Below are 144,179 nucleotides of genomic sequence, written 5' to 3' on the forward strand. Positions count from 1 at the left end.
TATAGGACTTCATGAGCTGCATGTTTCGACATATTTTAGGTGCTAAATTGGTCCAACAAGGCCTGATTTGGACCTTCTTCAGAGGATGTTCTTGGGATGTAATCCACCTCTTATTGGACATGAATTTAGGCCATAAAATAATTATAACACCTAGATAACTCATATCCTTTATCCTTAAGCTCTTCCTCCCAACTAACAACTTCTTTGATTGTTCCTGAAGTCCAATGACCTTGTTTTGAAACTTTTTAGCTTGAGATCTTGTTAAAGGCCCTCTTTGAGATTCCAAAGCTTCATCCTTGTCCTTGAATCGATTTGAGCTTCCTAGGATGCTATCACATCTGCTCCAGAGTGCGTGTAGCGGGAGTCTGTGCTCCTCCCCCGGCCAGAGAGACGGCTGGTGCTACAGGAAGTAAGCCTGCCCTGGTGACACTCTCCATAAGGCCCACTAGACGGACCAGAGCATCCTGAAGTACTAGGGTAGCAATGAACCCCTCGGGGACCTGAGCTGGTCCCACCGGAACTGCCTGGGCCAGAACCTAATCATCAAACTCAACCTGAGGCTCCACCGCGTGTGCTGCTACTCTAGGCTGAGCTCTGCCCCTACCTCGGCCTCTAGCACGGCCTTGGCCTCGCCCTCTACCCCTCGTGGGAACTGCTCCTGGGGGCTCGGCTGATGATCAGTGGATGAGGAAGTGCGTGTTCTCGCCATCTATGAAAGAACAGAGTAGAAATTCAATTAGCATTGAGAAACCAAACCGCACGACAGAGATGAACAGAAGTGAAATTGTTCCTAACTCTGCAGCCTCTGGGGAATAAATACAGACGTCTCCGTTATGAAATCTCAGACTCTGCTAAGCTTGTGTGTGAACTGTGAGACCTAAGCAACCTAGAGCTCTGATACCAACTTGTCACGACCCGGATTTCCCACCCTCGGGAGTCGTGATGGCTTTTGTCACGACCCAAACTTTCCACCCTCGGGAGTCGTGATGGTGCCTACTAGTAAAAGCTAGGCAAGCCAATTAGTCCAATTATTTAACCTTTTTCATTTTGAATCCCATAACAGTGGTTAATAAACATCATATAAATAGCGAAAATAATAAAGCGGAAGACTGAAATATAACAAGTTAATAATAATTCTGATACAGATCCATAATAAAACTCCCCAAAACTTATGTCACAATTTCACAAACTGTCTAGGAATACTACAAATAAGGGTCCGAAAGATAAATACAACGTTGTCTCTGAAATACATGAAAGAAACAGAATGGAAAGATAGAAGGAGACTCTAGGGCCTGCGAACGCCTGCAGGACTACCTCGGGTCACCTGAATGGACTGAAGGCAGCCACCTCACTGCGGTCCAAAAGCTGCAGCACCGGGATCTACACACAGTGCAGAGTGTAGTATCAGCATAACTGACCTCATGTGCTGGTAAGTGCCTAGCCTAACCTCGCCGAAGTAGTGACGAGGCTAGGACAGGTCTACCAAATAAACCTGTGAAGTTAAACCATATACAGCGGAAAAATAAAAGCAAGAATTTACGGCTAAGAATAGGAAGGGGAGACATGCTGCGGGGGAACAATAAGTATCAGCAGAAAAATAACAGATAATTGTAAAGAACACCATAGTTCAATTATCAACAAGAATCAGGAATAAAAGACAAGTGCACAGCATCACCCTTCGTGCTTTTACTCTCGTCCTTACCATAAAAATCAAAAAAAATCGGTACGGCATTACCCTTCGTGCTTTTACCTCACATAATCATGGCACGGAATGATTTTTCATGCATTATCCTCATATCATGGCACGGAATGGTACGTCGTGCGGCACGGCATCACCCTTCGTGCTTTACACTCTTTCTCACCCAAGCAACAATCACAAAGCAATTTGCGCAAGGGAATCAATAATATTGCAATAAAATCCCGGCAAGGAAACAATAGCATAACAATAATATCCCGGCACGGGAAACGATATCATGAATAATAACATCCCCGCAAGAGAGATAATATCAAAAGCAATAACATCCCGGCAAGAGAGACAATATCATAAACCTCTTCTCTTTTTCACTTTTACTTCACAACTCAATTCTCAACTTGAGTCAACGCTCTACAATGTTCAATTACCAATAATACTTCCACGGGCCTTGTTCAACAATAGAAATCATTATATAAAGCATGAATAATACAACACAGAGTCACATTAATCATAGTATAAGACTCACGGGCATCCTTGACACCAACGTATAGATACTCGTCGCTATGCCTATACGTTGTACTCAACAACTAATGCATAGCAAATAAGACGTGACTCCTAATCCCTCAAGCTAAGGTTAGACCAAACATTTACCCCGATGCCACAAACACAATTCAAGCCTCAACTACCGTTTTACCTCTTGTTTCCACCACCAATTCGCTTGTATCTAGCCACAATTTACTTGACGATATCAATAAATTCTAAATGAATCAATTCTAATGCATGAAAATAGGTGTCACGACCCAGATTTTCCGCCTTCGGGAGTCATGATGGCGCTTACTAATGTAAGCTAGGCAAGCTGACTATTTTGAACAATTTACCTTTTTCCCATTTTAATCCTTTAAAAAAATTATAAGCAATAACTTAAAGACAGCGGAATCTATAACCATCGGAAGAAAAACAGTAAAACTACCGAGCATATCCAATACAACTGTTTAAACAAGACCACCCAGAACTGGAGTCACAGCTTCACAGACGGTCTAAGAGTACTACAAACAAAGTTTGAAAGATAAATAATACACTATCTCGGAAATACGTAAATGAAATAGGATAAAAGGATAGAGGGAGACGCCAGGGCCAGCGAACGCCTGCAGGACTACCTTGAAACTCTGTATGGACTGAAGGCAGCCACCCAAGCTAAGGTCCAAAAGTTGCTACTCCGGGATCTGCACACAGTGCAGAGTGTAGTATCAGCACAACCTACCCCATGTGTTGGTAAGTGCCTAGCCTAACCTCGTCGAAGTAGTGACGAGGCTAGGACCAGAATACCAAATAAACATGTGCGGATATACCATATACAGCGGAAAAGAAGAAGCAGTAATGTACAGTCAAGTATGGGAAGGGGAAACATGCTGCGGAGAAACATCAATTAAGAATAGAAAGACAATGGGTAAATAAGAGGTACACCATATCTCAGTCATCAACAAAAATCAGGAATCAATAAGTGCACGGCACTACCCTTCGTGTTTTTACTCTCGTCCTTACCAAAGAATCAACATAAATTGCACGGCATCACCCTTCGTGCTTTTACTCTCGTCCTCACCATATAATCAAGATAATCGGCATGGAATTGTACATCGTGCAGCACGGCATCACCCTTCGTTCTTTATCACTCCCTCACCAAACCAATACACGGCATCACCCTTCGTACTTTAACGCTCTTCCTCACCCAAACAACAATCACAAACAATAGGGCAAGGAAATGAATGAAATTACAATAAGAATCCTGGCAAAGGAACAATAGTTCAACAATCAAGTCCCGACAAGGGAACAACATCCAAAACATCAATATCCTGGCAAGGGAGCTAGCATTAAAAGCAACAATATCCAGGCAAGGGAGGCAATATAATGATTCTCTTCTTTTTTTCACTTTTACTTCACAACTCACTTCACAACTTGAGCCAATGCTCTAAAAGGATTCGATTACCATTTATGCTTTTACCTTTCATTATACAACTTGAGCCAACGCTCCTCAATGTTCAATTATCACTATTATTTCCACAAACTTTTCCCAACAATAGAAATCATCACCAACGCATGAATAATACAACGAAGTCATGATAATCATAATATAAGACTCACGTGCATGCTTGACACCAACGTATAGATACTCGTCACCGTACCTATACATCGTACTCGACAAATACCATATAGCAAATAGGACTCGACTCCTAATCCCCCAAGCTAAGGTTAGACCAAACACTTACCACAATGCCACGAACACAATTCAAGTCTCAACTATCGCTTTACCTCTTGATTTCACCACCAACTCGCTCCTATCTAGCCACAAGTTACTCAATTACATCAATAAATGCTAAATGAATCAACTCGAATGCATGAAAATAAGTTTTCCAAAATTTTACCCAAAAGTCAAAAATCACCTCTGAGCCCACATGGTCAAGTCGCATTTGCGATACAGCAGTCGCATTTGCGACTAAGGCAGTAACTATGGGGCATTGCATTTGCGATGGGCACCTCCCATTTGCGAGGTAGTGCTATCCTGGGCTATTTCATATTTGCGACTCAGCCATCGCTTTTGCGAACTCGCATTTGCGAGCCAGGCTTCGCAAATGCAAAGCCTGCAGGCCTGCAATAGAACAGTTGAAACCTGCAATTTTTCCCAAGTCCAAATTCCAACCCGTGGCCTATCCAAAACTCACCCGAGCCCTCGGGACTCCAAAGCAAACATGCACACCAACCTAAAAACATCCTACGGACTTGCTCGTGCATTCAAATCACCAAAATAACATCAACAACTATGAATTTCGCATCAAAATCATGAAATTACTTGAGAACTTTAAATTTTCCAATTTTTCTCAAATAAGGTGCGATTCATATCATTTCAAGCCCGTTTCTTACCAAATTTCACATACTCATCTTAAATCACATATAAGACCTGTATCGGACTCCGGAAACAAAATACGGGCCCGATACCATCAAGTTTAAACACATTTTATTTCCAAAAACTCATAAATATTCCAGAAAATAATTTTCTATAAAAATTCATTTCTCAGGCTTGGGATATCGGAATTCGTTCCCAGGCATACGCCCAAGTCCCATATTTTTTCACGGACCCTCCGGGACCGTCAAATTACGGGTCTGGGTCCGTTTACCCAAAATATTGACCGAAGTCAACTTAAATTCATTTTATAGGCAAAATTCATCATTTTTACAGATTTTTCACATATTGGTTTTCTGGTTATGCGCACGGACTGCGCATGCAAATCGATGTGATGTAGAAAGAGGTTTTTTTAAGGCCTCGGAACATATAATTTGTTTTTAAAACAAGTGATGACCTTTTGGGCCATCACATTCTCCACCTCTAAAACAATCGTTCGTCCTCGAACGGACATAAGATGGAAGTACCTAAGTCGGGGAAAAGATGGGGATAACGGCTCCATATGTCGGACTCGGACTCCCAGGTCGATGCCTCAATAGGCTGACCTCTCCACTGAACACGAACAGAAAGGAAACTCTTTGATCTCAACTGACGAACCTGCCGGTCTAGAATAGCCATCGGCTCCTCCTCATAGGACAAGTCCTCGTCCAACTAGACAGTGCTGAAATCTAACACGTGGGATGGATCGCCGTGATACTTCCGAAGCATGGATACATGAAACACTGGATGTACGGCTAATAAGCTCGGCGGCAACGCAAGTCTGTAAGCCACCTCTCCCACTCGATCAAGAATCTCAAACGGGCCAATAAACCTAGAGCTAAGCTTGCCCTTCTTCCCAAATCTTATCACGCCCTTCATAGGTGACACTTGAAGCAATACCCGCTTACCAACCATGAATTCCAAATCACGAACCTTACTATCGGCATAACTCTTTTGCCTGGACTGAGCTGTACGAAGCCTATCCTGAATGATCTGGACCTTGTCCAAGGCATCCTGCACTAGATTCGTACCCAATAACCGAGCCTCTCCCGGCTCAAACCATCCAACTAGCGACCGGCACCGCCTACCATACGAAGCCTCATAAAAAGCCATCTGGATACTCGACTAGTAGTTGTTGTTGTAGGCAAACTTTGTTAAAGGCAAAAACTGATCCCACAAGCCTCCAAAGTCAATGACACAAGCTCAGAGCATATCCTCCAAAATCTGAATGGTCCGCTCGGACTGCCTGTCCATCTAAGGATGAAACGCTGTGCTCAACTCAACACGTGTGCCCAACTCTCGCTAAACTGCTCTCCAATGTTAGGTAAACTGCGTACCTCAGTCCAAAATGATAGACACGAGCACACTATGAAGACAAACAATCTCCCAGATATAGATCTCAGCTAACCTCTTGGAAGAATAGGAGACTGCCACAGGAATGAAATGTGCTGACTTGGTCAGCCTATCAATAATAACCCATACTGCATCGAACTTCCACTGAGTTCGTGGGAATCCAACAACGAAGTCCATAGTGACACGCTCCCACTTCCACTCAGGAATCTCAATCTTCTGGAACAAACCACTAAGTCTCTGATGCTCGTAATAATGTCCTTTTTTATTCTTCTCCACCAATAGTGTTGTTGCATATCCTGATACATCTTTGCGGCACCAGGATGAATAGAGTACCGGGAACTATGGGCCTCCTCTAAAATCAACTCTCGAAGCCCATCCACATTAGGCACACAAACTCGACCCTACAATCTCAAAACTCCATCATCTCCTAAGGTAACTTGCTTGGCACCTCTGTGTTGCACTGTGTCTCTGACGACACACAAGTGAGGATCATCATACTACCGATATTGGATACGCTCCAATAAAGAAGAATGAACGACTGTGAAAGCTAGCACACGGCTGGGCTCAGAAACATCCAACCTCACGAACTGAATGGCCAAAGCCTGAACATCCAAAGCAAGCGGTCTCTCACCGACCGGAATACAAGCAAGACTGCCCATACTGGCTGACTTCCTACTCAAGGCATCGGCCACTACATTAGCCTTTCCCGGATGATATAAGATGGTGATATCATAGAATTTCAACAGTTCCAACCACCTCCTCTGCCTCAAATTTATCTCCTTCTGCTTGAACAAGTACTGCAAGCTCTTGTGGTCCATGAACACCTCACGGGCCACGCCATACAGATAATGCCTCCAAATCTTCAACGCGTGAACAATGGCTGCTAACTCCAAATAATGAACCGGATAGTTCTTCTCATGAATCTTCAGCTGCCACGAAGCATAGGCAATGACCTTGCCATCTTGCATCAACACCGCACCAAGTCCAATCCGAGATGCATCACAATAAACCGTATAAGGCCCTGAACTTGTGGGTAAAACCAACACCGGTGTCGTAGTCAAAGCTGTCTTGAGCTTCTGAAAGCTCACCTCACACTCGTCTGACAACCTGAACTGGGCACCCTTCTAGGTCAACCTGGTCATCGGGGTTGCAAGATGAAAACCCCTCCACAAACCGATGATAGTAGCCTGTCAATCCCAAGAAACTCCAGATCTATGTAGCTGATGTTGGTCTAGGCCAGTTCTTGACTGCCTCAATCTTCTTCGGATCGACCCGAATACCCTCTACTGATACAACATGACCCAGGAATGCAACTGAACTCAACCAGAACTCACACTTCGAAAACTTAGCATACAACTGACTATCCCTCAAGGTCTGAAGAACCACCCTAAGATGTTGTTCATGCTCCTCCCGGCTGTGGGAATAGATCAAAATATCATCAATGAAGACTATCACGAACGAATCTAAGTAAGGCCTGAACACTCGGTTCATCAAATCCATAAAAGCTGTTGGGGCATTTGTCAACCCGAATGACATCACCAAGAACTCATAATGCCCGTACCGAGTGCGAAAAGCTGTCTTAGGGACATCGGATGCCCTAATCCTCAACTGATGGTAGCCAGATCTCAATTTAATCTTCGAAAATACCTTGTCACCCTGAGGCTAATCAAATAAATCAGCGATCCTCGGCAATGGATACTTATTCTTGATTGTAACCTTGTTCAACTGTCGGTAATCAATACACATTCTCATTGATCCGTCCTTCTTCTTAACAAACAACACCGGCATACCCAAGGCGAGACACTAGGTCTAATGAAGCTGTTTTCAAGCAAGTCTTGCAACTGCTCCTTCAACTCTCAGGCGGGGCCATACGATACGGCGGGATAGAAATGGGCTGAGTGCCCGGAGCCAAATCAATGCAAAAGTCAATATCCCTATCGGGTGGCACACCCGGCAGGTCTAAAGGAAATACCTCAGGAAACTCACGAACAACAGGCACAGAATCAATAGAAGGAACCTCAGCACTAGAATCACGAACATAGGCCAAATAGGCCAAACACCCCTTCTCGACCATACGTCGAGCCTTTATATAAGAGATAACATTACTAGTAGAATGACCAAGAGTCCCTCTCCACTCTAAACAGGGTAAACCCGACAAGGCTAAGGTCACAGTCTTGGCATGGTAGTCCAAGATAGCGTGATAAGGTGACAACCAGTCCATCCCCAATATGACATCGAAATCAACCATGTCTAGAAGAAGCAAATCTACACGAGTCTCAAGACCCCTAATCACAATTATACAAGAACGATGGACTCGATCTACCACAATAGAATCACCCACCGGTATAGACACATAAACAGGAGCATTCAGTGAATCGTTAGGCCTGACCAGATACGGTGCAAAATAAGATGACACATGGGAGTATGTAGATTCTAGATCAAATAACGCTGAAGCATCTCTGCTACAAACTAGAACAGCACCTGTGATAATTGCATCGGAAGCCTCAGCCTCGGGCCTGGCTGGAAGAGCATAACATCGGGGTTAGGTCCCACCACCCTGAACTACATCTCTAAGATGGCCTGCTGTTGGCTGGCCTCCACCTCTAGTGGCCTGAGCTCCATCTCTAATACCTCTACCTCCACCTCTAGCACCTCTAACCCCACCTCTAACTGGCTGGGCGGGCTATGGAACACTCGATGCCTGAACCATGGCACGGGAACCCTGATGCTGAGAACTACTCGGTGCTCGAGGGCAAAACCTAGCAATATGACCCATATTACCACAAGTATAACAGGCCCTCGGCTGCTGAAACTGCTGATCCTGATGACCTGAATGACCACCCCGAAAACTCTGGAGTGGTAGTGCACTAATAGGATTTGGTGGTTCACTGTAGGATTACTGATCAGAATACTACAAATGAGAATCACGACCACCTGAGGCACCGTGAAAAACTTGAAGTGTTGACTGAAAAGGCCTAGGAGGATGGCCTCTACCATATGAAACCCTACCTCCAGACGAGGTACCACTGAATCTGCCTGAATGAAAAGGCCTCTTGTTAGACCCCTGACCACCTCCATGCGATAGAACCATCTTAACTCACCTGGTCACATTGGTCGCCTCCTGAAAAGAAATCTCACTCTCTGTCTCCTTGGCCATCTGAAGTCGAATAGGCTAGATAAGTCCATCAATGAACCTCCTCACCCTCTCTCTCTTGGTGGAAAGTATGATAAGAGCATGACAAGGCCAAGTCGATGAATCTGGTCTCATACTGAGTAACAGTCATAGAACCTTGCTAGAGACGTTCAAACTGCCTCCAATAGATCTCTCTCTAAGTGATAGGGAGAAACTTCACTACAAAAAACGGGCCTAATTACGGGGGTTATTTTTAAGGTTTGCGGCGGTTAGAAACCCCCGCAATATGTTGTTACGGCAGTTGCTAAAACCCCCACGATAAGAGTCACCGCAATCAATTTGTGGCAGTTTTTTACTGACCGCCAGAACTAAGTAGCGGCGGTTACTTTGCGGCGGTGGACCCCCGCAAATCTAAAATTTTAATCTTTCTAAAATAATTTTCAATTGTGAATTGTGGCGGTTTGAAACCTCCGCAATATAATTTTTAAATTTATTTAGCTTATATTTAAAGCACCTGCAGTCATAACCTCGGATTCATTAAATTTTTTGAATTCATATATTATTGACAAAATCACTAATTAAGTTGTAAATCATTATCAAAGCAAAATAAATAAAATATTTTAAAGTTAAGAGAAATCCATAACATATCATAAAATCATAAAATATCATTAGTCTTTAAAAATAATTTGTCAACATTAAGTAGCATCATTAAACTCAAAAACCAAATTTAAACACAAAACATTCACTCCAACCACCTAACTATATTGTCATAATTAATTATCTAAGACAACTATAATAAAATCAACGGTTGTCACTAGAATTACTATCACCATATGATCTTCTTGCGCCCATGGGTGAAAGGGGTCCATTGTCCGCATCACTTGGCTGCATAAAAAGAAAAAGCAAAGTATAAAAATTCTATAAGAGGCGAAAGTGTGCATTTCTAAAAATAAATTGAATTTCATAAATTTCAAGGAATAAAAGGTTAAAATGTGAAAAGTTATAAGGGGGAACAAACAACCCCACGCAAAATGCAAGCTGGACATTACCGTAATAAAAAATAAAATAAAAAGATGTTTAGTTACTACTGTATATGTAAAGCAAACGTGAAAATATAATCTTATGTGATCTCAAGCTCAACTCTTATTGCCTAGGTAAGCATGAAGCAGGATCATTATGTTAGCGATTTCTGGGAGATTGTTTTCTATCAGACCGATCCACACATCATCCGATCTGCTCCAAAGGATGAATGACTGAGAAACAGAAATCAAAACAATCTCATTATCTAGTTTCACAAACTTGGTATTAGCTATAGTTTTATAATTGCAACCTATTGAAAGAATAGGTTTGAGAGCTTTTTGTTAGTCAATAAGATTGTGTTCCCATTATTTCTCTCTTGAAAACAAAACTACAAGAAAGAACAGGGCTTTTTTTCATGTTTCATGGTTTATTTCTATTCTATCAATCTTGGCTTTCCCTTTTTTTTCTTGGTTCGACAACCGTATGGTTAATTCCAAGGTGAGGGAAAATGACAGTAAAATATTGTTTGCTTCCATTAGCTAAAGAAAAGTCTTTGTGTACTTCTGGACAAGGGTAATTCAAAGTAAAAAAGGGTGAATACGTTTGTCCTTTTGGAGTAGCCAAAGCTTATATCAGGATTGTCCAAGTACCTTCCCATTATTTAACGTAGTTATTTAATTCCTACCTAAGCTATAGTCCCTGAAAACTACTCAACTCGTGCAAATATATATATATATATATAGTCTCAATCTCTTGGATAATTCTATTGGTACTCAAACTTCTAGGAATTTTTATCCTATGTGTATACTAACAATAATATCACCCATGCTACTGCTCTTAAATTGAGTAATCATGTTATCTCATTATTCCTTAGATAACCCCAAAAATTCTTGATAATCAGTCCACATTCGGCAGAATATAATTTGCAATAATCACTCCATATACCAATCATCACAAAGCTTGGAAATAGTACAGTTATTTTCCTGGAATGTACACACTATTATAGCAAATTAGCTATAAGAAGAATGCTAACTAGCTATTAGAAGGACTGAGAAAAGAGATATTTGTGCAGATATACTGCACATTATGCTCCTAATTTTATAAAATTATGCCCAAATCAGACAGTGCAGTAACTCTAGGTTCTACAAGAATAGGACTAACCTAAGCCACTCTATCTTTACAAACAAACAAATTTAAGAATTGAAGAACTTTACTTACTGTTGTGGGAGAAACAGTCGAAGGAGAAGCAAAGAACCTCGCAAACTGTTCTGGTATTGTCCCTTCTTTCATTATCATATATACCTTGAAGCATTCATCATTTGATTGAGAGCATTCATCATTTGATTGTAAGCATTCATCATTTGAATATGGTTCTGTTGGCATTGGGACGAACATGAACCTTCACTACTTGAAGCACTTGTACCACCAAAATGCGGTCTTACTTGTTTAAAAACTCTACTGGGGACAGGTCCTAATCCCAAGCACCTCACCCTTTCAGAGTGCTCTTTTACTAGCACCTTACCAATGACATCATTTGGAAAAATTTGAGACTCGTCCATAGTGCTTTGGCTCAAAACTAGCTCGATTGTTTCCTACACATACATAACCCATTATTACAATTAAACCAATAGGAATATGTAAAGAGACTAATTAAACCAATAGGAATATGTAAACCAATACAAAATTCAATTTTTGCCAACTAATTCTTGAGAAATATTTTTAGTACGTTTTTAGTTTGGGTCCAATTTGTGAAGCATGAAATATGTAAAGAGACATTTCTTGGCTCCCTTTTCCATAAACTTGTTTGAGTAAGTTGGCAGTTAGAGTTCAAATTGATAGTTGACGAATAATGAGAATCACCATGAGCAAGAATGGAAAAGCAGGGTACCGAATTTCCTATGACTGATATGAAATAGAAGAAGTGATATAGGAAATGGACAGAGTTAGCTAATTCACTTGTTTAGGCTAATGACAAGTTTCTATAAGGCATGCAATAAGTCTTTCAATACGTTTGTGATCTCAAATGATCAGGTTTTCAGATACAAAGACCAGTATTAGCCTGCTTCAGTTATCTAGCTTACTCCTTATTCCTCATGATTTCTTTTTTGAGATAAGCTAAGAATTCACAGAAACTTACGCATATTTCTTTTGATTCTTTATACCGGTAATCAACAAAAGAAATCCATTGATACCGCGGAACTCCATCCGGTACATTATCAATAATCTCAGCTCTACTTTTAAGTGGGTCTTCATATGCACTCCACAAGTTAAGCTTATTTGCAGCCCATTTCTTTCCAATAGATTTATAAACATGTTGCCGCGTAACTGACTCAGTTTTCTTAAAGAAGAACTTGGGCTTCAAGAATAAAACATTTGTTAGCATATCTATTACATGCAAATATAAAGTTAAAAGACAAAATAGAGATATAGTTGTCCTTCTCCAAAAAAAATACAGTGATATAGCTGTAAGAATATAGAGCTTATACCTTTATAATTTGATCGAAGACGCGGTTGAAGTATGACAAAGATAAACTAGACCATTTCTCACAATGGATTGGAAATAAAGTGCAGTCACACGCTAAAATTCCACAAAAGCCTAAAAGTGGGCTGTGTGCATCTCCAAATGGTTCATCTAGGTAATCAAAATCAACCATGATACGTTCTTCACATGTTAAATTTCGCACTTCCTTGACTTTCACTTTGAGTTTTTTCACATTTTCTTCTGAATCTGTATAAGAAAAGAGATAAGATGAAGCCACGAGAGAGATGACAAATGCTTAAAAGGGACTGCTGAATATGCATTAATAGTCAAAAGTATTTACCTATTGCTTCTACAGTCCAGTGGCTCCCAGAACACTTTCTAGATGCAATCTGAAATGTTGGAGCTGGCTGTAATAAGTTCTGATCTATTAGAGCCGGATGTGATATCGAGTGAACTGACCGAGATGGCAGTGATGCAGAATAAATTGTTGGCGCCGGCTGTGATGCGACTTGATCCATCGGAGCTAACTGAGATGTTGAGTGAACAGATTGAGACGGCTGTGATGTCGGCTGAAATGTTGGAGTCGCGTGCAATGTGGGCTGATCCATCGGAGCTGGATGAGATGTTGAGTGAATTGATCGAGACATATATGCAATTCAATAATTAATCCTGCTACAGGAAGAATGAATTTAATAAGTAGGCAAAGCATATCCACAAAAAACTTCAAGATAGAAGAATGGTGTGCAAGTCAGAAATGTCGTTATCGCTACAACTAACAATTTTCGGTATTAATTAATAAAACAGGGCAACCCTGTCTTATTCTAAAATATGGTGTTCTGATCTAAGAAATGCCCATAGGATGCTATGAATAAATTCTGTTTTAGCTTCAGAAGTAGAGATGCTATATGCAGAAGAAAGGAATCTGTTGTTAGTTTTACTGAGATGATACTACAGTCCCTCCATTGATTCAGATACTCACATTTTTTTCCAGGGGGAAAGCAAGTCATATCTCGAGGGGCCAAGCAAGTACATATGGTAAAGGATACATGCAAGAAAGATTTACAAAAACAAGAATCTGAAAGGTGCAGAAAATAAGATATACACAAACAAGCTTAACAGAATTCTCAAGGGAACTATTCTAACAGAATTTAACACATCACATTGCATTCATTTAATAAAAAAATTAGTCCGAAACATAATTGAATTCAAAACTGAAGCATGAAAAAGATCAACACCATCAATAGTAAAAAGAATCATATAAAAGAAATCTAACACCAACCTTAGAATCACCATACACACCTATATAAATCCTCATACAACATGGTGTAGAACATTTATATTTCCTATTAATTCAACAAAAAATCTCAAATAAACAAATAAAACCCAAATATAACAGAAAGTACCCAAAGCAATAACAAAAACAAAATTAAAGCCACATGCAATTGAAAAACACACAAACATTACAAATTATACAAACCCAAAAATAGGGAAGATGAAACATCTTTAGAAATAACATTACAGAAAACCAAAAATAGGGTAGAAGAACTTACCATAATTAAAAATACTTGTCGATTGATATGCCAGAGTGAGTGATAGAGATGCCTATGCCACTGCTATAGGGGGGAAAATGAGGAAAATCGATGAAAAACGAGGATTGAGTTTAAATTTTACAATCAGAATGAGAAGTTCATACAAAACTTTTGATTTTAAGAAAATTAAAGTAGAAAGAAGCATGAAATTTCAGTTAATCTCTCAAAATTGAGACCATTACCTTGAGTTGTGGAAAAATGTTAGTAAGAAGTGGCGAAGCTTTTGAGGTTTTGTTATATTTGTATTTTGTTTCAGCCAGAAAAAAAATGAGCAAACAAAAAAAATGTGGGAAATGTTAGCGCTAATTTTTTTCAGATGGTGTAGGTTTTGAGTTGCCGCTATTTACTTATATTGTATCGGTTAACTAAACCCATGCTATTTAATAAAATTTGCAAGGGTTGGAACTGACCCTCGCTATTAAACCGCCGCAATTTAGGTCTTTTTTGTAGTGCTTCTTCAGAAATAGCTGAGTAAACTGCTCTCAAGTCAAAGCTGGATGGTCTAGCCAAGCAATAATCTCTCCACCAAGTCTTGGCAGATCTAAACAAGCGAAAAATAGCAAAATCGACCCCATTGGTCTCCACTATCTCCATATTCCTGAGAACCTCATGACATCTGTCTAGATAATCCTGGGGATCCTCAGAAGATGCAACACTGAAAGTAGTAGTGAAGAGCTTGGTGAACCTGTCCAACCTCCACAAAGCATCGGCAGACATAGCTGCTCCATCACCGATCTGAGCTACCACACCCGGCTGAACTATTCCAACTGGCTGAAAGGTTGGAGTCTGAAATTGGGGAGCCACCTGCTCCGGAGTGCGAGTAGCAGGAGTCTGAGCTCCTCCTCCAGCCTGAGATATGGCTGGGGATACAGGAAGCAAGTCTGCCCAGGTGACACTCTCCATAAGGCCCACTAGACGGACCAGAGCATCCTGGAGTACTGGGGTAGCAATGAACCCCTCTGGGACCTGAGCTGGGGCCACCAGAACTGTCGGGACTGGAACCACATCATCAAAGTCAACCTGATTCTCCACCGCTGGTGCTGCTGCTCTGGGCTGAGCTCTGCCCCTACCTCGGCCTCGCCCTCTGCCCCTCGTGGAAGCTGCTGTTGGGGGCTCAGGCTGTTGGTCAGTGGATGAGGAAGCGCGTGTTCTCGTTATTTGCGAAAGAACACGGTAGAAATTTAATTAGCATTGAGAAAATAGACCGCGCGACAGGAAGGAATAAATGTGAAGTTTTTCCCAACTCTGTAGTCTTTGGGGATAAATACAGACGTCTCTGTACCGATCCCTCAGACTCTACTAAGCTTGTCTGTGAATTGTGAGCTGGGCAAGCCGACCGTTTGAACAATTTACCTTTTCCCATTTTAATCCTTTAAAAGAAATTATGAGCAATAACTTAAAGACAGCGGAATCTATAACCATCAGAAGAAAAACAGTAAAACTACCGAGCATATCCAATACAACTGTTTAAACAAGACCACCCAAAACTGGAGTCACATCTTCACAGACGGTCTAAGAGCACTACAAACAAAGTCTGAAAGATAAATAATACACTATCTTGGAAATACGTAAATGAAACAGGATAAAGGGATAGAGGGAGACGTCAGGGCCTGTGGACGCTTGCAGGACTATCTTGGATCTCCGTATGGATTGAAGGCAGCCACCCAAGCTAAGATCCAAAAGCTGCTGCTCCGGGATCTGCACACAGTGCAGAGTGTAGTATCAGCACAACCGACCCCATGTGCTGGTAAGTGCCTAGCCTAACCTCGGCGAATTAGTGAGGCTAGGACCAGACTACCAAATAAATCTGTGCAGATATACCATATAGAGTGAAAAAGAAGAAGCAGTAATGTACAGTCAAGTATGGGAAGGGGAAATATGCAGCGGGGAAACATCAATTAAGAATAGAAAGACAGCGAGTAAATAAGAGGTACACCATATCTCAGTCATCAACAAGAATCAGGAATCAATAAGTGCACGGCATCACCCTTCGTGTTTTTACTCTCGTCCTCGCCAAAGAATCAACATAAATTGCACGGCAACACCCTTCGTGTTTTTACTCTCGTCCTCACCATATAATCAAGATAATGGACACGGAATTGTACATCGTGCGGCACGGCATCACCCTTCGTGCTTTACACTCTTCCTCACAAATCATACACGGCATCACCCTTCGTGCTTTATCACTCCCTCACCAAAATAATACACGGCATCACCCTTCGTGCTTTAACGCTTTTCCTCACCCAAACAATAATCACAAATAATAGGGAAAGGAAATGAATGAAATTACAATAAGAATCCTGGCAAGGGAACAATAGTTCAACAATCAAGTCCCGGCAAGGGAACAACATCCAAAACATCAACATCCCGGCAAGGGAGCTAGCATTAAAAGCAACAATATCCCGGCAAGGGAGGCAATATAATGATTCTCTTCTTTTTTTCACTTTTACTTCACAACTTGAGCCAATGCTCTAAAAGGATTCGATTACCACTTATGCTTTTACCTTTCATTATACAACTTGAGCCAACGCTCCTCAATGTTCAATTATCACTATTATTTTCACAAACTTTGCCCAACAATAGAAATCATCACCAAGGCATGAATAATACAACGAAGTCATGATAATCATAATATAAGACTCACGGGCATGCTTGACACCAACGTATAGATACTCGTCACCATGCCTATACGTCGTACTCGACAAATACCACATAGCAAATAGGACTCGACTCCTAATCCCTCAAGCTAAGGTTAGACCAAACACTTACCTCGATGCCACGAACACAATTCAAGTCTCAACTATCGCTTTACCTCTTGATTCCACCACCAACTCGCTCGTATCTAGCCACAAGTTACTTAATTACGTCAATAAATGCTAAATGAATCAATTCTAATGCATGAAAATAAGTTTTCCAAAGTTTTACCCAAAAGTCAAAAATCACCCCCGAGCCCACATGGTTAAAACCCGAGGTTCGAACCAAAACCCGATTACCTATTCCCCCACGAACCCAAATATATAATTTGTTTTGAAATCAGACCTCAAATCAAGGTCCAAATCCCCAAATTTGAAAAACCTAAGTTCCACCCAAAACACCCAATTTTCCCCATGAAAATCATTGATTTTGAGTTGAAATCATGTGAAAAGATGTTAAGGAATGAAGAAAACTAGTTAGAAATCACTTCCAATCGATTTAGAGAAGAAATTGCCTTTGAAAAATCGCCCTAGAGAGTTTATGTTTTGAGAAGATATGAAAAATGGTTGAAAATGCGTCTAAGTGTGAATTTACAGGTATCAGATATCGCAATTGCGAACCCTTCAAAAGTTTGAGAGCTTCGCATTTGCGAACAAAATGTCGCATTTGCGACCAAGCACATTTTTTGGTCTTTTTCGCATTTGCGATAGACCTCTCGCAAATGCAAAGTTGCATTTACGATACAGCAGTCGCATTTGTGACTAAGGCAGTAACTGGGGGCATCGCATTTGCGATGGGCACCTCGCATTTGCGAGGTAGTGCTGGCCTGGGCTATTTCGCATTTGCGACTCAGCCCTCGCATTTGCGTACTCGCACTTGCGAGCCAGGCTTCGCAAATACGAAGCCTGCAAGCCTGCAATAGAACAGCTGAAACCTGCAATTTTTTCCAAGTCCAAATTCCACCCCGTGGCCTATCCAAAACTCACTCGAGCCCTCGGGACTCCAAACCAAACATGCACACCAACCTAAAAACATCATACGAATTTGCTCGTGCATTCAAATCACCAAAATAACATCAACAACTATGAATTTTGCATCAAATCATGAAATTTCTAAAGAATTTCAAATTTTTCAATTTTTCTCAAATAAGGTCCGATTCATATCATTTCAAGCTCATTTCTTACTAAATTTCACAGACTCATCTTAAATCACATATAAGACCTTTACTGGGCTCAGGAACCAAAATACGGGCCCGATACCATCAAGTTTTAAACACATTTCATTTCTAAAAACTCATAATATTCTAGAAAATAATTTTTTATAAAAATTCATTTCTCGGGCTTGGGACCTCGGAATTCGATTCCGGACATACGCCCAAATCCCATATTTTTCCGTTTGCCCAAAATATTAACCAAAGTCAACTTAAATTCATTTTATAGGCAAAATTCATTATTTTCACATATTTTTCACATATTGGCTTTCCGGCTACGCACCTGGACTGCGCACGCAAATCGAGGTGATGCAGAAAGAGTTTTTTTAAGGCCTCGGAACACATAATTTGTTTTTAAAACAAGTGATGACCTTTTGGGTCATCACAATAGGTTTTCCAATGATTTCCCCAAAAAGTCAAAAATCGACCCCGGGCCCACATGGTCAAAAATTGAGGTTCAAACCAAAATCCGATTACACATTTACCCACGAACCCAAATATATAGTAATTTGTTTTGAAATCGCACCTCAAATCGAGGTCCAAATTCCCAAAATTTAAAAATCCTAGGTTCTACCCAAAACACCCATTTTTCCCCATGAAAACCCTTGATTTTGAGTTGAAATCATGTAAAAGGATGGATTAGATTGAAATAAATGAGTTACTTACTAATGATTTGGAAAAGTAGTTGCCTTTAAAAAATCGCCCAAAGATGTTTTAGGTTTGAGAGAGTTTGAAAAATGAGAGATTTTCGGCTAAGTTATGATTTAGCAGGTTGTAGATGTCGCCAGGGTTCGCAATTGCGAACCATTAAGGAACCTACTGACTTTGGAAATGCGAAGGATACGTCACATTTGCGACCATGGGCAATTTCGGTCACCTTCGCAATTGCGAGGGACCTGTCGCATTTGCGACATCGCAATTGCGAGGAGAGGTCGCAATTGCGACCAAGGCCTGCCAAGCCCAGTCTTCGCAAATGAGAATGTTTGTTCCCAATGCGAGCTCGCAATTGTGAAGCCTGCAGACCTGCAACACACAACAGTTTTTCCTAAGTTCAAAACACTTTGTGGCCTATCCAAAACTCACCCGAACCCTCGGGGCTCCAAACCAAACATGCACGCAAGTCCAAAAATATCATACGGACTTGCTCGTGCGATCAAATCATCAAAATAACATCAATAACTATGAGTTTAGCATCAAAATATAAGAAAAATCTCATGAACTCTTAAGTTCCATTTTTAACAACCGATGGTCCGATTCACGTCATATCAAGTCCATTTCTTACCAAATTTTACAGGCTCAACTTAAATGCTATATAAGACATGTATCGGGCTCCGGAATCAAAATACGGGCCCGATACCATCAAATTCAAACACATTTCAATTTCTAAAAACTCTTATAATTCAGTTAAACAATTTCTTTCAAAAATTCATTTCTCGGGCTTGGGACCTCGGAATTCAATTTCGGGCATACGCCCAAGTCCCATATTTTTCTACGGATCCTCCGGGACCGTCGAATCATGTGTCCGGGTCCGTTTATCCAAAATGTTAGCCAAAGTCAACTTAAATTTATTTTAAAAGCAAAATTTATCATTTTTTACAGATTTTCACATAATGGCTTTCCGGATACACGCCCAGATTGCACACGCAAATCGGGGTGAGACAAAAAAGGGTTTTAAGGCCTCGGAACACAGAATTTATTTCCAAAATAAGTGATGACCTTTTGGGTCATCACAAATGTCGTGCCACATTATTGAGAGTTAAAGCACGAAGGGTCATGTCGTGCCAGATTATTGAGAATAAAAGCACGAAGGGTGACGTCGTGCCAGATTATTGAGAGTAAAAGCACGAAGGGTGATGTCGTGTCATTTCTGTTGATTTCTATGGTGAGAACGAGAGTAAAAGCACGAAGGGTAATTCCGTGCACTTTCTATTTGTTGTGTTTATTTGTTGTTACCAATTCAAGTGTTTTAACGGTTTAGAATTTCCTTACTGTTGTGATCCTTTGTGTTGGAACCCATAATGTTGTCAATACTTCGCCGTATTTATATATATATATTTTAATACCTCAAAGTTCAATCATTTCTTATATTTTTTTATTCAATTAGTTTCTCAATTAAATTTTCTTAACTCGTCTGAGGATGTACTCTACTTACAAAAAAAAAAGGAATTTCTACTAAGTTATAAATTATTAAATCCCATGGTAAAGATAATAATTCATTCGATGTTGCATTTTAATTGAAAATAGTACTTTCTTTATCCGAATAATTTCTAAAAATAACTTCATCTTTTCTTGTTGAGTTCCTAATTGGTTTAGAAGCGGTACTCTACTTCATGTTATGTAAATGAAACTCCTTGAATATTCAAAATTGTATAGTTATGGACCCTATGTACTGAGTAATATGAGAACGTTGTTGCGCAAAGTGAGACAGAAATATGTGGGCACAAGGTGCTGGGTGTGCCAAAGGTTTGGTAATTGAGGTTATGATATGAGACATCGAGTTTGAGATGGCTGGAATTTGTGCATCAGAAATGATATGATTTATTGAGCTGACATTGCCTTCCTTATTGAGTACCTATTTACTTGTCGGTGTTCCATCTGTGTTGGTGTTAATTTTTTTGGTTGTCTTTCGTTTCCATCCGTGTGTCCTTTTTTCGTTTCTACTGATTGTTGTTTGTTCTCTCCATGTTATTGATATTACTTTGTTATTTTTATGTTGATAGTTTATTATCATGTCTTGTTCTATTTATTTGACCAGTAGGTGTCCAGACTGTTCCTCGTCACTACTCCACCGAGGTTAGTCTTGATACTTACTGGGCACCGTTGTGGTGTGCTCATACTACACTTTTGTACATTTTTTTGTACAGATCCAGGTATTTGATCGATAGTAGTTGTGCGGGTCGTTGCGATGGAGACTCAAGGTAAACCTGATGAAGCGTTCGCAGGTCTCGGAGCCATCTTCAATTGTATTTATTTTCATATGTTCCTTTTGTTTCAGAACAGTGATGTATTTATTTTGTATAACTTCTCTTAGAAAAGTTTATGACTTGTATCACCGGTTTTGGAAATTGTAATTTGTTCAGAGTAATTTAATTTAAAGCTAGTAAATATCCATATTATTACAGAAAATGTTAGGCTTACCTAAGTTTAGAGACTAGGTATCATCACGACTCCTTTGGAGAAATTTTGGGCCGTGACATCAACTTTCTCAAATATATATCGAATCTTGTCTGTAAGAGGAAGAAGTAGATAATGGCAAAGTTGTAAGACATATGACAACATTTTTCATCGAATGCTCATATTCTAAAGCTATTTATATTATAAAGATTTTACTACATCTTTTCGGTACTTCATTAAAGTTTCAACTGAACTTACACGTGAAATCATTTGCTCTATAAGAGATTGTTTTACTGTTGAACTTTTTTGCTTTGGTCAGGTCATATTTGCATATGGAAAGTTTGTATATGTTTAGATATTGTTAATCTCTCTATACAAAAAATTAACACAACAAACGAAATACAAGGTTTCAAATACATAATTTGTGGGTTGAGTATAAATATCATTTTTTTAATTTCAAAATAATAACATTCTTAAAACTACATTAAAATATATTAAACTATAAGGTAGAATGGCCTAAATGGCACCTATATTTGTCCCACTTTGTCATGCCGGTCCTCAAACTTAACAATTTGCCAATTAAATACTTACATTCCTTCAGACCATGTATAATAAACGCTTATGACACGAAGCCGTCAGTGCATGTAATACAATCTCCTACACGTAGGACGTCACGTCAAGAAAATTAAACCACGTAGGCTCCAAGTCATTATGGCCACATAGGAAAATAAAACAAGAAATGATTATTATCCCCTCAAACTCAAAATTTCCCCTCATTTTACACTTATCTGCTTAGTTAGGGCTTAGAAAGTATGAACCACTTCTGTCTCTCCTCTCTTCTCCGTCATCTTTGCCAGGATTTTTATGTCCAAAGCCCACTTAAATCCTGTCTGCTTCTGCTTTTGCTGGGCTGCTAGGTTTTTTTTTTTTTGAAAATGAAGGAAAATCAATGACGGAACAGAGAGGGGCTCAGATCGAGGAAAATTAATGGCAGAATGGAGAGGAGCTCAAATCTAAGAAATCAATGGCGGAACAGAGAGGGCAGTAATTATATAATTTAATTTTTGTCTTTTTGTCACGTTGGTAGATTTATGTGCCCCAGCATAATCCTTTTTTCACTAAATACCAAATAAGGTAGTAGGGAAAGAACACAACTGCAAATCCGCGACTCCTTATTCTTTTGAAAATGGAGGAAAAGAGCCTGTAGGTGCCCAGAGAGGCACATTTGGAAATTGGTCAGCATCCACACACTATGTGTAAGCCAAAATTTGCATATTTTAAAAAATAAAATAAAGTAGAGAAAATACTGGTTAGAAAACAGGTTGGTGAGCTCTTTAAAAATGGTGGGGCGACTTGGATCTATAATATTAAAGACAAGGCAAGAGATTGGAGACACTGCCATGGCTGCAAACATCGGTTGCTCGGAGACAGGAGAAAAAATTATCACCACAGCCTCAGATTTTTGCTACAATTATTATTAATTCTTATTTCTTCTTATTTTAATAATTTTTGGTTCAAAATGTTCATATTCACCCTCAGCGTGATTTACACTCACTTTGTTCAGCTCAACCATTATTTTGCCACATGTGCTTGGTCAACGGTCAGAGGGATTTAAATAATAGGCTTTGATCAAGTTAAAGTATCTGGATAACAAATTGTTAAGTTTGGGGACCGGCATGACAAAGTGGGACAAATATAGGTGTCATTTAGGCCATTCTGCCAAATTATAATACTGAAACTATTTTGGAAAACCTATTTTCAAAGAAAATAATTAATTGACTCACAAAAAAGTATAATAGATACATGTACCAATATCTTTCTATTAGAAGCATATAATCTTGGTGAAGGATCCAATTACTATATGTGATGGTTCCAAGTGATGGTGATACGAAGTTAACATCATGTTCGAATTCTCTTGAAAAGTTATAACCCAAAGAACAAAAAGTAAGAGATCTATTACGAATAAGGATTAAGAGATATTCGTAATAGATCTCTTACCAAATATGTAAGGATTAAGAGACATTCAACCATAAAAGAAAAAATAATATAATTATCACTTGCCAAAAGTTTCTTTCGAAATTTTGGCTACAAAAGACCAAAGATACTGCCTTGATGAGACCAACAGTGAGCAATAAAGGTTGCCCTCTAATAAGCCAGCCAAATTTGGTATTCCGACGGGTAAGATCCTTCACCCAATAAAATGGCGCAACCACACACTACTGTCTGTCTTTTCGTTTTTTCTTTCTTAGTAGTTGTTCCATACTTCTCTCTTTAGGTGTTTCTTATTTGTTGAAGAAGTGATTAGAATAACACTTAAACATCAAAATAACATTAAACCATGGCATTGATCACGTCCAATTAAGATTATAGAGTATAATCTATAAGTTACATTTACAAATTCTATAAATAACATCAGAAAATCAAAGGCAACAAAGGAACATAGAAAAATAAGGGCGTAATATCCAAACTCAATTAAACGCTAATAAGAGAAACCAAGTTTGTAAATGTATGAAAGTTTTCTGCTATGTAAATAGAACTGAACTTACAATTCGACTTCGGCAGAGATAGATTCGCTAAGGATTTAGCCGCAAAATAGATGGAGGGAATAGTAATGGCGTTGAAAATCTAAAATAAATTTGGGGAAAAGCTATGAGAAGAAGATGATTAATGGAAAATTATGGGGGGAAAGTGCCATCGGGTTTTAATTTTATAAACAATGAAATGGAACGGTGCAACTGTTGGGGATGGTGATTGTTAGATGCGTTTTTTCTTCTTCTTCAATTTAATAGGATAGGGGTAAATTAGTAATTTGACTTTTAAGTTAGGAGCTTCCAATTTTTAATATAATATAATACTAGTTTTTATGTACATGCTTTGCACGTGTATCTTCAATCAATATAAATTAAATTTGTTGAAAACATTATACATAAGAAAGAATCATATTAAAGCAATTGACGTGGAAAAATTGCAACATCTTTGAAATGTTGAAATGTGCGATTATGAATTCAAAATGATTAGATATAGTCCAAACCTGCAAAAGTCATCTATTTAGTTAAGTGAGTTGGATACAATTGTATCTATAATGTAAAACTATGCAATCATCTATTTAGTTAAGTTAGTTGGATACAATTGTATCTATAATGTAAAACTATGCAATATGATAGTATCTTATTTAATGTTTTTGACTACTTTGTACACGATATTTTTGGTGTATGTTCTATTCGTTTAATTTTTAATGTCTAGAACTCTTTGCGACAAATACAGTCCAATATTAAAATATTTTAAGAAAATAGAGTGCAACAATTACAATCCAGTGTTAAGATTTTTTGAGAAAATATATTGCGGCAAGCAATATATGAAATAATTAAGTTACTAATACATGTCCCCAAATAGAATGATTGTAGAAAAAAAATAAGAATCTGTTTAAGTTAATTGATTAAAATTAAAAAAAAATAATCAGCATCAAATCATGTTAAAATTAATTTTATAATAAGTTGTCGCAGTTCTCTATAGTCTAATATTTCCCTCTCTCACGATTTTTTTTCCTTTCACAAAATTAAAACTAAATATAGCAATGGTTCCTAATTGAATGGGAACTCTTTAAGTATTTAGATAGTTAGAACCCAACCCATTACAAATTAGACATAATATATAGTTGTGAAAAATTTTTTGTGGTTGTTATCTACACAATAACTTATATATAAGAAATAATAACTTGCCAATAAATTTAGTATCCCTTCATATATAATTTGGACATTCTTGGAGTTCAAAGAACAATTGCATAATAGAAATCAAATTGTCTGATTAGAATGAGTATGAAGGAGTCCTCGACTAACTTTAACTTTAAAGAAGTTCGTCTATAAGGTTTAATTTTTGGTAAATACTTTATAGCATGAATTTATGATACATAAATTTGGGAGATAAATAAAGTATAAAACTTCTATAGTTCTACAAGTCAATTTATGCTTGCTAGTTTTTCGTTTTACAAATTTATCCTATATTTTAAAAATTTATAAAATGATCCCATTAGTTTTTCATCTTTGGCAAATACATCTTTACCGATTGTTGGTGGAACATCAATCCTAATTGATATTTGAACTCTGCCTGCTGGAAGTTTGATTATATGGTTATGAGAAATATGTGACTATGCCTGCTTTTGCACCTTCTCTATGTGTTAGTAGAATTAGAAAATGTGATATTAATTTTGCATCTTCTGCGTATTGCAGTAAAGCAGAATATGATAACAGTTAAACAATAGCATTTTGATTGTTTATTTCAAGTAGGATAATCAAATTGGGGTGGTTTTGATATTTTTTACAAGCTGTGGGATATAAATCATGTTTCATGGTTTAAAAAAAAAAAGACATCCAAATATGTTGCAAAAATGATAATCAAACACAACTTCATCTTCAATTCAAATTTTAGTGAAATTTCAAATTTAAAAAAAAAATAAAAAAAATTGAAATTCATGTCCAAACGCCTACTTAGTTTCGACTGGCCAGCCAATCTTTTATTTTGTCTATAATGTAGGCCGCCCCGTCATTTCAACATCTATAGCTAAAAGTGCTGGCGAGTCATTAATTCCATCTCCGACCTTTGTAACAAATTTAACTTAACAAAAATTCAACTATTCAGCATAGAAAGCGATTACTAATCAATCTTTAAAAAATCCATGTTATGCTCAAATATTCATAAAACACCAAAACATAAAATAAATAGTGCTTATCATTCTTTGAACCAACATACAAAAAAATAGCTTTAGATGACAGCTACTTATAATACAAAGGTTGAATCATTAATACCTAATCGAATAGTTTTCTATATTATGTTGTTATTTAATGTGAAATTGTTATGTTCTATTTAAATTCTAGTTAGCTTACAATTAGTCTCTAATTCTTTATATACGTACCAATCAATAATCATTTAGGTCATCAATGTTTCAACCTCTATAAATTGCAAAAATTATTCTTATAGATCCTCTTTCTTCTGTTGAAATTTTCTTTTATATATGTGCTTTTTTAACTCAAGTTCGATTCTTATTAGTACATGATTAGGAACCGAATGGTATGAAACTTTCATAGAAGACGAAAATTGAAAGAAGAAACACATGACTTTGATTACTTTATCTTGAACTACAGAAGACACACAGTTAAAGATTATATCTTTCACAAATATAGCATGAAATTAAAAGGCTTACAATTAAAATAAAATAAAAAACTGAACCTGCATTAAGCCGACGGTGAATTTTGGGCATTTGAAGATAGCTGGAGTGCCATAAAAAGTATTATTGATACAATATATCGAATACTTCAAAAGTGGCTTTTGAAATCAAATAAATACATTAGGTGATATTCAACTTTTCATAATGGTCATTGATCATTAGATTAGAGTCCTTTAGGCGGTATGATTTACCAATTCAAAGTTAACAAATTTTTAGCTGATTTAAAATCCTACTTATTAGATTGACTATCGATTAATATTTAAGGGTATAAAGATATTTAACTATCCCCTTTTTCAAATATAACTCATGCACTACGTAAATCTCCTATTCTCACACAATTACATATTTGTTTGTTATTAGGAATAACAATTTTCTTTAAGAAAAAATTTATGGACGTACCTTCCTAATCTAAGTAGGATCAATTTTGTAGGATATGTATAGTTTAAATCGAAAAAAAAATCTATCATTAAATAATTTACAATTAGATACTTAAATTATACAAATATTTAAGGACATAAAAAACGATTAATATTTCAGGAATATTTTAGTTATTCAACATTTAACATAAAGATAGATAGATATAAATAGATAGATAGATTAGCACCTAGAGTGAATAAAATATTTAAGATCAATAAAATACACAATCTCTTAAAATATGATATTGTATGAATTATGTTCAAATCCGTGCGAGCCAAACATAGTATTTTTAATTACCAAAAATTAATACATCATTAACAATTGGTAACTAGTCCAAGCGAAAAATATCAAAGTTACAAAAATTAGTTGAAGAGTTCAAAACATAACTGAAAAGAGAGAGAATCTATAACAACCCGATCGGTCATTTTGAGCTCTAGCGTGTTGTTCAGCAGTTTGAGGCCATGAGCAACTTCACTTCAGGTATTATGACTTGTACGTATGGTCGGAATTGAATTTCAGGAAGTTCGGAGTTGATTTGGAAAGAGAATTCTCATTTCGGAAGCTTTAAGTTGAAAGAATTGACTAAGATTGAATTTTTGAGTAAACGACCTCGGAATCAGGATTCGAAGGTTCCAACAGGTTCGTGTGATGATTTCGGACTTAGGTGTATGTCCGGATCGGGTTTTGGAAGACCCTGTAACGTTTCGGCACCTATTGTGTAAGTTGGCATTTTTGAAAGAATTTCATAAGTTTGGGTTGAAGTGCATTTCAGTGTAATCGATGTCCGTTTGGGATTCCGAGTCTGGGAATAGCTCCGTATGGTGATTCTGGTATTGGGAGCGCGATCGGAAGTGAATTCAGAGGTCTGTAGGTCATTTTGGCATCATTTGGATAAAGATAGAAATTTGAAGGTTTTTGAGGAGTTTGAGGAGTTTGACCGGAAGTGGACTTTTTGATATCGGGGTCGGATTCAGATTCCGGAAGTTGGAGTATGTCCATAATGTCGAATATGACTTGTGTGCAAAATTTGAGGTCAATCGGACGTGATTTGATAGGTTTCGGCATCGAATATAGAAGTTTGAAATTCTAAAGTTCATTAAGTTTGGATTGGAGTGTGATTCATGGTTTTAGCGTTGTTTGATTTGATTTAAGGCTTCGACTAAGTCCGTGATACGTTTTGAGACTTGTTGGTATGTTCAGACGGGGTCCCGAGGGGCTCGGGTGTGTTTCGGAGTGGTTTCGGATCATTTCGAGCTGTTTTGAAATAGCTGATGCTAGTATCTGGTGTTGTTCTTCGCGTTCGCGAGGATCCTCTCGCGTTCGCGAAGAAGGATTTGGCTTCAGGGACTCTGTTCTTCGCGTTCGCGAAGAGATCCTCGCGTTCGCGAAGAAGGAAATCTCTGCTGCACAGGTCTGACTTTGGAGGCTCATATATCGCAATCTATAAGAAATTTGGAGATGATTAACAAATGAAAAGTGTAGCTCTTTATGTCTATTTTTCTGAAAAGTAAACCATTTAGTATTTGGATTTGTGTAAAAAAAGTTATGGCTGGTATACTACAGGCTGCCCGGGAAGATGAAGAAGAAATTTGTGTTGCACAGGGCTGACTTTAGCAGCTTATATCCCAAAATCTATAAGGAATTGGGAAATGGCCAAAACATAAAAGTTGTAGATCTTGGTTTATAGTTTTCAAAATAGTAAACCATTTGTCATTTGGAATTTTATACAAAAAGTTATGGCTATTATACTAGAGACTATCTGAGAAGAGTTTGGAAAATGATTTTTGGGAATTTTCTTCTTTGCGAACGCGAAGAAGAGTAGTCTGGGTAGTGTATAAGTGTAAAGAAATGGGTTCAGCTCATTTCATCTCATTTCCTCCGTGGGAGCCGACCTAGGAGCAATTTTGGAGCTCCATTTTCATCATCCATGTCAAGGTAAGGGATTCCCGCCTATTGCAAGTTAATTACTTGGATTATATCTAGATTTTAACATGGAAAATCATGTAAATTAGTAGAAATTTTGGGATTTTGAAGAAAACCTAAGAAATTTGTATTCTTGGATTTTGACCACATTTTTCGACATGAAATTGAGAACCGATTATTTGAGTTTGTGAGGTTGTGGGTAAACTTTATCTTCAAAAAATTTCGAAATCCGGGCACGTAGGCTCGAGGGTGATTTTGTCAACCTTTCGAGCGGAGTTGAGATTTTATATAAATTGAATTGTTATAAGTATTAGGGTGTATTTTCATTGGCTTGCCCGTTATTTGGCTAGTTTTGGAGCATTGGGGCATCGGTTTGAGTCGTCGGAAGGGGCTTGGAAGCCGGTTATTGGACTTCGGAGCGAGGTGAGTCTCCTTTCTAACCTTGTAAGAGGGAATTGTCCCCATAGGTGAGTTAACTGATTATGTGCTCCTATTTGTGGGGGCTACGTCCGTACGAGGTGACGAGAGTTCGTGCGTAGCTACTATTATGCTTAATTCCGGATAGTCTAGGGCCCAAAAGCATGCTTTACTTGTAATATTTGCAACCTTGTTGTCAATATAAAAATTCTTAAACACATATCGAATGTACAGATTTCTACAAGGCTAGATATCACTTCTTGACTTTTAAAAGAGAAACTTGCCTTTTCCTGAATAAATGCTCCTTGATGAATTCTTGATTTGATTGTTTGAATGTGTTTATCTATTGTGGAACGGGCCGAACGCCTCGGTAGATTAAATAGATGCATCTATGGTTCGCGTCATTTGACCCTCTGGCAGTGCACAGTTTAAATATTGTTGGATCGGGTCGTACGTTCTCGGCATGATTTGCGCATGCTTGTAATGCTCGCTTGAGATTTACAACTTGATATTGTCTCCCTAGTCTGAGATAAATTGATTAATAATGGATTATGAATTTGGAGGCTTCTAAATATAAAAAGGAATGTTTACTTGTTTTTTGACTTGCTTGAGTTTACTGTCGTTTTTAATAAATCCATGATTATTCGCATTATTAATATATTATTATTGGACCACTAGTAAGTGTTGAAGTCGACATCTCATCTCCACTTCTTCGAGGTTAGACGGGATGCCTACTAGGTACACGTTGTTTTTGTACTCATACTACACTTGCTGTGCAATTTTTGTTGCACAGGCACATGTATGTCTAGTTGGGCGCAGCGACATGGTTGATACGAAGACTTAGGTGAGCTGCACCACTCGAGACGACCCACAGCCAGCAGAGTATCCTTCAGAGTATTGTACTACATTTTCTTTTCTATCCAATTTGTATTCCGGACAATTGTTGTATTACATTATTTCCTAGAAACTGTTCATGCACTTGTGACATCGGGTTCTGGGATGATTATAGGGTATTCTGTATTAACTTCTAAACATTCTTTTATTTATTTTGTAAAGATTATATTTTACTAGCCAAATTGAAGAAAAATTGTTGGCCCAAGTAAAGGTTAGTTTTGAAGACTGACAAAGGAACTCAGGATGAACCAGGTCCATCCCTCAGGTGCACAAAAACGGGCAGATTCGAGCATGTGGGTTGCACGTAAAGGAGATAAGCTTAACTTGGTGTATTTAATATCTCCTGATCGAAAAGGTTGCATAAGTGATAAGGAGAAGGACTCCTTAGTCAAAGAGAACACTATCCAAGATAGGGAAGGAGTTAGAAGTTAAAATCAACTAGAACTCTTCCACCAAGGAAGAGTTGCATCAGAACTCTAGTTATTTCTTCATCTACTAACTCTATAAATTGCAGGATGTTCTCACATTACAAGTGTTGCACAAAAACGCAGAAGTTAAACGTGAATTGAGAGCAAAATAGCAAGGCTTTTTGCAAGTAGTTCGTGTGTGATTCAAGTGTGCAAACCTGAAGCTACATGAACCAGATTGAAGAACCAGCTCCATAAAGAGTTTTATGTGTCTTTCTTTATTTCTAGTTCAATTGTAGTAGGTGTTTTCATATTGTACCTTTCAATTTTATCTAGAAGCAATTGTAATAGGTATTTAAGTATTCAAGTTAGAGTTAACTTGAAGTTGTCGTAACAGTTAGAGGTTGGTTGCTACAACGGGATTAGAGGTAATCCTTAGGTTTACAAAGAGTTTTTATAAATGCTGTTTTGGCTCAGTGATTTAGTGAAGTATTGGGGAAAATCCTACTAAGTAGTAGGTCGTGGTTTTTTCACCTTTTGAGCCAGGTGTTTTCCACGTAAAAATCTCTGTGTTCTTTATTTTCTGTACTTCTAATTCCGCAACAGTAGCAGTTAGAACACCTAGAAGAACCAGGTTCTTCTAGATCAAAAAATTGGGTACCACACAATTCAACTCCCCCCTCTTGTGTGGTATTGACGTTTAGAACATCAATTAGTATTAGAGCGGGTTATCCTTGAAGAGGCTAACACCTTAGGAATAGATCAAGATGAGTGCACCATCTGGAAACTGGGAAGGGCAATCCACTGATAGGCCTCCACTCTTTAATGGCCACTACTACTCTTGGTGAAAAAATAGGATGAGAGATCACATCATCGGAGAAGACTATCAGCTATGGGACATTATCACTGATAGTCCCCTGGCTACCATGAAGAAGAATGTTGAAGGAGTAGATGTGCCAAAAAAAGAGCTGACTGCAATGCTGAGGACTTGAGGAAATGGGAAAAGAATGCTAAAGCGAAGAAATGGCTTGTGTGTGGACTTGGTCTAGACGAGTATAGTAGAATTCAAAGTTGTACCACTGCTAAGGAAATCTGGGATACTTTTCAAGTGGCTCATGAAGGAACATCTCAAGTGAAGAGGTCTAGAGGAACACTGCTATATTCTCAATATGAGAATTTCACCATGGAGGAAGGGGAAACCATCCAAGAGATGTATACAAGGTTCACCACACTGACAAATGAACTTAAGTCTCTTGGAAGGGTTATTCTTGAAGAGAAAAAGTTGAGAAAATTTTGACAAGGGTTCTGCCAGTCACTTGGGAAAGCAAAATCACTGCCATTCAGGAATCAAAGAACATTGTCACTCTTAAGTTGGATGAGCTAATTGGAAATCTCACTACCTATGAACTTAGAAGGCAAATCATGAATATGGATGCATCTAAGAAGGAAAGGAGTCTGGCATTCAGAATCACTGAAGGTGTTGATCTAGAGAAGGATGAAATCACCATGATCACAAAGAACTTCAAGAAGTACCTAATGAGAGGAAAGGGTCCTTCCAGAAGTGAAAGCTACAACAAACCAAGGGTTCCTGAAAAACAAACCAATGAGGGGTGTTACAAGTGTGGGAAGACTGATCACCACATCAAAAACTGCCCTCAATAGGAAATTGAATGGAAGAAGGAAAGAGCTAAACGAAAGAGCAGGAAGAAGGAACAGGTTCAACCAAAAGGGAACAAAAGATCAACAAAGGCTATGGTTGCTGCCTGGGGAGATACATCAGATGAGGAATCAGAAGATGAAGCTGGAGATGAACAAGCTCTTATGGCCATAGGAGAATTAGATGATGAACAGGAGGTAAGTATTCTTCATCTCAAAGACAAGATTAAATTCCTGTCTAAAGAAAGGTTGTCTGAGCTATTGCGGGATTTTATTGATGAGTTTGAGATAATTAACAATGAAAAGGAAGAGCTGTCTAGGGAATGTATGATCCTAAAAGCCAAGTGCAAAAACCTAGAGTCTAGGGCTAATGAGAGTGAAAGTGAAAATACTGAGTTGAAGAACCAGGTTCTTAAACTTGACACTAGTGTCCTAGAACTTAGGTCTGAGAACTTAAAACTGAAACTAGGAACAGGAAAGAAGAAAGCTGATCACACGCATCTCACCCTAGAAAAAAACTTAGGAAAAATGAAGGATGAGCTGTACAGGAAAGATGAGCAGATAAGAGTATTAAAAGAAGATCTAGGGAAGGTAAAACATGAACTAGACAGAACTTGCAAATGGAACAAGGCTTCTGATGCACTCTCCTGGCTACAAGAATATCACAGTAGCAACAAAAGATGACTTGGTTATCAGGCTCAAACACCTAAGTGGGATCCCAAAAGCAAGTACCTCACACTTCTTGAGAACAAAATTTGCACACACTGTGGTAAAACTGGTCACTATAAAAGTGAATGTATTGCAAAAGAAAAGGCTAGTCAAAAGAATAATGAATTTGTTCAAGGGAAAAATAGGCTGTCAGGTTGGGCTAAAAAGAATCTGATTCACCCTTTTGCCTATAGAAAAGGACCCAAACTAGTTTGGGTTCCTAACACTAACCTTTGATTTCCTTTTGCGGGTCCTAGTGAAGGGGAGCAACCAAATATGGTACATGGATAGTGGCTGCTCAAAGCATTTGACAGGAAGCAAGAACCAGTTCCTTTCACTTGAGGACCTCAAAGGAGGTAATGTCTCCTTTGGAAATGGGAAGAAAGGTGAGATCATTGGAGTTGGGAAAGTAGGTAAGACTGATTCTCACTCTATTGAGAATGTCTACTTGATATATTACCTAAAGTACAGTCTAATCAGTGTATCACAATTATGTGTTAGAGGTAACTTGGTAGCATTCACTTCTACCAAATGTTTTGCTATTGATCTTACCACTGACAAGATTGTTTTGCAGGAAAAAAAGAGTAAACAATATATACATTGTAGATTTGTCCACACTTTCAGAAAATGAACTCACTTGCTTAAGTATGTTGGGCAATGATCCCCTCCTTTGGCACAAGAGACTTGGACATGCAAGTCTGAGTCAACTCAACAAATTAGTCTCCAAGGACCTGGTGATAGGGCTGCCTAACATCAAGTTCAAAGAAGACAAAGTTTGTGAGGCTTGTGCAAGGGGGAAGCAGGTAAGATGCTCTTTTAGATGCAAGAAAGTGGTAAGCACCACCAGAACGATGGAACTGGTCCATATAGATCTCTATAGTCCAATGAGAACATTAAGCATATGTGGTAAAAGATATGTGATGGTGCTTGTTGATGATTACTCTAGATTTTCTTAGACATTGTTTCTAACATTTAAAGATGAAGCATTTGACATGTTTACTTCTTTTGTTAGAAAAACTCAGAAATAACTAGGTAATCAACTTGTATCAATTAGGTCTGACCATGGAACTGAATTTGAAAATGCTAAATTTGCTGAATTTTTGCATTCTACATCATAAATAGTTGCATGACTAGACCTCTTGTTAAGAAGATTCCCTATGAGTCACTTAAAGGGAGAAAACTAAATATATCACATCTTAGGGCATTTAGATGCAAGTGCTTTGTGCACAATAATGTCAAAGACTCCCTAGGTAAGTATGATCCCAGAAGTGATGAGGGAGTATTCTCGGATATTCTTCACATAGTAAAGCTTATAAGATATATAGTAAAAGAACTATATGTGTAGAAAAATGTATATGTTATTTTTTAAAAATTAACATTCTTTCTGAGAGGCAGGAACAAAATAATAAAGAGATTGGGCTGATAAGAAATTCAAATGGTGAAACCACAGTCCAGCCTGAAGATGCATCGCAGGAAGGAACAAGTGATGGAACAGGTCCTTCTACCCAGGGCAGCATGACAGAGGGAACTGACTAGAGAGGAACTGATCCTCAAACTTCGAGGGAACCTGTCCATGAACCTATTCCTCAGTAACAAAACTAGGAAGGAACATTCAAAGAAATTGACATTCCTATTGCAACATCCACAAAATTGGATATAGATGAACCTAGTTCATTTGTTGATCAGAAGTTGTATAGGGGAATGATTGGTTCTCTTTTGTATCTTACTGCTAGCAGACCTGATATTATTTTCAATGTAGGGCTTTGTGCTCGATTTCAATAGTATACTCTTATGTCATGTGTTAAAATGACTCATTAATCTCTAATGATATTTTCTCTATTTTGGCAAATTTAGACTTACACAAGAGAATTATCAGTGAAGAACCTGGTTCATCAAGATAACACGGTATGTTTTCTACACTCTGCATAATTTGAAATAACTATATTTGGATCATGAGCAGAGTCCTACCAAATACCAAAGTTCTTTTGAACTTATCCGTTACAAGTGAACCAGTTACGTTCAAGACTCATAACCTTATCAAACTACCTAGATTCTTTTAAATCTGCTACTCAGGGGGAAGAAAGTGGCTCTTCCGAAACTGAACAAGTATCTTCTGATTATAAAGTTTCTCCTGAGACAATTTCTAAAGTTGCTGCAAATTTGGAAAATAGATTTGTAGGATCTATAGCAGGTGTTGAGACTACAGAATCTGGAGAAGTTGGTGGTAAAAATGAAAAAGAAAAAAAGGAGAGCAAGGGTGCTAGGAGTACTGTGAGGGGAAAGGGGACAAAAGTGGTTGATTCTTCACCCACTCTTGTGAGTTTAACCAAAAACGCAGGTGCAATGGTTGTTTGGGGAGATGAACCTGGTTCATCTGTAGAGGAAATCCTCACAGACCTGCTGAAGAAAGTGACTGAAAGCTATAATCCAGCTTCTTGATAGAGTTATCGATGGTACCAAAACTCATATTATTCCCTATGGCTTCATTCTCACAACTGTGCTTGCACATTTCAATGTACCTATAAAAAAGTGGGAGGTTAGTACAAACATGGATCATTTTTAGGTTAATACTCTGCTTGCTTACAGTCATAAAGTTAATGTCACTCCTAAAGAATCTAGTTCATCCAAAAAAGTACTAGTGAATAGCAAGTCCAGAGCCTTGGTGCAAGAAAGTGGGGATAAAGATGCTGAGATTGAAAGGCCGAAGAAGAGGTTGGTTGAGGTGGAGACTAAGAGAGATACTCTCAGAACTGAGCTGTCAAGAGAAAAAGAGAAGAATGATGGCATTCTTCAAGGTATGCTGAAACTCCTCCAAGTCAAAAACCAAGCACCTAGTTCTTCACAGCCTTAAGCCTCCTAGCCTAATGTAGATAAACCAGTAACCCAGTTCGGGACTTTTTGTTTCTTTTGCTCATGTTTTCAGTATTTTTATTTCTTCTTATGCTTTATGGTAGAATCTTATCAATCATCAATGAAATTCACTGTTTCTGCTCTAATTGTTTGTTTATATTTCTTTGATAGTTAAAATTATTAGCTTGATCTATGATGATTAATTCATGATTGCATTTGAAGTACCCTCAGTGGCCATGAGTAAGCTTTAAAATCTAGTTATCTCACATTTTTTTGCAACTTTTCGATGATGCTAAAAGGGGGAAAAGGTTGTTCTTTAAACAAGTGATGTTTACACTTTGAACAGTGATGTTTATAACCTAATGTACCTGGTCCTTGATGATAAGTGATAAAAAGGAAAAATGTTTCCAACATTGTGTTGATGTTGAGCTGAGTTGAAACAGGGCCTAAGCTTATGAAAAGCACAGAGTTTGTCATCATCAAAAGGGGGGAATTTGTTGGCCCAAGTAAAGGTTAGTTTTGAATACTGACAAAGGAACTCAGGATGAACCAGGTCCATCCCTCAGGTGCACAAAAACGGGCAGATTCGAGCATGTGGGTTGCACGTGAAGGTGATAAGCTTAATTGGTGTATTTAATATCTCCTGATCGAAAAGGTTGCATAAGTGATAAGGAGAAGGACTCCTTAGTCAAAGAGAACACTATCCAACATAGGAAAGGAGTTAGAAGTTGAAATCAACTAGAACTCTTCCACCAAGGAAGAGTTGCATCAGAAATCTAGTTATTTCTTCATCTACTAACTCTATAAATTGCAGGATGTTCTCACATTACAAGTGTTGCACAAAAACGCAGAAGTTAAACGTGAATTGAGAGCAAAATAGCAAGGCTTTTTGCAAGCAGTTCGTGTGTGATTCAAGTGTGCAAACCTGAAGCTACATGAACCAGATTGAAGAACCAGCTCCATAAAGAGTTTTATGTGTCTTTCTTTATTTCTAGTTCAATTGTAGTAGGTGTTTTCATATTGTACCTTTCAGCTTTATCTAGAAGCAATTGTAATAGGTATTTGAGTATTCAAGTTAGAGTTAACTTGAAGTTGTCGCAACAGTTAGAGGTTGGTTGCTACAACGGGATTAGAGGTAATCCTTAGGTTTACAAAGAGTTTTTGTAAATGCTCTTTTGGCTCAGTGATTTAGCGAAGTGTTAGGGAAAATCCTACTGAGTAATAGGTCGTGGTTTTTTCACCTTTTGAGCTAGGTGTTTTCCACGTAAAAATCTCTGTGTTCTTTATTTTATGTACTTTTAATTCCGCAACAGTAGCAGTTAGAACACCTAGAAGAACCAGGTTCTTCTAGATCGAAAATTTGGGTACCACACAAATCGCCCCCCTCTTGTGTGGTATTGACGTTTAGAACATCAAAAATCATAGTTTTCACAATTATTTAAACGAGAATTTAATTAAGTACTTACGGTTGGCTTGCCTGACAGCGGTGTTCGGTGCCATCACGACCCTTAGTGAATTTTGGGTCGTGACAGAATCAATCTATTTAAAGAAAAAACTATCATATCTTTAGTTTGCCAAACTTTAATTTTAAAAGGTCATTAACTAGGACATGTAACTTGACACGAAAAATGATCAATTACTATGGCTAATATTTACTGAGGAGTATAACAGCTATCTTTTTTATCCAGCTTTAATATTTATTTTCACAAAGGAAAAGTCAATATTGCAATTAGATACTAAATTAAAAAAATTATGTGAAATCTAATTTTGTATCCTCAAGTAAAGTCTATCATCCTAATTTTGCAAGATGAATTGATAAGTCCTAGCTTAAGCAATCAAAATCATGATTTTTCCTGCAGATGGACCAGAAACGTGAATGACAACAATTTAAATCACTTTCCAATAATTTTCTTAGGTACATTCTACTCTTTTAGCTGATTTTATTGAAAAAAATAGTCAAAAAATTATTTTTAAATTAATCAATCCTTACCAAATATAATGACATATTAAAAATAGTAACATAGTGTCACAACCCTAAAACCGATCCGGTCGTGATGGTGCCTATTGTGAAACTAGGCCAATCATCACAATTCCCGAATTAATCATCATTCAATAAAGGTTATTTTTAAGCCTTTAATTAATCAAATATCTCATAATGTAAGTCTAAATGAATAATGCAGAATGAATACACATACCCGACATCGGGGTGTCACAAGTCACGAGCATCTACTAAGGTCTCAATACAAGAAGAGTCTGAAAATATACTAAAGACAATCTAAGAAAGACAAGAGGGAGAAGAGCAGGGCTGCGAACGTCGAGCAGCTACCTTGCTAACTCCAATGACTCTGCCACTGAGCAATCAACACCCACTACTGGGTTCAAAAATACTAGAATCTGCACACAAGGTACATGGAGTAATGTGAGTACGCTAACTCAGTAAATAATAAAAGTAAATGAAAACTGAGCAGTAAGAAAACACGTAAACCACGTCATAACGCTATAGCAAATGTAGTACATTTCCAAAACAGTACAGAAATCATTTACTTCGTAAATCAAGCTACGTTTCAGTAAAACCTTTTAAATCAACTTTCAATAGTTTCAAACGAGTGATGAAACAGTGAGAGGAAATGATAGAAACGTAAACAGCCCCTCGGGCAAACCATGTACCATACACCGCTCCTCGGACAAAATATTAACAAAACCAGCCCCTCGGGCTACCTCACAATCACTCGTAATCAGCCCATCGGGCATAACATGAATCAAGAACCGCCCCTCAGGCAAAACATGAAACAACAGCAGCTCTTTGGGCAATATCACATCTCACACTGGGTACCCGCACTCACTAGGAGTGTGCAGACTCTGGAGGGGCTCCTACAGCCCAAGCGCTATAACAAGCCATCTCGTGACATAATCAAACTGGCCCTCGACCCCATAACAAGCCACCTCGTGGCATAACAAATCAGGCTTTCGGCCTCATAATCATGAATCAGTACAACACTGTTACGGCGCGCAGCCCGATCCCATAATGTCCTTACAACACAGGCCTTCAGCCTCACTCAGTCAGAAATCTCTCAAGCTACTTGGGCAACAGTAAAACATGATGCTCAACCCAAATATCATTTAAAATATCAAAACAGAGTAAATATGGCTGAGTTATGAAAACACTAGAATACAACATGACTGAGTACAAATATAAAGTCAAAACAATGAGGAATATTAGTAAAAATCCCTAAAGGTCCAAAACAGTTGGCACGAGGCTCAAATATTGCATTCAGCCCAAAATATGGTAATAATTTCCAAAACACAATGATATCAAACAGTTTTCAATCAAATACGCGACTTAACAGTCATACAGGACGGACTAAGTCACAATCCCCAATGGTGCACGACCCCACGCTCGTCATCTAGCATGTGCGTCACCTAAAAGTAGCACAACGATGTGAAATTCGGGGTTTCATACCCTTAGGACAACATTTACAATCGTTACTTACCTTAATCCGGTCTAAACTCTATCTCGTAATGTCTTTGCCTCTCCACTCGGCCTATGAATGCTCCAAATCTAACCAAGAATAGATTCATACCATCAAAATATGCTAAGGGAACAAAGCCCACTCGAAAATAACCAATTTGCACCAAAAATCCAGAAATTGGCCAAACTGACCCCGAGCCCACATCTCGAAATCCGATAAAAATTACATCAATAGAATCATTATCCTCCCACGAGTCCATACATACTAAGAACATCAAAATCGGACCTCAGGTGGCCCCTCAAATCCCCAATGTACACTCTCCAATTAATTTCAAGCTCTAATTCCCTAATTTTAGGCTTTAAATCCCACTAATTTCATGTTTAAACAAGTAAGAATCAACATAGGATCGAGTATTGAGTTCAAAAATCTTACCTCCAAGTGTTTACCTTCAATTCGCTCTTCAATCCTTCTCAAAAAGCCCCAAAATCGCTCAACAATGGAGGAAATAGACCAAAAATCGCGAAAGACCACTTTTAAAACATTCTGCCCAGGGATTATTTTCCTTCTTCGCGAATGCGGTCAAAGCCTCGCGTTCGCGAAGCACAAAAATCTTTGACCAAATATTCCTCTTTCGCGAACGCGACTTCTTTCATGCGAACGCGAAGCCTCCGCTGACCAAGCCATCACGAATGCGACCATTTCTACGCGAACGCGATGCACAAACCCCTGGGATCCCAGCTACTCCACTTTACCCTACGCGAGCGCGACTCCTCTCACGTGTTCGCGATTCACTGGAAATCAAACGTATGTGAACGCGACCCTAGGCTCGCGAACGCGAAGAACATATTCTTCTCCAGACCTCGCTTCTCTTCGCGAACGCGAAGAACAAATTCTTCTGCAACAAAAACTAGCAAAATCTGCAACTTTCCAAACCGAAAATTGGTCCGCTAACCACCCGAAACTCACCCGAGGCCCTCGGGACCTCAACCAAATATGCCAACATATCTCGTATCATCATTCAAATTATTCCAACCTTTGTAACCCTTAAAACAACATCAAAATATCAAATCAACCACGGATTCAAGCTTAAGAACTCCAAAAACTTTCGAATTCCGATTTCGATCAAAAAGTCTATCAAGCCTTGCCCGAATGACCTAAAATTTTGCACACACGTCCCAAATGATACCACGGACCTACTCCAATTTCTGGAATTCCATTCCGACCCCTATATCAAAATTTTCGCTACCAACCGAAAAATGCCAAAATTCCAATTTCACCAATTCAAGCCTAAATCTACCACGACCTCCAAAATGCATTCCGGACACGCTCCCAAGTCCAAAATCACCTAACGGAGCTAAACGAATCATAAAAATTCAAATCCGAGATCGAATACTAAAAAGTCAAACTTGGTCAAACCTTTCAAATTTTAATCTTCAAATTGAGAACTGTTCTTCCAAATCTATTTCGATTACCCTGAAAACCAAAACCGACGATTTACATAAGTCATAATACATCACACAGGGCTAGTCATGCCCGAGAACTGGCGAACGAAGTGCAAAAGCTCAAAACGACCGGCCGGGTCGTTACATCCTCCCCCACTTAAACATACTTTCGTCCTCACGTGCCTAGAGTTGTTCCGAAAGCCATCAAATTGCTGTGTAACCTTACCATGCGCATACCCGGGGGTGATCCCACATCACCCTATCTCATATAGGTCTGATAATACAATGTAACTGAAATTTCGCAATCCAATCTAGCCATAAACCTTAGAACCACATTTTCACTTCTGAAATCATCTACAAGATCAGAATCTCACATCTATACTCTGAATAAGCCCGAATAAGTTGTAACAGACCATACATGCAGCCTCAGATGCTATTACATGATATACCACATAGCTCAAACTCACGTAGCGATAACTTTTGATCACAACAGTTGCTCGGAACAACCGAATATCGATAATAAACCTCTTATCAAATAAAGCCTCATTCCAACACTTCCTTATACTGCCAATGATAAATGAAACACGTAGAGAGTCATAACCATTCCTCAGATCAACCATTCGTGAAGCCACTTCTCCTTTGGCAAGGACCATAGAAAATTTCTGAGCTGAACATCGATGTTATCCTTCCAACACGCTGAAACTGAATGCGTTTGTATTCATTCTAGATCCCAACGATCTAATCTAATCCAACACAACTACTCTGGTGACATGACACATCAATACAATCTAAAGCCACAACTCGTGCAATCCACGCACCAATAAGCAACAATTCGAACGTACTCAAATCATGAAAAATGACTCAAATGAGAACTGTACTGCAAGCTCACCAGTACCACCACACACAATGTTGAGAACCCATCACACATCGTACAAACAGAACACACGAATCTAACCCGAAGGGTCATACCTCCACGTAACTTCGCTGCAATATACAACCCTATCCAAACACTGGTCTACATGAAACATCTCAAATCACTATGCTCAAAATCGACAACCACGCACAATTTGATGTCTAGGACCAAAACAAATCATCATAACCATGTCTAAGCGATTGACATAACATTACACAAACCCGAAAGGACACAATCGATATGCCACTCTCCGAGCAATACCCAATACTCTTCCCGCTCGAATTCCACTGAGAGACCCCAATAAAAACCGTACCACATGTACCTATAACCAACAAATCCTAACGCCTCATAACACGAAAAGGTAACTCATAGATCTCCCCAGATCACTAATAAGCTCAATAACATTTGAATCAACACATCCCTCAATAATACAACTCGGAGTCAACTAAGCCGACTCGATGTAGAACACACATCCCTATTGGCCTATTAATGAACCATTTATCAAGGAGTTCCTAAAGCTGCTCCTTCAACTCATTTAACTCTGCTGGTGCCATATGATACAGTGTCCTGTACCAAATCAATACCGAAATCAACAACCCTATCCAACGACATGCCCGACAACAGAAAACACATCCGGAAAATCCCCCACCACCGAAACTGAATCAATGGTAGGAGTCTCTGCACTGACATCCATCACGAAGGCCAAATAAGAAAGACAACTCTTCACAGCCATCCGCTAGGTCTTCAAAAATGAAACCACCCTATTGGGAACATAATCCGTCAAACCTCGCCACTCAATCCGTGGCATTCCTGGCATAGCCAATATCGCCTTCCTAGCGCAACAGTCCAGAATAACATGACACGGAGACAACCAGTCCATACCCAATATCACACCAAAATCTAGCATATTAAGCAACAAGGATCTACTCGGGTCTCCAAACCTCCAATAGTACCATACAAGACCGATACACGCAGTCCACAACTACGACCTAACTTGTTTATGAGAACTCCCAGTCTCCAAACCCATACAGTACATGAATCACCATATCCGATCCCAACTCCACCGTCTGAATATACAACATACCTCTAATACCCAATCATCCCACGAGAGGTACTCCTATAATTCTTTTGTGCCACTAAGCAAACTCGAATATCAGCAGTCAATCCAGCAAGAGAGCGTCACAATACCAATGAAGTACCCTTAACTCAAACACATTGCCCTTTCTGAAATGTACACCATCATCAAGTCGCACCAATTAGTGATATTATTTACCTAGTCATCTGAAGCTGCCCATGTTGTCTAAGAATTTATGACCTTCCTTTCAGAACCGAACTGTGACCTTACACATGCAAATCTCGATCCTACACAACATACCGCATATACTATACCCTCCTATGATAAACATAAGAACTTCATATCCATTCCGAGCCACAAGCAATTACATACTCAACTAGCCGAGAACTTTCTATCTGATCCCATCTAGAAGAAAATCATTATTCATCACATGCTCCTCATGCCAGTAGAAAATATACAACTCTAACCGTGGTAGAAACCATCAAGAATTCTTCGAATCCCATTTGCACAAAACCAAACCGTCTGAATTGAATCCTTCTAGCTCAACCAAGCTACGCAAGTCACCAAAACTTAAGAGCATTACCACGAGACACCTGTAGAAACTCATTACCTCGTAGGCACCCAAAGAACTAATCATATCCCTTACCATGCCGATCCGACCTACTACCAAGTTGTCCTATATATCCAAGTTCCTTATAAATTACCTTCAAATTGATACTTCTCCTTGCCATAATACCGCAAATCCTCAACCCAGACTCACTACACGAGACCCAAGCATAAAACCACACCGTCTAAGGCTCATAAGCTATTGAATACTCTCTTAAATATCCCCAAAAGCACCACATTTAAAATAACTACCCTGAAGAGACTTCCTGCGAATCCAAAGCCATTACCTTCACCTTTCCGATACTGATATATAGAATCCCATAATTGATATAGAAATGCCACAAGTCTTGACACCCTCCAATGTAAACCCCCATTCCTAGCCAAATATATATCCTGCGGATCTCCAATTACTACATGTAAATTTTGAATCCTTCAAAATCATTCTCGAGAGTCATTCACTCTACTCAAACCATAATTAGAGCGATCAAATAGATCGGACGACCTGTGCTCCATTAGCACTCCGACACCGCAGAATGTAACCTCACCTTGATGCAACCAAGCACTTCATGTTCTATGCACCGTACATCCTTTACCAATAACAACTCAAGTCATTCCGTGATTCTCATACACCTACAAAGCATAACGTAACCTTTATTGAAATTTCCTTTACTCGAGCCATCCTCCGCCTCAACCTCCGTAAGCCATCTGATTCACCAGTATGCCTCAAACTAGAACCAACATAGCACGTAACCGTGCAATCAACTAATCAATTGCAGACTCCCCCACTTGGCTCAAAGCCATAGATCAAAACACACAATAACCCATAATGCATATACCCTATTACTGCCATAATACCATAGTGAGATTAAACTCAATCATTCATAAGCTCGTGCAACATAGACCATCTAGTACTTCAAATCTTCTGCAAATCTTGCATTCACCATCATAACTATCAAGCCCACTCTCTTAAGCAACCCAAATTCAAATTGCAACACATATAATTCACTGGAAAAAGAGATCTTCCAACAAACAAGATAAGGATCACACAAACTTCAGAACACTCCGCATGAGATAACCTACCTGCTTCGCCTCAAACTAATATCTCCTTATACCCTTCCACCGTAATAAACATTATGCAGTCACTTAATCTTCTTGAGTCGGAACTCATATCACAACGTGAAATCTACTTCACTTCCCAACTAGGCAACATGAAAAAATCCTTCAACACACCCATAACTCGGGGCTATACATCAAATCACGATGGAAATCAACCACCAGATAGTTCTTGCTACCCCCAAGCAGACCCTTCTCATCTCATTCAATTCGTATGAACACATCTCGCAGTCACATCATACTCATCACGTAACTATCCAGTCATCACTTCCCTTAATAGGGACACTATCAAACATATAAATCCAGAAACGCTCGCTCGCACAATCAACAGCTCAGGGCTCAAGCTACAAGCAAAATTCAGCATCAAGTCCTCTTGACTGGCCCAACATCAACACACAGAAAATCACATCTCGCCCCTCGATCAGGAAATCACAAGCCGTCGATGCACAACTGATACCGAGCGCTCATGCGCGCATACGAATGCGTGGAAGGAATTTCAAGGGTTATATTTCAAGCTAAATCGATGTCGCACGATAAGAATTCAAGAATGTGGGATTTCCTAAAGGTTCTGCAATTTCCCGAGGATAAGTACAGACGTCTCCATACCGATCCGCGAGACTCTACTAAACCTGCTCATGACTCGTGAGACCTATGTAACCCACGCTCTGATACCAACTTGTCACGACCCTAAAACTGACCCGATCGTGATGGCGCATATCGTGAAACTAGGCCAGTCGATACAATTTCCGAATTAACCATCATTTAATAAAAGTCATTTTAAGCCTTTAATTAATCAAATATCTCATAATATAAGTCTAAATGAACATTGCGAAATAAATACATAAACCCGACATCGGGGTGTCACAAGTCACGAGAAATTACTAAGGTCTAAATATAAGAAGAGTCCGAAAATATACTAAAAACAATCTAAGAAAGATAAGAGGGAGAAGAACAGGGTTGCGAACATTGGGCAACTACTTTTCTAACTCCGATGACTTTGTCACTGAGCAATCAACACCCACTACCGGGTTCAAAAATACCTCAATCTGCACATAAGGTGCAGGGAATAATGTGAGTACGCCAACTCAGTAAGTAATAAAAGTAAATAAAAGCTGAGCACTAAGAAAACACGTAAACCACGTCATAACGCTACAGCAAATGCAATACATTTTCAAAACAGTACAGAAATCATTTACTTCATAAATCAAGCTCAGTTTCAGTAAAACTTTTTTAAATCAACTTTTAATAGTTTCAAACGAGTGATAAAACAGTGAGTAGAAATGATAGAAACGTAAACAGCCCCTCGAGCAAAACATGTACCATACACCGCCCCTCGGGCAAAATATCAACAGAACCAGCCCCTCGGGCTACCTCACAATCACTCGTAATCATCCCCTCGGGCATAACATGAATCAAGAACCGCCCCTCGGGCAAAACATGAAACAACAACAGCCCCTCGGGCAATATCACATCTCACACTAGGTATTCGCGCTCACTCGAGTGTGCAGACTCCGGAGGGGCTCCTATAGCCCAAGCGCTATAACAAGTCATCTCGTGGCATAATCAAACTGGCCCTCGGCCCCATAACAAGCCACCTTGTGGAGTAAAAAATCAGGCCCTCGACCTCATAATCAAGAATCAGTACAGCACTGCCGTGGCGCACAGCCCAATCCCATAATGTCCTTACAACACAGGCCTTCGGCCTCACTTAGTCAGAAATCTCTCAAAACACTCAGGCAACAGTAAAACATGATGCTCAGCCCAAAATATCATTTAAAATATCAAAACGGAGTAAATATGGATGAGTTATGAAAATAGTAGAATACAGCATGACTGAATACAAATATGAAGTCAAAACAGTGAGGAATAGTAGTAAAATCCCCTAAGGGCCCAAAATAGTTGGCACGAGGCCCAAATATGGCACTCAGCCCAAAACATGGCAATAATTTCCAAAACACAATGATATCAAATAGTTTTCAATCAAATATGTGCCTTAACAGTCATACGGGACTAACTAAGTCACAATTCCCAACGGTGCACGACCCTACGCTCGTCATCTAGCGTGTGCGTCACCTAAAAGTAGCACAACGATGTGAAATTCGGGGTTTGATAACCTCAGTACAACATTTACAATCATTACTTACCTCAACCTGGTCCAAACTCTAGACCACAATGCTCCAAATCTAACTAAAAACAGATTCATACCATCAAATATATACTAAAGGAATAAAGCCCACTCGAAAATAACCAATTTACACTAAGAATCCCGAAATTGGCCAAACTCGACCCCCGGGTCCACGTCTCGGAATCTGACAAAAATCATATCAATAGAATTCTTATCCTTCAACGAGTCCATACATACCAAGAACATCAAAATCGTACCTCAAATGACCTCTCAAATCCGCAATATACACTCTCCAATTAATTTCAAGCCCTAATCCCCCAATTTTAGGCTTTAAATCCCACTAATTTCATGTTTAAACAAGTAAAAATCAACATAGGATCGAGTATTGAGTTCAACAATCTTACCTCCAAGTGTTTCCCTTCGATTCCCTCTTCAATCTTTCTCAAAAAGCTCCAAAATCGCTCAACAATGGAGGAAATAGACCAAAAATCGTGAAAAATCACTTTTAAAACATTATGCCTAGGGATTATTTTCCTTCTTCGCTAACGCGGTCAAATTCTCGCGTTCGCAAAGCACAAAAATCTTTGACCAATTATTCCTCTTTCGCGAACGCAATTTCCTTCATGCGAACGTGAAGCCTTCACTGACCAAGCCATCGCAAATGCGACCATTTCTACGCGAACGCGATACACAAACCCTTGGGATCCCAGCTGCTCCACTTTACCCTACGCGAATGCGACTCCTCTCACGCGTTCGCGATTCACTGAAAATCAAACCTACGCGAACGCGACCCCAGGCTCGCGAACAAGAAGAACATATTCTCCTCCAGACCTAGCTCCTCTTCACGAACGCGGGACAATCTTCGCGAACGCGAAGAACAAATTCTTCTGCAACAAAAACCAGCAAAATCTGCAACTTTCCAAACCAAGAATTGGTCTGTTAACCACTCGAAACTCACCCGAGGTTCTCGGGACCTCAACCAAACATGCCAACATATCCCGTATCGTCATTCAAACTTGTTACAACATTCAGAACCCTCAAAACAACATCAAAACATCAAATCAACCACGAATTGAAGTCTAAGAACTCCAAAAACTTCCGAATTTTGATTTTGATCAAAAAGTCTATCAAACCTCGCCTGAATGACTTTGCACACACGTCCCAAATGACACCACAGACCTACTCCAATTTCTGAAATTGTATTCCGACCCCTATATCAAAATCTCCGCTACCAACCGGAAAATGCCAAAATTCTAATTTCACCAATTCAAGCCTAAATCTACCACAGACCTCCAAAATGCAATCTGGATGCGCTCCCAAGTCCAAAATCACCTAACAGAACTAAACGCATCATAAAAATCCAAATCCGAGATTGAATACTAAAAAGTCAAACTTGGTCAAACTTTTCAAATTTTAAGCTTCAAACTGGGAAATGTTTTTCCAAATCCATTCTGATTACCTTAAAAACCAAAACCGACGATTTACATAAGTCATAATACATCACACGGGGCTAGTCATGCCCGAGAACTGGCGAGCGAAGTGCAAAAGCTCAAAACTACCGATCGGATCGTTACACATAGCATGTTCAAGCACAAAAACGAGGCAACATTATTCTTCATATACACATTTAAAATAGAACTCAAATAACAATTTATATTTTATGTAGATCACCTTGTAAATACAATATATCCCTGTTTAATTTATGTAATGGTGTTTGACTGGCGAGCTATTTAATAAAGAATTACCTTTTTTTTTAAAATTATAGTTTAAAACATGCTATAGACATTTTTATGGCTTAGATTTATTTTATCAAGCGTAAAATAAGAACTTTAAAATTAATTATTTTTAAATATAAAAAGGTACTGCTCTTTTATGATATACTAAATGAAAAAATAACAAAAAACGAGACGGAGGGAATAAAAATTAAAACTAAGTATTGCACATTTGTCTTTTATGTAAATGCTCCAATTCATCTGCTAGAAAGTTTATATAACTTTCGCATCTTCATTGTAAAACAACGTGTCCAATACGACATTATCACTTGCTATCAGGGATTCCTTCACCTTCTTTAGCCGAAGGTTATTCAAAAACAGTTTCCCTATCCTGAAAGAGTAAAGGTAAGGCTGCATACATCCTACCCTTCCCAAACCCTACTTGGTGAGATTATACTGGATAGTTATTATTGTTGTCCAATACGACGTTAACGAGTTCTCTGATGATCGCAAACTAAAATTGACACTAAATTTATTAATTTAACATATCTAACAAATAGAAAATAAAGTTTCATCATTAACAAAATTTATTTATGTTAATTTTTCCATTAGAGAAAATACTAAATATGTCCCTTTATAAGTAGCTTATTACAAAAATTGGCCAATTCATAAAATATTACTAATAATAGCCAATTAGTTATTTGTACCCAAAAAAAGGTCAAATTTTTGCTTTCTTTTGAGTGAGTGTTATTACAATAGATCGGGTACACTTTAAGGAGCTTGAATCTCAGTTTTGGGATGATTTGGTAGAGTTTTGAAGTGGTTTGAATTGAAAATTTGAAGTAGAAGATGAACATGAAAAAAATGATAGGTGTATCACATTGTGATTTGTGTATCGCACATATATATCATATTTGTATCAAATGTGTATCACATGTATATCCATATATACCTGCGTGTGAGATAGATGCTTGATACATGTGTCGCAAAAGAATTTTTTTAAATCGATTTTAACCATAAATTTTGATTCAAAATCAGTCCAAATCATCTCCAATCTTTCTCAAATGTTGTATATTAACTCATCTATATGTTTTCAATGAATCTCAACCATACCCATTGGAAAAAAAAACCATTTTTTGCTTAGATTTTTGGATTTTGTATATATATATATATTTTGTATTTCGTCACCTTCTTTGCTACCGGATATGAAATTTTCTTTCTATCTTACATCTAGTATTGCTAATCACGCTTAAAAATATGGAAGGAGATCTTAATGTGTGATTCTTGTAGAGAAAGAACCTTATTTCTTTGGTTTTTCAATTTTAGTGCTTGGCTAGTTTTGGTAAGTTTGTGATTAATGGTTAGAGATTGGTAAGTTAAGATTTTTTTAAGATATTTCCATAAGATTCCCTTTTCCATGTAAGAATAGTACGGACTAGCCAGTTTTCAGACTGGTCATTCAAAAATAGTCAGCGTTTGCAAAGTCAATAAAAAATAGCCAATATTTTGGTTCAACACGGAAATTTCCAGCATAATATAATGGAGATCGGTGCACCTATGTATGAACTTCCAGCATATTATGTTGGAACTCTAACACGCGGAAAGTTCTAGTATAATGTACTGGAGATGTAGCACTGGTGCTCCAATCTCCAGTACATTATGCTGGATCAACATATTATACTAGAACTCCAGTATATTATACTGGAGTATTTTTCTGGATTTTGAACAATGTTTTCGTTCAGATTTATTTTTACATGAAAAGAGACTAAATTTTGATTACTTTTGAAACTGTGACTATTTTAGAGAAATTTTCATAAAGCACTATCTTTTAGTGGTAATTAGCTATCTATAGATACCATTTGCTATATTACGGATTGTAGATACGTTTTCTGTTGTTATAAGATGTATTTAAGTTACTATATTCATGAATACAATAGCAAAAATAGGCGTGAATCAGGGAAGTCCAGCTAATCAGTTGTTGTATTCGAGTGTATTCGACTGTATTAATGGCGTGAAACATCGGATTATAGCTGGACAGATTATTGTATTCGACTGTATTTATGGTGTGAAACAAGGGATTACACTGTTTTTAAACGGAAAGTATATCAATTAACATAATAGACTCCTAATATAACTCAACAAACTCAATTATAACACATAAAATTTGTATTTTCGGTTGTAAAAAAAAATCTCAACCGAAAAATACCCCAAAACATAGCAATCTTCAGAGAAATTATATAATACATCTGCATACATAAATTATATTAATTAAAAAAATATGTGAATACATTCATGGTATATAGCGAGACATTGAATATAATAAAATACATAAAATACAACGGGATACATTGAAATACAATGAAAAAAAGACAGTGAATACAATGAAATTCATGGAATACAGCGAGATACATTGAATTACAATGAAAAAAGACAATGAATACAATGAAATACATGAAAATACAGCCTGATACGTTGAAAATACATTGAAATATATTAACATAAAATCAAGTTGCTCAGCCCCAAACTCCGTCGTCTTTGTTCAAGAACAAACTCTAATTTCCGACAAATCCGCTGTCGAGCAATAGTGGCAGAATAAGGAGCTGTTAATCACCATTAACGAGCAGATTATTAACAACTTTTGAAGCAGCAACAACATAATCTTCATATAAATCAAACCCGATGAGGACGTGCCTTCTCGCTAACCACCCAATCAAGCTACGACCTTGAGTTCCAAGCAGTTTTGGCAAGAACTTTCGAAGTTCATTCATCTCCAATATCAAACGAAAATTTTAATACTAGAGCCTGATGTAGGCCTTCTTCAACAGTGAACTTTCCAAGTTCCTCCATGGTAAACACAATAGTAGGTTCTCCATGAACTATTTCAATAGGTTTAAGAATTGTTTTGATGGATTTTGAGCAGGTTTGTTTGTGAGCACTCTCATAGCGTATGTAGTAGCTGGGTTAGGGTTTAAATTCGTCTCTCCCACAACGGCATATATCAAAGTAGAGAGAGAAAGAAAATAGTGTAACTAAATAACGTATTTAGTGGCTTAGGGGTAGGAGGTAACCAAAATTAGATATTTTGCTATAAACATTAAAATGTATCTATAGAATATAATTTTTTTAAATAATATTTATTTAAAATAAATAAGGTGTTAACCTTTGCAATAGGAGGTAAAAATTCTATTTTTGAATGTACTTGTAAATCTGATTATTTTTGAATTTCTCCCCTTTTCCATTTAAATTGGGCCCGTGCGCAACACGGACTTGGCTTACCTAGTTACCTTATATTTATGCACTTGACAGCAAATTGAAATAGCAAAAATCTGTACCAGCCCACATGGCCCATCGTCAAAATCCATCAACTTAAACCCTTCTAAACCCTCCGCCAGTCTCTGGCTTCTCGTTCTTTCTTTCTCGGACAAGAACGTCGTATTGTTTCTCTGAAAATTGAAAGAGGAAAAACATAGTAGAAACATGGCACCTCCTTCAAAGAAATCCCAAAGCAAAAAGTTTTCTAAACCCGCTTCAATGAATGTTCAAAATCCATCTAAAAAACCATTCAAGGCCAAAGGCAAAGGCGACGTTTCAACCATGCCCCTTCAGCTTGAAGACGACGTTCCTGACTTCCCTAGAGGTTCTTCTTCTGCTCAATCACCATTTCTTTTTTGTAAAAGGAAGCAAATTTGTTCAGTTTATTATTTGTATATTAAATTGCATTTAATGGAAAAATGGGTCATGAAGATTGTTGTGGGTATTTCTATTGGAATATTGCTATTGGGTCCGGTCAACATATTAGCTTTTATGAAAATTTGTTCAGTTTCTTGATCATATAACTGCTTGTGAGAAAAAAAAATGTAGTGGGCATTTCCCTTGTTGTGCATATCTACTGACATGCATTTATCTGTCTAAAGATTTTTTCTTTGGAAAGAGCTAGTTTATTTAATTTTCTCGGTCGTATTGGTTTGTTGAGCGAAAAATATGTATGATATATTTAATTTGGTTTCTCGAACATATGCACCGGTTTGTCCATATGAATTTTGTAGGTGGGGGAAGTTCTTTGAGTAGAGAGGAATTGGATGAAGTTCGAGCTGAGGTGGATGCAGAGTTTGAGGCTGAAGAGAGATTGTTGAAGAAGAAGGGGAAGAAGCAAAACAAGGTGCAACGGAGTAGTCAATCAACAGAAGATGACTTAGGTTCGCTTTTTGGCGGTGGCATCAATGGGAAATTGCCGAGGTTTGCTAACAGGATCACTTTAAAGGTATGGCCTGCCTGGAATTTCTTAACTAACTTTTCCTGGAATTGTAGAGGATTCAGACTGATCATAGACGTGTGCTATATCTGTGGCTTGAGCCTTGAACATTAGGGAAATTTACAATTATAAGTAGTTTCTCTGTATTTTGTATCCCTTTCAAAGAATGATTTTGTCACTGCCCATCCTGTTGAAAAATGTCAAAAGAGTATAAATGTTAATGAGACAAATTATATTTGGACTTGGTAATTGGATGTCTGTTGAAAATTCAAGTGCACGAAGTATGATATTAAGGCTGTGGGATTGAAAATCGAGTAGCTGCTTGCATAGTAGGACGGAAAGATAACTTTTCAATCGTAAAACGGTAAAACAACAGGGTACATGCTAAGATATCACAATGTTTTCCTTATAAAAAAGAAGTTGTCATACCATTATGATTAAGGTGGAGTTGTTTCATCCATATGAATCTGATTTAGAAGTCATTTTTTGAAATATATGTGCTTTGCTGATAATATCATTGTAAAAGTTCTTGAATTGGTTAGTGCAGTTGAATCTTTGGGTATTTCCATATTTAAAAAATGACAATGGAACTGCCAACACTAGTTGCCACCTATTGTCCAAAAAAAAAGGGGAACAGAAAAGGAAATTAGCTCAATTGTTGCAGATTTTCTTGAGTTATTCAGTACCTGTATTGGTGTGAGGTAGCAAGTACCCGTGGAATTAGTCGAAATGTGCGCCATCAAAAAGAATTTTTTTTGCTGATTTTCTTGCACGCCATATGCATTTTTCTTTTTGATAGTTAGCACCTTATGCATTACTTACCTCCATTTTAACCTTGTTCAATGTGTTTTGACTTTTTCTCTCAGACTTTTTTCCTTTTTCTTCTGATCTCTTCATTTTCTGGCTAGTACTCAGGCACTTGCTTTTATCGTTTGTGTTTATAGTTTTAGGTCTGAGTGCAGTAGATGTAGGACATTTCATTTAACCATGTATGTCTGTTGAAGGGTGTATCTCATCATAAAGCTAAACATGCTCTGTTAGTATAGTAGCTTTCTAACGGAGCAGAGATAGAGAACCATACCGTCGCTGTAATTTTGTGGTCTGCAGTACCTTCTTCGTACTTGCATTAATAAAATTCTTACTTTAGCTGGAAGTCTGTCTCTCGAAAAAAGAGTGTACTTAACAACTTGCTCACATGTCTGTGAAAACCTTGGGGTCGCGGTTTCAATCCCTTCTGCTAAGATTTCTCTTCCTATTTTTGTATGCGACGGCTTTTCTTTTTTGGCCCTTTCGTCAATGAAAAATTATTTACTTTATAAAAAAATGTCTGTGAAACCTTTTGCTTTCACAATTACATGTGCCTTATACGACGTCATGGACTTCAGAAATTCCATCATGTTGTTTAGGCAGTTAAACAGTTTACAAGTTCATTTTTAGCAACTACATATGTAATTCATCATGTCTATCTGTGTTCCAAGTTTTATGCTGTGTGGTTGTCCTAACACTTACGCCAACTGGCAATAAACATATAACTGCTTCGCTTTCTTATGCATTCAGAATATATCTCCTGGAATGAAGCTCTGGGGAGTGGTTTCTGAAGTAAATGAGAAAGATATTGTTGTCAGTCTCCCAGGAGGCTTGCGGGGGTTGGTTCGAGCATCTGAAGCAGTTCCTCCTTTTGTGAAGGATGGAGCAAAAATGGTACTGAATCTTCTGACAACTTAATTTCTGAATCGTTATTTTCTGAATCCTAAGTATACGTTCTATGCACTGTATTTTCGCTATATTCCTGAAGTACTTTTATTAATGACAATTTAAGAAGAATAACTTTTGTTCCAGAGCTTATTCTAGGCAGGAGTTTTCATTATGTAGTGTGTGGTGCATCAATTTCTTCAATTTATCTATTAAATGGGAGGATAAAAGAAGGTGAGGTACTGTAACCAACCAAAAAGTGATGTTCCCACACTAGTTTAAACTTATTGACTAAATGCCCTTGAAATTCAAATGCTACTGAAGTAGACATATCCAATTAAGGCTCTTTATGTTTACTTGTATTCTTTCTAAGTAAATAATGTCTCTTTTAAGCCCCATTTGAGTAGGAGGTGTTAAAAGGATGGTAAGCCTAAAATCTCATATAAAGAAGTTGTCTCAAACACCTACAGTCTCTTAGAAACCATGCAGAGTTGGCACAAAATAGGGCAAAATGAAAGAAAAGATTCATGTAAGAGGTATCAATTAGCTGTGGTTAAGGTTTAGCTAACTAGGAGCCTTCTAATCTTGTTAGAGATTAGTATGCCAGCAGAATACATAGAGAGTTTCTAGTGGTGGGATATTTGAATCTTCAACTATTGAATTAAGGTTGTCTTAAACGGGTTAGTTCACTTAGCGAACTTGCTTGGCATTGAGGCATATTTGTTTTTGTTGATGAAATGCACTAGAAGGTATAAAATCATTAATTGGTTTAAGGTTTTACCCAGTCTAATTTTTGGTTAAATTAATAGGAAATGTTTTTGATTCCTTATGTTTGATAGTCTCTCATGGCTTACTGAAAAAGATATATGGTTATTGCATCTCAAGAAAATTCTGATGTACCACTCCCTTAAGTCCTTAATGAGACATTTGGTCGGCCTTTCAATGGATTCATATCCTTTGAGTTCATAGTCGATTTCTTGAGACGCAACGGGTGATACTATTTCACGTAATTTAACATGTCAAAGTTAAAATGATCTTGTTACTTGAATTAAGTTCCTAGATAATACTATGCTAAGGATCTCCATTAGAGAAAGGTCTTCTTGTTTACTCAAATACGGATAAACATTGAGCTATAGCATATCTGAAATATGTTGTATTCACAAGAGCTTTGGTCAGTCCTTTAATGGATTCATATCCTTTTAATCTTTAGCCAATATCTTGAGAACCATTATGAGAGGTGTGGAGTAGTTATTATTTACTATATGAAAACCAACTGGGCAAGGTTAAACTGATCTTTTTACTTGAACTTGAGTTCCCGGATATTACTGTGCAAAACATTTTCAGAATATAACAGTTATCTTGTTTAAGGTCAAAGATGGTTAAACGATGAGCTGTATCTTATTCGAAGTATTTTACATCCATGAGGTCATTTTTGGGCACACAATTTGATGTTTTGGAGAGAAAAAGCTTAACTCTTTTTCTTCATAAGAAAAGCTCAACTCCTTTTACTTTCCATGATCTAGAAGAATTTGTTAGTAAAATCTTAGAGGCACACACCACAAATCGAATAATGAAGGGAGATTTCCATATGTAACCCCATTAGTTAAGACATGCAATGTTAACCTTTGAAGTGGAAGCTTTTACAGATGTACAACACATACTTAGATTTGAGGAGATTATTTTTATGTTTATGTTTACTTTTCTATGCTGGAGGAAACCATTGATTGTTCTTTCCTATCATAAGATGATGATGTATCATCCAAGTATGACTTCTCTTTAGCAGCGCATAAATTCGATTCAGTCTCTGTCTGAAACCTTTATGAATTATTAAAGATATAATCCTTCTAGTTTTTTCTTTTCACCAAAGAGAATTATCAGTGGCACAATTTGTTCATTTAGTTGTTTAATTTTTGAGGTAATACACACAATTACACAAACAAATAATAGCTGAAATATTGTGTGTAGAGAACACTTGATTTTATATACATCTTATATGAGGAGTTTTCCCTTTTAATTAATAATGTTTATTACTTTTTCAAAATATTGGGATTTTTTTTAATGGAAGTATAGCTTGAATCAAAGAATTCTAATAAAGGTCAATTCAATGCAAGGTTCCTTAAATCTCTACATAGTTTATCATCTCTACTCTAATAAAAGTAATTGTTGAAGATATTACCTGTTCTTAATGATTGTTGTGTTATTTTATTTTTTTAATGGCTCAAATTTTCCTTTACAGTCGGAGATGAACACCAATCTCCTTTCTAGTGTATATCACGTCGGGCAGCTTGTTTCTTGCATCGTCTTGCATTTGGATGACGACAAGAAAGAAGCGGGGAAGAGAAAACTTTGGCTTTCTTTGCGTCTCGCTTTATTGCACAAGAGTTTAACTCTTGACGTTATTCAAGAAGGAATGGTATGTTAATAATCTTTTAGTTACCACCATTTTGAATTATTTCTATCGTGCTGTAGCCTAGTAAGGAGGTTGTTACAAGATGAGGTTTTTATAGTTACCTTTTGCTAATTTTTTTTTAAAACAAATTAAAATTAAAATGAAGGCTTCACAATTTCCCCAACAGAATATTATCATTGTCCTGCCTTTTGTTTTATCAAGGAGAAAATTAGAAAGTACTTACCAACAACAAAAAAGAAAATTAGAAATTATACGGTAGTCTGATATGCATTTCAGATTTTGAGGCATAAGCTGACAACTAATATTTGAGAAATGAATGAATAAAATTGACAAACTTGTGAATTTTTTGTTAATGGTTAGTGTAAGAAGAAATATTTTTACAGTAAGATAACTCATAAATCCACCTTATTGAAAAGATAACTCAGAAATCCAAGTGAACGTACACTTATCAATCAATCAAGTACGTCTGAATTCGGAAAAAAATTGGTAATATGAATCCTCTGTAACCATTCTGCTTTATTTGGGCCAAACACATTCAAAATTTTCTTTGCTCGTAAATAATTTGCATTTGAAGGGGAATTCTGGGCTCTTTAATTTTAGAGCTTCTTTAGATCTCACACTGAACTCTACAGTGGTATACAAGTTTATTCAAAACCAGAAATACTCATGGTGACATTGGACCTATTGTATTTGTAAAAACAATAAGTAAACCTTTTTTTAATAAAGAAACAATGATAAGTAAACCTTAATTCCATCTAATTGATAGTAGCACCCAAGGGTATGACCTAGTGGTTAATGAAGTAAACCTAAATTCCATCTAATTGATAATAGCACCCCAAGGGTATGACGTAGTGGTTAATGAAGTGGGTGAGAACCATGAGGTCTCAGGTTCAAATCCCAACGGAGGCAAAATACTAGGTGATTTCTTCCCATCTGTCTAAGCCTCGGTGGATAGAGTTACCTGGTACCTGTTGCTGGTGGGAGGTGACAGGTATCCCCTGTAATTAGTCGAGTTGCGTGCGCGTTGGCCCGGACACCACGGTTATAAACAAAAGTCCAACTAATTGATAGTAGTTTTATGGATCTGTTCCTTCCGTTGTGTTTTGTACTTGGCTAAGTATGCATTGATGCCGATAAATGATAGGTGTGAGACAATTTTATCCATGTGATTTTGGATCTTCCTCGTCTCATTTTAGCACCTTCAATCTTCATAATGTCGTGCCTAAAGACAGGTGCACGTGGAGGTGTATGTAGGACATGGGCTAACCAGTAACCACCATAGGGGACTTTATCTTATTTTTATTTTATATCCTTTTTGTGGTACTTGCACTTTTTGCTGGATGTGAACATTTCTAATCTTGTCCAAGATTGTATGATCACACATCCATTTTGACATTCATATTTCGGGGACCCTCATCTTCGGGATATGCTAAGGGTCAACATTCACTCCCATATAGTGTGATGTCACCACAATTCTATAGAATTATCTTTTATTTTGGTTATTTCCTATTGCATATCAAGCGTGTCACAGTTGTTCGTGTTAGCCATCCTATTATAATGTTATGTGCTATATCTTCATCTATTATGCCATTCTCTAGCAAGATTGATGGTGCATATATAATCACATTTCATGGACCCTCATCTTTTGGATATGCGAAGGGGCAACATTCACTCCTATAAAGTATTGTGGTGTCACCACAATTCTTTAGAATCTTCATTTATTTTGGTTATTTCCTATTGCATAGCAAGCATGTCACACTCTTTTGTGTCCTATTATTATGTTATGTGCCATATCTTCATCTATCATGCCATTCTCTAGCAAGATTATGGTGAATATATAATCACATTCCAGTTTTATCCTTCTATGGGGTCTAATTGACGGTCCATATATAATTTTTTCTACTCATCTTAAAACCCTTATCTCTAAAGTGCTTCTCCATATTACATATTTTCATGAACACTATTGTCACTTCTTCATCAGTTGATAGGCATTTTTCTTCATCAGAAGAGTGTAAAGTGTGTAGGAAGAGTATGAATGGTTTTAGCTTGGCTGGAGATAGACGTCTGAATTAAAGGAGTTTTACATGCTAGATAGGTTTCTCTAATCCTTTGTGAGGATGTGTGCGGTGCTATGTCTTGACATTCTTTCACAGGAAAGGAAATCTAATGGGTGTTGGAGTACTTGAGGGAAGTTGAGAATTGGAAGAAGTTGTTATGGAAATGGGGGGTTACTAATGCAAGAGGTGTTATGATGGGAGAGAGTAAAGTTCTTACAATGCTTTTCCGTGTAGTTGAAGTAGAGTATGCAGGTAAAAAGTTGTCTTAGGGGGATGATGGGGGGATATTTGAAAGGGGACACCATATGCGAATCCCAAGTATTTTCGCTATTGAACCAGAAACTCACTTCCAACCTATATGATGTCACTCTTTCCCATCCATGTAAGTGTCACTCAGAGACTGGATAGACTCAGAAGATCTTTCTTGTGGCAAAGAAACAAAGAAAAGAGGGGTTTTCACTTAGTGAAATGGAAATCTCTCATTATTGGCAAGAACAAAGGTGGGATAGGTATCAGGAATTTAAAGAATCAAAGCAAAGCCCTGAAGATGAAGTGGTTATGGAGATACTCTCAAGACCCTCAATCCTTATGGAGTAATGTCATTAAAGCTAAATATGGAGAAGAAAACAACTGGGTGTCAAAGGAAGTCAACACAGCATATGGGGTTAGCTTATGGAGATCTATCAAATTTGGCCTGCAGTGAAGAGCCAATCTTACGTTAGAGTGAAAAATGGTACCAAAACTTCCTTCTGGCAGGATAATTGGTTTGGATCTGGAAGCTTGATGTTATTCCCTGATATGTATGGCCTAGCTCAACACAAACAAAAGACTATTGCTGAAATGTGGACTCCTCAAAGTTGGGATCTAATACTTAGAAGAAGGCTGAATGACTGGGAACTAAGTAGGCTGACTGAGCTCTACAAGCAACTGGAAGTATTCAAAGGCCTACAGAATGGAAGGGATACTTTTTGGTGGAAGGGCCACAACAGTGGCATATACAAGGTGAATAAAGCGTACACGATATTTAATCATACAAACATACAAATTACTAATTGGCCATGGAAACATATTTGGAAAGTCAAGATACCTTACAAGGTATCTTGCTTCACTTGGTTACTTGCAAATGAGGTAGTTCTGACACAAGACAATCTTATGAAGAGGGGGATTCCACTGTGCTCTAGGTGCTTCATCGATCAACTATGGAAGATATTTATTAATCTCAGAGGTATCTCATGGACAATGCCCTCTAAGATTACTAAAGTGCTCACTAGTTGGGATGAAGCTGGAACTGGAGCTGGTAGCAGAGATAGATGGAGGACTGTCCCAGCTTGTATATGGTGGACAATCTGGAAGGAGAGGAACTCTAGATGTTTTGAGGACAACAGCAATTCAGTGCAGAAGATCAAAATGAATTGTGTCCTACTTTTTTATTTTTGGTGTAAACAAAAGTGGCCAGAAGATACTGTATCAATCCTAGAATCTCTAGGATACTGCTAGGACAGTAGCTCAGTAGCCCCCCTTTTTTTGTTTTCATGTAAATATGGTTTCAATACAACTTATGTACTGTTATATAAATATACACAAATGTTACCTTCTAAAAAAAAGAAAACAGAAAATGGTGCTGGCAATAGTTACCAGCTAACAAAACCTAATTTTATTAGAAGGTAGAAACAAAGTTGTTTCAACAGAAAGTACGATGTGCCACAGTTTTAATTCATTTCAAGTTTTGGATCGGGAAGTATAGCTGTAAAAGAACCCGGGGAGTTACAGGCTATAAACTGGCGGGCCCAAATAGTTCAATTTGATCAAAAGCAGTGTTGTGAAGAGCATGAAGCGAGGAAACGCGACAAGCCCCTTTTCGCTTAAAGCGACACACGAAGCGCTCGCTTTTTTGAAGTGAAGCGGAATTTTTAAAAATATTAAAATAAATACTGCATAGACAACACATGTAACTGTAAGCAACTGTTCAATACTTCAATGTAAAAACAAAAGAGTAGCATCAATTAATGCACAAAATGAGCATCCTATTCTTCTACTAGATTGTCAAATTCTTGTATTCCACTATCATTATTATATTGCTCTTCAACTTCTTCTTCTTCATCAACTAGGGACAAAGTAGCTGCTTTTCCCTTCCTCTGTGAGCTTGAAGTTGAGGTGCTCCCCCTCAAACCATAAATCCTCTCCTCAATTCCACGCGCCTCCGCTACATCACCCCAAGTGAAATCAGAAGTTTCCTCAAATACTTCTTCATCTACATGATCTATCGGGACTTTGGTTAGCCATTCATTAGCATCATCGATATTGTCCAAACTAACTGGATCAATTATATTGCGAGCGTTGTAACAACGCCTCAATGTTCTATTGTACTTGGTGAAGACTAGATCATTGAGACGCTTCAAGGTTAGTTTGTTCCTCTTTTTGGTATGAATATGCAAATAATAAGTAATTAGTAAGATTAGGACAATTGCGATATAATTGAATTGTCTTAATATACTAAATCTTTCTTCTTAGTTCTTACATGTTCAAACACGCTCCAAATCCTTTCACTCTCGCATGAGCTACACGTTAGACTTTAAACCTTGATGACAAACTTTTGTAATTCTGGAGTGGAATGGCCATATTGCTTCCACCATTCAACTGTAGAAGTAGAACAAATATTCAAAACATAATATTTATAAAGAAATAACTGATTAACTATAAAGCAACAGATAAGCACTCGTTCACCCGGTGACTTCATCTTTCTTTGTCCAATAGCCATGTTTTTTCCAAAAAGTTGCTCAGCATTCCTATAAGTACTAAATTGCTCTGTTATTTTATCTTGCACGGATAAATCGGGTATCAACTTCTCAATACATTCAATATATCCATTCCACAATTCTTCATCTCCTATAATCCTTTCTTCATTGTCATAAAACAGTTCCGAGTTCAAAACAAGTCCAGCTGCATGCAAAGGGCGATGAATCTGACCACTCCACTTTTTATCTATGATCTCAAAGACTCTTTTATATTTTCTTTAATCACTAAAAGAGTCTCGAATAACCACTTTTGCCCTATCCATTGCTTTGTAAAGGTAGCCCATTGGTGGTCTTTGCTCTCCATCTACCAAACGAAGCACTTTAAAAGGACCACCAATATTCAATGCATGAACCATATTATTCCAGAATGAAGTAGAAAGCATAATATCTGTAGGTTCTCTCCCTCGAGCTTCCCTTCTATAGGCACTGTTAGTGTACTCATCTGAAACAAACAACTTCTTCAAATTACTTTTTTGCTCATACATCCTATGCAAAGTCAAGAAAGCGGTAGCAAATCTTGTCTTTGCAGGTTTCACCAAGCTTCTTTGTTTAGTGAATCTCTTCATCGTATTCAATAACAAAGGCATTCGAACAATATAGGAATGCACTCTAATTGCCCGTTTAAAGATTGAACTGAAGGGTCTTTCCTTGAAAATATCACCGAAGATCAAATTAATGCAATGTGCTGCACACAGAGTCCAATAAATATGCGGGTACGCTTCAGACATCAAATCACCAGCTTTAACATTTTCACTGGCGTTGTCCGTGACAGCTTGAACAATATTTTTTGCTCCAATAGAGTCTATTGTACTCTTGAACAAAGAGTACATTTTGGTTGAATCTGTAGAAGATTTGCTTGCATCAACGAACTCAAGAAACAAGCTTCGCTTAGGAGAATTCAACAAGATATTGATGATCATTTTTCCATTTCTTGCCGTCCACCTATCTATCATAATGGAACAACCAAACTTGTTCCATTCTGCTTTGTGCTCCTCCACGGTTTTGTTAGTCTCTTCCACCTATTTCTTAGATACGGACCTCTAACTTCATGATAAGTTGGAGGCTTCATTCCTGGACCATATTGGAGTCCTAGCCCCAGTGGGAGTAGTGACTAGCGTTATAGGTCGTTGGGCGGTTGGAAGGTTGCCACGAGTAAGTAAGTTTGGGGCTCAATAAAAGCAGAAAAAATATCAGTATAATTAACACAATTAAAAGGAAGACCCGCATCATACATCCATCGCGCAAACATTGCAATCGCACGATCCCTCAAAAACGCTTTGGCATCAATTTGACGATTACCACTTTTCCCTCTCACATCTCCTGGTTTTTGCTGGATATAACGATCCAAGGACCTTTAGTCTTACTAGTAGATCCACAACTTGAAGATATTATTTGTATATTTCTTCGCTTTTGAGATTTTAATGGAAGCGACGAACCATCGTCACCTTTTTCTATTTCATCATCGTCATCATTAAGATTATGCAATTGTTCTTGTTCATGATGCATTTGAGTCTTTAACTCTTTTTTTTGAAGGTATGCTTTCATTTCTTCCTTCACATGTGGCGGAACTTTAGGACAAGATGGCGACGTTTGGATCACCACTGATTAGATGCAATTTTGAAATCTTGTCACAAAAAAGACATCTAATTGCCATCTTGTTGGTCTCGCTAACTCTTGTAGAATAAGCCCAAGCCGAGTCTTTCCTATCTTCTTTTGGTGCCATTAAAAGAACAACTAGATAACACATAAAATTGGCAACAAGAACTAAGAATAAATGATATGAAAAAAAAATTGCAGTAAGTATACCAAAAAATGGTAGTATAACTAAAACGAAAGAATGGGCAGAATTTCGCTGCAATTTATCGCTGAAATAGTGAGAGAAAATGAAGAAGAAAAAGAGAATGTGAAAAAGAAGAACTGAAGGGAAAGAAAATTCGCCAACATTTCGTTGCTATTTGGACGCTGAAACAGTGAAAAGAAAAAGAAAAAGGAGGAGGAGGAGGAAATCACATACCTAGGACCAAACTTGATCTTGAAGTTGAAAAGTGTAGAAAATTTGAACCCTAGTTGCCTCTGTTGTTCTCTGTTGTTGCTGCTCCATCGTCTTTTAAAAAAAGAGAGCCTTTTTAATTAATTAATGTTGGCAGCCTAGTTATAAAAAGAAACGCTCGCTTTTGTCGCTTTGTTCGCTTCCCTGCTTCTCGCTTTTTCCGGGGAAGCGATCGCTTTTGTATACCCGATACGCTTCAGATCAGAAAAGTGCCACATGGTCCGCTTCGCATCGCTTCTCGCTTTAAGTGAGGAAGCGGTCGCTTTTAACAACACTGATCAAAAGAGAAGTAATTCTAGACTATAGACTTTAAAAATAAAGTCAAGCAATTGGGGAAAATCTTGTGCAATCTCTTCGGTTAGCAACCTGATGGTGGGGAATACTTGAAAGGTGATGTCTTAAGTAAACAAGCTATCATTTGAACCTCAAGTATTTTCACAATCCGAAGCAGAAAATAGAAAATGCAGCATGCAATAGAGCAATAGACAAAACCTAATCAGAGTAAATTTAGAAAGGTAGAAACAAAGTTATTTGTATCTTTATTTTGAAGCCAGAAGCATCATATGAAGTTTAGATGAGAAAAAAGACTAAGCAACAAAAAAGAATGGAGTTCTCTTTTCTCCCTCTTGGGAAGTGTGCTAATTTACTTTTTTCTTCCTCTTCTTTCCGATTAGCATCTCCGACAAATCTCTCTTTCTATTTCGATTTTCTTAGATTCTATTTCTTCCTTTCCTTTCATCTTCTCTACTTGCCATTGATTCATTTTTACAATCACTGAGTAACTTACGCCTAGTTATACAGTGACGAGAAAGGTGATTGTAGAAAGTTGGCTGTCCCCTGATGGCAAGGATTGCTTTCTTTTGTATGGGATATAAGTCATTTGAAATTAGAGAAATTGGAGATTACTGGTATGAGATCATAGAGAGGAGGAGGAGGTTATTTAATAGACTAACAATTGATAGGGCATATGCAAATATCATAAAAACGGAGTTTTTTCTGTAAGCTTGCTTTATAAAATACTTAATGCTGATCCGTCAGTGCAAGTACAAAAGTGGCCTTAGAAAATGATCCGGAAGAATATAGTTCCAACAAAAATTGCATGTTTTGGTTGGCTAGTGTCTCATGTAGCGTGTCTGACCCATGAAAAGTTGATGAGAATGAGTTGGATTATGTGTAGCATATGCTACTTATGTGAAAAATCTTGTGAAAGTGTGGATCATATTTTTGTGCATTGTGAGTTTGCTTGGCAGGTGTGGACCATGTTTATGGCTAACTTTGGCATCTTTTGGATGAGTCCTATGAAGTTTAGAAATATGTTAGAGTGCTGGGAAACTCCATGTCCAATAGCATCCCTAAGAAAGATCTGGAGAGCTATTCCTCTTAGCATAGCCTGGAAAATATGGAAAGAAAGAAATAAGAGGTGTTTTGAAGGAAAAAAGGAGCAGTTGCAGTCTGTGAAATATAAATGTTTACTGTGAGAATGCACGGGAGAAAAATCTATATTTATTAACAATGATACAATGAGCCCTATATATAATACATATTCTACTCCTAATACATATGAGACTAGGACATATTCTGCACCTACTACATATGAGACTAGGACATATTCTATTCCTACTATATGAAACTATTTACAAATAACTATCTAACACTCCCCCTCAAGCCGTTTCATACAAATCATATGTACTGAGCTTGTGACATATATATAACTAATACGAGGACCATGAAGGGACTTGGTGAAACTATCTGCAAGTTGATCATTCGACATATAAGGCCACTAGACTCCACTTGAACATCAAAACCAGGTAATTGCTAATAAACAGAAGTTGGCCGAAAGGTCGCCGGAAATTTTTGAAATTAGCGAGACTAAGCCGAGTTCCACACTACAAAATAGGTTCTAAAATACCACCAAAAAATAGAAACTTTTCTGGAAAGTACTGTTCATGCCGGAAAAAATAAAAGTTGTCAAAATTTGATGTAATTTATATTGGTAGGCTCGGAATCACTGGACAAGTAAGTTGTCCTGAAGAAATTTTGTCAAAAAGTAGCCACAATGGCTCACGCGTGCCGGAAAAGTTACTGTAGCTCGTCGGAACCCTAGTTTCGGCGGCGCGTAGAGGTGCATGAGCAACTTTCTGCCGAATCGATTGACTGGGATTTTGTCGCCTGACTTTTCCAAACAAGATGGTAGTGTTGGTTTTCGCACAAAACTTACCGATGAGGAGATAATGCAAATCAATCTTGAGTCGTCAACCAGAAAGACGCACGGTGACTGACTTTTCTGTTCCGATGGGACTGGAATTTCTGGGGTTTGGTCGCACAACGGTTTCAGATCTGATGGTGGTACTGGTATATGCACAATACCACTATAACAGTGATGAACCCTGGGAACAAGATGAAGTTGTCGGAAAATTGCACGGTGATGAGATCTTTCTCCCCGGATGTCACTGGAATAACGCACAGGGATAATTTTCTCACTGAAGCTCTGATACCATGTGAGATTGCATCGGAGAAAAATCTATATTTATTAACAATGATACAATGAGCCTTATATAATACATATTCTACTCCTACTACATATGAGACTAGGACATATTCTACACCTATTACATATGAGGCTAGTAGCCTGTTTGGCCAAGCTTCTCTTTGGCCAAAAGTGCTTTTTTTTGGCCAAAAGCACTTTTGGCCAAAAATTGAGGTGTTTGGCCAAGCTTTTGGAAGGAAAAAAGTGCTTTTGGAGAGAAACAGAAGCAGTTTTGAGAAAAATACACTTAGAAGCAGTTTTTTAAAGCTTGGCCAAACACTAATTGCTGTTCAAAAGTGCTTTTCAAACTAATTAGCCAAACACAAACTGCTTCTCGCCAAAAGTACTTTTGAGAAAAGCACTTTTGAAAAAAAGCACTTCTGAAAATAAGCTGATTGTTGCAGCTTGGCCAAACGGGCTATAGGTCATATTCTATACCTACTACATATGAGACTAGGACTATTTACACATAACTATCTAACATTTACATTACTTGTACTATTGGAGAGATGGAAGTGTTGTATTGGATCTTCAAAACATGCTGGACATGCTTGATAGCTTAGGTTTGTAATGTTTTATAACCAATATTATTTTTGTACTTTCACAGTATCTGTTTTTTCTAATAAAATTTTACCTCATCAAAAAAAAAAAATAAAAAAAAAAATAGAAGGTTCGATGCGCCGAAGTTTTGATTGATTTCAAGTTTTGAATCAAGACTTATAGCCGTAAAACTTGGGAAGTTATAGGCCATGAACTGATGGGCCCGTTATCATACAGTTTGATCAAAAGAGAAGTAATTATGGACTACAAACCTGACAAATAAAGTCAAGCAAGTGGGAAAAATCTTGTGCAGTCTCTTGAGTTAGCAACTAGAGAGATAAATATAATTGAATAAAAAAATTGAATGTGAATAATCGATTATGCAATTTAACCAAGTTTTCTTTGGGTAGAAGGGGTAGAACAACAATAAAGTTTTCTCGGTGTGGCTTATAGGTCACGGGTTCGAGCCATGTAATAGCCATTGACGCTTGCATCAGGATAGATTGCCTGTATCATATCTCCTTAGGTGCGACCCTTCTAGGACCCTACTTAAACGCATGAGGCTTCTGCACCAAGTTGCTCTTACTTTACTCTTTGGTGGAATGGTATTTGCCCCAATCCTTTATTTACTTATGTGTCAATTAGGTTCTTGAATGTAAACTTTGTTTGAGAAGGTAAAAACACTAGGTGATTTTTTCCGATCTGTCCAAGCCTTAGTGGACAAAGTTACTTTATATTTGTACTGGTGGAAGGTAGCAGGTACCTCGTGGAATTATTCGAGATGCGCGCATGGCTGCTGGCCTAGTCACCACAATTATAAAAAAAGGAGGTGATGAAAACAGTTATAGAGATATAGTTTCTTGAATGTAAAGTTAGTTGCTTTTTAGTTGGGACAATGGTTGAAACTTTAGTAAAAAGTAATGAGAAAGCAATTTGTGCACACCAAAAAGGTGAAGCGACAATAAATGGATAGAGGAAATTATCATATCAAATCATTCACGGTGAAGGCTGGTTCACGAATGGTGTGACTTTTCATCATCAGGAAATGATATTATGATTTAGATTTGGATTACGATGAAGAGACAAAATGCACGGGACATAAAAAAGGTGTTTGGGAAATCTACAATGCAAGATCTAAGGTGCAAGACTTCAATGCTTTTGCTGAGATTTGGTGTTAAAAATCGTAGACAATAAGCAGAAAACAAGGAGAAAAGGAATACACGAGTAGGAAAGAAAGCTTAATAAGTCACGAGCTTAAACATATGCAAACCAATTAACAATGTAAAAGGATGAGAAAGATGCTGCCCCTTTCCTTAATAGGGCGAGTTAATTTTGATCCTGGTCTTTTTAAGGTAGCTAAGGTATTTTAGGTGACCGAACCAAATCATCTATACACAAAGGAATCTTATGTGCGCTGAAGCAAGCAAGTCTGAGTGGATGTTCTCAGCTCTTGCACATGCCCTGTGCTTCCTTTCTTTGTAGTTCCTTAATTTGATTCCTTTCCTTCTATGCTTTCCTATAAGAAATACATACATTATCTAAATTTTGGTGCCTGATTACCTTTTAGAACTGTTCTATTAATTATCTGGGAGTGTATTGCTAACTTCTTTTTCCTTAAATGATATATTCACGTTCCTTTACCTTATATTGTGTATTTTTCCTGAACATGAGGCTTATCTTATGTTATGTACAGATTCTTAGTGCATATGTGAAAAGCATGGAAGACCATGGCTATATGCTTCATTTTGGGCTGCCTTCCTTCTCTGGATTTATGCCAAAAGATAATGAATCAGGTAATCTTCATGTCTGCTCAATTACTCCCTTTTGATTCTTTGTCTGATTAACAACAATAGTTGCTGTACATAGAAGCTTCATATTGAAAACAATTGGATCTATATATCTATATGTAGATCCCTCAACTACCTTGAATTATTAAGCCACATAAAGCTTTGAAGGGCTAAGTTTATTTTTGTGGCTCTTTTGTGCTTATCTGGTGCTTGGCTGCTGTTTCTTGAAAATGTGATCCTGATAATGGTGCAAAAAGCAAAAGGATATACATTTTCTTTCATGTATTTGCTTGAAGGGGAAAAGAAAGTTGAGTGTAGGAAGAACCCAACTTCCTTCTAATATCCTGCAGAAAGAACTTAATATAGATGATTGACAATGCAAACCTAAATTAAATTAATAAGCGCCTCCTCTTTAAGAGTGAATTTTTATTTGAAGAAGTTCACACAATTTAACATGGGATTAGAGCAGACAAATGTCTTTGTACGAGCCTTATTCTCACTAATCAGTGAATACTTTCATGTGCTTTTCCTAGAAAAAAATTAGATCAAGGAGCATGTTGCAGACTTAATCAAATAAAAGTGTGTCATCTGTAACAGTTTAAGCTTTTAGTGAGATGATTCACGCAATTCAACAGAATGCTTTTTCTCCGGGAAAAAATGTCTGTTCCCCTACTATGTTGCTCACCAACCTCAAATGCAAATAAGTCAACTTTCAGACACTATTTTCCCTTTTCCTATAACTAAAGTGAATTTGATGTATTTTTATTTGTTGTGTTGTCCCACATCGGTAGGATTTGAGGTCCTTGGTATCTTGTATGGTCTTGGATAATCCTCACCTCATAAGCTAGCTTTTGGGTTTGAGCTAAGCCCAAGGTCCATTTATCATGGTATCAGAGCGAGGTTCATCCCAATTATTGTTACCGATGTTAGGTCCCCATTTATGTTGTCCACGCTCCAGTTTGTAAGCCTGGGCGTGTGCCGGGAGGGGGGGGGGGTTGAGTTGTCCCGCATCGGTAGGATTTGAGGTCCTTGGTCTCCTTATATGGTCTTGGGCAATCCTTACCTTATAAGCTAGCTTTTGGGTTTGAGTTAGGCCCAAGGTCCATTTATCCGTATTTTGAGGATGTCATATTTGGATCGATGTTACCTTTCATTCTAAGATATGCATGTATCCTCTTTTGGCAAGGCCAAGTTGTTTGCGTGTTAGTGTAGTAATTTCAACCTTTGTAGGGATAGTTTGGAGCTCAAGAAATCATTGAGCCTCTTAAGGGACATAGAAATTTTTTGATACGACTCAAATCATTCTTTCTCTATTGTCTTTTTTTGAGACATAGAAATACTGCCTTGTACAATGACGGTGTGAATTTGATGAAATCCATATTCTGCATTGAACTTGTTCTTATGTGTATATATTTTATACGTATATATGTATTTCTTGGAAATGACATTTTGGAAAAAGTGAAAAAATTAGGTTTTATAAGCCAGAACCTTGTAATTTTGAGGGTGTTTGGATTGACTTTTAAGCTGGTCAAATAAGCTTTTAAGCTCTTTTAAGTTTTTTTCAGTGTTTGTCAAAGTTAAAAAATGCCTAAAATAAGTTAAAAGCTGCCTAAAACAAGCTAAAAGTAATAAGCTGGACAACCTCAACTTATTGCTTTTTGGCTTAAAAGCTATTTTTGCTGAAAGGCCACTTTTCTTAAGCCAATCCAAACGGGCTCTTTGTCATGTACGGAGTAATAATTTTGGTTGGGCTCTTGTCTTGAAAAGTACAACAACAACAACAAACCCAGTGTAATCTTCTCTTGAAAAGTAGTAAAGCGTTTTTCTGAAGTGTACTTTAAATCAAATACAGTAAAACGAAGACTATAAGGAGTTGGATGGTTCACATACTAGTTATGGGGGGGGGGGGATAATGATGCAGAGATTGTGGCGTTGAATACATGAAGGAATTCCTTTTTTGACCAGGCAAGATAATCCATATACAAGTGGTATACCAAAAAGTAGAAATCCTACAAAAAGATATGATTTTCTATTTACGATCTTCTATACATATAGGAGCCTCACCGGTGTTTCAAATAGAAGTAAGGAATAACAGGTTATTCCTTAAATGTGCTAAATCATTCTCTACTCCTTCAAAAACTCCCCTATTCCCCTCTCTACGTGACCACATAAGTGCTAGTGGAACAAAATCCCCCGCCATGTCTCTTCTACTTTGTCTTTTAAAGGTCCACTTGGGTTTTTCACCACAAGCGAGCAACTATCCGACAATATAGAAGGAGATGGTTCCTTTTTTTATCCGAGAGTGCATATAAAACACCAAATGATGTATGCAATCTTCCTCAAATTCTCGCTGTCGAAAACCTCCCTTTGCTACTAGCCAAGAGGAACAACACACCTTTCTCGGTGCCTTAGGCATCCAAACCAAGAGAATTAGCAAAGTCATTTCGTCCTTGACTACGAGCTTCTCGTAATAGTACTTAATTGGAAGCACCTGTATTCTTTGCCCCCACCTTTATACATCATGGCTATCTTTGTTATTACTTTGTTTATGAAGCAAATCAACCAAGCTTGGGAATACTTCCACCTCCCAGTACTGAAAGTTCCTCCTAAACCTCATGTCCCAGTGAACTACTACTCCTCATAGCCTTCAGACCTGTGGGACTGTCATCCCCTTTTGGCATGAAATATTCTGCGAGTGTTTTGAATGTAATCCTCAATGCGTTTTTCCAGCAACTGTTGTGATCCCAAAAACTTGTCTTACTCCCATCCCCTAGCCTAATGATATGTTTCCGTATATAAAGGATTGTATTGTTGTGTAGGAATTACTTACTTTGAGGGCATTTTTGTCTTTAAATACTTTTATTCCTGTTTGTGGATACATGTGTTCTTGTTCCACATTTTATCCCTAGAAAAGAATATATTGATCCCCGCATTATTAGTGCGGGTATTATTTAGTGCAGCCAACTAAAAGCTGTATTAATTATGCCGGAATTATTTTTTCTTGTATGGACAATCAAACGTTGCATACTTTGTAAGGATTATTTTGCCTCATCTTTCCTTTCTGACATTGCATTATTTTATGCTAGGATTACTTTCCTAATCCCTCCACCAAACAACCTCTAAGGGATAGAGTTGCAACAATAACATTAGAAATAATTTTTTAAATGAAATTAAAGAAATTTATTAAAATGATGGAAAGTATATACTTTGAAAGAAAAAAAATGTTATATAGAAACATGTTTCTCTATACAAACACATGCTTTTTATAAAGCAAAATTCATCACCTGAACATCATGTGCTCCAAAAGTGTATAAAAAAAATGTTTCACTAATATTTGCAATTGAATTTTGAAATCTTTAGTTCCACTAATATTTGCAATTGAATTTTCAACTCTTTTGGATGTTCTTCTCTTTCTTTTCATATAGTCAACATAAGCACCATATGAACTATTTGTCATGTTCTCCTCTTCCTTTTCCTTCTAAAATTCCATCTTAGTTGCATATCTATGTCAACTCCTGACATCACCAGTCTCTTTTTGAACACATTTGAATGATATACCAGTCTATTGGTGAACCACTAAATTGTTAATATCCTCACCTGCCTTCTTACACATGAAACACCTATTTATGTAGACCATTTTCTGGTCCTCAAGTTTGAAGCAGTTGGAGTAGCCCCATGCTATTGTACATTAAAAAAAGACACTCTTGGTGCCCTTGGCACCCATGTTGGAGAATGAAGAAAGTTCATTTTTTCCCTTGCCAACAACTTAAATATGAAATACTATCATTATAAACATGCCATTCCCCTGTCCTTTTTCCATCCGCCTGTCATGAGAGATTTGCTTGTTTAGCAATTTGAACAGCGATTGATCTCTCTGACGTAGAAAAAATAAACTAAACTAATCAGATTATTTATTTAGAAGGACAATGAATACCAACTCAGTTTCGACATAGAAAAGGGTACAGAACATAAAACAAGGTAGAATCATGGTGAATCTACCACTTGAAATTGGATACTTCATGAACAGTTGGTATCATATACTTCCTAATCAACCACTTAACCAACAAGAACCAATGAGTGCAGCTCATCTAAGAAACTATTGTAGTCTGCTGAACTGGAAATGCTTAAGATATTTTTCTGTTGAGATGGTAACCTATTTGTATATATAAATAAAATCAGTACATAGGTTGTCCTGAAACCTTATTTACAAGTGAGCAAAAGAAGAAGAAGTACTGCTCTGCAGTCCTAGCAAGATTCTAGAATATCTAGGATTGACCGATTGATACAGCATCCTGTGTAAATCTGTTTACACCAAAAACAAAAAAGCAAAATACAGTTTAGTTTCATCTTCTGCACTGAGTTGCTGCTGTCCTCAAAACATCTGGACCTCCTCTTTTTCCAGAGTGTCCACCAAATACATGCTGGAACAGTCCTCCATCTATCTCCGTCTCTAGCTCCAGCTGCAGCTTCATCCCTGCTGAAAAGCACTTCAGTAATCTTACTAGGCATTGTCCCGGCTATACCTCTGAGATTAATAAAGATCTTCCACAGCTGGTCTGTTATGCTTAATATATTCGAGAAAGCTTCACACAGAAGGGCTTCTTTATGCCTTATTTTTCGAATGTTCCCGTGTTATGACAAGGGGAACCATTATCTTCAATGTTATTCATACTGAGCATGTAAATGTTCAGCAAGATGATGTATGCAATCAGAAATGGTGCGATGTGAGAGGTTTCTCAGCTCACATGGGAAGGTGAAATAGTATACAAGTTTATTATCTTTCTTTTGCAAACGATACACTTGTGTTATGTGATGCTAAGTAGGATAAACTACGTCACCTGAAAGGTTTTCTTCTGTGATTTCAAGCAAGTGTCAAGTCTGAGGAGAAATCTTAAGTCTGAAGTTATTCTAGTGGTTCAGGTCAACGACATAAAGCAGGTGGTATAGGTTATCAGTTTTGAAGATAATAAACTATTGTAATCTGCTGAAAGTGCTGGACCATTTTCAGATATAATCTTGCTGCATTTCCTTGATATTACTTTTGATTACTTATCTTTTTCCAAGTTCTTCCGGTGCAGTATTCTTTTTTTCTCTTTCAGATACCAAATTGGTACATCAGTCTGTTCGCGAGAGATACTTCTTTGGCACAAGTTTGCTACTATAGAAATTGCTGTCCGAATCTCAGTTAACTTTATTTTGCATATTTTCCTATTTTTAATATCATTAGGTCATATTGGAAACACAAATAGAATGTGTTCTGCATGATAAATTTAATTTATTCATTGTTCGCCTTATAAAAGTTTTCTTGCTGCTGGCTTGTTCTTAAAGCATTATTGTCAATTTGTCATGAAAGGCTCTATTTTATATTATACCTAACTCCTTATCTGCTTTTTGATATTGAACCTAATTTCTTATCTACTTATATCCTTTTTACAGCAAATGTGGAAGTTAAGAGTAGAAGTGGGCAGCTGGTACAAGGGGTTGTTAAAAGTATTGATAGAACACGTAAAGTAGTTTATTTGAGTTCGGATCCTGATGTGGTCTCAAAATGTGTGGTATGTTTTTTGAATTTATTCTACTGTTTGGATTGTTGTTAACTTTTGCACTGTGTTCCTTTTCATTGTCTTGTCCTTTTTGCCTCAAGATGCATTCATGTATAACATACAAAAATCTTACTTCTGTACAGACCAAGGATCTTAAGGGTATCTCAATTGATCTACTCGTTCCAGGCATGATGGTTAATGCTAGTGTGCGTTCAATACTTGAAAATGGAATTATGTTATCATTCCTCACGTACTTTACAGGAACAGTAAGTTTACTGTATTTCAGTCCTGTTCACCAGAGTTTTGCATCTCTAGTTTCATTGTTTCCATCTATTCATTTTTACTTTGTGCTGCTACAGGCTGATATGTTCAATCTGCAGCAAACTTTCCCCTCTTCCGGTTGGAAGATTGATTATCCTCAAAATAAAAAGGTAATAACTCCTCACTTGCCTGTTTTAAGAAGGCGCGAAGTTGAAAGGATTTTGGAAGAATGCTTCAAATGAGCAGGTCACATAAATTTATGCAAGTTGGTCTACGTAATCATCACAGATCATGAATGAAAGACTTGCTACACCAAGATATTCTTTCTCCCTTTTAAAAGAATGAGCTTGTACGTTCTAAAATACAAACTTTTTGTATTTGGAAGACAAAATAACCATTGAAAATCAAGGCATTTTACTTGGTTCCTGGCACATGAGGGTCTTAATACCTATGGTTTGCAATTTTGCTAATGTCAACATGACCTTACAAATCCATAAGCTGTCATTGTTGCATAATGTGTAGGAAGAACGATGAGAAGTCATTCTCATTTGTTCTTGCATGGCAATGAAAATCAAGGTATTTACTTGGTTCTTGGTACCTGAGAGGCTTATCATCAGTGTTTTGCATACAATTAGACCCTTGTGGTCCGGCCCTTCACCGGACCCCGCACATAACGGGAGCTTAGTGCACCTCTTTTTTTTTTTTTTTACTTATCCATAAGCTGTGATTGTAACATAATGTGTAGTAAGGGCAATGAAAGTCATTTTCATTTGAATTTTTTTGGAAGGAAGAGTCATTCTCATTTGTTTTTCCATTTGTGCTTTTGCATGGTTTAGATTGTTTGGGGCTACTTTTGCTGCTCCACCATCGAACACCGAGTTTTTTTCCTTTATAGAGAAAAGAAGATTTTATTGGTGCAATATAGAGGACCTGAAGTCCTCTTAAACAAGAAGTGACAAAGATGAGTTATTTTAGAAGTTAAGAAGACCGAGTTGCCCAGTGTGTTGTATATCAGTTATGTTCACATTAACCATTGCCCTCTATCCACAGAGGGGGTAAGGAAATCACTTTATCCCGGACCAAATACTGTGGTAGATATTTGTCTAGAAAACCCTAGCAGTTCTCTCAAGCCAAATACACCATGAGGCCACAAAATTTAGGTTGGAAATTGTAAATTGATGCTGGAGCTAGAAACTTTCACCAGTTATTCGGAATAGCCTCTTCCAAAAGTTGTAGGCAAACAGCAAACTTACGATGTTGGAAGGGTGATTATGGCCTTACATTACGCAAATATCACGGAAGATTTAACTTCAGTCTGTGGACCTGTAAAATGTCTTCTATGTTCAGTCTATTTAGAAACAAGGGTCATGCAGATGCCTTCATTTTAGAGGAGTATTAGATTTTCAATTTAGATTCCAAAGGAAAAGGAGAGTAGGTCTGGGATTGCACTAAATAATGGTTTTTACTTCAGCAAATTCCTGATTTATCCACCTCCTACACCCTTGTATCAGATCAAGGAGGTCAAAATCAGATGGTGTTTCAAGTAACAATTAGATTGCCTCTCTTTATCATCTTAAACACAAAAATATGGAACTTCCACACAAAATTGCCCCCCTCTGAAGAATAAAAGTTACCTAATGAGGGAATTTAGTAGATAAAGGAGTAATTCCCATCCAATTATCCTCCCAGAATTGAGTGCAAAACCATTTTATCATGAACAAGAGAAAAGAAGGAACCATATACCTGCCCCCAGAGATTTGGTCTAGTGGAAACGCAACTCGTGATGTGTTGTTTAGGTGCACGTCACAGGTCTGGACAGAAAAAGAGCTTAGTGTTTAAGTGGAGAAGGGTAGAGGGGTGGGCCCATCATCCACCAAGTTTCGAACCGTGCACCATTTGCTCTTGGTGTTTTCTCGGTTATCAAAAAAAGAAAGAAGCATATACCTGAAATTAATGCCAGGGACTTAAACAATGGTGTTAGCTCGTATTTTAGCATCCCAACCATTGTGTTGCAGCCCATATTTGCTTTTGATTACAGTTCGTGAGTTTTAACGGTTGATATTGAAGTTTTGGTCACAGCTGGCAAGATAATTGGGATGTTCACTGTGTACTGTGGTTATTTAGTCAGATCTTCTAGAACACTACATAGGACAGTGGTTTTCCGGTCCTCCGTATGGTGTGATGCTGATGGCAATCAGTCTTTCATGATATACACTTGATCTATCTTCAGCAAGATTATAGAGCTCTATGTTTAAACTCGATAATGATAGACGTCCATCCCTCTTTGTGCTCTTCTTCCTTTTAATTAATATTCTTCTTTCTTTCTCTAAAAAGAAAATAAATGACTTGCCAAATTCGTTTATCCTGGATAGTGAATTTGAATTTCTAGGGACTTTTGTGTATTGGCTTTCTTTCTATCTTTTACTTGTTTCCAGTTAGATAATTCTCTCTTCTTTAATTTCAACTAGCACTTTATTTTCTTGGTGTAGGTTAATGCTCGGATACTATTTATTGATCCCTCAACTAGAGCTGTTGGTTTGACATTGAATTCTCACCTGGTTCACAACAAGGCTCCTCCTGCAGTAAGTTCATAAGATCCTAAGTATCCTTCTTTATCAACTCTAAAATATTGCAAGTTGCAGGTTTATTGTTTGCATATGGAGAATTTTCTAACAAAGCTGTTCAGTTTATTATTCATGGCTTTCACTTCTTTGATCATAGAAGTGCCTTTGCTTAGATGAAACATGGAATGAGGAAAAATACGATTTTGGATTATAGGAAGAGAATATGGCCCTAAGATAGAGCTGTTGGAGGGAAAAGATTGTTTAGTCAATCATAAAGATTAGATTACTTTGATGACACTAGGGCTTTAATGAAGTCACAGAGCTCTGGACCTTTTGCATCTTTCATGATGGTTGCAGGAGAAATCATTGCTTGTTCTATGGATGAATTTGCTAAGGCGTTTGATTGTCTACTGTGGATGTTATAGGTCCCGATTCAAATGTTATTTGTAAGATCCTGAGGGGAATGCTTTTTGATGGGTAAGACATTGTGGTTGGGTCTGTTCCAGTTCCTTCAGAGATGTCAGACTTAACTCTAATTGTTGGGCCTCCTTTCTCTATACTTGCTTTCAGTACACTTTTGGTTTGATCCAGCACATACATATTGCGTACCTGGTCTTTCCCTTCAAAATGCTTAACTGTTCTTCGATTAAGGGCATGGGAAAGCAGATGGAATGGACTGCTTCTATTGGCTGCTTAGAGCCCTACCTGTCAAATAAAGAGGAAGTATATCTACTCTTGTTGTATGTTGTAAGCACTGAGCCGTGCACTTTTCAAGATTCTTCCATGATGAAGCCAAGTACAGTTTTACTTTTGGTGTTTAAGATGGAAGCTAATAGGTTGCCACCTGCATACAGTGAAGCACAGTTCAAAACCAGCAAGTAACCTGCTAACATCTAAAAATTAGAGGAATTCTCAGTAAAACACGGTTTTCTGTTGTTTTAAGTTATGAGCTGATGACATGCAAGTTTTCATTGTAGTAAACTATTATCTATTTAGTTAGTCCTATTGAAAACACTCAATTTGGGCTACAGTGCTTCTACTGTGTCGCGAACTAAGTATGCATGCATCCATGCGTTCCTTGTATCAACTCCATGTTTATATTAATCAGTTAATATTATTAAATTAAACTGATTTTTCTGTTGTGCAGCTTATCAAGGTTGGAGATATTTTTGATCAATCAAAAGTGATCAGGATTGATAGGGGTTTGGGCCTTTTGCTGGAAATTCCCTCTTCCCCAGTTCCAACTCCGGCATATGTCAATGTAAGGATATTCCTGGATTCCATTGTTTTGGGGCCTTAATATTTATGCCTTTGAACTCAACTTTCAGTTTCAGTAAAAAATTGGCAAGTTTTGCAGGTATCTGACGTTGCTGATAAGGAAGTGAAGAAGCTGGAGAAAAGCTTCAAGGAAGGGAAAGTTGTCCGCGTCAGGGTTCTTGGGTTTAGGCATCTGGAAGGACTTGCTACTGGGGTTTTAAAGGTCATACTTGTTTTACTGTTGGAAATTATTCTTTTGGTTCAAGTCAATTTTAGATGTTGAACTGGTGTTTGTCCAGTGCAAAATGTGATAGAGTAAAGTCTGGTATACTTGTATGTGGATACCTTAGTTGAAGAACTCTGTCAAGACATTATTTTGGTTCTTGCTCTTGGAACTGGGGCACAACGCACGTTGCAAACATTACCTTCCTCTTGATTTCTCTTTGTTCTTTGCCTCTCTTTTCTGTTTGGTCTTGAAATGCTTTTTGCATTCTTGCTATGTGAATGCTGATTAAAAAACAACTATACTTATTCTCAATTATTGGTAGAACTGAAGAGTTGTGTTACTTCTCTTTTCCCTTTTTCATTAAAAATGGGGGGGGGGGGTGTTTGGAGGAGGGATATGGATGTTGCATTTTCTTTTGGTTTCTTGTTATTAGTACCTCAAAGCATGTCTAAGCATATGCTCTCCTTAATTAACTTTTCTCTGCAATCCCAACACTTTCCTTATCTTTCCTTTATTTATGAACAGACCAGTGCATTTGAGGGATCAGTTTTCACTCACTCAGATGTCAAACCTGGGATGGTGGTAAAAGCTAAAGTCATTGCAGTAGACAGCTTTGGTGCCATAGTTCAATTTTCTAGTGGTGTGAAAGCACTTTGTCCTCTTCGTCATATGTCAGAATTTGAAATTGTAAAACCCAGGAAAAAATTCCAGGTATTCCAAAATAATATGCTGGTTTTTTTTTTATTTTTTTTTATATTCATCTCATTGGTTTTGACCTGTAGAGAGTTGTTGATATCTTTTGTAGGTCGGAGCAGAATTAGTTTTTCGTATTCTTGGTTGCAAGTCAAAGAGGATTACTGTTACACACAAGAAAACACTAGTATGGCTCTTTGAATTAACTTGCTTGTCGATAGTACTTGAACTTATTATTCTCCAGTTTAACTGTGTTTTTTTCTTTTATCTTGTTTCATCTACTGATGAGTTCCTTATCTCAAGTCTTTTATTGCATCTTTTTTTGTCTACTGATATGTTTCTGAGCATGAGCCTCTTATCCATATTGTGTATGGTGCTGTTAATGATGCAGCGGCAAAAGGTCTTTGCTTCGTTATCCTAAACATAAACAAAGCTTTGGCATGACTACTTCCCAAATCTTTTCCTACTTGTTTCATTTCCTCTCCTCTCCTCTCTAACATGGTTTTCAGATACTAGCCCTCTTAAAAAGATTATCTCTAAGAGAGTAACTTTCAAGAAATTCTTTGTTTTCATATATGTAACAGTTGCATAATACGAGCAGAAAAGAGAAACTAACCCATTTACAGTGCTTATAACCATCAAAGAAATGAGCTTAGCAAAAGATATAATGAGTCCCATCATGCAGTTATTTTTGGAGAGAAGGGAACCAACAACGTTTTGATGGAATCTCAACTCCAAATCACACTCTCAAAGCTAATTGTTTGCTTACCCTTTTTAGCTGGGTTAAGTTAACCCCTGTGATTAGCACTAAACAATTTTTGGACTTTGTTAGCACCCTTGTTATAGATTGACACATTGTAAAGGTGCTAACAGACTTACATTTATGTATTTTTGTCTTATGCTTTTGTAACGATGCATCTACTTGACGCCTTCCTAATGAAATACCTTCATAAAAAAAGAAAGATAAGATGAGTTCCATTTCAATTTATCCAGGGCGCATTAAAACCCACTTCTCATTGGTTGGCATGGGCTAAGCCTAACCACAAATCATGACCCATTAAATTTTTCCTCTATCTAGCTTGGAACCTATTTATTGAGTAACTAGCACTAGCATAATTGGGTTTGGTACCCGACACTTTGCATTATAGTCAACCCTTGTTCTAGCATATTATTTGCCTATGAGTAGTAGCTCACTCATGTGAAGAGGAGAAGCATAGATGCCCCAGTTAGGAGGTGTGAGATGTTGACCTTGGTGGGTAGGAGAGGTAGAGGCAGGCCAAAGAAGTATTGGGGAGAGGTGATTAGGCAGAGCAACTGGAGCTTACCGAGGAGGGTGTGGAGGTCGAGGATTAGGGTAGAAGGCTAGTACGTAGTCACACATTTTTCTTTTTCTTTCTTAGATCGGTAGCATTAGTGCTAGTATGGTATCCTTCTAATTCGTAGATTGCTATTACTACATACTGTTGAGTGCTATTTTTTGCTTTTGTTTTCTTAATATCTTACTGTTGTTACTACTTGTTGCCGTTGCTTCTTTTTAGCCAATGGTCTATCAGAAACAATCTTTTTGCCATCCCAAGGTAGGGGCAAGGCCCGCGTACACACTACCCTCCGTAGGCCCCACTTGTAGGAATCCACCGGGTTTGTTGTTGTTGTAGTAGTAGGTCGCTCATGCATCTGTCTAGGTATCACTAATTCTCCTCTCGCTAATGAGGAGTAGAAGAAAACTGAAACATATATGTTGGATATGGAAAACATTGGTTTTCCAAATTGCCTTATTAAGTTTATTTTAATAAAGGAATGAAAGTCTGTTCCTTTAATTTTGTCTTGCATACTGCATAAGCTTTTAGTAATTTGTTTTTTCTTTTTTCCATCTTAGATTCTATACACTGCACTTTTTCATCTGGATGTCTAAGATGGTTGCATTTTGCATCTTAATTTCTTCTCTCAAATCGCAATTAAAGTACAGTTAACTTTGTCAGAAACTAAAACTGCTTGAGAATGTAGAGTTTCAAGTCATTTTTTTGCATTAATAAGGATGTTTATACTTCCAAAGTTTGTTGTAATGTGACCATTGCTTTAATTGTTTCTTATACCAAGAAACTAACAACTAATGTTCACCGGACATTAGTATTTGTTATGATGACTATCATGTTTTACAATCTCATTGTTCTTCTGGATTTTTTATATGGATTTAGCTTTTTTGAAAGATGACATCAGTGAATATGGGCATTGGGTGTTCGGGTGAGATGTGTTGAAGTGGGTTAGTGGTGGATCATGCCCATTATTAGGCTGAACTCATGTTGGCTTATAAAATATTCGTTAGGTTGCAGTTAGACAAAAAAAAAAGCCTTTCGTTGCGTTGAACCATTTTGTGAAGCTCATTTTGTGTCCGCACGTAATACCTATCTGTGAAAACCCATTCATTTGCCTCCTGCACTGCAAAGTCCAGTTAACTGTTTATCTGTTCTATCACTTGCTTCTTATCCCATTATATTGTTGCAACCTTGTAATAAATTGGCATTTAAGAAAATTAACTATTTGTCACTCTCTCGTCATTTGGACGTTTTAATAATTTGTTCCTGGTGTCTTTTGTAGGTTAAATCAAAACTTGAAATTCTTGGCTCTTATGCTGATGCTACTGAAGGACTAATAACACATGGATGGATAACGAAGATTGAAAACCACGGTTGCTTTGTCCGCTTTTACAATGGAGTACAAGGATTTGCCCCTAGGTTACCCCCTTGCAATTCCCCTCCAAACTTAATGCCAATACCTATCTGTATATCTGTATTTTTTGTTATTTTATAATGTGTGGTAACACATTGATTTTGGGCTTTTCTTTTCACTTCAGATCTGATTATGTTTCTGTAAATGAGAGTACTTTTATTTCATTCTGTTCCTTCATCTGTTAATCGTTTTTTACATCTCTGAGAGGATTAAATGTGTATTACCTATATTTAGACTTCTTCTTTCTCTTCTGAGTTATGAGTTTGCTTTACCAATTCAATGGATTTGGTGGACAATTTGGAAGGAGAGGAATGCAAGGTGTTTTGAAGATATAAGTAGCCCTGTACAGAAGATTAAAATGAATTGCATTCTTCTTTTTATTTTTTGGTGTAAAGCAGAATATATAGATGACCAGGATTCAATCATGAAGTCTTTGGCTCCTTGTAAGAAGAACACGGAAGTTTAATTTTGTGCTGATGATTTATTAATATATTGGATCTGTTACCATCTCCAAAAAAAAAAGAATATATTGGTCTAGATTAGCTTTAAGGATCTCTTTTCAGAATTGAACTCCGTTATTATCTGTATGATATTACATAATTGCTTTATAATGGAAAGTTGAATATACTGGTGTGGATTAGCTATAAGGATCTTTTTTCAGAATCTAATCTGTTATTATTTGTATGAGATTACTGAATTGCTATTATCCCGATACAACATTTAGAGTATCGGGAAGAGTGTGCAATAGAAATTTCCTGAAGTGTTGCAAATTGCATTTGCATCAGCGATGCTCGTGCCTTCATAATTTCTTTCAAATATGTGCTCTTAGAATATCTTTTGCGGATGTTAACTTTTTAATTGAAGGAAAATTTTATTATTATTCTTCTTTGCATTCTGACAGAACAAAATAAGACTTAATGTAAATTAAAATGAATAGGATGATCAAAAAATTATTTTAAGATCAGGGTATGGATACATGTGATCTGAAATTTGTTACTATATTTGGCTCTGTATGTTATATACACACAAAGATTTAAAAAAAGTCAAGGTCGTGGTACTCTCTTTACCCTCTCTATAGGTCAATTTATATTCTGCGGCGTCTTATTGGAACTGACGCTTCCATTTATGTATCCAGATCTGAACTTGGACTAGATCCGTGCTGTGAAATAAGTTCCATGTATCACGTAGAACAAGTGGTGAAATGTAGAGTTACCAGTTCTAATCCGGCTTCACGGCGTATTAACCTCAGTTTGACAACAACACCCTCAAGGTTTGTTTCTTTTTGTCTTTGTTAGAAGTTGCTTTAATATTGTAAAAAGAATTCATTTCTAACATGAAAAGAATGCATTTCTAACATGCTCTTGAAACTTTTTGTATAAAACCGTAACTCCAGTCTGAATATTGTTTCTTATTCCTCTAATGAGCTTCCGTTGGAAGAACATGTTATGTAGGAATCCCTTTTCATTTCTCTTGATTATCACTCAAGTTGTTGAAGAAACAGCTGAATATTTTTCCTAATGAGGGGATCGACTTTTCATATGCTTAAATATATGGAGTTCTTGTATTCCAGTAATGATATCGTGCGTGAAAAGTGTTCCTTCAAATGTTGCAAGGATGTCAGCAATCTTCTTTAATATTGGGCTTTATGTGACAGTATGTTGCTATTGTTATTGGTACCATATGTAAATTTTGTGGACCATCAATACATGGATATATTGAAATTAATATTTTTTGCAGCTTTTTGCTTTCTTCATGGTGGTTTGTTAGACAGGTGGTGTCTCTTGAATCATTGACATCTTTAGACTGAAAAATTAATGTGACTTTCAAGATTTTCTTCACGAAACCCCTTTATTGCCATATTGATCAAATATGCATGTCTCCTTGCCCTGCACTCACACGGCTTTATTTTTGAGATTACATTTTCTGGATTGCATTTTTTGATTAAATAAATGATTCCTCCATTTATTTGGACGTTAATGCTAGGGTATCTAGCAATGAACTGGTCAAACCAGGAAAGATTGTTTCTGGAGTGGTTGAGCGAGTAACTGCCGATGCAGTTGTCATAGATGTTACTGCTCAGGGTCATTTTAAGGGCACAATCTCTCCTCAACACTTGGCTGATCACACTGGTGAATGTTATTCAATTGAATCCTTTTTTTTCCCCCCGCAATTGCTTTTACAGTTTCCCCTTTGTTATTTCCTGTGCACTATATGTATCAACTAGGCGTTTAATATTCTTGTTTTTGCCACTTCGCAGGCCATGCTGAGTTGATGAAGTCTGCCTTGAGGCCTGGGTATGAGTTCGATCAGCTTTTGGTTCTTGGTACTATTTCTATTCTACATCCAGCTGTATTCAATGATCTCTGCAGTTAATTTCTGCTCATTTCCAACCTTTTTTTTCATAGCTCACTGTTCACTTGTCCAGTAATTTTGTCTTTTATTTGTTGGATAGACATATAGCTAATAGTTTTCTGACAAGAGGCCAAAGTTGTAGTATTACTGAATAAAACTTATCAATGGTGCAGCATATGCTATGCTAGTATCATATGTTAGTTGGAACATTTTTTTGATTGTATTAGCTAAATTTAATTGGTACACTATTTGATTTTTCTTTAGTAATAGCAGAATAGTACAGTATCTTGAATTTTTTTAATTTTCCTTTATGCATGTGTATTATGTAATCATTTTGATTTTTTCTTTATGCGTTTGTTTTATATAATATTGCTATAGTACAATATCTTGAAATACGTTATTATATTAATACGTGGTACGCTATTTTTTTCTTTTTATGCGTGTGTATTATGTAATAGTAGTATAGTTATAAATAGTTGCCTAGAATTAATTAGTAGAATTGTATAGCCTATTGGTATAAGTATATGTCATATTGGTATCATATGGTAGTTGAAATGTTTTTTTGGTTGTTTTAGCTATATTTTTGAGTAAGACTTCTGGTTTTATAGTTGCATGCGACAAAGTCAAGTATTGAATACTAATTTAACCAAGACTGCTGTAGATGTTGGAGATACCCATTATAATACCTGCAGTCAACTTTGTATCCTCTGGACTTGTTATTTGTTCTTGTTCTTATGTGATTCTTCTGTAGTTTAACCAACTGCGGCTGATAGACTAACCTGTGGTTTTTCTATGTTCTTTTAGTTTTTCGGGCTGCATGAGAGAGAGAGAGAGAGAGAGAGAGAGAGTATTTAAACATGTGCACTGACTAGATATTTGTCTGGCTCTTTGATGTTTGTAGATGTTGAGGGCTGCAATTTAATACTCTCTGCAAAACATTCTCTTGCGACCTCAGCTCAGCAGCTTCCGCTGGATGTTAGTCAAGTCCATCTTAACTCTGTGCTGCATGTAAGAAACTTTGCTTCCTAGTTTCTGAGTTTCTTTCATCCCTCCCTTCTAGGTGAGTTAGGTAACTGTTTATAATCCAAATGGCAAGGAACTGAGGCATATTTTTTTCTTTGTTTTACTCCTCTTATGGAGTGGGCGTGGTTCTTGCAAACTGTGATTGTTCATGACTGAAGAATCACAACAAATAAATTTAAAAGGATCTTTTGAAATCCCCAAAGCACTAGTAGTTGAAGTTAGTTTATTAACTATTATGATATTACTTTCTGGTAATTCCACTTCCGCTAACGACAGCATGTATCTTTTTATGCAGGGGTATATTTGTAATATAATTGAAAGTGGTGTCTTCATTCGCTACCTCGGGCGTTTGACTGGTTTTTCTCCAAGAAACAGGGTATATACTTCTTGCAGTAAATCTACTACCTTCATAATTGTCTATTTTATTTGGATGAAGTGCATTATATGATCAATAAAAAGCGCTGATTCATCATCGTTTTTTCGTGAAGGCTACTGATGACAGAAGATTTAGTCTTTCTGAAGTTTACCAGATTGGACAGTCTGTCCGCTCTAACGTAGTTGATGTAGGTCAACCGTTTGGTAAAATGAAGCTTTGGTATGTTATTCTTTTGGGATTCCAATTGAAATTTAGGTTCTTTCCTTCTCTCTCTCTCATTCAGGTTAGCAGTGAAACAAATCGAATTACAGTTTCTTTGAAGCAGTCGTTCTGCTCTTCAACAGATGCATCCTTTATTGAAGAATACTTCCTTATGGAGGAGAAGGTAATTACTGACAATGAATTCCATATTGCAGAACAACTCTTCTGATCACGACTGGCAAAAAATTCCCTGTTTGCTTGTCAGACGTACCGATTATTCTATGTCTTTTTGCATATTTAATCACTTGGTAGGAAAATGAACTATCAGAACATTTGTCAAAAGAATAAAAGTACAAAAAGAACTATCAGAACAAATAAACATTTTGGAAATCTGTAGAAAAATCTTCTTCAGTATAGAGTACATGGAAATGCTCCTTCACTGTATGGGCCTTGTGCAGGCAGATTTTTCCTTAGGGAGGGACTTTCTATCTGGTAGTGCACTTGAAACTGTCTACGTTAACTGTAGATCCTTTTATTTTTGGGTTAAATGAGACTCACTTTAAATCTTATTCCTTTAAACTTAGTTGAGACTTTTCCCATTTTATTTATCTTCTCTTCCTTCTTATTCTTGGTTGTGTCCATTTGGAATGGAAAGAAAAATATCACGTGTTCTTATGATTTGGCTGTTTTGACTTGAAACTTCTGCAAGTACCATAAATCTTCTGCTTTGCAGCTTTTGACTTGAATGATCAAGTCTGTTACGGTCTTAGCTCATCTGTTTTCTCATTATTAACCTTTACAACCTTCAAGAGCATGAATCCTGCCTTGGGTCTAGAATAGGTGGGTCTTGTATGTGTATTATCTCCTGCTTACAGAGGAGAATGTGCAAACCTGAGTCAAAAAATCAGGTGATGTTTTCTTTTGCTAGTACAAATGACGTACCAACTATCGGATCTCTGTGCTCAATCAGACCTTGTTACATTAAAGGGGATGTAGGGACACTCTTTTCTCTTAGAATCTATATCATTTTGATTGGATCTTTATTCATCTTTCGCTGCTATCAGATTGCAAAGCTGCAGTTGGTGGACTCTGGAAGTTCTGACCTAAGATGGGTGGAAGAATTTAATCTTGGTAGCACCGTGAAGGGAAAAGTTCATGAAATAAAGGAATTTGGTGTTGTAGTAAGCTTTCAGAAATATGATGATGTTTTTGGTTTTATCTCCCACTATCAGTGTAAGTCCCTTTGAAACATTGAATAACCAGTTATTATTTATTGCCTTGAGAACTAATACTAAGTAAATGAGATTCTTTGCAGTAGGTGGAATCTCTGTGGAGACTGGCTCAAGTATTCGAACCACAGTACTTGATGTTTCCAAGATAGAACGCCTAGTGGATCTGTCTTTGAAGCCAGCTTTTGTGAATAAATCAAAGAAAGAGACCACTAATAATCAAGCCCAGAAGGTCATTCTTGAAATTGCCATTTCATTGTAGTGCTGTAATGTTCATTCTCTCAGTTTTGTTTGCCTCATTAATGATATTTTAAAGAAAAATAATAGCTTCTTGCTTTCATACTAATTTTTTTTGATAACGGAGAAATCCCAAGGGCTAGTGGCGGACAGTTCGAAACTCAGTTTATAATGGGCCTGCCCCTCTACCCCTTTCTACTTAAATACCGGGCTTTTGTCCGCAGCACTGTTTGAACCGTGACGTGCAGCTAACCCACACATCACAAGTTGTGCTCTTACCAGTTACCACTAGTCCAAAGCTGTGGGGGGCTGCTCTCATACTACTTCAAATAAAAACTATTAATTTTGTATATGCAATCTTGTATTTTGTTTTCTTCTTTTATCTTGCATCTATATTGGTTGCACTACATTTCTTTTTCTCTTTCATGTATCTGATTGCTTTCCCTTCATGAACAGAAACGCAAGAGGGAAGCACTTGGGGAATTGGAAGTAAATCAAACTGTAAATGCAGTTGTGGAGATTGTTAAAGAAAATTACTTGGCAAGTCTTTTCAGTTTTAATTGTAATTATTTTGGCTAGCTTCTATCCGTACTGTTTAGGCATGCTTAGCCATTTCTGTTAACCAGGTGGTTTCACTACCATCATATAATAACACTCTTGGATATGCATCACGAGCTGATTACAACACTCAAAATCTACCCCCTAAATCATTTGCCAATGGAGAGAGGTAATAATCCGGATAATTTCTATTGTATTTTTTTAGTTGTGTTTTCATTTTCAGTTCCTTTATGATGTCTAGCTGCAGCTAAAACAGATTGTCATTTCATTTATTGGTTTTTACCATTTAGTGATTTTGCTGATGTTTGGAATTTATTGTACTCGAGTTGACAATGAAAATGATGTTTACGAATTCTAAAGGAAAAGCAAATGAGATGTGCATTAAATCATGGTCTAAATGCTGTGGCTTGACATCGTCCTAGAAATGTGAGCTATTATCACTAGACTTGGGAAGCAAGTAAAGAGAGAAAATCAAGAAGTTCAGAGAGTAAAACTTGCTTCGACATGGTTGTAATTTATGCTTTGTGAATAGCAAATGGCTGAATGAGGTGGTATGATCAAAGGAAAAAAGGTATGTTGAAGAATCTTGTAGTATGGTTCAAGGAAAATGTGTCAACTTGATAAAGACAAGGGAATTTTAGATATAGGAGTTACCATCTTGGGGTGCGGCCCTTCCCCGAATCCTGCGTGAATGTGAGATGCTTTGTGCACCGGGCTGCCCTTTCATCTTAGTAAGATGTGTGCGCATATACCAGTCAAAGGATATGGCTAGCTGATATGTGAATGGAAGAATATATAAGAGAAAGCTACCATGGAATCTGAATCACTTGTGATATAGGAACATCAGGAACGTACACCTCTTTCTATGTAGTATTTTAATAGAAGGGGATTTCGACTTTTATGTCAAGGCTCAAGAATCATTAGTTTAATCACGGGACATGATAAAATTAGAATGCCTTATGTGGAAACTAGTTGAATGAAAGGGGGAAAAATTCTCTACAGCTACAAGTTGTTGCTAAGAATTTCCTCTCCATGAGGCTGTGGAAGAACGTACTGTTCTTGCTTCATTAATGTACTCATGTCTCCAGCTTCATGCTATTGTGCTTTCTATTCTATGGGTAGCTAAAGTAATTCATATTTATTTAATGCATGCTAATGTGGTTTCTAGTTAGTAATATTTTCAATTATTTTTCCTAGTTTGTAATTCATTTTTCTTTTAATGTAGTGTCATTGCCACTGTTATGGCCATTCCCCCTCCTTCAACAAGTGGGAGATTGCTGCTGCTGCTTAAATCTATTAGTGAAGCTATTGAAACTTCGAGTTCCAAGAGGGCTAAAAAGAAATCTAGTTATAATGCTGGGTCGCTGGTTCAGGCAGAGGTATGCATATCGTCCTTGGTAGTAGTTACTCTTACTGCATGCAAGATTGAGATTATAAATTAGCTGGGATTATATCTTCTCTTTTCGTTGAACTGCAGATTACTGAAATAAGGCCACTTGAACTGAGACTAAAATTTGGGTCCGGTTTCCATGGGAGGGTGCACATAACAGAGGTGAGCCACTACTTGATGACTTGTTCTCAACTGATTACATAAGGGGTCTTTTGGTTGCCGGTTAGAGAGGAGTTATCCATGTATTAAAACTAGCATAACTGTATACATTGTTTGTTACAAAAATGGGGAAAAATAATCTCCACATAGAATCTAGCATAAGATATACAATGTTTGGTTGGTTTTTTCTCTTTTCCACATTAAACATAGCATTGCTAATACAATGTTTGGTTTATGTTTTTCTTTTCCGCTTAACTAATACATGTATAAGCTATGAGGGAATCGATGTATTATTTTATGCAAGTGTAAAAGATGGAATAACTAATACATATACTAGTAATACTTAGATTAAAACACAAAATGACAAATACCCTCTAGTCAAACTTGTATTTATTTTTGTTTAAAAAACTATTTATTATATGCAGTGGCGAAGCCACATGGTTATAAGGGTGGTCAACTGACCACCCTTGGTAGAAAAATTGCATTGTATATATAGGTAAAATATTACGTTTTAGAGGTATATAACACATATTGAATACCCTTTGTCGGAATTTTTTTCCACTTTTTTTTTTTTTAATTTGAACACCCTTGAAGAAATTCCTAGCTTCGCCGATGATTATATGCTAACAATGTTAATAGAATAAACTAGACAAATAATTGATAATATTGACAATACATTTTTATATTACTATCCTTACATAACTAATTTCCGTATAACTAATCCCCGCATAACTAATTCTTGTGTAACTAAACTCTGATATCTTGTCCATGCATAACTAATCCCTGCATAATTAATCTATCTCTGCGTAACTCGTGTTCGAACCAAAGATCCCTAAGGGTACTATGAGTTCCCCTCTCCGCCCTTAAGATCCCTGCCTTTCCCAATAGAAAAAGAAAGAAAATGTACCTGATAATAGAGATCTTACCCTTCCCGAAAGAAAAGGAAAAAAATAAAAGAATAGGAGGAAAAGAAAAAAAGTATGATTTGATTTTCAGTGTTACTAAACTTGTGGTTTTTAATTTCTTGATGAATAGGCATCAGATGACAATCATGCTGAAGCTCCATTTAGTAACTTCAGATTTGGGCAGACTCTTACTGCAAGGATTATTTCAAAGTTTAATATGTCAGAAAGTATTAAGAGAGGCTATCAGTGGGAGCTATCCATTAAACTATCCACACTTGCAGGTGAAATGATAACATGGCCACGTATGGCATGAGACCTTTTTTGTTTTACTGACTATTACTTCATGTATGGCATGAGACCTTTTTGTTTTACTTACTATTACTTTATGAATTTTATCCACTTGAGCTTGTCTTCTACCTCATCCACTTTGGACATATTTGCATTCTTGTTGTTAGATCAAATCCATAGATTGTCAAAGTTTACCTTTGACTGTTAAACTCCAAATGGTACCTTATCAAAAAAATATACTGAAATCGGTATTATGTGACATTACTAGAAGGTTTGTTACCTTATTTTTGTTGCTTTGCAAGCTCCACAAGCCCAATATGTGTAGTAGGACCTATATTTTACCCAATCCTTGTGTCTTTGCATGCTTTTTCTTATGTTACTGACTCCAAAAAGTCTCGTGATTCTATCCTTTGTTATATACAGGATATGGCGGGCCATTATTTGACTCGGCTCTTATTCCCTGTCTTATATATTTGTGATTGGCACATATATGCATGATGCTGAGAACTCTTATATTTTATTCAATAAATCACATTCATTGTTTGCATGAGTAAGGCTACAAATGTTGACTTCCTAAGCTTTAAAAATCTTGGCTTTCTTTTGTTACCTTTCTCAAAAAAAAAAAAAAAAACTGGCTTTCTTTTATGATTCCACTGGGAATGGTCAGAGTAGATGCAGAAAAGCTTATTTTTATGCCGTTCAACGAAATAAATCTTATGAACCAGGGGTTGTTCTAAGATGGTCAGATTGACATTCTTTAATAGACATGATTGATTTCATGTTCAAGTGAGAGGCAAATCTACTTTTTTTAAAGGTATTCCTTTTGACTATGGTTGTTCTACTTCCATGTCCAGGATCTGGTGAAATTGAACCCGTTGAAGAATTCAATTATTCAACCGGCCAACTCGTTACTGGCTTTGTGTACAAAGTTGACAATGAATGGGCTTGGCTAACGATATCTCGAGATGTTAAGGCCCAGCTCCACGTCTTAGATAGCTCAAGTGAGCCTAGTGAGCTAGATGAATTTCAGAAAAGGTTCTTTATCGGCAGGTCTTTTTCCGGTTATGTTTTAAGTGCTAATAAGGAGAAGAAGTTGGTGCGTTTGATTTCACGACCACTGTTGGTTGACCTGGAAAGATCTGCCCATCAAAAAGATGGACCAATGGATCATTCAAGTGAAAATATGGCATTTCATATTCGTGAAGACAGTGTTTTGGGTGGCAGGATTTCCAAAATCCTTCCAGGTGTTGGTGGATTGCTTGTTCAGATTGATCCACACCTATATGGTAAGGTTCATTTCACTGAACTGACAGATCCAGGGGTTGCTGATCCGCTGTCTGGATATCATGAAGGACAATTTGTAAAGTGCAAAGTTCTGGAGACTACTCATTCAGGCAAGGGCACTGTTCATATTGACCTCTCACTGCGGTCTATGTCACACAGAACCCAGGAGCAGAAGCTTGCTGTAAACAATGACACTGTGTAAGTTCCAAATTCCTTACTTGAATTGTATTAAGGACTATTCTTAAGGCAATGTTCTCATTGTTTTGCATTATTTCTTCAAGGTCAACAACATGAGCTTCATGATACTAAATGCATTTATAATCTTCATAGGTATTAGGTTTATTATCATGCTGCAAATTTAAAACATGCTACAAAATTTCTATTACTGGAATATGTTGGTATTTTTAACCAATAAAAAATTGTTGTTGCCTAAGCCTTTTAGGTGGTTTCTAGAGAGCACTCTTCAATGAACTCTCACTCTGATGTGTGCTATGTACTTGATCCCAGTGATGACTTCTGTTATCCGAAGTGCGCTGGATCTTTTTATGTGTTCATGATCCTCCTTGCAGACCTGAGGTAGTCAATGTTAGATGATTAGTGGGACAATAGAGTTCTCTTTGATGAATCCTAAGGCCAATGTGTGTGCTATGCACTTGCTCCCAGTGATTTATATTATCCGAAGTGCATTGGACCTTCTTATGTTTCACGATCCTCCTCGCTGCAGGCCAAAGGGAGTTAATTTTAGATGAGTAAGCTGACTTGTCCTGTTATGGTGGTCTCTTAATATATTAGAAAAACAGGTTCGAAAATTGATAAAGTTGTATTACTTTGGAATCTCACTCTGTAAGAAGTAGTACTAGAGGAGGGCAGGGGCTATTTCCCTGGTTTGGCTTAGGAAATAAAAGACAAGGTCAACTGAAGTGGAGCCTCCACATTAATTAGCTTTTCCAGTCCCTCTAGAATCAAAAGAAACAATTTAGATGTCTTTCCAACTGCACCAAACAATTGGATGAGAAGTTTATTACTTGTACTAAAAGAAGTAGCCAGAGACCCGTATTTTCCCCTCTGCTTCCTTTCCTCCTTGAGCTTATCTAACAACTGATTCAATGTTGATATATAGGGGGTTGGCACCCATATCATTTATGTACTCTTTTTATTTTTGATTGATTTCTTTTCCTTTTCTTTGTTCACTTTTTATTCAGGAATTTTCCTGGATTGGTGGAGAAGATAGAGGATCTTCGTCCAAATATGGTGGTGCAGGTACAACATGATTTAGATGTATTTTTTTCTTTTGCAAACTGCATTAATATGCAGTCGATGCTCTTTCTGTAGTTTTCTTGACCTTTCCAAACCTATATTATTTGCCTCTGCTTGCGTCTTTGTTTTCATTCCCCCTCCATGCAAAAGATAATGTGCAACATTGACGATGACACTCTGATAGATGTCTCTAAGTTAATTTTGATGATAATCTGGTATTGAATCTTATTTAACTCTTGTCTAGATTGGAAATCTGAAGATTGAGGGTACTTAAAGAGGGAGGAAAGCCTCATCTTTATCATCTAGTTGGGAAGGCTTTAAAACCCTTCAAATTAGGTTCAATCCCTCCCTTAAGAAAGGCTGAGGTAGAATACCTTGTCTTTCCCGAGCCAAAGGACTGATTCTTCCAGTGGGTGGAGAAATCATATGATTCTTTTCCTCCCTTGGACCAAATGAAGTGATCTTCCTAATATCTCATGGACATGTAACTACTAGGTAATCACTTGCTCCTTCCCGACCATAATCAGTCCTACAAATTCTCTTCAAGTACCCAAAATCCCACAAGGAGGATAATTTCCTTTGCTATTCATCCAACATCTGCTTTTCTCGAAGTTTCAGCTTTCTATAAAATCCTTCACTCTAAGTTGCATAAACCAACCGATACCCTACATATTAAACATCAGTGACAAACTTGCATCATAGCAAAAAGAAGCTAACATTTAACAGCTAATGCCCTCCCCCTAAAATACAAAACAAAACCATTTTGTTATTTTTTAAATGTCAAGTCTCTCCTCAATGAACTGACCTCAAACCAAGGGTTGCTGAAAGAATGTCTTCCCAATTTCAACTTACGTGTTCTGGATCACCCAAAAATCATTACATATTTCCATTGAGCTGTCCCTTATGAACTGTTTAGCCCCTTGTACACCAAGTCCCTTTTTCATCCCCGTACTTGTCTGAAGTTAACCTTCTCCTTTCTGCTGTCTCTTACAATACCAAAGCAAAATTTCTCAAATGCCACTTTGCTGATTGATTAATCTCTTCTGCTTACTGTGGCTGGCGTCTTAAAAGAGATATGTTATATATTTGGGAAGATTAGAAAGTGTACTTCATTTTTGTAATCGCACTGACAACACTCCCTTCAGATACATTTTCTTTTTCCTGCCGACTAATATCAAAATCTTGAAGTAACTGATTCCATTGCATTGCATATATGATTTTTCTTGTTTCTTTTTCCATTCTACTTTTCTGCTGAAAGGTTTATGCATCCTTCATAAGTAACTTCTTTCACACGATCTCAAGTCTGAACTTTTTTTGCGACTGCTAGCAGATGCCTCTTGTATACCATATGTATAATAAATGGATATGTGCTGAGGTTGTAACAAACTCATTCTTATATATGCAGAAAAAATTTGTTGTCTATTCATCGTTTTCCATTAAAATCGTTCAACATATAGGATATGAACTGGTTTCTCAGTTATAAAAGAAAAAAAAGGATAACACAGGATATGACCTGATTGTACTGATGAACTCATTACTCATATCATTTTAGCGTTTCAGTTTATCGATGTTACCGTCATCTGCAATGATGATGGATTTCCTTATTCTGGGAGTTAATTAATGTGGAGGTTCCTCTCTTCTTTTCTCATTTTTTTACTTTTAGGCATATGTGAAAAATGTTACACCGAAAGGATGTTTCGTAATGCTTTCGCGGAAAGTTGATGCGAAAGTTCTCCTCTCAAACTTGTCTGATGGCTATGTTGAAAACCCGGAGAAAGAATTCCCTGTTGGGAAACTTGTCGTTGGCAAGTAAGTTTTGTCAGTATGGATAAACTATTTATGTCTCAATCCTTATGTTGTCGTAAACTAAGTTCCTTTTACCGTAGAGTGGTGTCAGTGGAGCTATTGTCTAAGCGAGTTGAAGTCACTCTAAGGACATCAAGTGCAGTTGGTGCTTCCAAGTCTGATAAAGATGCTCTAAGTAATTTGACTGTTGGGGATGTCATATCTGGCAGAGTTAAGCGAGTTGAACCGTATGGCTTGTTTATCTTAGTTGACAACACAAACATGGTATGTAACTGGTCACTTCCAGCAGTTATGACTTGCATTTGGGTAGTAAGTTATGACTCAAGTTACCACATTATTACTTTTGCACATGCTTTAACTCACAGGAAATTCAGTCTATATTTTTTTACGTATTGTAATTTCATCAGCTGTAAAGCAATTTCTTGACTCTTTACTGATAAGTGTATCTTTTTTCTTGTCTTGTATTTTCATCAGCTATAAACAAGTTCTCTATTCTTTAAGAAACTTCTGATGTTCATCATGAATATGTTTTTCTCATCAGTTTACAATATTGATGAGCTATGGTTCTTAGCAGAAAGCTCGTGTTTTACTTGTGTGCTGATGATTCAGCTTCATTTTCTAGGTTGGATTGTGCCATGTTTCAGAGATCTCTGACGATCATGTCAACAATATTGACTCTAGATACAAAGCTGGAGATAGAGTGACGGCAAAGATTTTGAAGGTAAATGCTTGTTCTGTATGACAATGCAGTTCCACAGAGTAGACAAATACTCTGGACTAGGTGGAAACTTTATCAAAATTATAAGGAAAAGGGAGAGTAAAAGTATTTTGCTTATATGCCTTGTTTCTTTTTCTTCTCTGTTTTCTTTTCTTTGTTTTTGATTTCCTGGTTCGGACAATAATAAGAATGTTACCCCATGTTATATAAGCGAAATTCACTTAATTTGCACATCTCAAGTTCTTTAATCATCATACCATCGGAAGCACTTCAAGTGCTTATATAGCTTCCAGAATAACATGAGTGATGACTTCAGCTTGTGTGTTGTTTCTTCCATCTGAGTCTGTTTCACTCAAACTCATTTTTTTCAACCTTTTGTTAGGTGGATAAGGAAAGACAGAGAATATCACTTGGGATGAAGAATTCATATTTTAATGATGCTACAAGTGGTGAAACAAATATAAGGCACAGTTCTGGTTATCCAGTGGAAGGAAATGCTCTTTCCATAGGTATCGAGTCAACTCCTTCACCTGAGAGGAGCTCCCAAGAACGAGAGAATCTCGACGGTGAATCTGTAGATGCGACCGACCCGTTCCTTGCTGAAGTTGAATCTCGGGCATCAATACCACCATTGGAGGTCCCACTTGATGATATAGAAAATTTGGATGAGGACGATATAGTTAATCAAGACTCAGGTGATGCTAGCAATTTAGGTACTTCAGATGAAAAGAACAAGAAACTTGCAGCAAAGAAAGCTAAAAGATTGAGGTACTGTTTGATCATTAATCTTCTCTTCAGGTTTACAAATTCATAGAAAGCAAAGTTGTCTGTATCTTTATTGTCTTCATGTGATACAATCTTTTTAATGCAGGGAACAAGAAATTAGAGCTGCTGAGGAAAGATTACTGGAAAAAGATATTCCCAGAGATGAAGATGAGTTTGAGAAATTAGTTAGAAGTTCCCCAAATAGCAGCTTTGTCTGGATAAAATACATGGCATTTGTGCTGTCTTTGGCTGATGTTGAGAAGGCACGCTCAATTGCTGAACGGTAATTCTTTCAAGTTATATCTTCTTCATCTAGAACAAACAGTGAATTTCCTTTCTGCCAAATGAAGAGTTATTAAACAAGCCTCTGGTCATATTGGTATTTATGCTTGTGGAGATTGCCATGATATTTATTCCTTTTCGTGCATTAGTGTTCTTAGGTACTGTGAGTTGTAAAATGTGATGGAAAATTATCTCTAACCTGTTAATTGTGTCTTGATTCTTTTCTCAAGAGCTTTGAGGACAATAAATGTTCGAGAAGAGTCAGAGAAGCTGAATGTTTGGGTTGCCTACTTTAATTTAGAAAATGAGTATGGAAATCCCCCACAGGTATGAAAACAAAGATATCGATCCATTTTTAATGCTTGTTATATTTCACTTTGCAATGAGATTTCTTCCTATATTTTCCTCTGAATCCTTATTCTTGATTTTGATCCAGGAAGCTGTTGCAAAAGTATTCCAAAGAGCATTGCAGTATTGTGATCCCAAAAAGGTGCATCTGGCCTTGTTAGGAATGTATGAGAGGACCGAGCAACACACACTCTCAGATGAACTGCTTAACAAGATGGTTAAGAAGTTCAAGCATTCGTGCAAGGTACTGACAACTAAAAGTGGTTTTGGAAATATTTTGGCTGATCCTATTTAACTATTGCTAACTCTATTTGTTCTCTTTGCATTTAGGTTTGGCTCAGGCGGGTTCAGTGGCTATTGAAACAAAGCCAAGATGGAGTCCAGTCAGTGGTGAATCGTGCTTTACTAAGTCTTTCTCCGCACAAGCATATTAAGTTTATTTCACAGACAGCTATTTTAGAGTTCAAGTGTGGGGTTCCTGACAGGGGTCGCTCCTTGTTTGAGAAAATGCTTCGCGAGTATCCCAAGAGAACTGACTTGTGGAGTGTTTATCTTGATCAAGTACCGTCTTAAACTGAACTTTGATACAAATACATAGACATATATGCATATATAAAGAAAATCTTTTATTTTTACTCTACATGACTCAAATTAAATCAAATGAACAGGAGATTCGACTAGGAGATGCTGATGTGATCCGTGCTTTATTTGAAAGGGCAATTACTCTTAGCCTTCCACCCAAAAAGATGAAGGTGATTATATATTTTTAAAACCCTGGAATATTCTTTACGATATTTCTTGCGATTTGTTTTTTCTTAATTGTTTTAAGATGGTACCGATTCTATGGTTTTCTAATGGCTTTTGATGTTTGGAGTGCAGTTCCTTTTTAAGAAGTATCTTGAGTATGAGAAGATGCTTGGTGATGTCGATCGTATGGAGGCTGTGAAAAGAAAAGCAATGGAATATGTTGAGAGCACTCTTAATTAAACCAGCAGTCATGTAGATCTGAATATCAAGGTGTTGTGTCCTCGATCAGTGCCGGAGAAGAGATGTTCATGGCATGGCCTTGAATCTGTCCATTGGTTGAAATTCAGAGATTTCGTTGAGGTTGAAATTGTCTGATTCTCATGCAGTTTCGACATACAAGCTCGACAAACAGTGGTTAAGTACTGCTGGAAGTAACGTTCCCATCACTATAACCAACTTCTCTTGTAGGACCCACAATTCAGCGATTGAAATACAGCAGTTAGGAGATTGACATGCAACATGCTAGACAGCAGAGAAGCATGTGTTCATGCTGATTTTCAAAATGTCACACTAATTTTGTAACTTATATAGGAAAATTTTGCAACACTGAGGAATTGTGGTGTAAAGAGAATCTAAAGTTTTATGCAAGAGGAATATGCAACTGTGTAGGTGCTTGTATAATTATCAATATGATTCATGATAAAATTACTCATTGTATGGCATATTAACGTTAAAATATTTTGTGGGCAATGCCAGTAAACCACTGTTGATTCATTGCCATTTCCAGTTTATAGAAGCTAAAAGCACGATGGTATCTTTCAGTTTTCAGCAAGAGAAATATATTTTGCAGTGAGAATCAACAACTGTATTGCTGTCTGATGTTAGAAATTTTGTTGCTGAAATGGGTCAAGGAGAATCTCTGTTGACCTCGTTATTTCCAGTATATTTTGAAAGCAAAAAGTGCAAGAAAACAAGATTGCTGGGTTTTTAAATGAAGTGAGAAACTAATAGCGTATGCTAACATCAAAGTGAAAAATGAAATGAAGAGTTCTGCAGGCGTGCCGGAGTCACTTCTTCAAAAGGTTCATCCAATTGTCTGAAACGCTAATTTTAAACATTTCATGGCATTTATGTAAAAGCTTGTCAATTAAAAAACTTGTTTTCAAATTTAAAAATGTGTCATTCTTTTCATAACAAACAGATAAGGAATTAGTGTCATTCTTGGGAATAATGCATTCTTTTTTTGGAGAATACTGTATCCAATTCAAGTTTAGCTGTCGCCATTATCAGCTGTACAACCTACACTTTCACCTCCGAAAAGGTTAGTTGTGAGCTTTATTCTTGGGAATATATTCTTATTTCGCCAGAAAAGAATCTCATAGAATTGAACTTAAATTTGTTCATTGCAGCTTCATTAAAACCTTTGTAACTAGCATAACGGTTAAAAGAGTACAAGGGAATACAAGCTTTATTACTGCATCTCAGGTTGAAAATTGAAACAGTTGTACATAATGGTGACTTCATCAATTTACTAATGACTTGTGTGGTTGACAAACAATAAATCGCCAATATTCTGAAAGAGCTAATCTAAACTGTGCAAATTTTATATCATGGTTTGTACAGCAAACAATAAGCAGGTGGCCTTTTAAGACATCAACCTGTCTATTTATTCCAATTAATCTAGTTATCCTAGAATCCAAGTCCAAGTGCACTGTGAAAATGTGTCAATATCTCTTCAAAAGAAAAGAAAAAAGATCCAACAAACAATTCATAATCGAAAACACAAAACATTCCCAACTAGTAAATATTTCTTCTACAGGATGAAGTACTCTGATAATTTCTTCAAAAAAAAAAAGTCATCACTGGTGGTGAGCACGAAAGATAAGTGAATTTTATCACAGTTATGACATCAACTAGTAATCAAAAAGGCTATACATATTGTTACGCACGCCGACAAAATTGACCACTGCAGGAAAGTTATGATTTTGCATTTCCGTTTTGAGAATAAGGGAAATGCTTACTCCTCCATACGATTTTCCTCGGATTTCTGCTGTGAAACCTTGACCTTGATAGGCAAGGTGAGAGATGGGTCGTTGGCGAGCGCAGCAGGTGCTTTGACCATATGAATGCTCTGCTCGAGCTCCTTTGTTGCTTCTCTCTGCTCCTTGGTTTTCTTACCTTTCATCCTGTCCAATTTTCCAACTACTGTTAGTATTAAAAAAGAAAATAAAACTACATGATGCAAATTAGTGGAGCAGTAGAAAAGGACCTGTTTTTGTGGTGCCTTTCATCTCTGACAACTCTGATTTTATCAATTTTCTGAATGGCCTTCAGAGTGTTCTCAGTGACATTCCTGTCATATCTCTCCGGCCTATTGCGCTTTCTCTCAAATTCAAATGTTGAGTCCTTAAAATAGCAACATGCAGCAACAACAGAATTCATAATTGAAGAAGAATAAACAAATCAGTGGAGTGGATGGAGCAACTGCATCAGGAAAAGAAGAATGAAAAGGAGGAATAATATTCACCTGAGTCATGTCCTTTCCATGCAGCCGTCTATATGCTTTAGTCCACTTAACTTTTCGTGGATTCCTCTTCATCTTAAAGTTCTTGTGACACTTTGATCTACAGAACCGAAATATCTGCAAAAGGAAATTTAATAGAAAGAACTTTTCATTTACTTGATCAAACAGCAAAAAGTGAGAATATACCCATTTTGTGGCACTAAAGCAAGACGCCATCACTACTGAACATTAGCAGAGCAATAGGAAAGTGAAAAAACAACAAAACAGGACATGGAAAAAAATAGAGCGCAAAAAGATGGTTTCTCTCCTGAAAAACCAGCCACTACTTTTTATTGCTTTGTCTGAAGGTGCATCATCATACTATGGTGGACGAACCATGATAAAGACAAAGAAAATATTACAGATCACATAAATGCACTACGACGTACTCTGGCCTTTATGCACCAGTTTTCCAGTATTGTCAAATGTCACAAAGCACACAATTTTTTATATAAAAAATGTGAGCAAGCACATGTACAGATAATTCTCAATTTTTTCACCAATCCTGACAACCAACATGCTTCTTGTACTAACAGAGTAGTTTATCCATGTAAACTTTGGGAAGGACAAAATTTTCGCCCATTATAGCCTTCTGAATTCGGGAAAATTGCACACTACTGCAAATACCATGCAGTCAATCCTGAAGTCTCAGAAAGGTGACACTTATCACCTTCAATCAAGTGATCAACTCAATACTAATCCTTGGCTTAATCGGAAATTTAGATTGCATACTTTTTAAGATGATGGTGCCTAGGCCAGCTAGCACGTAGCTTAACTACTCCACCCAGTAAATGCTACCTCATATCAGTACAAGTACCAAGTAACTCTGCCCACTAAAACTTAAGCAGATGGGAAGAAATCATCCAGTCGTTTTTGCCTCTACTGTCTCCACGGTTTGCGCACTTTATTGACTACTAGGTCACACCCTTGGGTGTGAAAACCAATTGCTAACATCTCCTGCTCGAAATCCTAAAATGAGCAGTGTTTCTTGCCACAGATCTACCTACACTCAAAAGCTACTCACCTAATAGCCCCACTGAAAAACACATCGACTAAATACTAGTCTTTGCTTAATCAGGAGTTCGAATTACAGACTACTAATATCACTTGCTCAAAATCCTCAAATAAGCAAATGTTTGTGCTCACAACTCAAATCTACTGCCCTAATTGCCGCTGTGAAACACATTGACTCAGGTCAACTCGGACAACGACACTACAATTGCAATTTAACAAATGACAATCACTAATCCTTCATATCTTAACCTGTTAGTTCTTTTTTTTTTTTTGAAAAGATACAGAAACAAGAATAAACTATATGGTTGAATATTTTTCTCTCAAAAGTTTATTAACCATGGGGCTTTAAAGAGCCTTAAAGAAAGCAGTAGACTCCTCTTACTAATTATATTAGTAAACCAAAGTATTAAACTCCTTCTACAACTAAACAAATAGTTATTCCGGCAAATTTGAGGCAACAAAGGACGCAACATTCAGCATAACCATGATATACAAGGGAGGAAATAGCTAAAGAAAAAGAAAAAAATCGTTACCTTAGCGTCGTTTCGAACATATTGAATACCATGGCCTGGATATACAGTTGAGGAGCAAAACCAACATTTCTCCAACCTCATTGTACCCTCCTTTTATAACTTACCTGAAAAATCTTTACCACAAAGTCAGTCAACAATTTGACAGGCAACAGTTAAATTGTTGTATATTCTAAAGCTAGGATTTTTCCAACAAAAAGAATTGACCCAAGTGATTTTACAGTTCAATTATTCAAAAATTGAAAAAACGGAAAAGGAAAATCATGTCAAAACGAGATCAAATAAACAGCAAAGACATTTCGAATTGACAAAAACAAATGAATGACAATTTCTATGGAAAAAACAGCTCTAACATTTTGTAAACACAAGCATATTTGAGAAAATTAGGAGAAAAATAAAGACAAAAAGAGCATGAGAAAGAACCCTAGTAAAAAGCGCAAGGGCGGCTCTAGGGTAAGGCAAGGGCGGCTGGGTAAGGAAGTGAAGCTCCAACAATATTTAATCCCAAAAATATAAAGTACTACTATATCATTATATAATATATATAATTTATATTTATAAAATTATTGATAAAATATTTTAAATTCTAATATTTATTTAAATTTGGTAGACGTAGAATTGAATGAGTTAATAGGATAAAACTTTTCTCTCACTAAATTAAATAAATTCTATTTTTCTTTTTTCATATTTTTTACTATTTTATTTTCTAATTTAAAATCAAATTCTCTAAATTAGCTATTCCTTTTTGTCTCATTTGATAGACCCTCATATCAGTAATTAAGTTCTTTTGTGTCTCATTTTTTTTAACTAAGAAATCCCAGCGACAATTATCGTAAGGTTCAAAACACGATCGATACTAGGCTCAATCCTTTTACCATTTTCATTTAATGCTATATTTTTTTACAGGGAGTTCAATAACATATGACTTACGCCTAACCCACATATTATACGTTGTTCTATCACCTTTTTTTGTCTCAATATTATATGGATATTATGAAAGAAATTTCAGGGTCTTTTAATATATTTTAGTTTTAAGCAACCAGTTCCGTTGAGCCGCCCTCACTAATGATCAACAATTATTTATAGACCACTACCCATGAACGTGTTATTCAACAGCTCCATTCACATTTGGTAGCTAAATAACGTATTCACTAATTGTTGTCTTATCTTAATTGAGACTGTATAAAATTTGATTGAGAATAGCAGAGGATGGACATGTGGCTCGATTAGGAGACTAGTAAAACTTTAATTTAGGTCCCCAAATTTTTTAATTAATGGATTTTATGATTTTATTTCAAGTACAAACGATAATTAGTTTTATATATTTGATAAAATAATAAATATAATATTTGTATTAGAAGTAGAACTAAGATGAACTACATTTCTCATTACCATATTTACAAACAAAAAAAAATGTGCGTGTGAAGCCTGCTTTAATACATGAATTAGTGTACATGATATTAACACTTGTGTTTAAGTATTTGATATATTTATTTCGTTAGATAGTAGAACTATTTTTTTCTAAAAATTTCTTATATTAAAGAAAAGTTGATCAATTAAGAAGGGAGTCCATTACTCAAATGGTCACTCAATTATCCCAAATTATCTTCTAAAGTCACGTTACTTTTGTTTGTAACAACAAAGTCACTAAACTATGCCTATTACACTCAGAAAGCCACTCAACTAGATTTATTAAATTTTGGATTGCCAAATACCTATTTTACCCTCTAAATTATAAATATTTATTTTCTTTTTATTTTTTTTAAAACTTTTTAATATTATAATTTTCCCTTTTTAATTTATATTATGGACTTACCTATAGAATAAATAAATGTTATTTATAAATTTTAAAAAGTATTTAAGCATATATAATGTTGGACTAACAAAATAATGAGCATAGTAAAAAAAATTAATTAGAATAATTTGTTAGTAATAGTAATTTTAGTATTAACAAACAAAAATTCAAAATTTATTTACACAATTCAGAATGAAAGAAAATAAATGTTGTAAAATATATATATTCTATGCACGTAATATAAAAATAATTATTTAAATAAAGGTATTTTTATAATATACATTATATATTCTTGAAAATTAAACTCAATTATATTATTATGTTTTTCTACCAACTTTCCCACGGCACAAAGTTATATCACCGGAAAGCAGGGGACTATCTGTATAGGGTAAAATATGCTATGTTAAGTCGTGCATGGAATATATAAAATATAATTGAACATTATTTTCAAGAATATATAATGTATATTATAAAAATACTTTTATTTAAATAATTATTTTTATATTAGGTGCATGGAATATATATTTTATAACCTTTATTTTCTTTCATTCTGAGTTGTGTAACTAGATTTTTGATTTTTTTTGTTAATACTGAAATTATTATTATGAATAACTTATTCTAATTAATTCTTTTACTATGCTCATTATTTTGTTATTCCAGCATTATAGATGCTTAAATACTTTTTATTTTTTAATTTATAAATAATATTTTTTTATTCTATAGGTAAATTCATAATATAAATTAAAAAGTTAAAAAAAAATAAAAGCAGATAAATATTTATAATTTAGAGGGTAAAATAGGTATTTGACAATCTAAAATTTGGAAAATCTAGTTGAGTGATTTTCTGAGTGCAATAGGCATAGTTCAGTGACTTTGTTGTTACAAACGAAAGTAAAGTGACTTTAGAAGATAATTTGAGATAGTCGAGTGACTATTTGAGTAATTGACTCATTAAGAAGGCATCCCTTATCAGTATAGAATGAATCTCTTTTTGTAAAACTTTTATTCTTGTTAGTTGCAATAAGTTATTTTCTACTTAGATTTTGTTGTTACTTCTGTCAATCGATCGTATATTACAATCAATTATAAAAGGCTCATATTAAACAAATTGTAGTCCATCGTAACAATTAAAGAAGACATTCTTAAAAGAGAACTACAATAATGAGTCATTAATGTTAACAATTTGGCAGAAGTTAGATTAGAAGCACAGTGCAACCAACAATTGAAGAAGCAGAAGGCTTCGAATCAAAGAAAGATTAGAAGTGGGAATTGCCACTCTACACTTCAGCCACTCTCGGACAGTTGCACAGGCATTATAAGATATAGAATAAAGGCACATTTGACGCTCTGATGTGTAACAGACGAAGCCTTTAAGAGAGAACATGATATGATTATTGAGATAATGTGATGAAAGAGAGAAGCAATGCTTAGACTTCCACTAAAATCAGAGAAGACACAATAAGAGTAACTAAATGGGTGGGAAAGTTGAAATAGTGGAGATAGGAAAAGTTGCAACGGTTTGGACGTTCTACTAAATAAAGTAAATGAAAAGATAAAGAAATATCAATATTTTGAGGAAAAAGATAATTTAACTTCCTGATTATAGAACGTGCCACATCACCGGAATACAAGTGGACAGAAATGAAAATACAGTGCAATACTCTGAAGGAGACTCTGCTGGCTGCGGGCGTCTCGATAAATGCAACTCACCTAAGTCTCCGTATCAATCATGCCGCTATGCCACTAAGCCACTAGCCACACATAAACCTGTGCAACAAAAATCCACAGCAAATGTAGCATGAGTACGAAAACAACGTGTACCCACTGAGTATCCCGTCTAATCTCAAAGAAGTATAGACGAGAGGTCGACTTCGACACTTACTAGTGGTTCAATAATAATATATTATTAATGCGAGTAATCAGGGATTTATTAAGAACGACAGTAGTTTCAAATAAGCCACGAACAAGAAAAAGTTCCTTTTTGTATTAAAAATCTCCAGATTCATAATCTATTAATTTTCAATTACCTCAAGTCGGGGAGAGCAAATATCAATATCAATAAATCTCAAGGCAAGCAATACAAGCATGCGCAAATCATGCCGGAGACGTACGACCCGATCCAACAATATTTAAACTGTGCACTGCCAGAGGGTCGAATGACACGAACCATAGATGCATCTATTTAATCTACCGAGGTGTTCGGCCCGTTCGGAAATTAAACACACAGACAGTCAACCAAGGAGTCAACATGGAACAGTTATCCAAAGAAAGCCAATTCTCTTTTAACAATTTAAGAAAATGAAGTTTAATTTTTTTAGAAATTCACTTACGAATTCGACGTGATTTAAGCAATTCAAACTATCAATAAGATTACAAATATTCCAATTACAGCATGTTTTTGGGTCCTAGACTACCCGAACTCAAACATAATAGTAGCTACGTACGGACTCTCGTCACCTCGTGCGTACGTAGGCCCCACAAATAGGAGCACATAACCAATTATTTTATCTATGGGGATAATTCCCTCTTACAAGGTTAGAAAGGAGACTCACCTCACTCCGGAGTCCAATAACCGGCTTCCAAGCCCCTTCCGACAACTCAAACTGATGCCCCAACGCTCCAAAACTAGCCAAATAACGGGAAACCAATGAAAATACACCCTAATACTCATAACAATTCAATTTATATAAAATTTCAACTCCGCTCGAAAAGTTGACAAAATCGCCCTCGGGCCCAAGCCCGGATTCCAAAATTTTTCGAAGATAAAGTTTACCCACAACCTCACGAACTCAAATATATAATAGGCTCTCAATTTCATGTCCAAAATCGTGGTCAAAATCCAAGTATACAAATTTCCTAGGTTTTCTTCAAAATCCCAAAATTTTTACTAATTTACATGATTTTCCATGTTAAGGTCTAGATATAGTCCAAGTAATTAACTTGCAATAGGTGGGAATCACTTGCCTTGACATGGATGATGAAAATGGAGCTCCAAAATCGCTTTTAGGTCGGCTCACATGGAGGAAATGAGATGAAATAAGCCAAACCCATTTCTTTACACTTATACACTGTCCAGACGACTCTTCTTCACGTTCGCGAGACCCCTATCGTGTTCGCGAAGAAGAAAATTCCCAAAAACCATTTTCCAAACTCTTCTCAGACAACCTCTAGTATAATAGCCATAACTTTTTGTACAAAACTCCAATGACAAACGGTTTAATATTTTGAAAACTAGAACCAAGATCTACAACTTTCATGTTTTGGTAATCTCCCAATTCCTTATAGATTTTGAGATATAAGCTGCCAAAGTCAGCCCTGTGCAACACAAATTTTTTCTTCATCTTCCTAGACAGCCTGTAGTGTACCAGCCATAACTTTTGGTACACAAATCTAAATGCTAAATGGTTTACCCTTCTGAAAACTAGACACAAAGGGCTACAACTTTCTTTTTTGGAGTATCTCCAAATTCCTTATAGATTGTGAGATATAAGCCTCCAAATTCAGCTTCTTCGTGAACGCGAGGATATCTTCACGAACGCCAAGAACAGAGTTCCTGAACCCAAATCCTTATTCGTGAACGCGAGAGGATCCTCGCGAACACAAAGAACAACACCATACACCAGCAACAGCTATTGCAAAACAACACGAAATGATCCGAAACCATCCCGAAACACACCCGAGGCCCTCGGGGCCCCGTCCAATCACACAAACTAGTCCCATAACATAACATGGACCTGCTCGAGGCCTCAAGTCACATCAAACAACATCTAAATCATGAATCGCACCCCAATTCAAGTTTAATGAACTTTAGAACTTCAAACTTCTACATTCGATGTCAAAACCTATCAAATCACATCCGATTGATCTCAAATTTTGCACGCAAGTCACATTCGACATTACGGACCTACTCTAACTTCCGGAATTGGATTCCAACCCCGATATCAAAAAGTCCACTTCCAGTCAAACTCCTCAAAAACTTTCAAATTTCTATCTTTTGCGAAATGACTCCAAAATGACTCACGGACCTCCGAATTCACTTCTGATCGCGCTCCCAACACCAGAATCACCATACGAAGCTATTCCTAGACTCGGAATCCCAAACAGACATTGATAACATTAAAATGCACTTCAACCCAAACTTATGAAATTCTTCCAAAAATGCTAACTTCCACAATTGGTGCCGAAACGTTCCCGGGTCTTCCAAAACCCGATCCGGACATGCGCCCAAGTCTGAAATCATCATACGAACCTATTGGAACCTTCGAATCCCGATTTCGAGGTCGTTTACTCAAAAATTCAATCTTAGTCAATTCTTTCAACTTAAAGCTTCCGAAATGAGAATTCTCTTTCCAAATCAACTCCAAACTTCCCGAAATTCAATTCCGACCATGTGTACAAGTCATAATACCTGAAGTGAAGCTGTTCATGGCCTCAAATTGATAAACGACATGCTAGAGCTCAAAATGGGCAGTCGGGTCGTTACACTGCATTCTCCCCCACTTAAGATAATTTGTCCCTGAATGGCTTTTCTTGGATGTAACTCAGGTCTAAAGTTGAACACTTAAGCCTTCTTTTACTTACAAATTCTTAGGCTCAAAATTTGACTAACTCTCCACATTTCTAAAAATTTCGGCAGAGTTTATCTTTGTTTCTAGGACTATCCAAAAGTTTTAACCAGTTAGCAAGCCACAAGAATCTTCTATATATAATAAAAGGAGAGACAAAAATACATTATTAAGGCAGGTGACATAACCATAAAAAGCCAAGTGGCATTATTAAGACAAAATAAACTAACTTTTTAACTAAAAATACCTTCTTAAATTTTAAATTAGTTGGTTACTCTATTTGAATTAATAAATTGTCACGATTCGGATTTCTCACTATTGGGGTCGTGATGGCGCTTAACTCTTGAATGCTAGGCAAGCCAACATATAGGAATCCAATATATTAATTATTAACTCAAACAATAATGAAAATAATAGCTACAACTAAACAGATATAAAGTGCGGAAGTTTTATAACAAATCCAAAACTCTAAAACAAGTCTACCCCAATGATCTGGTGTCACAATTTCACGAACATCTAAGAATTTCTATAAATACTGGTTTAAAGGAAATAGAAATGTTCTCGAAATGAAAAGAGATAGGAAAATCTAGGATGGAGGGAAGGGCTCCAGGGTCTGCGAACGCCGGCAGATCTGCTTTGGGTCTCCTATAGACTGAAGGCAGCAACCCAAACTCTACTCACGAGGTCCAGCACCGAAATCTGCACAGAAAGTGCAGAGTGTAGTATCAGTACAACCGATCCCATGTACTGGTAAGTGCCGAGCCTAATCTCGGCGAAGTAGTGACGAGGCTAGGACACGTCAAACATCATAATCTCATGTAGTTAATCAATATACTAACAGGATAACAGTGATAAAAGTTAAGCAGAAATGAACGGGAAGGGGCAAAATGTTATGGGGGTACCAACATAAAGAATCACAGCAGGAAAGGAATTTAAACATCTAAAACACTTTGAACCGATAATAACAATAAACACAGCAAACAGAAATTTGCACGGCATCACCCTTCGTCCTTTTATCACTCTTCCTCATCATATGAATAATATAAATGTGCACGACATCACCCTTCGTGCTTTATCACTCTCCTCACCATATGAATAATATAAATGTGCACGGTATCACCTTTCGTGCTTTATAACTCTTCCTCACCATAACAACAACAGAAACAATAACACCTCGGCAAGGGCATAACAATCAAACAACTTTGTTTCATCATTTAATTTCACAATAGAAATCTCAACTTGAGCCAATACTCACCCAATAGCCAAACCATGAACAACATAGTAAAACTTGTTAACATGTACAATAACAAGTTTAAGAAGGAATAATACGTATAAAGAAACACAACGGTCACAAGTATAAGACTCACTCGCATGCTATGACCCTACAACAACGTATAGATACTCATCATCACACCTATACGTCGTACTTAACAACTAAACAAGTACCAAATAAGGCAACAACACCTAATCCTTCAAGCTAAGGTTAGCCACAACACTTACCTTGATTCCACGGCAAAAATCAAGCCTCAAATACCGCTTTTCCTCTAGATTTCACCTACAATCCACTCGTATCAAGCCACAATTAACTCAATATCAACAATTATTGCTAAGGGAATCAACTACAATGCATAAATTTAGATTTTCCAAACTTTTTCCCAAAAAGTCAAAATCCGACCCCGGACCCGCTTGGTCAAAACTCGAGGTTCGGACCAAAACTCATTCACCCACGAGCCCAAATGTGTAATAAGTTTCGAAATTCTGACCCCAAATAGAGGTCTAAATCCCAATTATACAAAAAAGCCCTAATTCTATCCAAATATCACGACCACTGGAGGGCCATGACTAGCACCCGGCCACACTTGTCGAGCACCAACGTATATTTTATCTAACCTTCTTTATTATCTTTTAGGGCCGACGAGATCAATATAAATGGTACACATGGATCATGGACAACCAACAATGAAAGATGATGGCATGAATATACATAACATATGATGACTAGATAATCAAGAAACTATATAGAAGGTACGAGTTACCACACTACCATGAAAGACTATACAACAAAAATCAGCGGACAAGACATACCAAACTATACATGAGTCGACACCTGTCTATGAGCCTCTAAAAGAACACAAGTGTTGTAACATTGCCGGAACAGGGCCCCGACATACCCATAATGTCTAAAACAAAAATGCATACCAAGACCACGGCAAGTCCGGAGAAGGGATATCGCCAATAACCGCTAAACTGGGCAGCCTACGGTGGTGGGAAGCTGCGTCTACCCGTCTATCAGGACCTGCAGCACGACATGCAGCGTAAAAAGGACATCAGTACAAATAAAGTACTGAGTATGTAAGGCAGGAAAGCATAAGTACGAACAGTAATGTAAACAGGGATATAGAATATATTACCTGTAACATCTAGGTACCTCTAAGGGCTACTGACATGAAATGTATGATACATACATATATATACATAAACCTTTAAAACATACGCCTCTGTGGGCATCATCATCATCATATCGTACTCGGCCGTAATAGGCTCGATAAAAATGTACCCGGCCATCATAAGGCTCGGTAGAATCGTACCCGACTACATGGAGCTCGGTATAACCAAACTGATCAGTGGTTGCACAATAGGTGCCGTACCCAGCCGTCTATAGCGCGGCTCGGTAGAGTAAAATAGATACATATATATAATGCATGCTCGACTCAATGGAATAATATTTAGAACCTTTCGGAGTAACGTAAGGTCGGTATACTTTGTACACGTTATTAGGACTAACTCTTCATCATAAATCTTATAAGAATCAGGAAGTACCAACAATATTTATAATATAAGAATAAGAGAAGCAACATCAACATCAATCTCTTCATAAGAAGGGGAACAATGTAAGTACTGCTAGCTTCTAAGAGTAGAGTATCTTTGGAAGCTCGTTCATTACATCATGTACAATCGGAGTAGTGCAAAAGAAGGAAAGGGATAGCCTCACATAACTTTTATATACTACCCAACCTCAAGCTATGCAAATGTCACGACTCTTTAGTCTACAATAGGAGAAATGACACTGTCGTTAACGTTTAAGCGTCATAACTAGTATGTACCGACCACAACTTATTTTACGATGAAACGGACAACACCTCATCTATTTATATGACTTCCCACAAGTGAAAACAATCACTAAACATCCCAAACAACATCAATATTAATCATATTGAGCCTCCCAAAATAGTCCACCAACCGACAACATTACAACCAAGCCTTTCGATATATATTTCACAAGTTCTAGCTTCAATGACTTAGCCGCAACTTGGATAATCTTAAATACATGTAGAGTAAGAGGTTCCTTACATTTATACAGAAATAAAAACTCCAATTTGACGTTAATTTTCCATGAAATATCCCTTCAATGCTGCCACAACAACAAGGAAGCGAAACTAGCAATCAATTAGGGTTTTTCGGTACTAGAATCACTTTAGAAGGTTGAAATCACTAGGGTTGATATTAAAAACTTGAGGGAGTATTTACAGAACATAAACCCCTTAAAAAGACCTCCCACACGAGTTGGAACAACACAAAAATTAGCAACAACAAGAAGAACAAGAAACTTACTAGCGCCACGGGATTCCCGACACTTGATTTGTATTGTTTGCCCTTTGTTGGGTCTTGAATCTTGATAGAACCTTAAGAGGGTGTTTCTAGGGTTCTAAGGTCTGAATATACTTAAAATGAATGACTTAAAACGGGTTCTAGGCATATTATATATATTCATATCTCTTAAGCCGACTATGTGGAGCCCATAGAGAGGTGTTTGGCGCAGTCTTGCAAAAATGCGAATATCTCTCTACTCCGATATCGTATCAATGAACAATTTAATGAGTTGGAAGATAGACTCATAGATCTTCAATTTGGTTGGTATATCACCCCATAATTCAAAGTAAATTAGGATAAAAGCTTAGTAATATTTGACCTAAAGTTTAAGTGAAATTATGAACATAAGTTGCAACAACTTTTGTCGACTTTTGTTTCATAACTCGTTTCACCTCAAGACTTATGATACGGATATTACATGATTCAAATACCTTAAACATGAACTCTTGAGTGTATTAAGCACCCATAGGCTTACCCGAAAATACGGCTGACAACATCCTTAATTCGTTTAACTTCTAATACTTGTTAACCACCATATACACCTTGTATCATTTAAGACCAATATGATTAACTTCTTATCATCTCAAAGATAATCTCTTCCTGTATTTATGTTGACTAACTTACGGCATAAACTAACGTACACGAATATGGGTTGTAACACCCTCCCCCATTAGGAACATTCGTCCTCGAATGTAAGGGTTTATGGGGAGTCCAAATCATCATGGATTCCAACGGAAATATCCGGTCAATTTTCCCCTATAAATGGTCACTAGACAAACTTGCAAGCAGTTAAGCCCACCGTATGGACTCACAAGGGTATATAAAGCATAATGGATATATACATTATCTGCATATCACCATTTTGTATTAAGGAAGAGTACTCTCAAGCTATTGCTTACCTCATAGAGCTGTTTCACCTTCTAATGCGTCCTGTGTTCCTCTGGCATCCTCGTTATCTTCCTTATGGAACAGGTAAGGGTATTTAGACTTCATCTCATCTTCTGCTTCCCATGTCATTTCTTCTATATTCTTGTTCCTCCACAATACTTTGGCGGAAGCTACATCTTTTGCTCTCAGCTTGCGGACTTGTCGATCTAATATAGCCACTGGAACTTCTTTATATAATAGATCCTCTGTAACTTATACATCTTTGATAGGGACGACTCGAGAAGGGTCTCCAATACATTTCCTCAACATAGATACATGGAATACTGGATGGACAAATTCCAATTCGGATGGCAATTCTAACTCTTAAGCAACCTGTCCAATTCATCGAAGAATTTTATATGGACCGATATACCGCGGACTCAGCTTACCCTTCTTCCCAAAATGCATAACACCCTTCATTGGCGAGATCCTTAGGAAAACCCAATCACCAACCTCAAACTCCAGATCACGATGGCGTACATCGGAATAAGACTTTTGCCTGCTTTGCGCCGTTCTCAGTCGTTCTTGTATCACTTTCACCTTCTCAATAGCTTGGTGAATTAAATCTGGCCCATATAATTTTGCTTCCCCAACTTCAAACCATCCAACTAGTGATCTACATCTTCTCACATACAGTGCTTCGTACGGAACCATTTTAATACTAGAATGGTAGCTATTATTGTGGGCAAATTCTATGAGTGGTAGATGGTCCTCCCAATTCCCCTTGAAATCTAGAACATATGCTCGTAGCATATCTTCAAGTGTCTGAATGGTACGTTCAGCCTGTCCGTCAGTCTGCGGATGGAATACAGTGCTGAGATTCACTTGTGTGCCTAAACCCTTTTGAAAAGACCTCCAAAAGTTAGCCGTAAATTGAGCTCCACGGTCTGATATAATAGATACCGGCACACCATGAAGCCTAACAATCTCCTTGATATACAACTTCGTATAATCTTCAGCTGTGTAAGTTGTCTTAACTGGCAGAAAATAGGCACATTTTGTAAGTCGATCAACTATCACCCAGATGGAGTCAAACTTATGATAAGAGCGAGGTAATCCAATAATGAAGTCCATATTAATCACCTCCTATTTCCAGGTCAGAATCTCTATATTCTGAATCAATCTACCGGGTTTTTGATGCTCGATCTTTACTTGTTGACAATTAGGACACTGGGCTAAAAATTCTGCAATAGACTTCTTCATGTTATCCCATCAATACTGCTCCTTAATGTCATGATACATCTTTGTCTAGCCGGGATGGATGGAATATCGGGATTGATGAATCTCATTCATAATCTTCTCTCGCAACCCTGCCACATTAGGCACACATAATCAGCCTTGGTATCTCAGTGCTCTATCTCCTTCGATCTCAAAAGCCGTAATTTTACACTACTGAATGCTCTCTCTCAATCGTACTAAGATAGGATCTTCATATTGTCGTGATTTTACCTCGGCTACAAAAGATGATTCTGATGTATTATGTACAGTAACACCTCCGTCATCAGATTCTAACAATCTGATTCTCATATTGGCTAGCTGATGAAGCTCTTTAGTCAACCCATGTCTACCTGCCTTAATGTGTACTAAGCTTCCCATTGACTTACGACTGAGAGTGTCTGCCACAACATTAGCTTTACCAGGATGGTACAATATCTCGACATCATAATCTTTCAGTAATTGAATCCACCTACGCTGCCTCAAATTCAACTCCTTCTGCTTGAAGGTGTATTGTAAACTCTTGTGATCTGTGTATATATCAACATGGACGCCGTATAAGTAGTGCTGCCATATCTTCAAAGCATATATTGCTACAGCCAATTCCAAATCATGTGTTGGGTAATTCTTTTCATGTTTCTTCAATTTTCTTGATGCATAAGCAATCACTTTCCCATGTTGTATCAATACATACCCCAAACCTATACCTGAGGCATCACAATATACCACATAACCTTCTGTTCCTTCAAGGAGAGTGAGCATTGGCGCAAATGTCAATCGATTCTTTAGCTCTTGAATACTATGTTCACAAATGTTAGACCACTGGAACTTGGTAGCTTTCTGTGTTAACTTAGTCAATGGTGCTGATATAGAGGAAAACCCTTCTACAAACCGCCTATAATATCTTGCTAGCCCCAGAAAGTTGCGGACTTCTGATGGTGTTGTAGGTCTCGGCCAATTCTTTACTGCATCGATCTTCTGAGTGTCAACACTAATACCCTCGTCAGATATCACATGGCCAAGGAATGCTACTGATTTCAGCCAGAATTCACATTTGGAGATTAGCATATAACTTACGATCCTGAAGCATCTGTAATACTATCCGCAAGTGGCCTGCATGTTCCGCCTCCGAACGAGAATACACCAGAATGTCATCAATGAATACAATCACGAACACATCAAGATAGGGTCTAAAAACTGTATTCATGAGATCCATAAAAGTTGCTGGGGCATTTGTTAGCCTGAACGACATCACCAAGAACTCAAAGTGCCCATATCTTGTCTGGAAGGCCGTCTTTGGAATATCCTTCTCCTTAACCCCCACCTAATGATAACCTGAACTTAAGTCAATCTTGGAGAAATACTTGGCACCCTGGAGTTGGTAAAAAAGATCGTCAATCCTTGGAAGTGGATACTTGTTCTTTATAGTAAACTTATTCAACTATCGATAATCAATACACATCCTTAATGACCCGTCTTTCTTCTGTACGAACAAGACTGGCGCACCCCAAGGTGAAGTGCTAGGCCTAATGAAGCCCTTATCCAGCAAGTCCTTCAACTGCGCCTTCAACTCTTGCAACTCTATCGGGGCCATTCTATATGGAGGGATAGATATCGGTTAAATGTCAGGCAACACATCAATGCTAAACTCAATCTCCCTTTCAGGAGGAGGACTGGGAGTTCATCTGGGAAAACATCTGAAAATTCATTAACCGCGGGGATTGATTGTAGAGTAGGCGGCTTCGCCTCCGCATCCCTAACGCGAACGAGATGATAAATGTAACCTTTTGATATCATTTTCCTTACCTTAATATAGGAAATAAACCTACCTTTCGGTGTAGCAATGTTACCCTTCCATTCAATGATGGGTTCACCAGGAAACTGAAACCTTCGTACGACAGTCAACATTTGCATAGCATGAGGCCAACCACTCCATTCCCATTATCACATCAAAATCAACCATTTCTAACTCAAATAAATTTTTCGAGGTTTGACGACTACAAATCATCGCAGTGCAACCTCTATATACCCTTCTCGCAATCATAGAATCTCATATCGGAGTAGATACCGCAAGGGGTTTACTTATCAATTCAGGTTCAACGCCAAACTTATTAGCCACAAAGGTTGTAAAATATGATAATGTAGATCCCGAATCAATTAGCGCATATACATCATAAGAAAACACAGACAATATACTTGTAACAACATCTGGAGATGACTCAAGATCCTATCGACCTACTAGAGCATAGGTTCGATTTTGAGCACCACTCGAACTCGGCACTGCACCTCTACCTCTACCTCTACCACGGCCTGTCGACTGCTGAAAACCCCGTGCTGGAGGTCGAACTGATAAGGAAAAACCAGACACAAATCTAGTTGGCTGAGCCATACCATCACCTACTCTGTTAGGATAGTCTCGCATCATATGTCCAGGTTGTCCGCAAGAATAGCACGCATCAGAACCTCGACGGCAAAGTCCAAAGTGGGCCTTGTCGCACTGATCACAACATGGTGTTGGGGGTCTCGTCTGACTAGTATCCTTATGATGTTGCGAGCCTGATGACCACGAACTCTGACCTGGACCAGAATAGGTAAATCGATCATATCGAGGCCTCTGAAACTGTGGAGGAGCACTAGCTACAGGTGGCGCTGAACTCCTCGAAGACTGGTCCTGACACTGCCTCTAAAGTCATCAGAATACCCTGCAAATCTTGCTCTCTTATGCTAGCCCCTATCTTGTTCCCTATTTGCCCTTTGCTGGCGCTTATGATCCTCTAGGGTCTGGGCATAAGCCTGAATACGGGAAATATCCATGCCCTCCACCAAGGAGGCTGTCGTGCACTCATTTATCAGATATGGTCCCAACCCGTTCACGAACAGATGCACCCTATCGCTCATCTCTGCCACCATATGGGGAGCATACCTTGATAAAGAATCAAACTGCATACTATACTCTCGCACACTCATATTACCTTGTCTAAGGTTCAAGAACTTATCAGCTCTATCTTGTTGTATCTCAATTGGCAAGTAGTGACGAAGAAAGGCCTCAGAAAATTCCTTCCACATAGCTGGAGGAGTGTTCGGACCCCTGGATCTCTCCCAACAATCATACCAGAAAATCGCTAAATCTCATAACCGATAAGAAGCCAACTCTACTACCTCTATATCACTAGCATGCATAACCCGCAGTGTACGATGAACCTGATCAATAAAAGTCTATGGGTCCTCCTTGGGGTATGATCCGGTAAACACTGGAGGGTCTAGATTAATAAAATCACGAACTCTCGTACTAACCAGTTTATCAACAACACCGGTATTCTGCCTCTAAGCCTAAGCAGCTACCAAGCTAGTTAACAACTGCACTACACTCTGCATATCCTGGTCTGTAGTGCCAAATGTCTGAACTTGAGGTGTTGGGTGCCTCCTAATATCCTCTGGAAGAGACGGAGTAGATGAGGTATGAGACGACATCTCACTCTAAGCCTCACTTTGGCCTGCTCTGGCTTGGGGCACCTGACTGGTACCCTCTCCCGCAGTCGTATCAAGCCGTCTACTAATCGCTGGCTTCCTAGTCGAAGGCATCGCTGAAAGACAACAAAGTGAATATTAGAGACGAACACTAATGACTCAACTCTATGCACGATCTAGATTCAGGAAGAAGGTAATAAAACCCTAGATGTCATATAGCCTCTTGATTATAAATGTGGGGCGCTACACATCCATAATCAACACTTTACTAGATACGACTCATAGACAACCCCTAGGACAGACTTGCTCTGATACCAAGTTTGTCACGACCCAAACTAGAGGACCATGACTAGCACCCAGCCATACTTACCGAGCACCAACGTATATTTTATCTAACCTTCTTTATTATCTTTTAGGGTCGACGAGATCAATATAAATGGTAGACATGGATCATGGACAACCAATAATGAAAGATGATGGCATGAACATATATAACATGGGATGAACAGACAATCAAGAAACTATATATAAGGTACGAGCTACCACGCACCATGAAAGACTATACAACAAAAATCAACCGACAAGGCATACAAAACTATACATGAGTCGACACCTGTCTATGAGCCTCTAAAGGAACATAAGTGCTGCAACATTATCAGAACAGGGCCCCGACATACCCATAATGTCTATAACAAAAATGCATACCAAGACCACGGCAAGTCCGGAGAAGGGATCTCGCCAATAACCGCTGAACTAGGAAGCCTATTGTGGTAGGGGAGCTGCATCTACCTGTCTATTAAGACCTGCAGTGTCCACAAATAAAAAGGACATCAGTATGAATAAAGTACTGAGTATGTAAGGCAGGAAAGCATAAGTACGAACAGTAATGTAAACAGGGATAGAGAATATACAACCTATAACATCTTGATACCTCTAAGGGCTACTAACATGAAATGCATGATACATACATATATATATATATATATATATATACATAAACTTTTAAAACATACACTTCTATAGCATTATCATTATCATATCGTACTCGGCCGTAATAGGCTCGGTAAAAATGTACCCGGCCATCATAAGGCTCGGTAGAATCGTACCCGACTACGTGGAGCTCGGTAAAACCAAACTGATCAGTGGTTGCACAATAGGTGCCATACCCGGCCGTCTATAGCGCGGCTCGGTAGAGTAAAATAGATACATATATATAATGCATGCTGGACTCAATGGAATAATATTTAGAACCTTTCGGAGTGACGTAAGGTCGGTATACTTTGTACACGTTATTAGGAATAACTCTTCATCAAAAATCTTATAAGAATCAGGAAGTACCAACAACATTGATAACATAAGAATAAGAGAAGAAACATCAACATCAATCACTTCATAAGAAGGGAAACAATGTAAGTACTGCTAGCTTCTAAGAGTAGAGTATCTTTGGAAGCTCGTTCATTACATCATGTACAATCGGAGTCGTGAAAAAGAAGGAAAGGGATAGCCTCACATAACTTGTATATACTTCCCAAACTCAAGCTATGCAAATGTCATGACTCCTTAGTCTACAATAGGAGAAATGACACTATCGTCAATGTTTAAGCATCATAACTATTATGTACCGACCACAACCTATTTTACGATGAAACGGACAGCACCTCCCCTATTTATATGACTTCCCGCAAGTAAAAACAATCACCAAACATCCCAAACAACATCAATATTAATCATATTGAGCCTCCCTAAATAGTCCACCAACCAACAACATCACAACCAAGCCTTTCGATATATATTTCACAAGTTCTAGCTTCAATGACTTAGCCGCAACTTGGATAATCTTAAATACATGTAGAATAAGAGGTTCCTTACCTTTAGAAAGAATGAACAACTCCAATTTGACGTTAATTGTCTACGAAATATTCCTCCAATGCTGCCACAACAACAAGGAAGCGAAACTAGCAATCAATTAGGGTTTTTCAGTACTAGAATCACTTTAGAAGGCTTGAAATCACCTAGGGTTGATATTAAAAACTTGAGGGAGTATTTACAGAACATAAACCCCTTAAAACAACCTCCCACACGAGTTGGAACAACACAAAAATGAGCAACAACAAGAAGAACAAGAAACTTACTAGCTCCACGGGATTCCCGACACTTGATTTGTGTTGTTTGCCCTTTGTTTGGGTCTTGAATCTTGAGAGAACCTTGAGAGGGTGTTTCTAGGGTTATAAGGTCTGAATATACTTAAAATGAATGACTTAAAATGGGTTCTAGGCATATTATATATATATATATATATATATATATATATATATATATATATATATATATATCTTAACCGACTATGTGGGGCCCATAGAGAGGTACTTGGCGCAGTCTTGCGAAAATGTGAATATCTCTCTACTCCGATATCGTATCGACGAACGGTTAAACGAGTTGGAAACTAGAGTCATAGATCTTAAATTTTTGTTGGTAGATAACCCCATAATTCAAAGTAAATTAGGAGAAAAACTTAGTAATATTTGACCTAAAGTTTAAGTAAAATTATGAACGTAAGTTGCGACAACTTTTGTCGACTTTTGTATCATAACTCGTTTGACCTCAACTCTTATGATACAGATACTATATGACTCAAATACCTTAAAACATGACCTCTTGAGTGTATTAAGCACCTCTAGGCTTACCCGAAAATACGGCTGACAACATCTATGATTCATTTAACTTCTAATACTTGTTAACCACCCTTATACACCTTTGTATTATTTAAGACCAATAGGATTAACTTCTTATCATCTCAAAGATAATATCTTCTTGGATTTACGTTGACTAACTTATGGTATAAACTAACGTACGTAAATATGAATTGTAACACCAAATCCCCAATTTCTACCATGAAAACCCTAGATTTTAGGATGAAAATTGATGAAATGCAATGGGTAATTGAAAGAAAGTGGTGAATCATATACCAACACTTTGGGGAAGAACTTGTCTCTTGAAAATCGCCTCTAAGCTTCCTTGGTTTTGAAAATATGAAAGAATGGCCAATTCCCATTTTTGATTCTGTTTTTAAAACACTGGACAGGCCTTCTTCGCGTTCGTGAAACATTGCAGCTAGAAGGGCCTTCGCGTTCGTGAAGAGTTGTTCGTGTTCGCGATGGTCTTTCCCTATGACCATCGCATTCGCGGGCCTTGGACCGCATTTGCGAAGAACAACTCAGAGATTCCTAGCCCACCTCCTTTTTACTCTACGCGTTCACAAGATACTGGTCGCATTCGTGAAAAGCAGCTCCCCAGTGCTTCGCGTTCGCGACCATGGCTTCGCGTTCGCGAAGAACAATTCCCTCCCCAACCCAAGTTGCACTTCGCGTTTGTGAGAGTTGCTTTGCAAATGCGAAGCACAAGGTACCAGAATACCAAAAGCAGCAATACAACAGAATTCCTAAGTGTAAATCACCCCGTAGCCTATCCAAAACTCACCTGAGCCCTCGGGGTTCCAAACCAGACATGCATACAAGTCTAAAAATATCATACAGACTTGCTCGTGCGATTAAATCGCCAAAATAACACCTAGAACTACGAATTTAGCATCAAAATCAATGAAAATCTCAAGAACTCCTAAACTTTCTATTTTCACAACCAAGGGTCCGAGTCACGTCATATAAACTCCATTTCTCACCAAATTTCACAGACATGACTTAAATACCATGTTAAACCTGTACCGGGCTCCGAAACCAACATACGTGCCCGATACCTTCAATTTCTAAAAGCATTATTTCTCCAGTTAAACAATTTTCTTCAAAAATTCATTTCTCGGGCTAGGGACCTCGGATTTCAATTCCGGGAATACGCTCAAGTCCCATATTTTACTACGGACCCTTCGGGACCGTTAAATCACGGGTCCGGGTCTGTTTACCCAAAATATTCACCAAAGTCAACTTAATTCAATTTTAAAGGCAAAATTTAGCATTTTCACATAAAGGCTTTCTAGAAGCACGCCCGGATTGTGCACGCAAATCGAGGAGAAATAAAATAAGGTCTTAAAGGCCTCAGAAACCCAAATTGGGTTCTAAAACACGAGATGACCTTTTGGGTCAACACATTCTCCACCTCTAAAACAATCGTTCATCCTTGAATGGACGTAGAAAAGTACCTGAGTCAGTGAAAAGATGGGGATATTTGCTCCGCATATCGGACTCGGACTCCCAGGTAGCTGTCTCAATAGGCTGACCTCTCCATTGTACATGAACTGAAGGAAAATTCTTCAATCTCAACTGATGAACCTGTCGGTCTAGAATAGCTATCGGCTCCTCCTCATAGGTCAAGTCCTTGTCCAACTAGACAGTGTTGAGGTCTAACATGTGGGATAGATCACCGTGATACTTCCGAAGCATGGACACATGAAACACTGGATGTACCGCTGATAAGCCTGGTGGCAACGCAAGTTTGTAAGCCACCTCTCCCACACGATCAAGGATCTCAAAAGGCCCGATAAACCTAGGGCTTAACTTGCCCTTCTTCCCAAATCTCATCACGCCCTTCATGGGCGACACGCGAAGCAACACTCGTTCCCCGACCATGAATGCCACATCACGAACTTTATGGTCGGCATAACTCTTTTGCCTGGACTGAGCTGTACGAAGTCTACCCTGAATAATCTTAACCATATCCAAGGCATCCTGTACCAAATCCGTACCCAACAACCGAGCCTCTCCCGGCTCAAACCACCCAACTAACATCGCCACCATATAATGCCTCATAGGGAGCCATCTAGATGCTCGACTGATAACTGTTGTTGTAGGCAAACTCTGCTAGCGGCAAGAACTGATTCCAAGAACCTCCAAAGTCAATAACACATACACGGAGCATATTCTCCAAAATCTGAATAGTACACTCGGATTGTTCGTCCGTCTAGGGATGAAATGTTGTGCTCAATTCAACTCGCTTACCCAACTCACGTTGAACTGCCCTCCAAAAATATAAGGTAAACTGCGTACCTCGATCAAAAATGATAGACATAGGCACACCATGGAGACGAACAATCTCACGGATATAAATCTCTGCCAACCTCTTAGAAGAATAGGAAACTGCCACAAGAATGAAATGTGCTGACTTAGTCAGCCTATCAATAATAACACATACTGCGTTGAACTTCCTTTGAGTCTGTGGGAGTCCAACAACGAAGTCCATAGTGATACGCTCCCACTTCCACTCAGGAATATCAATCTTCTAAAGCAAACCACCAGGTCTCTGATGCTCGTACTTTACATGCGGACAATTCAAACACTGTGCTACATATGCAATAATATCCTTATTCATCCTCCTCCACAAATTATGCTACCGCAAATCCTGATACATCTTGGTAGCACCCGGATGAATAGAATACCGGGAACTATAGGCCTCCTCTAGAATCAACTTACGAAGTCCATCCACATTAGGCACACAAACTCAACCATGCATCCTCAAAACTCCATCCTCTCATACTATAACCTGCTTGGCACCTCCGTATCGCAGTGTGTCCCTAAGGACAAGAAAATGAGGATCATCATACTGTCGCTCCCTGATACGCTCAAACAAGGAAGACCGAGTGACTATACAAGCTAGAACACGACTGGGCTCAGAAACATCCAGCCTCACGAACTGATTGGACAAAGCTTGAACATCTAAATCAAGAGGTCTCTCACCGACTGGAATATATGCAAGGCTACCCATACTAGCCGACTTCCTACTCAGAGCATCGGCTACCATATTTGCCTTTCCGGGATGATACAAGATGGTGATATCATAGTCTTTCAGTAGCTCCAACCACCTTCTTTGCCTCAAATTTAGCTCCTTCTGCTTGAACAAGTACTGTAAACTCTTATGATCCGTGAACACCTCACATGACATGCCATATAAATAATGCCTCCAAATCATTAGCGTGTGAACAATGGCTGCTAGCTCCAAATCATGAACCGGATAATTCTTCTCGTGAATCTTCAACTGCCGCGAAGCATATGCAATAACCTTGCTATTCTGCATCAACACTGCACCAAGTCCAATACGAGATGCATCACAATATACTCTATATGGCCCTGAACCTGTGGGCAATACCAACACCAGCGCCGTAGTCAAAGCTGTCTAGAGCTTCTGAAAGCTCACCTCATACTCGTTCGACCACCTAAACTGGGCACCCCTGGGTTAACCTAGTCATCAGGGCTGCCATAGATGAAAACCCCTCCACAAACTGATGGTAGTAACCCGCCAAACCCAAAAAACTCTGGATCTCTGTAGCTGATGTGGGTCTAGGCTAGTCCTTGACTGCCTCAATCTTCTTAGAATTTACCTGAATACCCTCTACTGATACGGCATGACCCAGGAATGCAACTGAGCTCAACCAAAATTCACATTTTGAAAATTTAGCATATAACTGGCTGTCCCTCAGAGTCTGAAGAACGACTCGAAGATGCTGCTCATGCTCCTCTCGGCTACGGGAGTAGATCAAGATATCATCAATGAAAACAATCACAAAGGAATCCAGATAGGGTTTGAACACTCGCTTCATCAAATCCATGAATGCTGCTGGGGCATTTGTCAACCCAAATGACATCACTAGAAACTCATAATACCCGTACCGAGTGTGAAAAGCCATCTTAGGGATATCGGATGACCTAATCCTCAATTGATGGTAGCTAGACCTCAAATCAATCTTCAAAAACACCCTGACACCCTAAAACTGATCAAATAAATCATCAATCCTCGACAATAGATACTTGTTCTTGATGGTGACTTTGTTCAACTGCCGGTAATCTATGCACATCCTTATTGATCCATCCTTCTTCTTAACAAACAACACTAGCGCACCCCAAGGAAAGACATTAGGTATGATAAAGCCCTTATCAAGCAAGTCTTGCAACTGTTCTTTCAATTCTGGCGGGGTCATACGATATGGCAGAATAGAAATGGGCTGAGTTCCTAGAGCCAAATCAATGCAAAAATCAATATCCCTATTGGGTGGCATCCCCGGCAAGTTTGAAGAAATTACCTCGGGAAACTCCAGGACAACTGGCACAGAATCCATAGAAGGAACCTCAACACTAGAATCACGAACATAAGCCAAACACACCTTCTCGACCATACGCCGAGCCTTTATATAAGAGATAACCATGCTGGTAGAATGACTAGGAGTCTCTCTCCACTCCAATCGAGGCAACCCCGGCCAAGCTAAGGTCACAATCTTGGCGTGACAATCCAATAGGGCATGATAGGGTGATAGCTAATCCATCTCCAAAATGACATCGAAATCCACCATATCGAGAAGTAGGAGATCTACATTAGTCTCAACACCCCCAATAACAACCACACATGAATGATAGACATGAACTACAATAATAGAATCACCCACCGACGTGGACACATATCGAGAGAACTCAAAGAATCACGAGGCACAACCAAATATGAAGCAAAATAAGAAGACACATAGGAGTATGTAGACCCTGGATCAAACAGACCTGAATCATCTCTACTACAAACAAGAACATTACCTGTGATAACTACATCGGAGGACTCAGCCTCAGGCCTGGCTGGGAAAGCATAACATCGGGGCTAGGCCCTACCACTCTGAACTACATTCTTGGGACGGCCTCCTACAAGCTAGCCTCCATCTCTAATGGCCTGACCTCCACCTCTAATACCTTAGCCTCCACCTCTAGCTACCTGACCCCTACCTCTAGCTGGTTGAGCGGGATGTGGAACACCCGGTGTCGGAACCATGGCACGAGAACCCTGATGTTGAGAACTACTCGAGGCTCGAGGGCAGAATCTACAATATGCCTCATATCGCCACAAGTATAACAAGACTTCGGTTGCTGAGACTACTGACCCTGAAACTGGCCCTAACGGCCTAGGTAGCCACCCTAAAAACTTTGGAGCAGAGGTGCACTGATAGGAACTGGTGGAGCACTATAGGGTAGCTGATCAGAATACTGGATATGGGGACTACAACCACCTGGAGCACTGTGAGAAGCCTGAAGTGCTGAATGAAACATCCTGGGTACCTAAAGAATCCCTGCCTCCAGTCGAGGCACCACTGAACCTGCCAGAATGACGAGGCCTTTGTCAGACCCTTGACCACTCCCCTGAGCTAACACCATCTCAACTCGCCTGGCCATATTGGCCGCATCCTAAAAAGAAATCTCACTCCTGGTCTCCTTAGCCATCTGCAATCTAATAGGCTGAGCGAGTCCCTCAATAAACCTCCTCACCCTCTCTCTCTCTCTCAGTGGGGAGTATAAAAAGGGCATGATGAGCCAAATCAATAAACCTTGTTTCATACTAAGTGACAGTCATAGAACCTTGCTGAAGACGCTTGAATCGCCTATGGTACTCCTCTCTCTGAGTGGCGAGAAGGAACTTCTCGCGAAATAGCTGCGAAAACCAGTCTCAAGTGAGAGCTGGTGACCCAGCTGGTATGGCCGAACAATAATCCCTCCACCATTTCTTGGTGGAACCTAACAGACAAAAAGCAGCAAAGTCGGGCCCATTGGTCTCCACTATTCCCATGTTCCGTAGCACCTCATGACAACTGTCCAAATAGTCATGGGGATCCTCTGAAGATGTACCACCATAGGTAGTAGTGAAAAGCTTGGTAAACCTGTTCATTCTCCACAAAGCATCAGAAGACATAGCTGATCTGTCACCGTCTGTGTCATAACACCCGGCGGGACTACCCCAACTGGCTGAGCTGCTGGAGTTTGAAACTGGGGAGCCATCTGCTCCGGACTACGAGTAGCGGGAGTCTATGCTCCTCCCCTAGCCCGAGAGACGACTGGTGCTATAGGAAGTATGCCGGCCTAAGTGACACTCTCCATAAGGCCCACCAGACGGACCAAAGTTTCCTGAAGTACTGAAGTAGCGATGAACCCCTTCGGAGCCTGATCTGGCTTTGTTGGAACGTTCTAGGCCGGAACCTCATCATCAAACTCTACCTGAGGCTCTGCCACTGGTGCTATTGCTTTGGGCTGAGCCCTTCCCCTGCCTTAGCCTCTAACACAACCTTGACCCCATCCTTTGCCCCTCGTAGGAGCTGTCGTTGGGGGCTCGGGCTGCTGATCAACTGATGAAGCAGTACGTGTTCTCTCCATCTACGAAAGAATAGAGTAAAAGTTCAATTAGCATTGAGAAATCAACTCGCACTACAGAGAAGAATAGATGTGAAGTCATTCTTAAACTCTGTAGCCTCTAGGGATAGCATAGACATCTCCGTACCGATCCCTCAAACTCTACCTAGCTTGTTCATGAATTGTGAGACCTAAGCAACCTAATGCTCTGATACCAACTTGTCATGACCCGGATTTGCCATTGTTGGGCTCGTAATGACGCCTAACTCTTGAATGCTAGGCAAGCCAACAGATATGAATCTAATACATTAATTATTAACTCAAATAGTAAAGAAAATAATAGCTACAACTAAACAGATATAAAGTGCGGAAGTTTTATAACAGATCCAAAACTCTAAAACAAGTCTACCCCAATGATCTGGTGTCACAATTTCACGAACATCTAAGAATTTCTACAAATATTGGTTTAAAGGAAATACAGTTATTCTCGAAATGAAAAGAGATAGGAAAATCTAGGATGGAGGGAAAGGGACTCCAGGGTCTGCGAAAGCTGGTAGATCTACCTTGGGTCTCCTGTGGACTGAAGGCAGCAACCCAAACTCTACTTACAAGGTCCAGCACCGAAATCTGCATAGAAAGTGCAGAGTGCAGTATCAGTACAACCGACCCAATGTACTGGTAAGTGCCGAGCCTAACCTCGGCGAAGTAGTGACGAGGCTAGGACACGAAAAACATCATAAACCTGTGCAGTTAATCAATATACTAACAAGATAATAGTAATAAAAGTTAAGCAGAAATGAACGGGAAGGGGAAACATGCTATGGGGGTTCCAACATAAAGAATCACAGCAGTAAAGAAATTTAAACAGCTAAAACACTTTGAACTGATAATAACAATAAACACAACAAACAAAAATTTACACGGCATCACTCTTCATGCTTTTATCACTCTTCCCCACCATATGAATAATATAAATGTGCATGGTATCACCCTTCATGCTTTATCACTCTTCCTCACCATATAAATAATATAAATGTGCATGATATCACCCTTCGTGCTTTATCACTCTTCCTCACCATAACAACAACTGAAACAATAACAACCCGGCAAGGGAATCACAATCAAACAACTTTGTTTCATCATTTAATTTTACAATAAAAATCTCAACTTGAGCCAATACTCACCCAATAGCCAAATCAGGAACAACATAGTAAAACTTGTTAAAATGTACAATAACTAGTTTAAGCAGGAATAATACGTATATAGAAATACAACGGTCACAAGTATAAGACTCACTCGCATGCTATGACCCTACAACAACGTATAGATACTTGTCACCACACTTATACGTCGTACTTAACAACTAAACAAGTAGAAAATAAGGCAACAACACCTAATCCCTCAAGAAAAGGTTAGCCACAACACTTACCTCGATTCCACGGCCAAAATCAAGCCTCAAATACCATTTTTCCTCTAGATTCCACCTCCAATCCACTCGTATCAAGCCACAATTAACTCAATATCAACAATTATTGCTAAGGGAATCAACTACAATGCATCAATTTAATTTTCCCAAAAAGTCAAAATCCGACCTCAGGCCCGCTTGGTCAAAACTCGAGGTTCGGATCAAAACCCATTCGTCCATTCACCCACGAGCCCAAATATGTAATTAGTTTCGAAATTCGACCCCAAATCGAGGTCTAAATCCCAGTTATACAAAAAGCTCTAATTCTACCCAAATCCCCAATTTCTACTATGAAAACCCTCGATTTTAGGATGAAAATTGATGAAATGCAATGGGTAATTGAAAAAAAGTGGTTTAGAATCATAAAGCAACACTTTGGGGAAGAACTTGTCTCTTGAAAATCGCCTCTAAGCTTCCTTGGTTTAGAAAATATGAAAGAATGGCCAATTCCCGTTTTTTATTCTGTTTTTAAAACATTGGACAGGCCTTCTTCGCGTTCGCAAAGGGCTTGTCATGTTCGCGAATCATTGAAGATAGAAGGGCCTTCGCATTCGTGAAGTGTTGTTTGCGTTCGCGATGGTCTTTCCCCCATGACCATCGCGTTCGCAGGACTTGGACCGCATTCGCGAAGAACAACTCAGAGATTCCGAGCCCACCTCCTTTTTACTCTACGCGTTCGCAAGATGCTATTTGCGTTCACGAAGAGCAGCCCACCAATGCTCCGCGTTCGCGAAGAACAATTCCCTCCCCAGCCCAAGTTGCACTTTGCGTTCGCGAGAGTTGTTTCGCGAACCAAAGCACAAGGTACCAGAATACCAGATGCAACAATACAACAAGAATTCCTAAGTGTAAATCACCCCGTAGCCTATCCAAAACTCACCCGAGCCCTCGGAGTTCCAAAACAAACATGCATACAAGTCTAGTAACATCATACGGACTTCCTTGCGCGATCAAATCACCAAAATAACACCAAGAACTACGAATTTAGCATCAAAATCAATGAAAATCTCAAGAACTCTTAAAGTTTCTATTTTCACAACCGAGGGTCCGAGTCACGTCATATAAACTTTGTTTCTCACCAAATTTCACAGACATGATTTAAATACCATGTTAAACCTGTATTGGTCTCCGAAACTAACATACGTGCTCGATACCAACAAAATCAAACATTGTTCAATTTCTAAAACCATTATATTTCTAGTTAAACAATTTTTTTCAAAAATTCATTTCTCGGTCTAGGGACCTCGGATTTCAATTCCAGACATACTTTCAAGTCCCATATTTTACTACGGACCCTCCGGAATCGTCAAATTATGGGTCTGGGTTCGTTTACCCAAAATGTTGACTGAAGTCAACTTAATTCAATTTTAAAGGCAAAATTTAGCATTTTCTCAATTTTTCATATAAAGGCTTTCTGGAAGTACGCCCGGACTGCGTACGCAAATCGAGGAAGAAGAAAATAAGATCTTGAAGGCTTCGGAACCCCGAATTGGGTTCTAAAACACGAGATGGCCTTTTGGGTCATCACATAAATATAGATATCTTATAATTAGCTATATTAGGAAAATAAAAATATCTATATATAATAAAAGGAGAGGCAAAAATACATTATTAAGACAAGTGGCATAACCACAAAAAGTCAAGTGGCATTATTAAGACATAATAAACTAACTTTTTAACTAAAAAGACCTTCTTAAATTTTGAATTAGTTGGTTACTCTATTTAAATTAATAAATATAGATATCTTACAATTAGCTATATTACAAAAATGAAAATATATAAAAAAAATAACTAATTCAAATTGGGGAGTAGTTTCAAGTTGGAGTTTTAAAGTTATTTTAAAATTAAAAAATAAAAAATAAAAAAATTAAATTAGATAAAAAACTAAAATATTAATAATTAAAAGTGGCACTTTTAAGACAAAATAAACTATCATTATACGACAAAATAAACTATCTTTTTAACTAAAAAAACCTTCTTAAATTTTGAAAAAATTGGTTACCCTATTTGAATTAATAAATATGGATATCTTGTAATTAGCTATATTAAAAAAACAAAAAAAATAAAAATAACTACTCATTCAAATTGGAGAGTAGTTTCAAGTTGGAGTTTAAAGTTGTTTTAAAATTTAAAAACGAAAAATAAGAAAAAAATTAAATTAGCTACATAAAAAATATTAAAATAATAATAATAATAATAATAATAATAATTAAAAAAACTACCTATTCAAGTTGGGGAATAGTTTCAAGTTGGAGTTTTAAAATTGTAACGACCCGACCGGTCGTTTTGAACTTTTGCACTTCGCTCGCCAGTTCTCGGGTATGACTTGCCCCGTGTGTTGTATTATAACTTATGTAAATCATTGGTGTTGGGTTTCAGGTTAATCAGAATGAATTTGGAAGAACAGTCTCAGTTGAAAGCTTAAAATTTGAAAGGTTTGACTTGTGTGTATTTGATTTCGGGTTGGAATTTTTATGGTTTGGTTAGCTCCGTTAGGTGATTTGTGACTTAGGAGCGTGATCGGAATGGGCTTTGGAGTTGTAGAGAAGATTTAGGCTTGAATTGGCAAAGTTGATATTTTGGCGATTTCTGATTGATAGGTGAGATTTTGATATAGGGGTCGGAATGGAATTCTGAGAGTCGCAGCAGCTTCGTTGTGTCATTTGGGATGTGTGTGCAAAATTTCAGGTCATTCGGACGAGATTTGATAGACTTTTTGATCGAAAGCATAATTTAAGAGTTCTTGGAGTTCTTAGGCTTGAATCCTATGTTAAATTGGTGATTTGATATTGTTGTGAGCGTTCCGAAGTTTTGAACAAGTTTGAACGATGTCATGGGATATGTTGGTACAATTGGTTTGAAGTTCCGGGGGTTCCGGATAGGTTCCGGGATGTTTTAGGCCGAAAAAATAGCTGTAGCAAGTCCAGAAGGGTTGCAGGCATCGGAACCCACCAGCGCGGTCCGCACAAAAAGAAGTGCATCTGCGGTAGGTGCTGTGCGGACCGTATAAAATGAAGTTCGGTCACGGTAGATGTTGTGCGCCCCGCATAAAATGCAGTACGGCCGCGGTGGGGAACATTTCACTGGTCCTACTTCGGAAGCTCATATCTTTTGATCTACAAGGAATTTTGAGATGATTCAAAAATGAAAGTTGTAGCCCTTCGTGTCTAATTTAATAAATGTAAAGATATCACAATTTGGACATCTGTAGCGAGCCTATCACTACAGATGAAAACTTGTGCAGCCGCAGTCATTTTTGTGCGGATCGCACTGGTTTTGTGCGGACCGTGGTCGTTTTTGTTCGGTCCGCAAAGGTAGAAATCTGTGGGGTACTCTATAAATATGAGGTTTTGGATTTTATTTAATATTTTGACCTAGAGAGATCGGATTTTGGCAATTTTTCGAAGGTTTTTCAAGAAATTCATCGGGGTAAGTGATTCTAACTCAGATTTGGCTAGAGTACATGAATCTATCATTGAATTCATCATTTAATTCGTGATTTGGGATGGAATTTGGAAAGAAAATTTGTGGAATCTTCCAAAAATATAAAATGATGATTTGAAGGACCAAATGGTACCGGAATTGGATAATTTTGGTATGGTTAGACTCGTGAGGGTATGAGGATTTTGAAAATGTAAATTTTACCCGATTCCGAGACGTGGGCCCGGGGCTCAGGTTTTGGTAATTTTGGGAATTGTGTCATATTTTGATTGTTTTCGCTTGGGCTTTGTTTCCTTAGCATATTTTGACGTCCACGTTCTGCTTTTGGATAGATTTGACGCGCGTGGAGGCTGATTTGAGGGGCAAAGGCGTTGTGAGCTAGATATTTAGCCGATTCAAGGTGAGTAATGATTGTAAATGATGTCCTGAGGGTTTGAAACCCCAAATTTGCACATCGTAGTGCTATATTGAGGTGAGGCACACACTTGATGATGAGCGTGGGGTCGTGCACTATTGGGGATTGTGACTTGGTCCATCCCGATTGATGGTTTTACCGTGTATTTGATTTAAAACTATTTGCCATCATCATTTATTGGGCTGAATGCCATACTTGGGCTTCGTGCCAACTATTTGAACCCTTTGGGGCTTTATTTGATATTTCCTCACTGATTTGGTTTGTTACTTGAACTCAGTCATGTTATTTTCCACTGTTTTACTACTCAGCCATTTTTACTCAGATTTTGAGACTTAAATGATATTTTAGATGATGTTTTGAGCTGAGAAATACTATTTTTCTAATGCCCGAGGGGCTTGTGATGATTTTTCGGACTGAGTAAGGCCGAGGGCCTAGTTGTGAGGATACATTGATACTGATTTTAGGCTGAGGGCCTGAGATACATATATTCCACGAGGTGACTTGATTGATATGAGGTCGAGGGCCTAGATGTGATGCCACGAGATGGCTTGTTATTGCGCTTGGGCCGCAAGGGGCCCCTCCCGGAGTCTGTACACCCCCAGTGAGCGCGGGTACCCATTGTGATGTGAGATTGAGCCCGAGGGGCTGGTATTGTTCTGAGATTTGAGCCTGAAGGGCTGGTACTGTTCTGAGATGTTGCCCGAGGGGTGGATTTGTTGATACTGTGCCCGAGGGGCAAATTTCTATTTGTTTACTTACTTGTCAATTACTTGTTTTACTTGTTGAGAAAGGATTTTCACTGTTTTACTGTTTTAAGTAATTTTACTGCTTCAGTATGGAATGCCTTGTGTTTTATGTGATTTCTTACTTTCAGTCATTATTTATATTTGTTACTTATTGAGTTGGAGTACTCACTTTGCTCCCTGCACCTTGTGTGCAGATTCAGGTATTTATACACCCGGTAGCGGGTTTTGGCTGATCGGAGGCAGAGTCATCGGATTTTAGCAAGGTAGTTGCCGGCGTTCGCAGCACTGCTTCTCTCTCTCTTCATTCATTAGTCTATATTTGTACACTCAGACTTTCAGTTGTATTTATACCTTAGTAGATGCTCGTGACTTGTGACACCCCGGTTAGGGTTGTGTTGGGTTGTACTTTTGCACTTTATTGGCATTATTTGCTACTTAGTATTGCTATATCATGTTTCAGACTGCTTTTATGTTATTTAACTGTTTAAAAAGTGAATTGGATTTAATTGACTGGCCTTGTCTTCATGAGAGCCGCCATCACAATCGGGTCCAGGTTTGGGTCGTGACAAGTTGGTATTAGAGCTTAGGTTACATAGGTCTCACGAGTTATTAGCAGGTTTAGTAGAGTCTCACAGATCGGTACGGAGACGTCTGTATTTATCCTCGAGAGGCTGCAAAACCTTTAGGAAAAACTTCACATTCTTGAATTCTTATCGTGCGTCCTTGATCCATCTTGAAAAGTAACTCTTTGAATTCCTTCCACGCGTTCGTATGCACGCATGAGCGCTCAGTATTAGATGTGCATCGATGTCTTGTGATTCCCTGATCGCGGGGCGAGATGTGATCCCTGTGAGTTGATGTTGGGCCAGTCTTCAGGACTTGAGGCCAGATCTTTGCCTACAGCTTGAGCACTGAGGTGCTGATTGTGTGAGCAAGTGTTTTTGAACTTATATATTGGGTATTGTCCCTATTAGTGGAAGTGAAGGCTGGATGGCTATGTGATGAGTATGTTAGTACTGCAAGATGTATCCATATGATTGGAAGCACCAAAAGGGTCTGCTAGAGGATAGAAGAGCTATTAGGTGCTTGATTTCCATCTTGATTTGAGGTATAGCCCCGAGTTATGGGTCTGTGAAGAATCTTTTCATGTTTCCCAGTTGGGAGTGAAGTAAATTTCATGTTGCGCTATGAGTTTAGACTCAGTAAGACTAAGTGACTGCGTAAAGTTTATGACGATGGAAGGTATGCGGAAAATTTAGTTCGAGGCAAAGCAGGTGGGTTATCTCCTACGGAGTGTTCGGAAGATTGTGTGATCTTTATGTTGTCTGATAAAAGATCTCATTTGCAAGTGAAAGATATGTGTTGTAATTTATATTGGGTCACTTAAGAGAGTGGGTTTAACTGTTGCGAGAGTGAATGCGAGATTTGCAGAAGATTTAAGGTACATGATGATCTTTGTTTTCCCAAGCTTACAAAGGATTTGAGTTTAACCTCACTATGGTATTATGGCAGCAATAGAGTATATGCGTTATAAGTTATTGAGTTTGTTTTGATCTATGGTTTGGGGCCAAGTGGGGGAGTCTGTTATTGATTAGTTGATTGCACGTTTATGTGCTATGTTGGTCCCTGTTTGAGGCGTTCGTTCGAATCAGTTATGGCCTATGGAGATTGAGACCGAGGATGGTTCGAGTAAAGGAAAAATTCTTAACAAAGGATATAATATGTTTCATAGGTGTGTGAGAATCACGAAATGTCTTGAGTTGTTATTGGTAAAGGATGGTCGGTGCATAGAGTAGGAAGTTGCTTGGTTTTAATGGAATGATGTCATATTCTGCAGTGTCGGAGTGCTAATGAGGCACAGGTTGATCGGTTCATTTGATCAGCCTAATTGCAGTTTGAGTAGAGTGAATAACTCGTGAGAGTGGTTCTAATGTGTAAGTTAAAGTTGTATATGTGGTTAGAGACTGAGTCTTCATTGGAAGATATCAAGACTTGTGGTGTTTTCTATACTAATTGTGGGATTCTATGTATCAGTATCAGGAGGTAACAAATCTAGATTTGCAGGAAGTTCTTCAGAGTAAAGTATTTCAAATGTGGTGCTTTTGGGAATATTTAAGAGAGTATTCAGCGGCTTATGAGTCTTAGACAGTGTGGTTTTATGCTTGGGTCTCGTGTGGTAATCCTGGGTTGAGGAATTTTAGTGCTACAACAAGAGGGAATATCAAGTTGAAGATGAATCCGAAAAAAACTTAGATAGATGGGATAGCTTGGTAGTAGACTAGACTGGTATAGTAAGGAAATGATTAGTTCCTTGTGTGTGTTCGAGGTAATGAGTTCCTACAGGTATTTCGCGGCAATGCTCTTAGGTTTGATGGCTTGCGTAGCTTGGTCAAGTTAGAAGGATTCAGTCCTGGCAGGTCTGGTTTGTGCAAGGGGAACTCGGAGAGTTCTTGATGGTTTCTACCTTGGTTGGAGATGTATATTTTCTATGGGCATGAAGAGCATGGGATGCATAGTTATTTCCTTCTAGATGGGATCATTGGAAAGTTCTTGACTAGTGGAGTACGTAGATGTTTGTGGCTCGGAAAGGAGATGAAGTTCTCATGTTATCCTAGGATGGCATGGTATATGTGGTATGTTGTGGAGGATTGATATTTGTGTGTGTAAGGTTACGGTTCAGTTTTGAACGGAAAGTCATAAAATTCTTAGGCAGCACAGGCAGTTTCAGATGATTAGATAAATGAGCTTCAGATGATTAGGGGGATGATCTCCAGATGATTAAGGAAATGGTATTGCTAAATGGGAGTGATTTGACGAGGGTATATGTTTCAGAAAAGGCAATGCGATTAAGTTAATGGTACTTCGGTGGTATTATGACACTTTCTTGTTAGATCGACTGTTGATATTCGAGTTTTCTTGGTGGAGCAGAAGAATTTTAAAGTATCTCTCATGGAATGATTGGATATTAGAGGTATGGTATGTATTCAGATGGAGAAAATGGGATCGGATATGGTGATTCATGTGCCATATGGATTTGGAGATGGGGAGTTCTCATATTCAGACTATGTTGTGGTTGTGGGTCATGTGAATCGGCACTGCTCAGTGACTATCGGGGTTTGGAGACCCGAGCGGATCTTTTGTTGCTTGGTATGTTAGATTTGAATGTGATATTGGGTTCAGACTGGTTGTCTCCGTGTTGTGTCATTCTGGACTATTGCGCTAAGGCGGCGCTGGTGGCTATACCGGGAATGCCACGGATTGAGTGTCGAGGTTCGACGAATTATATCCTAGTAGAGTGGTTTTATATTTCGAAGACCCATCGGACGGCTGGGAAGGATTGTCCTTCTTATTTGGGCTTTCATGATCAATGTCAGTGTAGAGGCTTCTACCATCGATTCAGTTCCGGTGGTGATGGACTTTTCGGATGTGTTTCTTGTGGCCGGGCATGTCGCCGAGCAGGGTGGTTGATTTCGGTATTGATTTGATGCCAGGCACCGTATCGTATGGCACCGACAGAGTTAAAGGAGTGGAAGGAGCAGCTTTAGGATTTCCTTGATAAGGAGTTCGTTGGCAGGACAATGTGGATGCGTATTCTAACTTGAGTTGGCTTGGTTACCTCCGAAATGTATTGTTAAGGGATGTGTTGATTTGATTGTTATTGAACTTATTAGTAATATGGGGAGATCTATGAGTTACCTTTTCGTGTTGCGAGGCATTATGATTTGTTGGTTATGGGCACATATGGTGCGATTCTATTGGGGTTTCATAGTGGAAGTCGAGCGAGGAGAGTAACTGGGTACTACGCGGTGGATGGCATATCGGTTATGTCCTTTCGGGTTGTGAGGTATTATGTATTTGCTTTACCGTGGTTATGATGATTTACTTTGGTTCTAGACATCAATTGCGCGTGGTCGTCAATTTCAAGCAGAGTGACTTGAGGTGTTTCATGTGGAGCAGTGTTTGGATAGGATCACGCGTTGCAGCGAAGTTATGTGGAGGTATGACCTTGCCGGTTGGATTTGAGTATTCTGTTCCAATGATGTGAGATGGGTTCTCAGCCTTATGTTGTGGTGGTACTAGTGAGCTTGAGGCACAACTCTTTCATTTGAGTCATTTTCATGATTTGAGTATGTTCGGACTGTTGTTTATTGGTGCGCGTATTGCGCAAGTTGTGGCTTAGGCCTGTATTGATGTGTCATGTCACCGAAGTAGTATGTTGGATTAGATGAGATCGTTGGGATCATTAATGGATACAAACGGGTTCGATTTCAGCATGTTGGAAGGATAATATCGAGGTTCGACTCAGAAATTTGCTATGGTCTTTACCAAAGGAGAAGTGGCTTCAGGAATGGTTGATTTGAGAAATGTGTGTGGCTTACTGTGTGTTTCATTTATCATTGGCAATATATGAAAGTGTTGGAATGAGATTTTAGTTGATAAGAGGTTTTCGATCGGTATTCGGTTGTTGTGGGCAGCTGCTGTGAATAGAAGTTATCGATACAAGCATTTGAGTTATGTGGTTTATCATGAAATGTCATCCGAGGTTGCAGGTATGGGTTATTGCAGCTGGTTCGGGCTTATTCTGAATATAGATATGAGATTCTGATCTCGTGGATAATTTCGGAAGTGGAAATGGGGTTCTAAGGTTTATGGGCTAGGTTGGATTGTGAAATTTTAGTTGCATTGTATTATCAGACCTATATGAGATAGGGTGACATGGGATCACCCCCGGGTATATGCATGGTAAAGTTATTCAGCAATTGGTTGGATTCTGGAACAACTCTGGGCACGTTCGAGGCCGAACGTGTGTTCAAGTGGGGAAGGATGTAACAACCCGACCGGTCGTTTTGAGCTTTTGCACTTTGCTCGCCAGTTCTCGGGCATGACTTGCCCCGTGTAATGTATTATGACTTATGTAAATCGTTGGTGTTGGGTTTCAGGTTAATCAGAATTAATTTGGAAGAACAGTCTTAGTTGAAAGCTTAAAATTTGAAAGGTTTGAGCAAGATTTGACTTGTGTGTATTTGATCTCGGATTGGAATTTTTATGGTTTGGTTAGCTCCGTTAGGTGATTTGTGACTTAGAAGCACGATCGAAATGGGTTTTGGAGTTGTAGAGAAGATTTAGGCTTGAATTAGTGAAGTTGATATTTTGGCGATTTCTGGTTGATAGGCGAGATTTTGATATAGGGGTCGGAATGAAATTCCGAGAGTTGCAGTAGCTTCGTTGTGTCATTTGGGATGTGTGTGCAAAATTTCAGGTCATTCGGACGAGATTTGATAGACTTTTTGATCGAAAGCATAATTTAAGAGTTCTTGGAGTTCTTAGGCTTGAATCCTATGTTAAATTGGTGATTTGATGTTGTTGTGAGCGTTCCTAAATTTTGAACAAGTTTGAACGATGTCATGGGATGTGTTGGTACAATTGGTTTGAAGTTCCGGGGGTTCCAGGATATTTTAGGCCGAAAACATAGCTGTAGCAGGTCCAGAAGGGTTGCAGGCCTCGGAACCCACCAGCGCAGTTCGTACAAAAAGAAGTGCGTCAGCGGTAGGTGCTGTGCGGGCAGCACAAAATGAAGTGCGGCCGCGGTAGGTGTTGTGCGGACCGCACAAAATGCAGTGTGGCCGCGGTGGGGAACATTTCACTGGTCCTACTTCGGAAGCTCATATCTTTTGATCTAAAAGGAATTTTGAGATGATTCAAAAACGAAAGTTGTAGCCCCTCGTGTCTAGTTTCCATAAAGATAAGGATATTACAATTTGGACATCGGTAGAGAAAGGTATGGCCAAAATACTAAAGTCTGTCACTGCAGATGAAAACCTGTGCGGCCGCAGTCGTTTTTGTGCGGACCGCACTGGTTTTGGGCGGACCGCGGTCGTTTTTGTGCGTTCCGCAGAGGTGGAAATCTGTGGGGTACTCTATGAATAAAAGGTTATGGGTTTTATTTAATATTTTGACATAGAGAGCTTGGATTTTGGCGATTTTTTGAAGGTTTTTCAAGAAATTCATCGGGGTAAGTGATTCTAACTCAGATTTGGCTAGAGTACATGAATCTATCATTGAATTCATCATTTAATTCGTGATTTGGGATGGAATTTGGGAAGAAAATTTGTGGAATCTTCCAAAAATATAAAATGATGATTTGAAGGACCAAATGGTACCGGAATTGGATAATTTTGGTATGGTTAGACTCGTGAGGGTATGAGGATTTTGAAAATGTAAATTTTACCTGATTCCGAGACATGGGCCCAGGGCTGGGGTTTTGGTAATTTCGGGAATTGTGTCATATTTTGATTGTTTTCGTTTGGGCTTTGTTCCCTTAGCATATTTTGACGTCCACGTTCTGATTTTGGATAGATTTGACGCGCATGGAGGCCGATTTGAGGGGCAAAGGCGTTGTGAGCTAGATATTTAGCCGGTTCGAGGTGAGTAATGATTGTAAATGATGTCCTGAGGGTTTGAAACCCCGGATTTGCACATCGTAGTGCTATATTGAGGTGAGGCACACGCTTGATGTCGAGCGTGGAGTCGTACACTATTGGGGATTGTGACTTGGTTCGTCCTGATTGATGGTTTTACCGCGCATCTGATTTAAAACTATTTGCTATCATCATTTATTAGGCTGAATGCCATATTTGGGCTTCGTGCCAACTATTTGAACCCTTTGGGGCTTTTATTTGATATTTCCTCACTGTTTTAGTTTGTTACTTGAACTCCGTCATGTTATTTTCCACTGTTTTACTACTCAGCCATTTTTACTCAGATTTTGAGACTTAAATGATATTTTAAATGATGTTTTGGGCTAAGAAATACTATTTTTCTAATGCCCGAGGGGCTTGTGATGATTTTTCGGACTGAGTAAGGTCGAGGGCCTAGTTGTGAGGATACACTGATATTGATTTGAGGCCGGGGCGTGAGATACATATACGCCACGAGATGGCTTGATTGATATGAGGCCGAGGGCCTAGATGTGATGCGACAAGATGGCTTGTTATTGTGTTTGGGCCGTATGGGGCTCCTATCGGAGTCTGTACACCCTCAGTGAATGCGGGTACCCATTGTGATGTGAGATTGAGCCCGAGGGGCTGGTATTGTTATGAGATTTGAGCCCAAGGGGCTGGTACTGTTCTAAGATGTTGCCCGAGGGGCGGATTTGTTGATACTGTGCCCGAGGGGCAAATTTCTATTTGTTTACTTACCTGTCAATTACTTGTTTTACTTGTTGAGAAAGGGATTTTCACTATTTTACTGTTTTAAGTGATTTTACTGCTTCAGTATGGAATGTCTTGTGTTTTACGTGATTTCTTACTTTCAGTCATTATTTATATTTGTTACTCATTGAGTTGGAGTACTCACTTACTCCCTACACCTTGTGTGCAGATTCAGGTATTTATATACCCGGTAGCGATTTTGGCTGATCGGAGGCAGAGTCATCGGAGTTTAGCAAGGTAGCTGTCGGCGTACGCAGCACTGCTTCTCTCTCTCTTCATTCATTAGTCTGTATTTGTACACTCAGACTTTCAATTGTATTTATACCCTAGTAGATGCTCGTGACTTGTGACACCCCGGTTAGGGCTGTGTTGGGTTGTACTTCCGCACTTTATTGGCATTATTCGCTACTTAGTATTGTTATATCATGTTTTAGACTGCTTTTATGTTATTTAACTGTTTAAAAAGTGAATTGGGTTTAATTGGCTGGCATTGTCTTCACGAGAGGCGTCATCACGACCGGGTCCGGGTTTGGGTCGTGACAAAAATTATTTTATAATAAAAAACGAAAATAAAGAAATAAAAAATTACCAATTCAAATTGGAGTGTGGTTTCAATTTGGAGTTTTAAAATTATTTTAATATAAAAAAATAGAAATAAATAATTATATGATGCCAAGTGGTATAACAGTAAGACGCCAAGTATAGATTTTTATGACAAAGCTCCAACAAAGTTAGTGTTTTAAAATTATATTAAATAAAAAACAAGACTAAAAAATAAAAAAATTACCAATTTCAAATTTGGGAGTAGTTTCAAGTTGGAGTTTTAAGACAAAATAAACTACCTTTATAACTAAAAAATCTTTTAAATTTTAAATTTTGAATTAATTGGTTACTTTATTTGAATTAATGAGTATAGATATCTTCTAATTAGCTATAAAAAATGAAAAATAAATTACACATTCAAATTGGGGAGTAGTTTCAAGTTGGAGTTTTAAAAATATATTAAAATAAAAAACAAATTAAAAAAATAAAATTAGCCATAATAAAAAACGGAAATATATAAATTAAAAAATACCCATTCAAATTAGGAAATAGTTTCAAATTGGATTTTTAAAATAAAAACGAAAATAAATAAATAAAATAAATTTCAATTCAACTGAGAAATACAAGAAGTCAAGTGGCATTGTTAAAATAAAATATTTTTCAAGCGACATTCAAATTGGGAAGTATTTTCAAGTTGAAGTTTTAAAATTTAAAAAAAAACAAAAAATAAGAAAAAAATTAAATTAGCTACAGTAAAAAATGAAAATATTAAAAAATAAAATAAAATAAACACTACCTATTCAAGTTGGGGAGTAGTTTTGGTTACTCCCTTTCTAACTAAAAAACTTTTGAATTTTAGTTTTTTAATTAATTGGTTACTCTATTTAAATTATAAATACAAATATCTTATAATTAGCTATAATAATAATAAAAAAACTACCCATTTAAATTGGCAGGTAGTTTCAAGTTAGAGTTTTAAAAATATTTTAAATTTGAAAAAAAAATATATTAACTATAATAAAAAAAATTAAAATATATATTAAAAACGAAAAAAAAACTAACAAGTTCAAATTAGGGAGTAGCTTCAAGTTGGAGTTTTACAAATATATAAAAATATATAATAAATTAGCTATAATAAAAAATGAAAATGTATAATAAAATTATCCATTCAAATTTGGGAGTAGTTTCAAGTTGGAGTTTTAAAATTATTTTAAAATAAAAAATAAAATAAAAAATAAAGAAACTTTCAATTCAAATGAAAAATACAAAAATATAAAGATACTATTAGGATTTTATACATAAGATAAGCATAATACATACATACATATATATGTGTGTGTGTATGTGTACGCGCTTGCGCTTGCGCTTATCTCTTTATACTTTTGATGAATTCAAAAGTATAATTTACTAACAAATATTACTTTATTTAAATTTTTTATCGATTACAAAATTTGGAAACTAATCAAATAAGTATAAAAGTAGAAAGGAATGTGTCACACCTCCTTTTTCCTACACCCGAATGGGTATAAGGGAGTTTTTTCCAATTTAAGTGACAATCGAAACATGATTTATTTATATATTGTTCAGAGTTGCCACTTGGGATAGTTTATGGTGTCCCAAGTCACCGGTTTAAAATCTCGAATCGAGGAAATTTGACTCTTATTTATGGTCTGCGAACACAGAAATTCGGATAAGGAATTCTATTAACTCGGGAGAAGGTGTTAGGCATTCCCGAGTTTCGTGGTTCTAGCACGGTCGCTCAACTATTATTATTGTCTCAATTATCTGATTTAATTACACATTTAAAACCTACGTGCATTTTTTAACTTTAAAACCCTTTTGTTTATTTAAGGAATTATTCAAAGTTATCTAAAATACATCGTAAGCCACGCTACATGAAATGCACCATTTGTTCACGACACGCTTTATTTAACCTTGTTGGAAATTGGAGTCGGGTCTCATGAAATGTACACCCGGATTTATAACATGTTTATTTTCATTAATATTATTCAAAGTTATGGCAGAGTCACATGAAATGCACACCCGGATTTGAAAATTGTGTATCGCAACTACGTCACGGGAACCATATCCGTAGTCACGATGATCTTATTATAACCGCGCCTAAAGGAAACTACGGTGTTCATAATTTATTCAACTTTTAAACCCAATCCAACTAATATCTTGTTCAATTCACTGGATCTTTGATCCAACAAACTATTCAAAGAACCATTTTTAAGCGACATTACGAAACAAGCAACTTCGAACAAATGAACAGTTATGTCTCATTAGAGAATTTAACAAGTGAACTAATTTTCGAAAACAAACATAGGCTAATGAACCATGTATTTCGCTCAAATCCTTATTCAAAGGTTCAGGGGCAGATTCAACAAAATTCCAACATATACTAGTTTGACTAATGGATCACAGTCATCCAAATACCACAAAGATCAAGTAAAGCGAGCTTTGAAACATAACTTAAATTAAAAGATCAGTTTAAGAAGGGACCTTATAATAGCAAAAATCAGATCTCCTTTTTCCCTTGATACTTTGAGAGATATACAAGGACCTCCGGCCAAAATCAAATAAATCACAGTACGGCAAACAGCAGCAGCAACAGAAAATTACCCCCACGAACCTCGAACCTCAAACAACAAACTCGACGGGTTGGCTCAAGGAAACTAGAATAAACTAATTAAAGCAGAAGAAATCTTAATCGGAGCCCATCAATCTCAGAAACAGCAAAATTGACGGAATCAAACGAACGATTTGACTCTAAATTCTCCGTAAAACCAAAAACCAGTAGAGGACCTATTGTTTTAGATCTTCGAGTTCCTCTTTTTGCTCGTTGCTATTTCCTTGTGTGAGAGCGAGGAGTAAATGATGAGGCTATTGTGTGTGTGTGTGTGTGTATTTAAGTATGGTAGTTGCTAGTTCTATTGCTGGCAGTGTCACCACTCGCTGGTGACCAATTCCGGCGAGTTCTAGACGAAAGGGGCTGTAGGGTGAAGAAGAAGGTGGGGTGTAAGAATGGGGATTTGTGTTTGTTTTGCCGCGGGTGTGTGTGTTTGATGAAGAGAGCAGGGGTCGTTTGGGAGGAGATGACGACGTGGGGGTGGGGGGTTCCGAAGAAGACGAAAGTCAAAAGGGGGAGGGGTGGTCGTGTATTGCGGTGCTGATTGTCAGCATTTTTTTGTCCATAGGCGTTATTTTTTGGGTATTTCAGCTGATAGTCCTTTAGGTCTAGGGGTTAGATTTTGTAGGTTTTTTTAGATTAGGGGTATGGGCCTAGGAATTATGGGCTTGGGAATTATGGGCTTGGGAATTATGGGCTAGGTCCAAAAATTAGGCTTAAAAAATGGGTCGTTTGAGCCCAAATGTTATTCTTTCCCTACGAACAAGATTAAAAATATGACCTCATTTATTAATTAATCCTATTTAAATAAAATAACTATTAAAATAAGATTGACCGTTAAAACAAAACTATTTTGGTATTTTTCAAGATTAAAAATGACTACAAAACATTAATGAAATTATTTTTTTGTAATAAAATAAAGTAAAAGAGTCAAAATTAGCTGAAATAGTGATATTAGGTCTAAATTAAATATTTTACGCTAAAATGGGTGAAATCTCGGGGAGGGTTAAAAATCACATGTCTACAGTTGCCCCTCTTTGACTGGAAACGTGAAGAGTTTTCAGACAAAGAACGACTAGACATGTTTTTTGACCCGACCCTTATTCAAGGAGATCAAAAACTAAAAGAAAGGAGAATGTGATCGAGCCCTGGTATCTGAGTTGCCTACATATCCTTGGCTATAAAGGAATCAGGTCATGTGTGGTTCAGAAGTGAATGAGGTGATGGAGTATATTGAGGTGGAGAGCCGGTCGAGGTGCCATTCTGTCGAGGTTCCGGTTTGCGGTCCTGTTATTACATCAAAAATCAAAAAAATGAAAAAGACTAACTAAGCCGGTCAACTATGAGTTACAAGATTCATATTTATAAGTCTTCTGAAGCTTGATCTTGAGTCTTGAATGGTTCTTCATGCAGACTTTGGATTTG

General features: G+C 37.8%; 4 protein-coding genes across 7 annotated transcripts; 1 reads left to right on the top strand and 3 right to left on the bottom strand.

Annotated features, from left to right (window-relative positions):
• Positions 1 to 9,915: 9,915 nt before the first annotated feature.
• On the bottom strand, positions 9,916 to 13,224 carry LOC104229378 (uncharacterized). Its single transcript, XM_070164071.1, has 6 exons — positions 12,957 to 13,224; positions 12,621 to 12,862; positions 12,272 to 12,490; positions 11,577 to 11,726; positions 11,353 to 11,436; positions 9,916 to 9,999 (listed from the first exon to the last, which is right to left on the bottom strand). Exons 1-6 carry the CDS (start codon positions 13,222 to 13,224, stop codon positions 9,916 to 9,918), a joined length of 1,047 nt encoding a protein of 348 aa, XP_070020172.1.
• A 38,289-nt stretch (positions 13,225 to 51,513) lies between these two features.
• Positions 51,514 to 98,252, top strand: LOC104244696 (rRNA biogenesis protein RRP5). 2 transcript variants are annotated; one of them, XM_009800168.2, is made up of 40 exons: positions 51,514 to 51,809; positions 52,219 to 52,433; positions 53,982 to 54,125; positions 56,353 to 56,529; positions 68,189 to 68,288; positions 73,719 to 73,837; positions 73,969 to 74,091; positions 74,185 to 74,256; positions 76,576 to 76,668; positions 77,798 to 77,911; positions 78,008 to 78,130; positions 78,659 to 78,844; positions 78,939 to 79,013; positions 81,422 to 81,558; positions 82,689 to 82,823; positions 83,537 to 83,682; positions 83,811 to 83,876; positions 84,807 to 84,913; positions 85,224 to 85,304; positions 85,417 to 85,491; positions 85,588 to 85,689; positions 86,570 to 86,738; positions 86,821 to 86,966; positions 87,428 to 87,511; positions 87,598 to 87,698; positions 88,755 to 88,908; positions 89,007 to 89,081; positions 90,114 to 90,285; positions 91,126 to 91,753; positions 92,758 to 92,815; positions 94,476 to 94,621; positions 94,699 to 94,882; positions 95,241 to 95,339; positions 95,719 to 96,104; positions 96,208 to 96,384; positions 96,614 to 96,710; positions 96,820 to 96,975; positions 97,062 to 97,292; positions 97,400 to 97,483; positions 97,611 to 98,252. In XM_009800168.2, exons 1-40 carry the CDS (start codon positions 51,650 to 51,652, stop codon positions 97,716 to 97,718), a joined length of 5,805 nt encoding a protein of 1,934 aa, XP_009798470.1. In that variant the 5' UTR covers positions 51,514 to 51,649; the 3' UTR covers positions 97,719 to 98,252. The 2 variants fall into 2 exon arrangements, with proteins under 2 accessions (XP_009798470.1, XP_009798479.1); XM_009800177.2 differs by having other exon boundaries at positions 51,515 to 51,809; positions 90,114 to 90,264.
• Positions 98,253 to 99,187: 935 nt separating this feature from the next.
• Positions 99,188 to 102,099, bottom strand: LOC104244708 (probable ribosome biogenesis protein RLP24). 3 transcript variants are annotated; one of them, XM_009800191.2, is made up of 5 exons: positions 102,009 to 102,099; positions 101,589 to 101,692; positions 100,006 to 100,119; positions 99,748 to 99,884; positions 99,188 to 99,664 (listed from the first exon to the last, which is right to left on the bottom strand). In XM_009800191.2, exons 2-5 carry the CDS (start codon positions 101,667 to 101,669, stop codon positions 99,496 to 99,498), a joined length of 501 nt encoding a protein of 166 aa, XP_009798493.1. In that variant the 5' UTR covers positions 101,670 to 101,692; positions 102,009 to 102,099; the 3' UTR covers positions 99,188 to 99,495. The 3 variants fall into 3 exon arrangements, with proteins under 3 accessions (XP_009798493.1, XP_009798499.1, XP_009798488.1); XM_009800197.2 differs by having other exon boundaries at positions 101,589 to 101,701; positions 102,009 to 102,095; XM_009800186.2 differs by lacking the exon at positions 102,009 to 102,099 and having other exon boundaries at positions 101,589 to 101,981.
• A 10,397-nt stretch (positions 102,100 to 112,496) lies between these two features.
• On the bottom strand, positions 112,497 to 115,332 carry LOC138883389 (uncharacterized). Its single transcript, XM_070164072.1, has 6 exons — positions 115,245 to 115,332; positions 114,446 to 114,601; positions 113,973 to 114,268; positions 113,427 to 113,609; positions 112,913 to 113,318; positions 112,497 to 112,690 (listed from the first exon to the last, which is right to left on the bottom strand). Exons 1-6 carry the CDS (start codon positions 115,330 to 115,332, stop codon positions 112,497 to 112,499), a joined length of 1,323 nt encoding a protein of 440 aa, XP_070020173.1.
• Positions 115,333 to 144,179: the final 28,847 nt, after the last annotated feature.

This window comes from Nicotiana sylvestris, chromosome 12 (genome assembly GCF_000393655.2).
Source record: "Nicotiana sylvestris chromosome 12, ASM39365v2, whole genome shotgun sequence".
Taxonomy (NCBI): Eukaryota; Viridiplantae; Streptophyta; class Magnoliopsida; order Solanales; family Solanaceae; genus Nicotiana; species Nicotiana sylvestris.

Excerpts from the sequence above, each read along its gene's own strand:
- LOC104244708 (XM_009800191.2), bottom strand. The coding sequence starts at position 101,669 with ATGAGGTTGGAGAAATGTTGGTTTTGCTCCTCAACTGTATATCCAGGC. Across the intron at positions 100,120-101,588 it reads ATGTTCGAAACGACGCTAAG|ATATTTCGGTTCTGTAGATC; the intron begins GTAACGATTTTT and ends TTCCTTTTGCAG. Across the intron at positions 99,665-99,747 it reads GAAAGGCACCACAAAAACAG|GATGAAAGGTAAGAAAACCA; the intron begins GTCCTTTTCTAC and ends AAAATTGGACAG.
- LOC104244696 (XM_009800168.2), top strand. The coding sequence starts at position 51,650 with ATGGCACCTCCTTCAAAGAAATCCCAAAGCAAAAAGTTTTCTAAACCC. Across the intron at positions 77,912-78,007 it reads CAACTCCGGCATATGTCAAT|GTATCTGACGTTGCTGATAA; the intron begins GTAAGGATATTC and ends CAAGTTTTGCAG. Across the intron at positions 85,690-86,569 it reads ACTTCCTTATGGAGGAGAAG|ATTGCAAAGCTGCAGTTGGT; the intron begins GTAATTACTGAC and ends CGCTGCTATCAG.
- LOC104229378 (XM_070164071.1), bottom strand. The coding sequence starts at position 13,224 with ATGGATCAGCCCACATTGCACGCGACTCCAACATTTCAGCCGACATCA. Across the intron at positions 11,727-12,271 it reads AAGAATCAAAAGAAATATGC|GAAACAATCGAGCTAGTTTT; the intron begins GTAAGTTTCTGT and ends ATGTATGTGTAG. Across the intron at positions 11,437-11,576 it reads CCAGTAGAGTTTTTAAACAA|GTATATATGATAATGAAAGA; the intron begins GTAAGACCGCAT and ends GAATGCTTCAAG.
- LOC138883389 (XM_070164072.1), bottom strand. The coding sequence starts at position 115,332 with ATGGCCCCGATAGAGTTGCAAGAGTTGAAGGCGCAGTTGAAGGACTTG. Across the intron at positions 114,602-115,244 it reads GCCTAGCACTTCACCTTGGG|CACCATTGACTAAGTTAACA; the intron begins GTGCGCCAGTCT and ends CCTCTATATCAG. Across the intron at positions 112,691-112,912 it reads TATGCATTTTGGGAAGAAGG|ATCGACAAGTCCGCAAGCTG; the intron begins GTAAGCTGAGTC and ends TGGCTATATTAG.